General features: G+C 43.4%; 1 protein-coding gene and 1 pseudogene across 3 annotated transcripts; one reads left to right on the forward strand and one right to left on the reverse strand.

The window, feature by feature from the left end:
- Window positions 1–6,850: 6,850 nt before the first annotated feature.
- On the reverse strand, window positions 6,851–83,881 carry EDARADD (EDAR associated via death domain). 3 transcript variants are annotated; one of them, XM_004473132.4, is made up of 6 exons: window positions 83,709–83,881; window positions 67,103–67,161; window positions 62,370–62,409; window positions 51,811–51,869; window positions 23,924–23,969; window positions 6,851–12,764 (listed from the first exon to the last, which is right to left on the reverse strand). In XM_004473132.4, the coding sequence occupies exons 1-6, from the start codon at window positions 83,770–83,772 to the stop codon at window positions 12,382–12,384; spliced, it is 651 nt and encodes a 216-aa protein (XP_004473189.1). In that variant the 5' UTR covers window positions 83,773–83,881; the 3' UTR covers window positions 6,851–12,381. The 3 variants fall into 3 exon arrangements, with proteins under 3 accessions (XP_004473189.1, XP_058165482.1, XP_071063464.1); XM_058309499.1 differs by lacking the exon at window positions 83,709–83,881 and adding an exon at window positions 82,407–82,863; XM_071207363.1 differs by lacking the exons at window positions 23,924–23,969; window positions 51,811–51,869; window positions 62,370–62,409; window positions 67,103–67,161; window positions 83,709–83,881 and adding an exon at window positions 12,930–13,222.
- Window positions 83,882–91,396: 7,515 nt separating this feature from the next.
- LOC131273141 (multimerin-1 pseudogene) lies at window positions 91,397–94,483 on the forward strand (annotated as a pseudogene).
- The last annotated feature ends 49,696 nt before the right edge of the window (window positions 94,484–144,179 follow it).

The following is a 144,179-nucleotide window of genomic DNA, read 5'->3' on the forward strand; positions in this document are numbered from 1 at the left end:
CGGTTCAAGCAAGTACCAGGAAATGGGTTGGGTTAAACAATGGGAATTTATTCCTTCCTGGTTTGAGGCTGGGGAAGATCCGAACCAAGGCGCCCTCACGGCGCTGCTTTCTCTCTGGAGCGTGGGGCTTCGGGGCAGGCTGCTGGCAAGCCTTGGTCCGCAGCTTCCCACAGGGCGACGCCCCGACAGTGCCTCCAGGTCTCTCCCCTCTCTTCCGGGTTCCGCTGATGTGCAACTTCTTGCTTCCTGAGGCTTTTTCTCTCTGTCTGAACGTCCTTCTAGGGGACTCCTGTAGTAGGAGTAAGACCCACCCTGATTTGGATGGAACACAGTTTAACTAAAGGGGCCTCAGCAAAGGGTGCTACTTACAACGGCGTCACACCCCCAGGGGTGGATTAGATTTAAGAGCACGTTTTTCTGGGGTGCATTCAGCTTCAAACCTCACCGGTGTGAGGCCAGCTATAGCCATGGAAACTGGTTTCCCAAGTAAAGGACATCTTGCACTTTTAAATGTACTTGGCATTTGATTTCTTGATATTCTCAGTACGTATTTCTTCATCCCTATGTCAAATTTTTCTATATTGTGATATTAGAATGAAAAAATACTTCACTTGAGTGAGTCTCAGAATTAGTTAATCATTTAATTAACAATTTCATCCGTAATGACCTCTCAAAAGCATTATTCACACATAACTATTAAAGCTACCATTCAGATTTCTAGACTTCGGGAGAGCTAGAAATAGTATTATTCCTTCTTCATTCAACCTTGTAAAGTCTTTTTCCTACTTAAAGTAAAGTATCTTTGTTGTAGAAATATGGAGGTACAGCTTTGAGGATTCCCTGGGTAATTCTCTAGCTTAAGGCCTCAATAATCTTTCTTTCTTCCTTTCTTTTTTTTTTTTTTTTTTAGGCACAGGAGCTGGGGATTGAACCTGGGGCCTTGTAGGCAGGAAGCCGGCGCTCAACCACTCAGTCACATCGGCTCCCCCGAGTTGGTTTTCTCATTTGTTTGCTTATTGTTTGTTTTTTTGTCTTTAGGAGGCACCAGGAACTGAGCCCAGGACCTCCTGTGTGGGAGGCAGGCACTCAACCACTGGAGCCATGTCTGCCCCCCTCAATAATCATTTTAATGGTATCCTAAGGTGATGTTTCCTAACAGTATTCTGAGTTCAGCAAAACACGTTGACATGCATTTCAGCAATTGCCCCTTTGTTAGCTGTGATGGAGGAAACCTGGCCAGGCAGGTCAGAAACTGCTTGATCCATCACTTAGGGAGGAGAGACAGCCTGAGTCTGGCGAGGGCAGGCTCGATGGGGGCCAGGCTGCTCCTCCCCGTGGGACAGGCCCACAGCTGCTCCCCGGGGCCTGGTGCAGTGCTTGCACTCTAGTGTTATCTGCTGAATGAGAGAAGCTTTTGGAAACTTCCCCGTGGGACGTCCCCCTCCCCCTCGAACACTTTCTAATTAAATATTAAAGTGTTAACTTGGAGCAAAACATCATTTCCATGGTTAATCTGCTTGTTAAAAGCTCAGTTGTCTTTGCCAAGAATGGGTAAAATAATATCCATTATGTATTTTTCTGTTGAAAGGACTTTTTGTTTTCATGGAGGGAAGTAAAAATGGATTCATCGAAGAACTGAGCAGAACATCGCGTCTAGCCACAGGGGAGCAGTGTGTTTGACTTGGACTAGGTTTTTAAATTGTAATTAGGCTACAGTGACAACGAGGCTTCATCACCATATCTTGAGCGAAGTCATGCTATTTGATTTCAGGACGAACATATATCATGTTCCTGGAAGGAGTCAAAAAAGTCTTTTTCACTTTGGGAGATGGCTGCGGGGTAGGGAGGTGGGGCATACCGAGGAGGCAAATCAAGGACTTTAAGCCAGCTAGCAACTTGATGTGATTGTGATTTCGGATCGCTCTCGCAGATATGTGAAAGATGACCTGGGACGGTGGGGTGGGGTATAACGGGAAACTGGGGGTGGGAGACGAGTTAAGATTAAGGCAAGAGTCTAGGCAAGAGAAGAAGAGGCCCTGAACTGGGCAGGGTGGTGGGGATTGAGGAGGGGTCAGCAGGGTTGATGGTTAATGGGGTATGGTCATGGAGAATGGCACAGTCAAGTTTGAATTCCCAGTTTCTTACTGGAGTAAATGGGTATTCTTCCCTGAAAAGAGTAATTTAAGGGGGAAAGCAGACATCGGGGAGGAAATGACATCTGCCATTATAGAGCACCTGTGGGACATTTCAGTGGAAAGTTTCCATATCCAGCCCTTTCCGTGTTCAGTGGAAAGTTGGATATATGCACATGAAGCATACGAGGCAGACGGGGCTAAGAAACAAAATCATGGCTTACCCATATGTTGGTGGCAATGCAAACTGGAGGGATTGAGTATAGCATGAGGAGAGCAGGGAAGGAAAAATGCAACCCTGAGGTTCACCAGGACAGGCAAGGAAGAGGAGCCAACAAAGGAAATGAGAAGGAAAATTCAGAGAAGTAACAAAGAACCAGGAGAGAATGGGGTCTTGAGCCAAGGGAGGAATGCATTTTGATGTTAAGCGTGGCAGAAAGAAAATTTTCCCTGGTTCCTCACATCCCCCTGCAGTCATGGGCCCTGGCACCCTCGGAGTTCCCGGGGAAGTCCTTGAGGTGGTCGCCCTTGTGTTTTTCTCCTGTGGGATTCTCTGGCTTCCTGGGTAAGGCAGAGCTCTCCTGAGTATGGTGGGCCTTGCTCCATCCACAAGGCTACAGCTCCTCCCTGCTGGGCCGGTCAGTCATTCTCTGTTGGCGGAAGCCCTCAGCAGTGATTTGCGACCCAGGGAAGGAGCATGGGTCCCTCCCCTTTGAGCTGCAGTTTGTTAGAGGAGTGTTATTCGCTGGAGTGCTCTCAAAGTTTGGGGGAAGATTCAAGAAACATCCACTGTGACATATTTAAAGTGTCTACTTCCCTCCTGTGATGGATTGAATGAGGGTTCCCAGAAAGACCTGTTCAAGCCCTTACTCCAGGTCTCATGGCTGGGAGCCCACAGGATCTTTGAAGATATTATTAGTTAAGGTGAGGCCAAACGGAATCAGGATGGGCCTTAGTCCAATATGACTAGAGGAAATTTGGCCACCGTAAGAAGGAAGAGACAGAGGAGATAGACGTGAATGCGTTGGGGCAGTGATTGAGTTCCGGATGGCCTCCAGAATGCTACAGACTTCAGAGAAAGCGCCATCCTACTATCACCTTGATTTTGAACTTCAGAGCCTCCAAAACCATGATTTCACAAATACCTGTTTACGCCCACAAGTCTGTTGTACTTTGTTAATCGGCCCAGGCAAACTAAGACACCTGCAATGGGTACAGCTCATTTTCTTGGCATTTGTTAGACCTGGTCCCTTTGCTCAGGATGTGCTCTCTCCCGGAAGGCCCCTGCAAATGGGATTCCTGTGGAAAGACCCCTCCCATTCCACGGTTGCCCAGAGGTACACAGGAGGAGCGGTGACTTGAGTTCCACCTCAGAAGCTCCTCAGACCCGAGCAACAGCCTTTCTGTCAGGTCTGTCGTTTTCCAAAACTCTTTGGAACCTCACCAGTGGACACTAGAGGCCATGTGTGGAGCAAGCTGGGCTCCTGCTACATAAGGTTGTGGGTGTGTGGGGATGGGGAATGGTCATGGGTCACCTCTGCCGGACACGACCATTGGCATCAGGCTGTGTGAGTCCCTGAATCAAATGGGAAGTTAACAGACACGACGAGAGCAGGCAACCCTTTCAAAAGGCTTGGCTGGAAGGCAAAGAGAAAGAGAAGATGGCAGGTAGTGATCGACAACCATAAAAATGAGGAGTTTTTTGGCCTTTATTTTTAAGATGGGAGAAATGTGAATGGAAGGCAAATATTGTCCAAATTTAATTTTTTCTTCAGTGTACATTCCCGTCTGTTTTTGTGGTCTAGTTGGTCCTCTTACGTTATTATTGTATTGAGTCCATGAAAAACATGTGATTATCTGTCATGTGCACAAATCCAACAGCTACACTGCAGACCCCTTCCTCTTGGCAACGTTCTGTCCTCGACTAGGAGAGGGAAGGGCCGTGAGGCCAGCAGGGCACAGGAGGCCGGAGGGAGAGTGGTCTGTGGAGCAGGGGCCCTAGCTCCAGAGACCTCCGTGAGGAACGGGCGATACAGCCCTAAGTCAAGCCAAGGAGAAGAGAGCGTGGAGGGAGGAGTTCCGAGCGTTTTTCATCCTTTTAGCCGTCACCAAGGAAACGGAGCGCTGCCTTGATAGGCTCACGAGACAACGCCCTCACTGGCTGCCCAAGATCAGCTTCTTCCTTTCCTCTTCTCCCTTTTTCCTCTCCCTGCAAACTTCAGTCCCTCGCCTTTAACCTTGGCACTGCTCAGTGTGCCTCACTTTTTTTCCCTGTGGAGACAGCTTCGATCTTTTTTTTTTAAGCCTTTTTAAAAATTGGGATAAAATTCACATAACATAAAACTACCCATTTTAAAGTGTTCAAGTCAGTGTTTTCAGGATACTCATAATGTTATGCAACCGTTTACCACTATCCAATTCCAGGACATTTTCACGTTGATCTTTTAAGCTCAGAAGGTGATCAGAAGGGGATGGACTTCATCATAATAAACAACAGTTCCCAGTATACACTAGAAGAATTTGCAGTTTGGGAAGCAATTTCCTTCCTTTTGCATTTTATGTTTTTTAACATTTTTCTTCCTCAAGGACCAAACAATTGTGAAGGGAGGTTTTTCTGGATTTAGAGTGTGTTGTTGTGGGAAACTGGCTTACCTGTTCCTTATTGTAGATGTTACACCTGTTCTTTGTAGATGTTGCAACTGCTGTTGCTGTTGTTCCAATTATTATAGATGATGTCGTGGTTCTAATAGCAAACAGCTGCTTAGTAGTTTCCAGTAAATATGAGGTGGAAACTAGGGTCGAGTCTCTCAGTTCCAGAAGCTGTGAGTCCCCTGGCTCCATCCTTGGTTCCTCCCTCGTGTTTCTCTTTATCCTTTATTTCTGTAAGTTCTGCGTTGCCTTCCCTTCGAGCAAACCTATTGCTAAGCTGATTGCTGCAGTGTGTTTCATTTATTTATTCATTTACTCCATTTCATTTATTCAGCACATTTAGTGTCCCTTCCAGGCCAGGAACCCTGTTAGTGTTGATAATACAGAGGCGAATAAGCCAGCCAGGCCCCAGCTCTCTGGGGTGTGCAGTCTAACTGGAAGGTAACTAGTGATCAGATAATTACTCTAGGAGTCAATAAGAGAAAGACGTCGCGTCTGGGAGGTCAAGGGACACTGCTCTGAGGAAGGGGTGTCAAAGACAAGAGCGGGGGGCTGAGTAGCACTAGCTGGGAAAGAGTGTGCATGTATGTGTGAGCACAGCTGGGGGAGGGGACGGGTCTGCGTGTGGACGCAGCAGAGGGCCCGCAGGTGCTGGAGCATCCAGTCAGGAAGGAGAATGAGGCCCTGGGGGCCCCATGAGAAGTCCAGTGTGGCCTCCAGAGCTGGGGGAGGGTGGAGCAGCTGAAACTCGGGGTGGGGGCAGGAAGCGAGTCAGGAGGGCCTTATAGGTCACGTCACCAATTTGGGGCTTTATCCTCAAAGTGGGTGTAGCAGTTTGATATGGTTAGGAATTCCAAAAATAGATATTGGATTATGCTTGTAATTGCATCTGTAACCTGGGCATGACTGAGTTATGATTAGGGCTTTGATTGGGCCACGTCATTAGGGCGTTGAGTCCCCACCCCTTGGTGGACGGGGACTCCCAGATAAAAGGCATGGCCAAGGACAGGTTGAGGGTTCTTCTTGTTGGAGCTTTGATGCTGGAGTTTGATGCTGAAGCCTTGAGCTGGAGCCCCAGGAAGTAAGCTCACAGAGGAAAGAGAAGCAGCCCCAGGAAGAGAGGAACCCTGAGCCCAGGAAAAAGAAGACCCTGGAAGAGAGGAACCCAAGGAAGCCTGAACCCTGGCAGACATCAGCAGCCATCTTGCTCCAACATGTGGCAATAGACTTTGGTGAGGGAAGTAACTTACGCTTATGGTCTGGTATCTGTAAGCTCCTACCCCAAATAAATACCCTTTATAAAAGCCAACCGATTTCTGGTATTTTGCATCAGCACCCCTTTGGCTGACTAGTACAGTGGGAATCCGAGGAAGGGGCTAAGGCTGGGACTAGCAGGGTCCATGAGCTGTGTGGAGAAAGGCATGGAAGGAGGAAGGAGCTGAAGCACGGAGATCAGCTGGGGGCCCTTGCCGGGTGAGAAAGCACAGCCGCTTGGCTTAGAATGGTACGAGGAGGATGGAGAGGAGTGGAAACAGTGAGGAGATATCTGGGAGGTGGAACAGGCAGAGAAGGAGAGGGAGAGCCTAAGGACGGCATAAGCAAGTAGGTGGTTGATAAGCCTGGAAGCCAGGCTGGAAGGAAAGCTCACGGCATCGGTTCAGGACAGGCTGAGTTGAAGGTGCCTGTGAAGTATGTGTGGGGACGTGTCACGTGGATGGACGTGGGTGTCTGGCGTTTCTGAGGACAAGCCTGGGCCAGAGATGTAAGGCCAAGAAAGGTGGAAGGTAGCCGTGAAATGGCCCTTCACATGCAGGTATTACAGCATCTGAAATACTTAATTTCCTCAAGTTTTTCTGTCCATTCCTGGGTTGTAAGTGTAGCTTTCTCAGCTGTAGTGTCTCTCATTGAGCAGTGATTTCCCCGAGTCCACAGGCTTCTTGAGGGTAAGAACTTTGTTTATCTTTGCATCCCTGGTGTCCATTACACATTTTGGGAACCACTAGGACTCAACAAATGATTCACAGTTGACCAAACAGCACACACACGAGTCAATGAAAGCACCCATTAGAGAGAGTGGTTGGTATCAATCTTTAATTTTAGAGCACCCATTACTATAGGTAAAAATAATTTTTATGGATGAGAAAAATAAAAAAATCATTAGGTGATCCAAGCTAAGACAGTGCCAAAAGATTAGCACGAAGACACCTAAAAGTAGAATGCCGCCAAGATCCAGTAGTTCCAAAGCATCAGCTGAAGAAATATGCTCCATGAAGCTTCTGAGGGCATGTCTCAAAAGAAAATGGTCATCAGGTTGTTGCATAAAACAAGAGTCTGGCCCAACGCCGGGAGTAGTGAGGAACTAACCTCTCACATTTCCAGAAGAGTCGACAAGCTCATTCATTTCAAGCTGCACGGTCAAGTCGGCTTCAATCTTTTCAGGGCAAAGATGGAGGTGACTTCAGGAGGTGTCCCCAGCTAAACCTGATCACCAGACCGACGCGCAGCCGCAGGAAGGAGCAGCACGGGTTCCCCTCCGCCTTCACCCCTCCACTCTAGCTGGGGGAGCAGTGCCCTGTCCACACGGCCCAGAAGCCCCAGGGAGGACCAGCCTGGCATCACGGCCACAATCCTCCTTAAACACAGGGGAAGCGAGACTGGCCCTCATTCATTTTATAACCAAGTGCACAGGGTCAGAAGGTGGATGTTGGCACAGAATTCCTGAGTAGAAAACCATGGTACACAGAGGGCAAAGGTTTCTCCGTCACTTCTTTGGGCACGTGCAGGGATACGTGTTTCAGTTACAAGGGTAGTAAAGAGTTTTAATGTTATCAGGCCCGAAGTGCCATTAAAAATGAAAAATAATCCAACAAATTGCTTCTGCACATGTAATGGAAAAAGGCACACAGACGTTAGCCAGTGGCAGTGAGGGAGAAGGCCGTGCACGTGTAAAGGAAATGGGATTCACAAGACGAGTGGGCAGCTCCAGACAAGCCAGACGAAGGGCAAAAGCAGCCAACCAAAGGAGAGGAAAACGCTGGAATAGGGAGGACAGCGTGCTCTAAACGAAATCAAACATTTATTCATCTCAAATGAAAAGGGAGAACTGAGCTATGAATACTGTACTTAAAACAATTGAGTTATACGTGGTCCTGGACCGCTGTCCCTCAGGGCGGTGGACCTGCCTGTTTCTACGACAGTGACTGTTCAGCAGGCTCATTTTCTCGATGTCAGACTGAAAGGAAGAGGACCAAATACTCACGAGGCTAACCCTAAATCTACGTGGAGGTAAAGTCCTGCCGATTGTTTAAAAAGAGTCCCCAGAGAGTGGAACTGTTGTTGGTGTTGACTGGCCCCATCCTGCATCTGCATCTGCAGCCTCGGTCCACTGACGTTTGCCAGCGTGTAAGTAACGTAATCAGCCGCACTCTTCCTGTCTTTTAGCCGGGCTACTTGTAGGGATTTATGAGATAACCAACAATCAACAGAAAAGTGGTCATCAGATGGCAACCAGGCCAGGTAGGCCATGTGTGTGGATTCTGTGCTCCACCAGAGGGCAGCAGCGCGCAAAAATTACTATTGAGGGACCCAGGGAGAAGCAGACTTTTGTCTATCAGGAATTTTCTGTTATTGAATAATTATTATTTAGTGCCACAAAAATGGGCAACCTGTTCATACAGGTTTATGTTTTGAATACCGGTGGGCGATCCTGGCACAAATTTTAAGCCCCACCAATTTCAAATCTTATAATCTTAAATAATCCCTCCTGCGTTTGTGAGTCTTCCTGTGTGTGTGTGTGTGTCCTGGGTGCGGTCTCTAAGGTGGCTTTTCTTTCCCTTCCTTTGGATAGTAATTTGTTAGTGCAACCAAATACAATCCATATCACATATTACATAGAGCCTCATCATGTATCAATAGAGGTGGAAATTTTGTTGGAGCGCATGTCTTGGAATTTACATAAGGAAGTTTCCTTCTTCCAATAGCAGCTTAGTTGATAAGGTGCTGAATTTAATGGGGAGCCCCTCAGGACAGCATTATGAGCAAAGCTTTTATTAAATAGTAATGATATTAGCCTAAATTGTAAGTATTATTTGATTAATTAACTATAAAACTATTTCCTTCCTTTCCACCCTTGCCTCTGTAAAACATCGTCCAATTTATGCTATTACAATATTTATTTGCTATAAATTAAAGAAAATTGTTTTGGGGGATTACAACAACTAACTTACTTGTATTTCAGTTGACAATTACTCTTTGGTATTTCTGTACGTAACAGATGAACGTCATCCAACATTTAGGCAAGTCTAAATGAAATTTAAAAATTTTTGGTTCAATTTCTGTTCATAGTTTGCTCCTAATAATTGAAACTCTTCATAAGGTAAATGTCAACAGCGACAGATGTCAGCATAGCGAAATAATGGTCAAGTCAAATCAAAACTGTAAATTTGTATTAACTCCCCTATGTTAAAAAACCCTTTCCACCCTGCCACTTCCCCTTGCTATTATAATAGGGATTTTAAAAAAGGAAATATAAATAAAGGTAAAACATACGTAGTCGACCTGGCAGTGAGGTGGTGCTAAATCCAGCGGTGGAAATTATTAGCAATCAGAACTTTGGAAATAATGAAGCAAAATGGAGAGATGAGTGGGTTGGGCACCGCATCACACTCAACTCTTGCCTGTATCTGGTTTGCCCGAAGGCTGCGTCTTAAAAACTTTTTTTTTTGGATCCACCTCCAGAAAGTTAAGTTCAGGTGACCTGATCAATAGTATATGCTCAAGTCTTTAAGTTCTGAAATTTTGAGCTGTGAATTTTGGAAACATGGCCCATAGAAGCAGCGCTAACTGGGCCACCTTTCTCAGGCCAGCCTGAGAAAAGCTTTTAATTCAGGATTCTGGCAAGACTGGGACTGACCGAATCCCCACGTGTAACAGTGCTTCCAAGGGGTCATTTTTCATCATGTTTTCCAGATTAAAACCGACCTGGGTGGAGAAGGAGGACCTAGGGGAAGCCGGCAGGGAGGCTGGGGGGCCTCTTCCCGTGGGGTGGGTGCTCCCTGGGCCCGCTCCTCGCTCCGGTCGCCCCCTCCCCTGCTGCTCCTCTGCCCTCGGTCAGTCCGAGGGTGGAGGCAGCCTTCCCACACTCTCTCCGTGGCTCCCTGGGCTGGGCGGGGGCTGCAGAGGGGCGGTGGGCATGGGGAGCCCCTGCTCCTGCGCTTCCTGCTTCTCCCTGTTTGAGGGCCGGGGAGGAGGGGGGGATCCCCACCGCCTGGGAAGCAGGGGCTCGGGGCTGCAGCCTGGCTGAGGCTGCCTTCAGGGGGTGCCCCAGCACGAAACGAGATGTCTGTCAAGAATGCCAAGGCCGCGCGTCTGTCCCCACAGTAAATTCATGCCACGCGTAGCTTAATGAGAACCTGGTATGTAAACCAGACTCCTTCCAGGCTGCACCCCCTAGCGGTTCTGTATGGTGCCTCCACCATGCCCGTCAAGACGGATTAAATATCTTTAAATTTAATTTATTTAATCACCTCGTAGAACAACAGTTTGCAACTGAATCTACTTTTTAAAAATCTCTGCATTTTATCACTGGCTGCCATTTTAACTACTTCTTGCCATAAATCTGATAAGGGAAGATGAGCTGGCTGTGATTAATGCCAAGTTAGAGGCGATGAGTAAATCTCTATAGCAGTTTTCGCTAGTTTAAATCTAACATTTGATGATGAAGCTGATTTTATGTATTAGCAATTGTGCTGGTTAGGCTATTGTGTCAACTCGGCCAGGTAACTGTGCCCAGTTGTTTGGTCAAGCAAGCACTGGGCTGTGATAAAAGGGCATTTATGGACTTTAGTCACCATTGACTTTACTGCAGTGGTAAATCATAGGTAGCTGGTTATAATGACATCAGTCAGGGAGATTGCAATCAGCAGTGAGTGACGCTTAACCCAATCAGTTGAATGCCTTAAAAGGGGAAGTGATTCCAGCATTGAGAGAGGATTTCCCAGCTTGTCTTTGGACAGCCAGTGTCTCCCAGAACTCGTCAAGAACCTTCACTGGACTTTCATCAGAGCCCCTGGTTGCAGCCTGCCTGCGGAACCTGGACTTGTGCATCCCCACGGCTGCGTGAGAGACTCTGATAAATCTCTTACTATCGACAGATATCCCTTGTTGATTGTTTCCCTAGAGAACCCTGACTAATATAGCAACCTGTTGCTTGAATCACTGTTTGTGGGAAAAAAAAGGTTGGTGGCTTAGAAAAGAACTTTCTTTTGAGTTAACCCTAGTCTTTCCAACTAGTGTTATTAATCATTTTTTGTATATTTTAATCAGGGACTTATACAGAATCCCCCCTGACAGAATTAAATACTTGAATTTTCTAAACCTATAGGCAAAAGCAAATAGCTTCTTCAGTGGAGTTGTGAAGCAAGCCAGAGCTTTGCTTTCTTCTCTCCCTCCCATCAAAAGAAGTAGAGAAGCTGATTTCTCCAATAACATGTCCTCCTAAACTACAATCCACTTCCCCAGCCATCAGATAGCAGCATTAGATTTTTTTCAGTTTAAAATTCTTTAAAAATTGGGATTTTAATGCAACCTTCCCTGCCAGCCATTTAAGATTCCCCCTTCTTGGCTAACCTGCTGTGTAGTGTTACTGGGTCCCCTTATAAGTCAGAACAGCAGGTGCTAAGTGGCTGTATTTTACCAATGAGCCAGCTGACTCTTATTTATTTTTAGGAGGTCGAACCCAGGACCTCATACATGGGAAGCAGGCGCTCAACTGCTTGAGCTATATCCGCTCCCCTGATTTTTATTTATTTTTTAACTGTGCTTCCTCTGGGGGGGAGGGGTACCCAGCCTATACAAAAGATGTAGAAGTAAATAGTAAATGAATTCTTTAGGAAGTCATGAGCAACGGAGGGGCACCGCCTTCCCCTGGCCCTCATTATCCCCAAATTTCCTGACTCTGACTTCCCAATAACCATTGCTTTTTTGCATCTTAAAGATATTTGAGCAAATGACATTTTTGATAGCGCAAAGATTATACAAGTATGTGCATAAAGAAGCTGGCACGTGTTCTGAAGAGAATGGTAACATAAACCCAATATCCTGTTAATTCACATAAGTACTATATATATATTTAAAAAGTAAGAGGTTAAACAGGGCAGTTTCTCAGTGTTGCTTTCTTCTAAGCCGTGGGAGGGCCGTGGATCAGGAAGGTCCGCTCGTCGGGGGCATCAGCATTGGAGGCCCTACGGCGTTAACATCTCCGGGAGTACTGAAGGGAGAGGACGGTTTTATTTTCACCGCGACAGGAATCCCTTCTGATCATTTAAGCTTCGCCCTCCATCTGAGTCTACAAAATATTTTTCCCAATTCCAGATTCACATATTAAATTAATGTGCAAAAATAAACACAAGGAAAATCCACCACCGAAACAAAACCTACCCCTCCACAAAACCACCTGCTTTGGGGAAAAACCAGTGTCCTCTGGGGCGGGTCCTTACCCTAACCTCTTAAAAAAAAAAAAAAAAAAAGGACAGGTTCACATTCCCCATGAACCTGTGGTCGTTTCCGTGTCCGAAGAGGCCCGCGGAGGGGGAGAGAAGCTCTAGAAGGGCCGGGCGGGCTCCCCGCGGCCCCTCTTGGGCCACTCCTCCTCCACCCACCTCCGCAGGACCTTCTCCACGTCGGCGCGGTGGTAGAGGCTGCACAGCTCGATCAGCTGCTCCACAGTCCTCTGGCTGTTCCGCAGCAGGAACTCCAAGGTGGGGCTCTGCGGCCGCTGCTCCAGGAAGCACAGTTCGTCGTAGGGCATGCCCCACTTGCTCGCAAAATTCCTCCAGTTTTTGACGGTGGGGTGGCAGGGATCCAGCTTTATCCTGATCACATCCAGTAAGTCCTGGTCGTTGAGCAAGTCACTTATGGTGGGCGCCCGGAGCGAGCACGAGGGACAGGTACAGTTTTCCCGACAGGATCTGTCCTTGCTGAGATCTGCAGGGAGAAACAACAGCTGTCAGCAGGAGGCCTGCAGCAGTGTGCAATTCTCACGCCCTCGATTTTCCGCTGGGGTTCCCAAGGGCACCAGCGTGAAGCTAACAGAGTGTATCATACAGGGGAATGTTTCCGAGTGCTCATTTCTGTATAATACAGACTCACCCCAAACGGGTGTGTTGCTGGAAACGGCAGTCTGTTTTTGCAAAGCCAGTCTCCCTTCCTTTCTGATATGCTCTCCGTCTTCCGGTGTGCATCCACCAGACTGCTGGCCAGACAAGAGGGCGCCAGGGAGCAGGGGTCTCTCTGTGCAGGTAACCAGCCCAGGTGGACTGGGCTCCCCCCCACCTGCAGCCCACTGTGCCCTCATCAGTAACGAGCTCATACTTGCGTGCACCGCAAGCGTCACCTGCTTCCAAGTTTCAAGTCAAGCCTGACGGCTTTTTAACACCAAACACAGCATGCTAGGGTACAAAGGATTGCACAATTCTTTAAGAGGTCCTTAAAAAAGAGAGAAAGAAACTGGAATATCCACTCCATATGCATATTTGAATATGCGTGGTAATTGATAATGCCAGAAAAGTTATTTAAAATTTATGGCCACCTGATCGTGCCTTTGCCTTTCTCTGTGTTTTCTTCTCCCACGGGGCCCCCTTTGAAGCGGGGCCAAGGCCCTGCGGTGTGTGCAGTTGGAGGCAAACCCGGCTGGACGAGCAGGAAGCGCTGGAGCTGAGCTCCCGCCGAGGGGGCGCTTCCATCCCAGGGGAGGGGCAGCAGGCTCCCGTTCAGCCACCGCAGCCTCATCTGATCAGCAGGGGGCACGTTGGGAGGGGAAGCTGTCCATGAGGGGTCTTGGTAAGTCATTTATAATGAGTTGTTCAGCCCAGTCTGCCAAGCATGGCATCCTAGGCGACTTAAATTCTGCAACAACTCCAAGCCTTGTGACCCCCTGGATTCGGATGTTAACAGCCAACGGCCCTTCAGAGGTCACTGGCCTGGCAGATTCTAGGGACTGTTCTGATGACCTTTACTGTGCATGCCACGAAAGCGAGTCCTAGCAAGAGCGAGTCACGATGGTAATCAAAAGGTTGCGAACCAGCAACTTGGAGGGGAAAATAAATGAAAAGAAAACAAAGCAAGAGCTGTGAAAATTATGCTTATATCCTTTGACCTCCTAACATGCCTTTTAGGGCCTAGTCTCTGGAGAGTATCCAAAATACGTTGCTATACGAAAGAGTTTATAACAGTGTCATTTATATTGGCAAATGTTTAAACAACTTCCATGTCTAAAGCTAGGGGAATAGTGAAGGAAATCATTGCATTACTTGATGGCATACTATTTACATAATCATGAAGACGGTAGCTACTTAGGAAATGCTTGCACTGTAATAGTAAGTGAAAAACGTAGGATACAAAGAATCTATGTACTTGGTGATGAGAACTATGTGGAAACTGTACGTTAATAGTACTATGAAGGGAAATGTACCAAAATAATAGTTGTTATTGTGTTAACATGGTAGGATTATTTTTCTATTTTCCAAGCTTTTTTCTAGTGGTGGTAACTAACACAATGTGGTAACTAACACAATGTACTGCATTCACAAACATCTTGCTTAGCTTAGCATAGAGATTTATCAATGGAGCAGTTCTCTTCTTTATCCAGCCTCCTTTTTACCTCGGAGGCCCCACCTCAAATTTGTTTCATTTCCTTTCTTTCCCCTCATCTTTGGCATCCATGTCAACTGATTCTCTCTCTTATCTACAAGTATGTATAGGGTTCCTCTATCCTAAAAACAAAAAGCCTCGAGCTCCCCTTGCTGAAGCGCCTTTTTCTCTCTCTTATTCACTGTTAAACTTCTAGAGGGAGAATTCAAAGCTGCTGCCTTTGGTGGGTCACCATGTTCTCAGCATCACCCTCTTTGGCTTCCAGCAGCAATCGGCCCAGCCGGCTTCCTGCCAAGCTCCCTGTGGAGACTGGACCCAGCTCCCGGTGCCCCGCTGCCGGCCGGGTCCAGTCCGAATGGGCAGAAATTCCAAGAGGCAAGCAGAGCCCCACCTGATCGGAGGGTCACTGCCTGGACCCACTGCTTGCCCAGGCCCCATCCCGGCCGCTCCCCCTGGGATGTGGCTGCCTCCCCGTTGGGAGCCCAAGACCCCTTTGCCGCCGTGGACACGCATATTGCACGGAGGCTTCCTTCTTACAACCGAGACGGGGATCTCCAGGAACGGCCTTGCCAGGTCCTGGCCAGACCTCTTTCCCCAAATGTCAGAGATCTGGACCCCAGCCTGTCCCCTAGGTGGGTCCTTGAGAATGACAGGGAGACACCCTCCCTCCGCCTGAGCCCTAAGCTTTCCTCGTGCAGCGTCTTCTCTCCCCGGTGGTCTTCCCCACTGCCTCGGCTTTACCAGGCTCTCCCGTCAGCTCTCTGGCCGCAGCGCAGCCCCTGGCAGCGCAGCCCCTGGCAGATGGCAAGTGCCCACCCCGTACTTGCGGTGACTGTGTGACTGCACGAGTGAGGGAAGGAATGAACGATCAGCCCTGCCTGCCTTCCCGGGCTCCAGGACTCCTTGGAAACCTCTTCTTGATGCCCGGGTGACAGCTCTGACTCAAAGGACCTAAAACAGGACTTACAAAACTCCCCCATGCACCTAAAGGACTCCAGCTCCCCAGTTCACACTTCCGGTCCCCGAATTCCGTGCCGACTTTTCCACTGTACCCAGCCTCGCTTCTCCTTGAACTCAGCCTGTGCTCCAGCCAACCTAGATTACTCATTCCCCTGAACAGATATAACCTGGCCTTTCCTTTTTAAAAAAAGTTTAATTAAATTAAAAGCAAAGGTTATAAGCTCAGTATATAAAATTTACAAATCATACACAGTGATGGAATTTTGAATAAACTATTGGCCATTTAGGTTTCCCCAGATTTTCACAACTGTGAATAACAAAGGCAATGCAGACCCCTGCCTGGAAATTTTGGACCACATCTTTATTCATCTCATCAGTAACGGGATTATTAGGTCAAAAGTCAAGACTATTGTTGCTTTCTAGAAATAAAGGCTATACACATTTATACTTCTACCAGAGTATAAAGATGGTGCTTATCTCACGTCTTTGTTAGTAGAATTTTAGTCTTAAACGGGGAGCAGATGTAGTCAAGCAGTTGAGCACCTGCTTCCCATGTACAAGGTCCCACGTTCAATCCCCAGTACCTCCTAAAAAACAACTCTGTCCGTTTCCTAGGTTAAAAAAACTATACCTTAAGGTTTTCTACTTCCATGCCTTCTCTTGTGCTTTCCTACGATCAGAACGTCTTCCTTCTCTCCTTCTCACAAACTTTTTTGAACTTCCCTTCCTCCCCCGAACTTTATCCATCTTATAAAACCACCGCAGATTCACTTCCTTCCATGAAACCTTCCCAGCTCCTACCCAAAATGCCCTGTGAAACTCTCCCTCCTTCTGTGTGCATCTCCTTGCCTTTGCCTTGCAGTGAGAGAGCTGGATGGTTTTCGTGGGCCTCATCACACCTTAAATTCCCTGAGAACAGATTCACACCCCTCTGCAGGGTGGTCTACAGTCTTAGAGTGGTAGAAAATGTTGAATTAAATTTCTATGAAATACAGGTTATTTTTCCAGCTACATTAACAATGGTGTATAAAGAAATAAGACTTTAGCTGCATGGTGGGGCTTAAGTCTAGTTATGAAAAAGGAACTTTTAAATGATGAGGGTTTTTCTCGCTAAACAAGAGATATTAAGGGGAATCTGGAATTTCCTTTGCCCTTGTTTAAAGGGATGGTCAAATTAACGATAACACGTCAAGTAGAAAAGAAAGCAGGTTACCAAAGAGTATGTATAATTCCGTTTTTGTAACAACAGATGATACAGACATTTAATTCCCTGGAAGTCATATATTATACGTACACATGCACACACATGGAGAAATGTCTGGAAGAGTAGAAAACAAAGATGTGTTAACAAGGGCTGATTTTGGGCGGAGAGAGCTCAGGTGACCTTAATTTTCTTTTTGATTATGAATATGAACTATAGTTACCATTTGGCTACCTTAAATGTATATATTTAAATGCTTTAGGAAAATAAAGTAGTATTTACACCTCTAAGGTCAAAATTATATCTGTAATGGTGTCTGAAGGTCCCTCTCTAGTCTCACCTTTGTAAGATTGTGCTGGTAATGTTTTCTCATTTAGTGGCAAGAAGATGACTGAAAACAGTAAGATTTCTGTGAAACACCTTTAAACCTTCTAGTGGATGAGGAGCTTTTACATTACATTGACCATATATCAGTTTATTTTAAAATAAAAAATGATGTGCCAAAAGATCTACTGATTTTTTGTATTTCCAACAACACAAATGACAAAGCCATTCGCTGAAATAGAATCTACATGGACTGCCAACACTAGCGAATTTAAAGCCGCCTGTTAGAATCACAAACTCATTAGGTCTCTAGGGGACTTGAGTGGAGGAAACAGGTTTTTTTCCCTATCGAGTTCATTTTGCCCTGCTTGTTTTAAAAGCCTGTCATGTAATATTGTGCATGGAAGGGTAGACAGGGTGATGCCCTGCAGAAGAAACACTTGCGGAGGCAAATTCTTGGGACCAAAGAAGTTTTCATGAGAAATGGGGAAAAATGGATTATTAATTGATGCTTCTCAAGTGACAAGCACAGGACTGCTGTACAGGAGAGATAACAAAAGTCTCTTGCTAAATGAACAAATGAATGAGAACTGAGCTTGCTTGTCAAGAGTCATGATACATTTATTATTTTTTGATGGAATTTTAGAGACTGAATAGAGAACTTAGAGTAAAGGAAAGAAAATGTGGCTGGTGTCTGCTGATAGTAAACACATAATGGTAAAAAAAAATAGTACAGAATTGGTCTTAAAACTTTTTAAAAAAGATGAATCAATTTTAGATTTGGGGAGTAAAGAAGAGGGCTGTAGAAAGAAGTTAATTATGCATAAAAGTCATTTAAATTCTTTAATAATTAGGGTCCTCACTTGCCATGTTTTGACACACGTGTATTTTCCACCACTGCAAAGCAAGAATGGACCATGCCATTACTTTATGTTCACTAACTGTAGAGGCCAAAACCCTGGGAAGATTTGCTTTTTGTAAGTCTGGTTTGAGTGTTGGCTCAGACAAAGGAAGAAATTGTCAGAGTAGCAAAAACCAGGTTTCTCAGTGCTTTTTCATCATTACAGTGTCTGTCATTTATTGGCTGATATGTACCCAGCATTGAGTCTTTTACATACATACAGAATCCCAAATTATCACAACCATTTCAGATCTGTGTTAGCTGGAGCTCTTCAAATCCCAGTACTACACCTTCCTAGAGGCTTGACTTTTCAAGGCACTTAATTTTCTTCCTCAGGGCCTTTGTACCAGCTAGCTTCTCTCCCGGGAGTCCTGCTCGCTCAGATCTGCACATAACCAGCTCCTTGCCATCACTCAGGTCTCGGTGCACCTACTTAGCTAAAGTAAAACTCTTCCCCTGACCGTCCTTATCCCATTACCCTGGTTTATTTTCTCAAGGCCCCAGCCACCCTATGAAATGACTGACTTATTTGTTTTGTTTATCGTTGGTCTCTCCCAACTAGATATGAGCTCCAACAGGAAAGGGACTCTGATGTCTTATGTCACCTGCTGTATACCAGGCACATAGTAGGTGCTCAATATATCTTTGTGTGAACTCCAGAGATAGTTAAATTAGAAGCGTCTGGGCAGCCTATGAAAAGATGTCTAGAAATTTTCAAATCAACTGAAACGTTTTTTAGTGCTGAGCACAGGCAAAGCAGAAAGATCACTGGTCACTGTGGAGGAGTACACTGTGTACTGTGGAGGGCAAAGACCAGCGACCATGTGCAGATTTCCGAGTCTGCAAAGCCCATTCCCTTATTCTCTGGAAGGGGATAAGGACACCCATCTCACAAGGGTGTCTGAGGAAGAAAGGAGATTAACCCATCAGAGCCGGGTCCTCTAGCACATGGTTACACACACAGGAAAGAACAGCTATTGGGGCAAGAGGTAACAAACACCAGCCGTTAACGCCTTCAGTTTTCAGCCTTGGAGGCAAGTTGGAACCACCTGGGGAAATGCACAAAATACTGACATGTGGTCCCCGCCACAGAGATTCTGTTTTAATTGGTCTGGGGTGCCAGCGGGTCATGGGAAAACTTCAGAGTCAATGAGCAGCCCACGCTGGGAACTGCTTGCCTGAAGACTTCTGCGGAGCACTCTGTCAGAAGGGGCTGCCAACGTGGGGCACAGCGACTTGGCATTCCACTTAAAAGGGAGAATGGGGAATAACAGCTGCTCCTCTTTGAGAGAGACCATGTTTGTTTGATGATGAAAAGAGCCTGGGGATCGTTTCCCCACACTGAAGTGGATTTTCCCACAGGGCATTTTTCTCTTGCACCCAGCCACCCTTCCCCACCCTTCACGGAGGGGAGAAAGACTTACACTCTAAAGAAGTTTTCGGGAACCAAGTATGTTTGTGGACAAGGTATGTCTAGGTCACTTAACAAAATTTAAGAGTTAATGTCTAATGGCGCCATGTCTAACTCTTCAGTTTGGGGTGGGCAGGATATAAAATACCTGTCAATTAACAGTTAATTGTGAATTTGGAACAAGATTCACAATTCACAAAGGTCCTTATTAGCTGGGCCTAGAAAACCACTCCAGTCGGGTTGTTGGCAGTGGATCACAGATTGCCTTCACGCGCCTTCCTGCAGGGAAGGTGCTGTTTTAGCTTGCACGCTGCTTCTCCAGAGCTCTGGCCATGCGGGTATTTCCCTCCCGTGCTCGAGCACGGTGGTTAGCCTTCAGTTAGTTCACAACGAGGCCGCCCAGGATAAGAGGTATTGAGTTAGCGCGAAACAATTAAACAGCAAACACTTCCTATTGGCAACTTGGGAGACGGCAAAGTATTAAGGCAATGAAATAAAATAGCTCTGTCCCAGGTGTCTGTAAATGATGAGATCTGGAGCCTGCAGAACGCCAGGTGTCAACATCAAGTCAACTACGACCCCGGTTATTTGTATTAAGGGTGTAAATTCACGCTTACTTCTGAGTGGTTTCCAATGTGGTTGGGAAGAGACATATTTAAAATGCCAGTTTATGACTTTGATAAATGATTAGGGTACACACATACCACATTATTCATCAGATGTGGTTATATGCTGTGAGCTGGAAAGTGATGAAAATTATTTTTATCTACTAAGAAACAGACCCAAGGGCTTTTGGTGGGTGCTCAGCGATTGCTTAACCCAAGGGAAGTAACGTGACTTCATTTTTTTCTCTCTAAAACATTCTTTTAAGAAGACATCAAGTTGGAGGCGGCACTGTGGAGGCTGACAAATTGGGTGGATTTAGACAAGTAAATCATTTTAGGCCTCAATTTTGGCATCAAACAAAAGCGGTGCTTTCTGTTCTCTGAGGATGCGTGAAAAAAACCAAACTCTAATGTAAGAAAGAATCCAGCATGGCAGAATTTTATGTGAATTTGAACCATGGAGTTCCGAAATAATGTGACTCAAAAATATAAACAAAGTCTCACTTTATGTGCCAAGTTTGAAAAAAAAAAAAGACAATCCTGTTTTACCTTCATTTCAATAAGGAAGTTAGTTCTAGATGACACAAGGTTTGGATTCTGCATGGGCTTCAGTCATTCCCTTAAAATTTTTCCCATGGGGACGTGAGGACAGTGTCGTACGCCAGGACATCTCTGCCGCCCTTACATGGTGTACAAGGAGCAGGGTTCTTCCTTAAATTATTTGAGTTTCTACACGTAAGAGCAAAGCTTCAATTTACTAGTCACGTTGGGGAAAGGTGAATTCATTTCATGAATTTTTTGATACGTGAGCCTTATTCCTTAGTGCCCACGTGTTTTCATTTGGAAATTTTGTATAAAACATTGTAAAACTTGAACGCTTCCTTCAGCACGGTGAACCGGACACAGATTAGATTGGCTGCTGTTGATTTTAACCCAGGCGTTCCCGTGCGCTGCCCCCGGAGATGGAGTTTCACTATCGCCGGCGTAAGCCAAGGGGGCTTTGCTTTCCTAGTGGCAGCTAATTCTGGATTGGGTCCTTTTTCTTTCCTGGATTCCAAACTGGAAGCTGCCATTGCTCCCGCCTTTGTTTTGCCTTCTTAGTAATGCCCTCCTCCTTCCCATACTGCTTTTTTTAAAGGAGGTACCAGGGATTGGACCCAGGCCCTTGTACGTGGGAACGAGGTGCTCAACCACTGAGCTGCATCTGCCTGCCCCCATACTGCTTGTTTTAACCAGCTGTAGATTATACAACAGACAATAAAGGTTTTCAAATCACCAGAATTAAATGAAGGCCAGACTCTGGCATGGCCTCATCTGTGCACAAGGTGGAAGCTTTTGGGAAAAGTGTTTTAGCTGCTCAGAGAATGGCTTTCTGGGGACCTGGGGGCTGGGTAGGATTGGGTTTTGGCTTTGTTCCAGTGTAAACTGAGTATCTGAACTTGAGTGTGGCCGTTTGAGATTATTTATGAATCCCCAAAAGAAAAAGATAATGTTTATAAGCTAATCTATTCTCGGTGTGATACCCTTTTATTATACTGGATTCAGTTGAGGGCCCTTGATTAAATTCCCTGTGAAGATGAGGGCTTTGATTCCATCATGTCAGTAGGGCGTGACTTGGTGAGTCCCCACCCTTATAAATGGACACTCAGTTAAGAAGACACAAGAGAAGAGACAGCTCTGTCCTGTTTGATCCTGGGGCCCTGGGAAGGGATGAGTCGCTCTCCTGATAGTTGGCAGTGGAAGTGAACAGAGCAGCTGAGGAGGCCCGGGAAGAAACGAGCCCTATGCCAGAGACTGGCACAGGAAGCCCTGCGAGGCCAGGCAGCGGTCAGCGCCCACCTGCCTCCCCACGTGGCGGCTGCCTTGGGTGGGAAAGCAGCCTTGAGTGGATTCTTTAGGGCCTTGTAACTGTAAGCTTCTACCCCAAATAAAGACCCTTTGTAAAAGGCAGCAGATTTCTGGTACTTTGCATCAGCGCCCTTTTGGCTGACCGATACAGGGGTATCACCACATCATGTGCACTAGAGGCCCAGCCACAGGAGCAATGAAGGAAATAGCAGGACCTTCGCTCTGTTGTCGTGAGGATGGTGGGAGCTACCTTTGCAGAGGGCTTACGAGAGCGCCTGGTGCACAGCAAGCGCTAAGCGAATATTTGCAAAATAAAAAATATCTGAACTTGCTACCCTCATTCAAAGACAAGAAAAAATCTGCTTCGTCAAAACATTTGAACAAAGCCATTAATTCAATGTCTCTCATTTGTGTGTTTATAAGAAAAAAAAAACCCACAAGAAACTTACTACTCCCTGTGTGGCAGGCACCAGGCATGCGGGTAAAGTATTAGCCGAAAGAGCACAAGTTCTGCTCTAGAGAACAGCTCAGGAGCAGATCCACAAATATACCATACTACTATCCACTGTCTCCCGACATTCCTTCATTCATTTTTATTGTAGCTAACATTAGCTGGGCTAAAAAGTTGAAATACAGTTTTTTAAATACTGTTATGACAAAAGAAATATGTGCTGGTCACAGAAAATCTGAAAATTAGATGAGCACATAACAAGAACAAATCATGCTCTCATCATCCAGGTTAATCACAGCTAAAATTCTGGCGATTTCCCTGGTAATTTTATTACATATTTGTGCTTATTTTGTCTATATCTGATCATTTGTTACATACAAATTTGTATATACTGCTTAAATTTTTTTTTCCAGATTTTTCTGATACCTGTTCATGGTAGAAATTTTAGAAATATAGAACGGTGGGAAAAAAAACAAAAATTGCCTCTGCTTTCCCCATCCCTTCGCTGCCCAGTTAGGTGCTTCTAATTTGAGCCTCTGTCAGCTGCAGCATTTGCAGATGAGGAATTCCACATTAGCCGGTGGCTCAGGCCTCCTGGGGGTAGGGGGGGGTGAGATACAAGGAAGGCGGGTGCTCCAAAGGGGGTGCTGTACAGACTCTGCCTCACGAGATGTGGGTGGGAGGTGCTGCCTAAGAGCCTCTGGCCCGATTTCTCCCTTCTGTGTGTCTCATCACTTAGGTGGAGGCTAAACTGGAAGCAGAACCTTCTCTTCTGTCCCCCAGAGCTGTACTTTTGCCTCTTTAGAGATCCCCAGTGCACAACGGGTCTTTAATAAATAAAAACCTGTTGATTGAGAAATAAAATCACCTAGAGTCTCACCACCTTGAGAAAATGGCTGCTAACATATTTGGATATTTGGCATCTTACCATCATGTTTCTAAGAGGAAAAAAATTGGAACATACCCGGCGTGTTCTGATTTTAAGCATGCTGACCTGGCCAGCCCGGGATGGATGACAGGTTATCGCTGGTCCCGAGGGTTTTGTTGATCGACTCCCTCCCCCTCTCCAAAGAAACAAAACCCCGATGACTCAGATCATTCATATGTGTTTTAAAAGGTACAGACCATGCTGGTGAGTTGTTTTTTTTTTTTTAATTATTATTTTGGTTGTGTAGCTTGTATTAATCCTAACTCCATGTGTTCCCTATGATTAGATCAACAGGAAATCTAACACAGACTTGGTCTTTTGGAGAAAAATGCCACAAAAAGCCCTCTAAGTCCAAATACAACTGGTTATTTCATTGCCAACATTTCCGTATTACGGTAAAAAATGAGGGTAGAGAGCAAGTGTCCACGTTTCTTGGTTAAAAACACTGAAAGCAGGAAAAGGTGTGGGGTCATTAGCATGCCTAACATCAGGAGGCGCTCCTCTAGCTACGACTGCGCCCAGAGGCACAGAGCTGGCCCTTCCCAAGCACGTTTGGTTTGTATCAGCGGCTCTCGCCCACCCTCCACCTTTCTCTGCCAGTGCTGTGGCTCTCAGACTCGGAGGGGGGTCTGCTCTGTTCTGACCTGCTGGGCCCCTCACAAGCAAAGAGAGGTTAGCTCAGAGAAAATACTCTCGGAAGGCGTTTGCGCAGTCTCATCAGATACAGATTTCCTTGCATTTCACCATGGCATACGGTCGGAAATTGCTTTGCAATATAGATTTTTAAAGCTAATGATATGATGATAAACATGGTCTCAAATTATCTTTCTCAGTGAAGCCCAGATATCATTAGCCAGTCATTTACCTGAAAGTGTTTCTTCAGTACTGTCTGGAAAGCCATTTTCTTCTCCCTAAAAACCAAAAAGCAACCTTTATTAAAACCATACCTACATCGAAATAGATATTACCAATTTAAATTTCCACCAAAACCTAAGGGAGAAGTGGATCCTAAGGATGACATTTTAATGGGTAGTGAACTGGGTCTCCTTCTAGAATATACACTCCAGGAGGGTGGGGCTTCTGTCTATTTGCTCACAGTGCTGTGACCCAGTGCTAAGAATAGTGCCTGGTAAACAGTAGGTGCTCAATAAATACCTGTTAAATGAATTAGTGCCCCTATTTTAAAACATGGATCAATGCACAAAACAACATGCTATTGTTTTATTTTACAGTATAGATTATTTTCCTGATTTTATTTCCTATCTATTTTTTACTGTGCTGTCATCTGTTAATCTAGGTTATAATTCTTTCTTTTATCTATTATATTTATATACTTAAGAATATATTACAAAGCAGCACCCAAATCTCGAGAGGCAATTGTGTTTCTGCCCCAAGAACTTCAGAGAAGCAGCCCATTTCACAACCTAGGTCACGAGATGGTATACAGGACATAGAGGGATTTATTCTGATCTTCTTGAGAAGGTGTACATGTGAGTTTTAATAGTAATTTATTGAGATAGAGTCGTGTAACCATACAATCCACCCAAAGTGTACATTCAATGGGTTTTGGTATAATCACAGAGTTGTGCATTCATCACCACAATCAATATTAGAGCATTTTCATTACTCCAAAAAGAAACGCCCCTCACCCCTCAGCAGTTACCTTTCAATCCCTCTATCTCTCCCCTGCCATATACCCACTAATCTAATTCCATGTCTATAAACTTGCTTATATTTACATGTTATATACAGGGAGTTGTGTGTTTTAAAGTGTTTTCAGTTACGTCAGCAGAGGAGACCAGTCCCAATATACGTTTATGTTAACTCCATCTTTATACAGCTAAAACCTCTTTCAGCACCTAGCATCACCCGTTCCATCCGTGGGCTTGCAGAAGTCTGTTTCTAAGGGGAAAACAGCCTCGGGTTTGAGTCCTGGCTCCACTAGAACCCTTCGGCCAGTCACTTAGCAGCACCGGCTCTGAGTCCTCCCTTGCACATTGAGGCGGCAGTTGGAGAAACTCCTCTCTAAGGTTCTTTTACATTCTCAGGTCTCTGAGTTTCACCCTGAAAAACGCGCTAACTCCTGGTTTCAGTGTGTTTTAAACATTTTAAACAGTGTTTCCCCCATACTCTTCTAAGAAGACCTTTCTCGTCTCATCAGCTCGTATGTTCCCACATCTCAGTGCTGTCGACACATCTGCCTAATCACAAACCTAATTTTTTTCACACAAGGAGCATTCTTAACAGCCAGATCCCCCACCCCCAACGAATCTAAGTCTTCTTTGGCTTGCCTCCCTTCCCTTGCCACAGTCCTTACTGGAAGAAAAAACAACCTGCTCACCAAAATTCCTACAGATTCATTTCATTTACTTGAAGTTGTACTTCTCTCTCAGTTGCCTCAGTTAGGTGTGTGTGTGAGTGAGAGAGAAAGACACAGATTATAAGAGATACAGGAAATCTCTGAAAGAAGAAAACTCTACTCTCTATGCCAGGTTTTACTTTTACAAGGCGAAACCCAGAAGCTCCAGGATGCCAGGAGCGCCCCGCTCAGCCGGTCCTGTAGAGACCTGCCCTTTCACATCTGCACAGCTCCAGCAAGGCCAGGCAGGCGAGCTTTTATCACCAGTCCCGGTTCTGCGCGGTGAACTGGAAATGAGTGCTGAGCAAACAGAAACAGGAACTTCAGGGAGTGTGAAGAGACACAAGTGTTAGAACTTGATGGACTTGGGGGAAAGAACGAGGCCCCAGCCAAAACGTGAACCCACCTATTACATTATCACATTAAGTGGCACATCTGATTTGATTCTCATAATCTGGAGAAAATTTCACCAAAGTCGATGTCTGGCCAGAATCATCCCCATGATACAGACAGGGAGCATGACTCAGAACTACTTATGACGGTTGATGAAAGAAGAGTTTAGAGTCACAACCACAATCTTTATCCTTGGCTCTATGACTACTCTTTTTATGTTACTTTTTAGGTTTTGTTTTCCAAGAACACAATCTGAAAAGACTAATTCTTGGGGTCTTTATGGTCTTACTTAAACCACATTCCCGCGTTTATTCAGCAATTTAAATTGAGCCGCTATGATCTAACCCTACGTCCCTACCTTGGAGTCTCCATAGGAAGATAAAAAGACCTCAGCTATGCTGAGGAAATAGAGATGTACAGAAGTAACTAAAACACAAGGCAGAAAATGGTGAGCTCCAGCAAGGAGATACAAATAAAGTCAGAGGGGAGAGGTTTCTTCTGATGAAAAACAGCCTAGAAGGTTCCTTCAAGAAACGTTTGAGAGGGGCTTTGCTGATGATGACAGGGAGGACTTGGGGAGAAGACATATTTAGACAGAGGTCCACGTGAGCAGGCAGGGGGTGGAAAAGCATGAGGACCCTGTGGTAAGATGCAGAGGCAACGAGATAGATGGTGAGACAACTGGAGATATGGATGGAGACCAGGTGAAGGCTGGAAAGCCCACTGAAGGGTCTGGACTTTATCTGGGGGACAATGTGGAGTCACTGAGGGGTGCTCGTCCAAAGCAGGGCACAATCAGAGCTGTCTGTGAGCAGAGCAGGGAACGGTCACCTGGCTGTAGTGTGTAGGACAGACTGGGTGCTGGAGGAGAGCCCCAAGGCACGGTGACCAGGTGGGAAACCATACTGACTCATAGGCCAGGGTGAAGGGGAACCCAAACCACTTACCTAGGCAAGGAAAGTTAATGCAAGCGCTACTGCAGAGACAGGCTTATCAGGGGACAAGTGAAAGAGTTCAAGTAGACAGCAAATTTTAAAGAGATGATGGGTAGACAATGAGGTTGCCCCCATACATCATGACTTTGAGATACTCGTGGACTCTGGTGGTGGTGTCCAGGGGTAGTTGACAATATGGTGCCAGTGCTTGGGAGAGGCCAGGGCAGGGCATGTAAACATGGATGTTGAAGTGACCATGAAAGAAGAGATGGACCATGGAGAGCAAGCTGTGAGGACTATAACCTTGAGGAAATACCCAAACATCGACTTCACAGGGGAAGAAATGAAAAAGGAAAGCAGAGAAGGGGTGATCAGGGAAGAGGGAAGAAGAGCAGGTGGCCACAGCATCAAAAGTTGCACAAAGGTCATGGAATCTGAGGGCCAAGGAAAGGCTAGAGGTAATGAGGAATGAGTAGTGATTTTGGAAAGTAGAGTGGTTAAAACAAAAGCTAGAGTATGCCAGGTTGGTAGTGAAGAAATGGAGGAGGTGGGTGAAGCCTTTTTCTTTCTTTTCTCTTGTGAGAACAAACATGTGGTCATGTCCGCCTGGATGCTCCATCCCCATTCCTTTTATCTGCTTGACTTCCTTTTACCTTCGAGATGTCAGCTGAGCAATCACTTCCTCTAGGATGCCATCTCCAAACCCCCATTCTGGGCGATGTGCCTGTGGGTGTCCCATGGCACCTTGTGTATGCCACCCCATAGGGTGCTGGTGACCCTGGGTGTAGAGTGTTGGAGTCTCTCTCCTCTGTGCTAGATTATGGACCCAGAGGTCAAGGACCTTGGCTGTGCTGTACCACAGTGAGGAGGGCATGCCCGAAACACAGTTGACAGCAGATAGCTGTGGATGGCAGGGAGGAAAGAAAGAAGACAAATATCGAAGGGGTCTATGCTTTCTCCAAGCCAAGGGATAGATCGCATTCTTTTTGAGGCTCCCCTTTCTCACTGGCCCTGCCTGGTCACCAGTTCTGTGGCCTCTATCCCCTCAAGCCCTTCTGGTTTCACCTGTATGCCTGTCCACCTAGTCATTGTCAAGCATCTTCATAATCTTAAGAACACCCTAGATTTGTCTTTCAGCTGTGGATTTTTGTCAGTCCTTACATCTGCACAAAATTTTGCTTGAAACATTGAGTAGTGCTAGGGGAAAGAAGCTGCAAACAGCAAACATTGTGCTATCTGGCCCCAGCTGGATCTCAGCTGCTCTTTGGTGGTTCTTGGATTCCCCTCTGTCATCCTGAGGTCCTACAGGTCTTATTCCAAACTTTTTCCACTCTGCTGATGGCCCCGTACCCATCCCTGCTTCCTCATACCTTGAGATGTAGGCAAAGGGAGTTGTCGTCTCTGGTTTGCCCCCATTATTCTGTTTCTTCACTCCTATCTCTGTAGACACAGTGTCTTCTCATCTTCAAGGTCCATCCATCCCTTGCCTCCTCCAAGCCCTTGCTTCTTCAGTTATGGTCCTATGCAGATCTCTTTCATGGCCCTGTGAAAAGCAGGGCTACTGCCGTATTCTGGCACTGAGCGCAGATGCTGTGTTCAAGACATGTTGGTTCAATGAACTGATACCAGAGTTACTGCAAGGTGGTGTCCTAACACTGGGCACCTGGAGCTTGGCCTGAGATCTGCCCCCAGGACCCGATCAGTTCTGAGGAGTGGCCTGAGATGGGCTTGGAGGCGAGGTCCAGCTCAAGGACAAGGTGTAGGAGGCAAAGGATGCGGCAAGTTCCAAGGTGGTTTTAGCAGAACTTGGTGCAGAGATTTCTGGGAGGCTGTGAGTTCCACTTGGACATTCAGAGGAGTGGACCAGACTACTAGGGCATGTGGGCAGGTGACACGTGGCATCTGGCAGAATGTCACCCAGGGTCTGTGGCAGTCCTCAGGAGGGAGGCCAGTGGTGGGAGCCTCATGTAAGCCCAGTTCTAAGAACTGGAGCAGGGGAGGCTGGGGTTGAGACTTGGGCATGGAGGCACAGCCTGTGGCATCACTGGGCCCCTGGAACCAGGCCGAGACAATGAATGGGGTTCAGCTTCACAAGATGAGGTGCTCTCTCTTTTTTTAAAAAATTTAGTAAATGGCTTTGAAAATATGATTTTAAACACTTGAATGTATCATGGTAACAGGGCTTATACAGTCTGTGTTTAGACAGCTCAGAACTTTCTTATTTCATACTGTCAGTGAAACTCAAGCAGCTTTTGGTAGTATGAATTCCCAAGACAGTCCTATAATTCCTCTGAATATATTTAATGACTACTTCCTTCTAAACATTAGTACTAGACTGTGAATCTCCTCTGGGTTTTTCTTAAAAGCCAATTGACACACAGCTCTTTTTCTGCAAATTAATTAATTACTATTAATGTAATAGCTATTGGCACTTATCCATTTATTTATTCAATTTATTTATTTATTGGAGGTACCAGGGATTGAACCCAGGACCTTGTACATGGGAAGCAGGCACTCAACCACTCCCTATCCATTTATTTTAACTTATATTTACTCTTTTTCTTTCTTCCCTGCCCCCACCCCCACCTGCCCTGCTCTTTTTGCTGTCTGTGTCCATTCGCTGTGTGATCTTCTGGATCTATTTCTCTTTTTGACTTCTCATCTTTCATCTCTAGGATTTACTGGGATTTGATCCTGGGGACCTCAGATGTGGAGAGAGGCTCCCTGCCAACTGTGCCACCTCAGTTCCTGGCCTCTGCTGCACTTCACCTTGATTCTCCCCTTCATCTCTCTTTTGTCGGGTCATCATCTTGCTGCATGACTCATTTGTGCGGGCGCTCAGCTTGCCACGTGGGCACTCACACGGGCACTCGGCTCACCACACAGGCACTTGACTCGCCACACAGGCATGCTTTCTCTTTTTTCTCCAGGAGGCCATAGGGATTGAACCTGGGTCCTCCCATATGGTAGGTGGAGGCCCTAGCACTTGAACCACATCTGCTTCCCTATATTTACTCTTTGCTGAAGTATAATATATAGAGACAATGGGACATATCCATTCATTTACGTTCCAGAAACTGGCTTATAAAACATATTTAATTTAGGATGCACTTACTGTGCACCTTTAAGTGTAAGAGATCCCACTAGGCCCTGCTGCCTCCAGATTTTAACCCAGTAATGGGATGAAGACAAGGACAGAAATATTGATACCACAAGGAATGATGTGTTCAAAAGGGACACGCAGAATGCCAAGGGAGCAGAGATGGGTGAGCATTCAAGGGAGGCTTCAGGAAACAGGGAGCTCTTTGTCAAGGAGGAATTAACTAAAAAAGGAAGAAACGAATGATCCTGCATTTTGCGATGGTTAGAACAAACCTGTGGGTTTGTGTACACAGAAGTCTTTCTTCTCTTCAGTGAGTTTTCTATCCAATTACAAGGGAGGTTTGCTACTTCTGGGGTTGAAATGGGGGTCAAAATCTAAGGTAGCTGTTTCTGTGACTTTGAGGCGGGCATGCTCAAGTGTAATTTCATACCTTTGCAATGGTTTCAAAGATGAAAGACGGAGGGGTTTTCCCTTTGTGTATGAAGTATGGTTGAGTATTGTTAAGAAACATCACACAGTACTTTACAGAAGATTATGGTCTGTACGTGCAAATACAAGTAGACCGTGAGGATATGGATATTACAGAGGGGCAAGGCATTTTTTGCTTATATTTATTCCATTTACAGATCCTGGGCCACATGATACAAATGATGCTACAGCACAGACTAATCCAAAGTCCTGTGATGGGGAAGTTTACTAGTAAATTCCTCAAATCTCCTGTGATGCACACTTATGTGTTAGCTGAAGAAAGACCGCTTGATTTCAAGTGTCAATATATGAAAAGTTTAACGAGCCTAGGTCCCAGTCAAAATTTTTGGATGACTTCTTTCATAACTTTTTTCCACTTGAAAAAATGCTGAAAAGTCACAAAAAAGTAGACATTACTCAAAATGATACTATTTAAAAAGAAAAGTGAAAATCCTTCACTTTAATCCCATCAAACTCCTTAGAGGTAACTATTGGTTACAGTCTGGGCACATTCTTAGTTACAGCCATTCTCATAACATATATATGTTTTAGCTGAAATGCAACATATTGGCCTACAACTTGCTGTATTTGTTTAACAATATATCATGGATATCTTTTAAGGTCACCTATCTTTTTTATTTCTTTAAATAACATTGTCATATTACATAGTGTTGCTATACCATAATTTATTCAACCAATTACCACTAGTAGGCATGTAAATTATCTGCAGCTCTTCTCTATTTCAAACACCACAATAAATATCTTATACTCTTCTATTACTTCTACAGGGTTGAGTCCTTAAAGTGGGATTTCTGGATCAGGGAGTAATAGTAGCTGTTAATTTTCCAAAAAGTTGTATCAATTCACACTCTCAACTGTGTGTGAGTGGTTGTTCTCTGACACCTATACCAGTCTAAAATTTAAGTGAAATTCTAGCTGGCTTGGGAAAAAGACATTACAGTAACAGGAACACAGAATAATGATGAGAAGCCATTAAATTTAAAAAAAAAATTAGAGGTCATAAAATAAACATCTGTCCAATTTAATAATCAACAAACTTCTCTTAAACTGTTCTTAGGGAAATAACTACTGACTGCTTGCTAGAAAGCAGGCATTTCTGCCGTTTGGTGTATTTTACTGCAAATATTTCATTCGAAATTGGTTCAAAAGAAGAATAAGTGCTGGCCCATGTGGACAGCTGAAGCAGCAAGATGATGCAACAAAAAGAGACAGAGAGAGACCATAAGAGACGCAGCACACAAGGGAGCTAACGTGGTGCAAGAGATTGAGCACCTCTCTCCCATTCCGGAAGGTCCCAGGATCGGTTCCCAGTGCCACCTAAAGAGAAGACAAGCAGACACAGAAGAACACATAGTGAACGGACACAGAGAGCAGACAATGGAGGGAGGGGAGAGAAATAAATAAATCTAAAAAAAAAAAGGAATAAGGCAAAGTCATATACATCAATTTGGAGTATTATGATTTTTCTTTTAAAACTTCATTTCTGTAAAACTTCCTTATTAAAAAAAAAGGTGGGGAGTGGGTGTAGCTCAGTGGTTTGAGCACCGACTTCCCATGTACAAGGTCCCGGGTTTAATCCCTGGTAGCTCCTAAAAATAAAAAAATTTTAAAAATATAAATAAGAAGAAGGTATATTCAAGGCCTGGAAATAATGCCTGAGGTGGGGTGCCATGAATCTGTAGTGGAAACACTTGTTTACATTTCATTATTTTTCCTGGTTTACCCAAGCCGAGGGTTTGGCAAGGCAGGTTCCACAAAAAATAAGCAGGAACCTCACTGGAATAGCTGACCAGGGCGTGGGGCCAGAGGAGATCCCCGGCTGGGGCTCAAGGGCAGGAGCGACTGCGCTGGGCCTGGGAAGGGAGCCTGCAGGGATGAGCACGTCCTGATGAAAAGACGAGTGGAGACTGGCGAGAGGGAGACCTTGCCGAGGGCAGGAAGAAAGAAAAAGAGAGAAAAGAAAGGGACTGTGGTTGGCGAGGGGATCTTCAGAGCCCGGGACCTGGAGCGGGGAGGGGTTTGTCCCAAGCGGCGACACGTCACGCCTGTGGGTGGGCAAGCTTAGTGGGAAGGGTGGTCACTGGAAGAGCAGATTACCAAGTTCACCTAAAAGCAGGTGGATGCAACTTGGGGAAGTTAAGTACCCATGGGAGACAGGAGCAGGTCAGTATCTGGGGGAAACTGTGGAGGGTATCCAAAACCAAGCATTGATGACTTTCAAAGGCCCTGACAAAGTTCACCTGGTATCAGGCATGCGGGTTTCACTTTCCAGTGGTTCTTGCAGCGCCTTGATCACCTTTCTAGAGGTATGATGGTCAGCTCTGGAGACTGATGAGAAAGTGGACAAAGGAAGCAAGAGCCCAGACAAAGCTGGGCAGTGAGGAGCAAGGCCAAGAAAGGACAGCACAGCTGGTTTCCATGCCAGTGAACCCAGACCTCTGAAATGCCGTGCCCCCTCCCCGAATGACCAGATGGGTCTGTATCGAAGACCCTCTGCGGGCCTGTTTCCAGAAAGAACAGCCCGTGTGGACAGATAGAATGTGGCCGGGAGGCGGAAGTGAGTGCCCTCATCAGAACTAAAACTATCAAGTACACGATTGAGGGAGAGGCCTGTTCGTCTGGTTTTACCCCGTAGCTCTGGTTCCTCATTCTCTAGACCTCATGCCAAGGGTAACGTTGGACACCACTAAGTATTTATTTTTCAAAGCCAGAACTATCTGGCTTTCCCTGAGAGGAAAAAAACTAGAAACACTCACCAATCTATTACACGGATCTTGTTGGCACCTGAAAGGATCGTTGTGCATCAAGAAGAGCAGGCAGGGGCCTGTGGGATTGACTCACATAAGATATGACCTCCGCAAGGGGTGGTCGGGTCCATTCCCTGTTAGGAGAATGCACGTCATTACCTGGGCTTTGCAGAAAGTGTGGGGGGCCCGATCCTCTGCTGAGCCAAGACACTGTTGGGTGGGACTTGGCCAACCACCTCTCAGTGTGATTTAAAGAGGAGCAATCCCTCCAGGTGCCGGTTTTGTGCCAGTAGCTTCTGCCCACGCTGTGCTGCCAGAACGGTGGAAAAGCCTAGATTCTCCCTAGGTTTAGGCAAGGCAAGAGGTCCAGCAGGAAGGGGAACCCCTTCTTGCCACCCACTCAGAAATGCCACGCATCTCTGGGGACCGGGAGGCACTGGATGAAGCAGCCAGTCATCAACCATCTGGCTTGAAGCAGATTCACCTGCCGGGCCACAGGTTCCCAACTCCGTAAAGCAAAGAACTGAACAAGCTTCCACGGGCCCCACTCAGATCGAAAGATGACAAGCTGCAACCTGGATGCCTGGCCCGCCCGCTTCCTAAATTGCCGGGATGAGCAGTGCCAAGCCTCTCCTCCGAAAAGCACTGGCCACCCCAGCTCAGGAGAGAGGGCCCAGCTGACAGGGGCGGGTCCCTGCCTGAGGGGCAGCGTGGGCAGGGATGCCAAGGGGGAGGGGGGGCCCAGGAATCGGGAAGAGAGAGGGTGCGTGAGAGGGCAGAGCCACAGGTGAGAGTCACACCTGTGTACAAACACGCGTCCTTCGAAAGGGAAGACTTGTGTTGCTTTGGAGAATAAACAAGACGCAAAATTAGTCATAATTTCTTAAACTGCTACTTTAATATCAGTCATTAACTATGAGAGTTTTCTGGCTTACAGCAGACTAGAAACTTTAATCTCAGCCACCATACTGTACTTCTATAATACTCTCAAACTTCCAGCAAGCTTGGGGTTCCACGGCTTCAGAGCTGTGTGTGTGCATGCGTGTGTACCCCCTGCCCCCTCTCCCGTTCACTCTGGATAACATAAGGAGGCACTTTGTTTTTAAAAGATTTAAGTTCAGAGAAATCAATTAGTTGTTGCTAGGCTTTTAACAGCTAAAAGAGCATCTTTGGTGTGTGTTTGTTTTTAATTTGTGAAATTCATCTCTAAGAATGTCCCCTGCACTCTTACAGCTTGCTTAGCGGAAGAGCAAACTAGCACTCTGACTTATTAGGTCTGGTCTCTAAATACAGGCTAAAGAAATATATAGCAAAGCAGCGGGAGGGCAGGGAGGAAGAGACGGACCCTTGGATGCTCACCACAGCAGTATTCAGACAGCAAAATATTTGATAGTCTCAAAATCCAATAATGGGACACCATTAAGTAACTGTGGCTTCGACTGTAACAGGTGCGAGAGGGCGCTCTTCCCAGGGTCGTGAGTGTCTTGACTGAGACGGAGGCTGAGGCCCATGGTGTATATACATTTTACAGAGAGGGAGCCTGGCGAAAGCCCCAGGACCAGCCAAGGGGCCCACAAGGGGTGGCATGGCCCTGGCCCCCCATCCTCAGCTTATACAGGAGAGGCTTCTGTGAAGGAGTCGGTAGAAACGAGAACTGGTGCTGTCTCCCTTCTCCCCGTGAGGTGGAAAGGGGCTCTCTCTGGCCAAGTGTGGGGGCTGCAAGTTCACCACTTGTGGGGGGGCAGCTACCTGCACAGGGAGACCAGCTGTCGATAGCCACAGGCCCAGCCCTCTGCCTCTGGGAGACCCTCACCTGTGTGGGTGAGGTGGGTGCTGCTTGGCGCTGCCCTTGAGGATGGAACAAGGACACGTGTTTTTCATGGGTCATGTTGTCTAGAGCCATCTTGAAAGGAGCCTGCCCAAGACGTCTACCTGCGCAGGTAAGAGGTGCGTGATGAACCACTGGGCGAGGAGGAGCTGGCGTTGGCAGTCGGGGCAGATGTGAAAATTTGGCTGGGGCCTGCATTGTCTACATCAGGTAACTGTGCAGTGCTGGATTCTCATTTGTAGGGGCTGAGGGGCTGGACCTGAGAAACCTCCGTCGGACAACCTCCCAGTGTCCAAGAAAGTGCTCTGGGGTTTTGAACTCTGTCCCACAGAAGGCAGGGCTGATCAGGCAACACCAGCACCGAGTCAGGACTTCAGCTTCCACTCCAGGCACCCCTTCCCTACCCCAATCCCAAGCCTATAGAGCAGTAAGGTGAGCTGGGGGCTGGTGTGTGGAGAGGGTCAGAACCAGGGCTATGTGCCCATCTTCTGGGCCTCGAAATTCCAGATTGCACCTGAGAAGGAGGTGAGGAGAGAAGCTTTGAACTGGATGTAAGATTTAAGTCCTGTACGGTGCCCATTGTTTTTACATATAATAATAACCCAATATTTATGGAGTGCTAGGAGACTGGTATTAGTACTCCCATTTTACAGAGGAGGAAACTGACTGAGAGAGGTGAGGTGAACTGCTAAGCGACACACAAAGCTGGACCTGGGGCCGTGGCGAGGCTGCAGAGAATCGACAAGCACGGGTTCTGGAGTCAGACTTCCTGATGGTTCCAAAGATGGCTTCGACTCAGTAGCTGTATGACCTTGAACAAACCATTTAACCTCCCAGTGCCATGATTTCTGCATCTATAAAACGGGCATAATAATAGTATGTCCCACAGAGGGTTGTTTTGAACATTACATTTAAAAAGTGCTTGAAACAGCACTTGGCTTTAAAAATGTTAACTATCATTATTATTGTTTTGATTAGCTCAGGTTAACTCCTTAATACAAAATGCTTATGATATCATATGAAGGGAAGAAAGGAAGACATTAAGTTTTATCCACAGTGTGATGACAATACAAGAAGTTGTTACTCCTGTGCAAAGGAATAAAAGAGGAAATAATACTTGCCTAATATTTTTCATTAAGCACATTACATTTATTACGAAAAAGTAATCACTCACTAGAAGGATGTTTGTATTCCTAGCTTTCAGGCACATTTAACATTCTCCAACACACCCTGGCCACGGGTGAGGCTCTGTGACTTGGCCAAGGATGAGTGAACACACGTACCCACATCCCAGGTGGGACGCAGAACCAAAAAGCCTGCAGAGGAAGACATCTAAGCATGAACGAGACAGCAAGTTTATTCAGAAGAGTTGACGTAGGGGGAAAACTTCCGGTATTCTCAGAGGAGAACGGAAACAATCGGGGGTATCTTTTCTGACACAGACTAAACTGCACACCCCAGCTTGGGTACTATGATTTATGTATGCACACATCCATTCCACTACAAAACGCCTACTGAGCACCAGATACCAAGATAACGCGGCACAGTAAGGAGGCCCAAGATAATGCATGTGATAAGTCAATTGCTTCTGAAAAGAAAAAAAATAAAAGTTTTCATATCTGCAAAAAGAGAAAGGTGGACCAAATGATACATCACCTCCCACCTCTAATGCCTGTAGGTCTTCTAAATATCAGTATCAGAAACATACTCAGTTAGAGGAAGAACACATTCAAAATAGCCCAAACTCTTATTTAGGAAAGATGTTCCATTGGCATTCCCAAATATGTGTTCCTTGGATTACTAGACCCAAGAGAAAGGAAAAAGGGGGTTCTGTGGTCAAACACAATGTCAAAGAATATTTTCTCACCTCCCCACCAACAACTGGGCTTGTCCTCTGGGCCAGCTCTGCCTGTGACAGTGGGGGGCTGACTTCAAGAGCAGACCCACCCGGCTGCCCTAATTCTTCAAGAGCCTGACTAATCAGGCTCCACCTGGCAGCACGTGGGAGCCGCTGCATGGGCCCATGAACTTCATTCCATGCTGTGAGCAGGTCTGGGTTCACTACCCTATGCAGACATGGTCTAACCCAGCATTCCTCGCTCTGGCTGCACAGTAAAAGCTCTGGGGCATTTACAGATACATCAGTGCTTGGCGCTTACCCCAGATCACTTAAACCAGAATATCCGGGGATGAGGCCCAGGCATCAGTATTTTCCGAAAGTTCTCTGGGTGATTTTTAATGGCCGGGAGGGTCAGGAACCACTGGTCTAAGCAGATCGCAGGTGGGCATTAAGAACTTCTAGTAAGAACATTTAAATCCGCTTTCTCTGGACCACTAATAGGAGCTTTCCAGGCTTTCTTCTACTATGTCCTTGGGGACTGTCACCAGTGCCTGCTGTGCCAGATCACACGGCGGGCACGTGGAATGCCGGCTCCCTGCGCCGCACCAGTTCCAATGTCTGAAGAACCTTCTACCTGTGAAGGGACGTGCTAGGCTCATGGCTTATCGGAAAGTCACAGAGAAGGGAGGGGTGGGCAAAGGATTTTGGCAACTGAAGGGTGAAAGGCACGTTTGTGACTGATCTCACTAGGAATTTATGGGACAATTTATGGGAATGTGAACTAAAGTTATTCATACATCAACCTGACCGGGGAAAAGGAGAATTTAGCACACGGCCCGTGCTTTGTCCCTCCTGCATGACGATTATATTTTGGAGGTTGGAGTGGGGTGCCTCAGAGCCACCTGTGAGGCTTTAAAAACCACCCTCTCCCTGCAGCAGGACAGTTGACGGAGCAGGGAAGATGCTGGGATGTCCTGCGCTCGCTGCCCCGGTAGCTCAGGGCTCCTGAGGTCTGGCTGGACTGCCGTGCCCAGATCTCGCCTGCCTTCTGTTCTCAGAGACAGCCCAGCAGCCTGGGCTAGCCGATGCCTCTTCCTCTCCCGGAGTAAGCGGACCAAGCCGGTGCACGAAGGGCTCCCAGGAAACCAGTCCACTGCTCATGTGCCTGCTAGCCTTGACTGCTTCCCGTGGGTGTGTCTTGCCTGCTCAGCGCAGCTGTGGGTTTCCGGAGGGAGGAAGCTGGCCTCGTCATCCTCTGGAAACCACTCTGCAGGCAGCACTGCTGGTACAATGGAATAGGCAAGGCTGCTGGTACTTGAGGGATCACAAGCCTCCTAATTTCTCGACCCCCGCATCTACGGCTTTTGCTGATTTCTTTCATATTTGAACACTTTCTAAAAAATACAGCACTTGCTCTGGCACCTTGCACACTGCAGTTTGTTTCCCGATTCCCTATTAAAAACTGCAACTCTCACCCAGTCTTGGCACTTCCTATTCTCTCCCCCAGCTTTATTTTTCTCTGCAGCACTTATCATTAGAAACATTCTCTATTGCAAAAGTTTTTCATGGTTAGTCTTGTTTATTCATTACACACTCAGAAGGCACTTACGTGCTTCATGATATTTTAAGAGCTAAAAAAGTATTAGCTCATGATACAGTGACATCACCAAGATGGCAGAGCAATGCTCTGTTTAAAAAATAAGCAAAAACGGGCAGAACCATTTTTCTCAGAGTTCTGGAAAACAGTTAAAGGGTCACAGTAACAGGATGAGTGCAGAATCAAGGAAAAGGCAACTTAAAAATGGTAGAAAGGAAGTGGATGTGGCTCAACCAATTGGGCGCCCACCTACCACACGGGAGGTCCCAGGTTCAGGTTCCAGTGCCTCCTAAAGAAGATGAGCAGACAATGCACCCATTGCACCTGCTGCAATGAACTAGACACTACACCTGCCACAACAAGCAGATGCCTAAACGAGCAGATGCCACAAGCCAGCAGATGTTGCAGCCTACGGGGAGCAGATGTGGCCACTGGGCACTTGTCTCCCATGTGGAAGGTCCTGGGTTCAGTTCCCAGTGCCTCCGAGGGAAGGCAAGCAATGAGCAGACAGATGAGAGAACCATTGAGGGGAGGGTGGGGTAAATGTTTAAAAATAAATAAGTAAATAATAAAGCAAATAAATAAATCTTTTTAAAAAATGATAGGAAAACCTTGTGGCACTTTGCTAGCCCTATCCCATCCCCTCCCAGACTCAGTGCAGGTCTCTGGTTCCAGTTCCGGAGGGAGTAGGTTAACCCCAAGGCACACACAAGGATGCAGGTAGTCTGTACCCATCTGCCCTGGTAGCAGCATGAAGGACTGAACCGGACACTCATCACAGGCTTGCTCAGAACTTGCTCAGCATGTAAAGAGGTTCACAGGCAGTTGAAATTACAGGCAGTTGTAAGAAAGTAATCAAATCATAGCTGCTGGGAAGTGGACTTGGCCCAGTGGTTAGGGCACCCGTCTACCACATGGGAGGTCTGAGGTTCAAACCCCAGACCTCCTTGACCCGTGTGGAGCTGGCCCACGTGCAGTGCTGATGCGCACAAGGAGTGCTGTGTCACAGGGGTGTCCCCCACGTAGGGAGCCCCACGCACAAGGAGTGTGCCCCGTAAGGAGAGCCGCCCAGTGCGAAAAAACGTGCAGCCTGTCCAGGAATGGTGCCGCCCACACAGAGAGCCGACACAACAAGATGGCGTGACAAAAAGATACACAGATTCCCATGCTGCTGACAACAACAGAAGCGGACAAAGAAACAAGACGCAGCAAATAGACACAGAGTACAGACAACGGGGGGAGGGGGGGGAAGAGAAATAAATAAATAAATCTTAAAAAAAAAATCATAGCTGCCTAGGGAAAGGATTACTAGCTTAAGACATACATTATAACACCCTGGACTTGGAAGAAAGACTATTACCTAGGGGAAAAGAGGACACTGCATCCACGTACACAGGGGAATTCCTATGCCAGGCACATGTACCCAGGTCAAGACACATGCTCCAGGGAAGACCCAGAGGGCCTCATGTGTTCACTTCAGCCTGTTCAACAAGACCCATCACTAGGACAGCTAAGCTTTGAGAGCACTCACACAGGCTAACCTGAAAAAACTGGGAAAGGTGTCTCCCCCACCTCCATTTTGTTAGCTCCTGGCATTCAAGGAAATCTCTATTATCCAACACTAGTTGGATACAAGCTTAAGGAACAGACACCTCAGTAACTAAATGCCAGAAATAGCACATTAAAGTACTAAAACTTTACAAGGCATGCAAACAGGAAATGTTGATTCATGCAAAGGAGTAAAAAGAGCATTAGAAAGGGAAGTGGCTTAAGTGATTGGGTCCCCACCTACTATACAGGAGGCCCAGGTTCAATTTCCAGGGCCTCCTGGTGAAGGCAAGCTAGCCCGCACCACTGAGAGCTGACAGCCTATGCTACAGAGAGCTGAAGGCCTGGGCCATGGGAGAGATGAGCTGGTGCAGCAAGATGATGCAACAAAGGGAGATGCAGAAGAGAGACAGTGAGAGATGCAGCAGACCAGGGAGCTGAGGTGACTTAAGTAAGTGTCTTCCTCCAACATTGGAGGACCCAGGATCAGTTCCTAGTGCCTCCTAAAGGAGAAGACGAGAAGGGAAGACAAGCAGACACAGAAGAACATGCAGCGAATGGACACAGAGAACATATAGTGAGTGCAGGTGGCAAAGGGGGAGGGGAAATTTTAAAAAATCTTAAAAAAAAAAAAGCATCAACAAGGAATACTGGACTTTGGACATACCAAAGACTTCTAAAATATTGTCATAAATATGCTCAAAGAGATCAAGGAAAATCCAGACAAAGAACTAGAGGAAATCAGGAAAATGATAGATGAACAAAAAGAGAATGTTAATAAAGAGAAACCATAAAAAGGAGCTAAAAAGAAATACTGAAGTTGAAGACCACAGTAACTGAAATAAAAAATTCCCTAGAGTGGTTCATTATATGATTGGAGCTGACAGAAGAATCAACGAACTTGGAGATAAGGCAACTGAAATTATACCATCAAGAACTGAAAGAAATAAGAATGAAGAAAAGTGAACAGAGTCTAAGAAACCTGTGGGGCACTATCAGTGTACCAAAATACACACATGGGAGTTCTGGAAGCAGAAAAAAGAGAGGGGCAGAAAGAATACTCAAAGAAATAATGGCTGAAAACAGCCCAAATTTAATGAAAGATATAAATATATGCATCTAGGAAGCTCAACAAACCCCAAAAAGGATAAACTCAGAGACCCACACAGAGTCACATTATAACCAAAATGCCAAATGCCAAATGCCAAAGATAAAGAGAGAATCTTGAAAACTCCAAGAGAGAAGCAATGCATCATGTACAAGGGAACCCCCATAAGATTAAGTCCCAATTTCTCATTAAAAACCATGGATGCAAGAAGGCAGTGGGATGACATATTTAAAGTGCTAAAAGGAAAATATGCCAGTCAAAAACTCTACATTTGGAAAAGCTCTTTTAAAAACTAGGGAGTATTTAAGACATTGCCAGATAAAGAAAAGCAAGGGAGTAGGTCAAATTACCTCTAGACTAGCACTACAAGAAATACTAAAGGGAATTCTAAAGTAGAAAGGGAGGAAATAAATATCTCTGTTAAAGGTAACAATAGGGGGAATGCAGCACTGTTGTATTTTGGTTTACAACTCCACTTTCTATTTCTTATAAAATCTAAAGTGGAAATGCATAAAGAATGTGTTTTTGACACACAGTGTATAAAGATGCAATTTGTGACAAGCACAAAATAGAGGTAGGGGGACAAAGAAGTATTGGAATATCTGCTATTGAAGTTAAGTTGTTATCAAGTCAGATAAGATTGTTATAGATTTAGGATGTTAAATTTAAGCCCCAGGAAACCACAAAGAAACTATGTGGAAAAATATACATAGGAGGTAATGAGAAGGGGTTACAAAGGGTTCATTCCAAAAAGATCAACTAAGTACAAAAGAAGCCAGGAATGGAAGAATTGAGGGATTAAAAAAGCATCAGACGTAGACAAAACCAAACAATAAAATTTCTGAAGTCCTGCAATACTCATTTAGTTACTTTAAATGTACATGGATTAAACTCTCCAGTCAAAAGGCAGAGACTGGATGGAAAAAAAAAAAGCATGGCCCAACTATATGCTGTTTACAAGAGATTCACCTTAAATTCAAAGACACAATTAAGTTGGAAGGAAAGGACGGAAAAAAAATGCCATGCAAACAGTAACCAAAAGTAGAGGGTGGCTATGCTAATGTCATACAAAATAGACTTGAAGTAAAAAACTGTAAAAGAGAGAAAATGATATCATAATTGATAAAAATGATCAATTCATCAAGAAATGACTATAAAGATAAGCACTTAACAAGAGAGCTCTAAAATATATGAAGCAAACATTGATGGATTTGAAGGGAGAAATAGATGGCTCTACATTAATAGTAGGAGATTTCAATATACTATTTTCAATAATGAATGAAGGGAAGCAGACTTGGCCCAATGAATAGAGTGTCCACCTACCACATGGGAGGTCCACAGTTCAAACCCCAGGCCTCCTTGACCCATGTGGAGCTGGCCCATGCACAGTGCTGATGCGTGCAAGGAGTGTTGTGCCACATGGGGGTGTCCCCCACGTAGGGGAGCCCCACGCGCAAGATGTGCCCCGTAAGGAGAGCAGCCCAGTGTGAAAGAAAATGCAGCCTGCCCAAGAATGGTGCTACACACACACAGAGCTGACACAACAAGATGATGCAACAAAAAGAAACACTAATTCCTGGTGCCGCTGATAAACAGGATAGAAGTGGTCACAGAAGAACACACAGCGAATGGACATGGAGAACAGACAACTGGGGGTGGGGAAGGGGAGAGAAATAAATAAAAAATAAATCTTTAAAAAAAATGGATGGAAAGTATAGACAGAAGATCAGTAAGGATATAGAGGTCTTGAACAAACAGAACACCTCATATAATAGCAGCAAAGTACGCATTCTGCTCAAATGCATGTGCTCATTCTCTAGGATAGACCATATATTATTAAGAGTTCATGAAACAAGACTCAATACATTTAAAAAGACTGAATCATACAAAGTTTCTTCTCCAACCACAGTGGAACTGAGCTAGAAATAAAAAAGAGAGGGAGAACTGGAAAATTCACAAATATGTGAAATTAAACAATACTCTTAACCAATCCATCAAAGACAAAAACACAGGGGAAATTAGGAAATACATTGTGACAAATGAAAACGAAAACACAAAATACCAAAAACTTGTGGGACGTAGCCAAAGCAGTGCTCTGAGGAAAAGGTATAGCTGTAAAAGCTTACCTTAAAAAAGAGGAAAGATCTTAAATTAGAAATCTAATCTCATACCTAAAGGAAGTACAAAAAGAAGAGCAAAGTAAATCCAAAGTGAACAGAAGGAAGGAAATCATAAAGATTAGAGCAAAGAGAAATGAAATAGAGAATAGAAAACAATATAGAGTGTCAATGAAACTGAATGTTGGTTCTTTGAAAAGATCAATAAAATCATCAAATTTTTAGCTATACTGACAAAAAAAGAGAGGGCACAAATAGAAAATCAGAAATGAAAGAGGAGACATTACTACCAACCTTAGAGAAATAAAAAAGATACTATAAACAATTGTACACAAATAAATGTTACCTAGATGAAATGGAAAACTCTCAAGAAACATACAAATTACCTAAACTGAAGAAGAAATGGACTATTTAAACAGACCAATAAAGAGTAAAAACAACAACAACAAAGACTTCTGAACAAAGAAAAGTCCTGGACCAGATGGCTTCATGAGTGAATTTTACCAAACATTCAAAGGAAAGTGAATGCCAAATCTTCTCAAACTTTTCCAAAAGATTTATGAGGAGGGAATATTTCCTAACTCATTCTATGAAGCCAGCATCACCTGAACAGGAAAGACAGATAAAGATATAAAAAGAAAAGAAAATTACAAACCAAAATACCTTATGAATATAAATGGTAAAACCCTGAACAAAATACTAATAAATTGAAACCAGCAGCACATTAAAAGGATTATACACCATGCCCAAGTAGGATTTATCACAAGAATGCAAGGGTGGTTCAACATGTGAGAATCAATCAATGAAATACACACACTAATGGAATGAAGGAGGAAAAAAACATATACGATCTTCTCAATTTACACAGAAAAGGCATTTGGCAAAATCCAGTGATATAAATACTCAGAAAACTAAGAATAGATGGGAACTTTCTCAATATGATAAAGGACACATTAAAAAACAATCCACAAACTAACACCATACTCAATGGTGAAAGACTGAAAGCTTTCCCCCTAAGACCAGGAATAAGACAGTGATACCTACTTTCACCACTGCTATTCAACACAGTACTGGAAAATCTAGCCAGAGCAATTAGGCAAGAAAAAGATGGGTAGTTAAGCTGAAAAGAAAGATGCAAAATTATTTCTATTCTCAGATGATATACTTTTATATATAGAAAATCCTGAAGAATCTACAAGAAAGCTATTAGAGCTAATAATTGAATTTAGCAAAGTGGCAGGGTAAAAGATCAAAACACAAAAATCTGTAGTATTTCTATATATCAACAATGGCCAATCAGAAAAGGAAATCAAGAAAACAATTCCATTTACAATAGGAACTAAAATAATAACACATTTAGAATAAATATTACCAAGCCTATAAGGACTTGAACATGGTAAACTATAAATATTGCTGAAAGAAATGAAAGGAGATCTAAATATTAATAAATGGGAACATGTACCACACTCATGGATTAGATGACCTAATACCATTGATATCAATACTACACCAAGTGATTTACAGATTCAATGCAGAATCAATCAAAATTCCAATGGCCACCTTTGAAAAAAACACACAAACACAAAAACAACTAATCCTCAAATTCATATGGAAGAGCAAGGGTCCCTGAATAGCCAAAACTGTTTTAAAAAAGGAAAAACTAGTTGGAGGACACACGCTTCCTGATTTTAAAACTCATTACAAAGCTACAGTACTCCAAACAGTGTGGTACTGGCAGAAGAACAGGTACATGGACCAAAGGAATAGAACTGAAAGTTCAGAAATTAGCTCACACATCAATGACCAACTGATTTTTTTTTTTTTTAGGAAGTACCAGGGATTGAGCCCAAGGCTTTGTACATGGAAAGCAGGTGCTCAACCACTTGAGCTACATGTACTCCTCAACTGATTTTTGACAAGGATGTCAAGACCAATCAAGAATAATCTCTTTGACAAATGGTGCTGGGAAAACTGGATACCCAGACACAAAAGAATGAATGTGGGCTCCTACTTCACACCATATGCAAAAATTAACTCAAAATGGATCAACAACGTAAATTTAAGAGTTAAAACTATAAATCCCTTAGGAGAAACAGAGAGGTAAATATTCATGAGAATGGATTCTTAGACTTTGCACCAAAGTACAAGCAACAAAATAAAAAAATAAATTAGATTTCACCAAAATTTAAAACTTCCATCAAAGGATAGTATCAAGAAAGTGCAAAGAGAACCTACAGATTGGGAGAAGATATTTGGAAACCATACATCTGATAAAGGTTTAATATCCAGACTATATAAAGAAATCTTACAACTCAACAAAAAGAATAACCCAATTTAAAAATAGGCCAAGGACTTGAACAGACATTTATCCAAAGAAAATATACAAATGGTCAATAAGCATATGAAAAATTGTTCAACATCACTAGCCATTAGGACAATGCATATTAAAACCACAATGAGGTACCATTTCATACTCACTAAATGGCTATTACTAAAAATAAAAAATAATAAGTGCTGGTGAGGATGTAGAGAAAGAGTAAACCCTTCCTTGTACATTGTTGGTAAGGATGTAAAATGGTGCAACCACTGTAGAAAATAGTGTGGCAGTTTCTTAAAAATTTAAATATAGCATTACCATATGACCCACAATCCCACTTCTAGATATATACCCAAAGAATAGAAAGCAGGGATTTGGCGAGGTAATTGTACACCAATGTTCATAAGTAGCATTATACAGAATAGCCAAAAAGACGTAAGCAATCCCAGTGTTGATCAGCAGATGAAGGGATAAGCAAAATGTGGTACATACAGTGGAATATTACTCAGCCATAAAAAGGAATGAAGTCCAGATACCTGCAACAATATGGACGAATCTTGAAGACATCATGTTGAGTGAAATAAGCCAGACACAAGAGGACAGACAAGAAATAACTAGAATATGCAAATTCATAGAGACAGAAAGTTGAGGTTACCAGTGGTTGGGCAAGAGGTATAGGGAGTTGATGCATGGTGGGGTTGGGGTCCCTGTCTGGGGAGATGGAAAAGTTGGTATTGGATCATGGCGATGGTGTACGACATAGTGAGTCTGAGCAGTGCCACTGAATTGTATGCTTACGTGTGGCTGAGATGGGAAAGTTTATGTTGCGTTTAAGTTACCACGACGAGTGAAAAGGAGAGACTAAAGAGATAATGACAATTAAATGCAATATATAATCCTGGACTGGATCTAATAATGGAAGAGAAAGTACCCAAAAGGATATTACTGGGGCAAGTGAAAAAATGTATGTTTATATCAATGTCAAACTTTTTGAACTTGATAATTATACTTAATGTGTTTACATAGTGAATATCCTTCTAGCTGAAGAGGAAATGGAATATTAACTGGTAAAGAAGGATTAAGAGGTAAAAAAATGTATGGAACCTACTCTCAAGTGTTTAGAAATGCAAGACTCTGGGGGCACCAAGAGGACCAGGACACGCTCTCCGCCTCTGAAGAGCTCAGTCTAATTTAAGGGTTCTCAAACATTTTCTTTTTCTTTTTTATTTGCTGCGTCTTCTTCTTTCGTGCTGGGCGGCTCTCCTTACGGGGCGCACTCCTTGCACGTGGGGCTCCCCTACGCGGCAGACACCCCTGAGTGGGGCACTCCTTGCACATATCAGCACTGCGCGTGGGCCAGCTCCACACGGGTCAAGGAGGCCCGGGGTTTGAACCATGGACCTCCCATGTGGTAGACGGACGCCCTAACCACTGGGCCAAATCAGCTTCCCTCAAATTTTTCTTACCACACCCTACAGAAAGGAAAACATGTACCGTTACACTACATAAGTGTATGTGTTTAAAAATGTGCAATTGAAACAAAAGCTCTCCCCAAACACTCCCATTTCATGAACAGCACTTTGACTCGTGTTTTCATTTTGTTGTATCCTACCCATTTTATTACAAAGAAAAAAAAAAAAGCCGATGGAGACGAAGTAAATGCCCGTGACTCTCAAGCCTGGGTCACAGGGCCCAAGGCAGCTGGGTCTCTGTGTGGCTGCTGGGAGCAGTGAGAGGGCGCGTTGCTCACTAGCATGAAAGGAAGCTTGATTCTCATATTAAGAATTCCCTTCAAAATGCGTCACATCCTGCAAACATCAACAAGGAGTCCGGTCTTTTCTCCCTCCGGCAGCTGACGCAGACACTTAGCATCGCCAACCCTGCAGGCACGCCGTGGGTACTGGTTGAGTGGACACAAACGCTCAAGGATCTCTCTTTGAGGGGGGAATCTGCCGAGAAGAGTGAAAGGCACAGAGGTAGCGAGAGCTGGAGCCTGGAGCCAGTGGAGCTGGATCCCTGGCTTGACTCTTCAGGGGCACATGCAGATCCTTAACTTTTCTCCATCTCTTTGAACTGGAGGTGGTAAGGCTGTACAAATTGTTTTGTTTTGTTTTTTTAAAATTTCTCTCCCCTTCCCCTCCCAGTTGTCTGTTCTCTGTGTCCACTTGCTGCGTGTTCTTCTTTGTCCACTTCTGTTGTTGTCAATGGCACGGGAATCTGTGTTTCTTTTTGTTGTGTCATCTTGCTGTGTCAGCTCTCCGTGTGTGCGGCGCCATTCCTGGGCAGGCTGCACTTTCTTTTGCACTGGGTGGCTCTCCTTACAGGGCGCACTCCTTGCGCATGGGGTTCCCCTACGCGGGGGACACCCCTGCGTGGCAGGGCACTCCTTGCACGCATCAGCACTGCTCATGGGCCAGCTCCACACGGGTCAAGGAGGCCCGGGGTTTGAACCGCGGACCTCCCATGTGGTAGGCGGACGCCCTAACCACTGGGCCAAGTCTGCTTCCCAGGCTGTACACATTTATCAAGATCAGACGAATATGAGTCATAAAAATATTTTAAAAACTCACTAATCATCAGTTTAACTTTCTTCCTCCTCCACTCCTCCCCCTGACCTTTTACCACTGACAAAGGTCACTACTTATTTCTCTTTCCTCCTTGTTGCCAAGCTTACACTCAGATGTAGGTGGTAGCCCACACATATACAAAATGGTTATGTCATATTTTGAGGGCAGTGGAAAAACGATGGTATTAGATAATCCACCAACCAGGAGTCTCCAATTTCTGTTCATCTCAGACTGAGTCTGCTTTTTCCATTGCCCGGATAAACCAGCTAAGCCATTTCCCTGCTTTTGCCAGCAGTCCCACCACGTGTCTGGTCACCAGGTGGGATTCTTTGAAGCAAGTCTTCTACCCTTCCCTCCTCTTCTGTCACATGTCCTGCCAGTGACCAAACACTTCGATAGTGCTTTTGAAATGTGGTGATGGTATTGTCTCCTGTTGCATTTTGTTTTCAAATGCTTTTGCATCGCATCTTCCCTGCTCAGTCTCCCTGTGGCAGCCCGAATTCAGGCCATTGGATTCCATTCCTGGATTATTGCAATAGCTTCCTCGCTTCCTTCCTGGCCATCCCCTGGATGAGCCTCTGGAGGATAACCTTTCCTTTTTTTTTTCTTCTGTATTTTCTTTTAAATGTTACATTCAAAAAATATGAGGTTCCCGTATACCCCCCACCCCACCCATGCCACCCCTCCCACATCAGCAACCTCTTCCATCATTGTGGCACATCCACTGCACCCGGCAAATACATTCTGGAGCACCGCTGCCCCACATGGACAGTGGTCCACATTGTAGCCCACACTCCCCCAGTCCACCCAGTGGGCCACGACAGGACACACAACGTCCAGCATCCATCCCTGCATCACCACCCAGGACAACTCCAAATCCTGAAAATGCCCCCACATCCTCTCTCTTCTTCCCTTTCCCGACCATCAGCAGCCACCGTGGCCACCCTCTCCACATCACTACTACAATTTCTTCCCTTACTAATCCAATAGTTCCCCAGCAGAACACCAGTAAGTCTACTCTAATCTGTACTCTTTTCCTCCATCCTGTGGACCCTGGGATAGTTATGTCCAGTCCCCTCTACATCAAGAGGGGGCTTAGATTCCACATGGTTGATGGATGCAATTCACCTGCTTGCAGCTGTAGGCACTCTTGGCTCCCTGGTGTGGCGGTTGACCCTCTTCACCTCCCTGTCAGCTGGCCAGGGTAAGTCCAAGAAACCAGAGGGTAGGAGCTGCAAGACTGCTGAGGCCCAGGGCCTGGCTATCACATGGACAGTTGAGAGATTCAGGTCTCCTGAGTATACACCAACCCAAACGCCAACCACAGGTCCAGTAAAAGTGACAGAAGAGGCATGTGTAGAAAGGTTATATCTGAGTCCAACTCCATCACACTCAGGAACACAAACTCCAAAGTAGGACCAACTGACATGGCCCTGAACCTTTTGATAACTGTTTTTATCCATTATTCCCCAGTCTGAGTCTTGTGGGAACTCGCCGGGGCTTGGGAAATCAAGCCCATACTTCCCTCCTGGACCTCAAGGCTTCTGTCAGAGCAGCATTTGTAGCAAAGTAGCGTGTAGAGGAGATGTTGGATAGAGAGGGCTTTTGAAGGTACGGCCAGGCGTGGGAGAAACGAGTCTTTCTCCATTCAAAGGGCTTTGTTTACCTGTTGAATAGACTCAGACATCTGTTCTCTTTTTTTCTCTTTCTGCACATGTACTGAGATTCTCTGAGAGGGGGATTTTCTTAGCTTACACGTCTATGGAGCCTGTACTCTTGCAGCATATATAAACATTCCTACTCACTTTTCTGCCCGGAGGTTTTAAACCCTCAAGTTGACTATAAGCTCGGTTCATTCACCACTGTAGTCCCAGGATCTAAGAGAGTGCTGCTATAGTCCAGGTAACCAAATAAATACTTGATAAAAGAATGGATGAATATCCCTAACAGGTGGAGCGTTGACTTTTAAATGAATAAAAGTAAAGGGTTCTTCATGAAATTTTTGTCTGAGATGTTAGAGTTTAATTTTTGACACAAGGACACCAGCAATGTTTTTCTTTTGCATCATTCAAACAGAGGCATCTACAATTAAGGTCTGGTAGAAGTAGACTTTGTTTTTAAATTCTAAGGCTCACTAAAAAGGTAGATATTAAGTATTTTAAAGAACATATTTCAAGCATGCTTTTAATGTCTGAACTATAAAAATACAGTGTGGGTTGTTGGGTTTTTTTTAAACATTTTTCTCCAGCGAGTTTTCTTTGTTCTAACTGCCAAGATGGTTTCAAAGATTCTTTTTAGCAGTTAAAACAAATCCTATAGATTATACAAAAGAACAACCAACTGAAGTAGCCAGCTTTAGTCCAACTTTTTAATAGGAGAATAAGACTTTCTGTTTTTAAAACAGAACTTAAAAAACAACAACCCCAAGATGATTTTTCCTTTTATTTTTAGTTGATAAACATATTTTCATCTTTTAGTCTTTATTTGTTAAAGTCAAAACTATAACCCTCAAATGGGAAAAAATGCTGAACAGTGTCCTAACATTTTTGTTCAGAATCTTAAGTGATTTTGGAAAATCTCTAAAAGCAAACTAAACAATGTAGTATTCTTTAACTTCAAGGGAATTTATATCATGCCACAAAAAATGTGAGGAGCAAAACTTGGTTAAACAAGTTAGGGAAAGTGGGAAAGGAAAAATTTTTATGTTAGGTTTACTAAAATTGTTTAAATTGTTTCAGTGCAGAATTCAATCATTAGATTGTCATTCCAAGGAAAATATGGAGTATCAGAACTAAAAATTAAGAATGTGATATTCACAGCCAATGATCAAAGATCCTTTTATGGATTAAATAAACATTGCTAATAATTTCCAAGAGAACTGTGCTCTATAATTAAAATTTTACATTTTATCAACTAATGCATAACTTCTGCTTTATTACAATGGTGTTTTGATTACCCAACAACAAAGCTTTATTACAGACTGATGTTTTTAAGGCTAAACAAAACTTTGAATCTGACCTGTTAAAAATTAACTTGCTGTTACAGAAAGAGCAGGACCAAACCAGCATATCTTGGGGCAAGACATGCTTTTTGAGACATTTAATGTTCTAAATAGAGTTTAGCAGATGTGAGATATTATACAGTTTTGCTAATGAGCTTTGAGTGAGTGAAAAGACGTGAACTGGACAGTGCCACAAGTAGCTAAAGCACACCGCAACTTGAGGGAACCTCTGGAAGGAAGAACAGCAAAAGGCAGAGTGGAAGGACAGGCAATTTTCAATGTTTTCTTTGTACTTTTCTGTGCTATATGAATTCTAAAATAATAAACATTCTTTTATAAGCAGAACACAATAAACATATTTGATCTTCAGAAACAGACATAAAAATAATTATATTAAAGCTTGCCTTCTGATATCTGGAAAAAGTAAAAGTTCTAGAAAAAATGTTATTAAACTCTCCAGGTTTGATGTGGCATAAAAATTTTTTCTCATCCATAGCCTACCAATAACATATGAAAGAAAGTAACTGCTTTTAACTCCCTAGCATTGATTGTTCTTGGCATGTAGATAAATATTTATTTCAAAGAATGGACTAAAGTTATCGCAGTTATTCAAAGTAACAGAAGTTGTATAGATATGCTCTACTACTGGGATGCATAAAGCTCAATCCCAAATTTCTTTTATTATTCAGAAACCTTGCTCTTCATTCTTTATTTCTAAAGTTCTATAAGGTAATTCCTAAAATATTCTAGTTAGATTAGCATGTACCTAGGGATAAATATATAGTTGAAATTATCCTTCTTACCTGATGTTGCACATCAAAATGTGATGGGCAGCTCAGACTTACTGTATCACACTCCTTAGCTAGAGGAAAAAAAAAAAGAACAAAACTTAATAAAGAAACACACACTCTGGTATAAGACTTAAAATTTAAGACTCATAATTGGGTGGTATATGGGAACTCTCTATTTTACACGTGATTTTTCTGTTAATCTATAACTTCTCTAATTAAAATAAAATAAAATAATAAAATACAGTGACTCCATACTATGTGCTTCCTTGACATCTGGTAAAACCAGGAAGGCATGAATGGCCCGACTTCCAGTTCCCCTCCCCGTTCTCTGCTCCTGCAGGTAAGGTTCTCCAGCTAAACAAAGCTCCTTATCAGGAGACCAGGCACCGTCCTTGTAGCAGTTTTAGTTTCCTGCCAGCCCATGGAATTATTCCAATAAAGCCAATCACATTTTCCCACAGGAACCAGGGGTCACTGCATGCTCTTGTTACTACAAAGCCTGCCTCACACCACCCCTGCTGGTTCACTCCACTCCCAAGGCCAATCCCCACACAGCATATGTGGCTGATAAACTGCTGTCAATCTCTTCTGCCCAGTGTCGGGTGTCATGTTCAGTCGTCCCCATAACCCCAGAGTGGGGCTCCTTCCCTCACCAGCGAGGCGAATAGGAAGTGAGCAAAACACGTTTCTGTGATGAAATCAACTTCCACTGTGTGCATTCATGTGTCTGACACTTTACTAAGCCTTTCAGACAGCAGGGTGAGAGTACTCTTGCCCTAATAGCTCCCCCTCCTCATCAACCCAAACCGCTTCAGTACAGTATACAGTATTGAAATGCAAATAGCCAGTGAAAGTCAAAGGAAAATGAGGTGTGCGGGAAATGTTTAATGCCTTTCGAAATGAACTTTTTTAGGAAGGAACGTCCCTTCTTAGGCTCTCTTACACATGTGTTCATTTCACAGCTTCCCCACTTGTACAAAGTATTAAAAATGAGTTTTGTTCCATCAGGTTGGTTTTTTGTTTTCTGGTTTTTCTGATTTTACATTAGCAAAGTTGTAGTTTTACAGAAAATACAGCGATTTCATATACCCCTCCTGTTATTAACACTTTGCATTAGTGTGGTACCTTTGTTACATACAAGTGATGAAAGACTATTGTTAAAGTTGTACTATTAACCATAGTCCGTTCACTGCCTGTGTTGTACAGTCCTATGGTATTTTTTTAAAAATTTTATTCTAGTAACATATATACAACCTAAAATTTCCCCTTTTAACCACATTCAAATATGTAATTCACTGGTATTAATTACATTCACAATGTTGTGCTACTTTACCACCATCTGTTACCAAATTCTTCTATCACCCCCACCCAGAAATTCTGCACCAGTTAAGCATTAACTCCCCAAACTCCCCATTCCCTAACACTACTTTCAGCCCTTGTTAAGCTGTATTCTAGTTTCTGGTTCTATGAATTTATATTGGATCATACAATATCCTTTTGTGTCTGGCTTATTTCACTCAACATAATGTCATAGGTTCATCCATGTTTTTGCAAGTATCCGAACTTCATTCCTGTGGCTGAATGATGTTCAGTTGTATTTATAAACCACATTTTGTTTATCCATTCATAAGTTGATGGGCACTTGGGTTGCTTCCATCTTTTAGCTATTGTGAATAATGCTGCTAGGAACACTGATATACAAATACCTTCTCAGGTGCCCTCTTTCAATTCTTTGGGGCATATAACCAGAAGTAGGACTGCCAGGTCATGTGGTAATTCTATGCTTACAAGAACTGTTTTCTACGGTGGCTATGCCATTTTACATTTCTATCAACAGTGAATGAGTTTCCTATTTCTCTATTTTCTCCCTAATGCTTATTATTATTTTAAATAATAGCCACTTTAACAGGTATGAAATGGTATCTCACTGTAGTTTTTATTTGCATTTCCCTAATAGCCAATGATGTTGAGTCTTTTCCTGAGCTTTTTGGCCATTTGTATATCTTCTTTGCAGAAATGTTTATTCAATAAAATCTTTTGCCCATGTTTTAATTAGGTCATATGTCTTTTTGTTGCTGAGTTGTAGGATTTCTTATATATTTTTTCCCATTCTGTTGGTTGGACTTATACTTTCATGATGATGGGCCTTAATGCACAAAAGTTTTTTATTTTAATGAGGTCCCATTTACTATTTTTTCTCTTGTTGCTCAGGCTTTTGGTGTACACTCTAAGAAACCATTGCCTATCACATGAATTTGAAGATGCTTCCCTATGTCTTCTTCTGGGAGAGTTTTATAGTTTTGGTTCTTATATATAGGTCTCTGATCCATTTTGAGTTACTCTTTTATTATAAAGTGTAAGGTAGAGCCCCACCTACATTCTTTTACATATAGATATCCAGTTATCCTAGCATCATCTGGTGAAGACACTATTCTAGAGGTTGTGGGAATTTTGTTTGAGATTGTGTTGAATGCCTAAATCTACCCAACACAATCCCAAACAAAATTTGCTTCATCTATTAGGTTGGTGCAAAAGTAATTACAGTTTTGCATTGTTGAAATTTCCTATCTGATATTGGAATACATTTTTACATAAATATGGTTATGGTATACATCATTAAAATGTACATTTCTCGCTTTTTGTTTTTTCCTAATGACTTATTACTTGTTATTTATTTTATATTTATTTTAGACTATGGAAATGATGTTAGACAAAAAGCAAATTCGAGTGATTTTCTTATTTGAGTTCAAAATGGGTTGTAAAATAGCAGCGACTACTTGCAACATCAACAACGCATTCGGCCCAGGAACTGCTAATGAACGTGCAGTGTAGTGGTGGTTCAAGAAGTTTTTCAAAAGAGACGAGAGCCTTGGAGATGAGGAGCACAGTGGCCAGCCAGCAGAAGTTGACAACGACCAGTTGAGGGCAATCATCGAAGCTGATCCTCTTATAACTACATGAGAAGTTGCTGAAGAACTCAACGTTGACAATTCTATGGTCATTTGGCATTTGAAGCAAATTGGAAAGGTGAAAAGTGGGTGCCTCATGAGCTGATCAAAAATTTTAAAAATTGACATTTTGATGTGTCTTCTCTTATTCTATGCAACAATAACGAACCATTTCTCAATCAGACTGTGAAGTGTGACGAAGAGTGGATTTTATAAGACAACCAGTGACTACCAGCTCAGTAGTTGGGCTGAGAAGCTCTTCCCAAAGCCAAACTTGCACCAAAAAAAGGTCCTGGTTGCTGTATGGTGGTCTGCTGCCGATCTGATCCATGACAGCTTTCTGAATCCCGGCGAAGCCATTACATCTGAGAAGTATGCTCAGCAACTGATGAGATGCACTGAAAACTGCAATGCCTGTAGCTGGTACTGGTCAACAGAGAGGGCCCAATTTTTCTCCAAGACAATGCCCAACCGCATGTCGCACAACCAGTGCTTCAAAAGTTGAACGAATTGGGCTATGAAGTTTCGCCTCATCCGTCATATTCACCTGACCTCTCCCCAATTGACTACCACTTCTTCAAACATGTCAACAACTTTTTGCAGGGGATATGCTTCCACAACCAGCAGGATGCAGAAAATGCTCTCCAAGAGTTTGAATCCAGAAGCATGGACTTTTATGCTACAGGAATAAACAGACATTTCTCACTGGCAAAAATGTGTGGATTGTAATGGTGCCTATTTTGATTAATAAAGATGTATTTGAGCCTAGTTATAATGATTTTAAATTCACAGTCCAAAACTGCAATTCCTTTTCCACCAACCTAATATTTGGGGACCCTGGCCTTTAGGTGCATATATAATACTTTGTCTTCTTGTTGAATTGACCCCTTTATCAGTGTACAGTGTCCTTCACTGCCTCTTCTAAGAGTTTTTTACTTACTATTTATTTTATCTGATATTAGTAGAGCTACCCCAGGTCTTTTTTTTGGTTAGTAATTGTAAGGTATAATTTTCTAGTTTTTCATTTTCTACCACATTGTGTCTTTGAATTTAAGGTGAGTCTCTTGTAGTAGCATGTATTTGTGTCATGTTTTTATCCATTTTGCCAATTTTGGCTGGAGGGTTTAATCCACTGTATTTAAAGTATCTACTGATAATGTAGGACTTTCTTCTGCTATTTTGCTATTTAGGCTTTATAGTCTTATACCTTTTTTTTTTTTTTTTCTTTTCTCTTGCAACTATCAGAACTCTGTGTCCTTGGCTTGCAACAGTCTGACTACTATGTGTCTGGGTGTGGTTCTCCTCAAGTTTATCCTGTTTCAGGTTCATTGGGATTCTTGAATGTGGCTTTCATTAAATTTGGGAAGTTTTCTGCCATTATTTCTTTGAATATTCCTTCTGTTCCTTTCTCTCTTTCTCCTTCTGGGACCCCCATAATGCATATATTGATATGTGTGATGGTATCCCATGTCTCAGGCTCTGTTTATTTTTTAAAATTCTTTTTTCTTTCTGTTCCCAGCCTGAATTATTTCAATTGTCTTGTCTTTGAGTTCAATGATTCTTTCTTCTGCCAGCTCCAAACTGCTGTTGCAGCTTTCTAGGGAATTTTTCACTTCAGTTATTGTGGTCTTCAACATCAGTTTTTCTATTTTTATTCTTTTTTAAAATTTCTGTCTCTTTATTAAGATTCTCATATTGTTCATTCACTGTTTTCTGATATCCTTTAGTTCTTTCTATGCATTTTTCTTTATCTCCTTAAGCATATTGAGGATCATTTTTTTAAAAAAATGTTTATCCTGTATATCCAAGTCCGATTTTCTTCATTGATGGATTTTTATTTTGTTTCTTTATATGGTCCATCATTTCTTTTTCTTTGTTTGTCTTGTAATGTATAGTGTTACACGTTATACATTTTTATATTTTAAAATGTTAATTCTTGGATTTAGTCCTTGAGCACTTTGTTCCTTAAGATTTTATCTAGCTAGTGATATGTCAGAGATTTCAAATAAACAAGCCAATGTAAAAAACACCCTTCACAGTCTTTGCAAATTGGCTCTGCATTTGCTGTTGCTCAACTTCAGAGTTTAGCCCTCCCATCAAGAAGACTGGCCTGAGGCAAAAATGAAGCACAGGGTACTCCCTGTCTTTTCATAGCCTGCCTCTTGTCTTAGGCTTGGGTTGCTCATGGCCTTAGGAATTCTCCCACTTACAGGAATAAGAATGCCCTTTCTATACTCTATGAAATAGACCTTCTCCCCCTCCTGGGTGCTCTATTTTAAGTCTTAAAGCAGGTACTCCCTTCCCTTGGCCATTTTGATTAACCGTTTCTTACACTGCTTTAACTGTCTACGTGCTGCTTCTGCCCCGAGGGCAAGGTTTTAGAGGATGAGCCAGAGACCTGTTTCCTGGTTCAGTCTTTCAGGCTGCCACCCAACAGATTGGCACTGACATACAGATGCTCCAATATGCATAGAGGGGTTACTCAGCTCCCTCCAGCCAGGGCCAGAGACCCACAATGGCCATGCAGGCTGGCACAATACCAGACAGGGGAGGGGCCAGAGGAGGCACTTGCAAGCATGCCACAAGCTACTCCTACCATGCAAAAAGTTGAGTTTTCTTGATTCAACCCTCACCCAGTTGCTGTAACACTTTAGCTGGTTTTCAAAGTTTTGAGGAAGACAATATTGCCTGATTTTGCTAGCTATTCAAAGGTTCTGGGGGTGGGGGGTGGGCGTGGCACCCTGGAGCTTGTCATCATTCCTCCTTGGGCTCTCACTAAAATACCTAGTGGCGTTCTCTTTCTTCTAGGTTGACGAAGGTGACAGGATGCAAGCCTAAAGCTTACATTTTGCCTCTGTGACAAATATATCTGGCTCCTTTCACTCTTTTTTCTGTTTCATCAGATTTTAATCTTTAACACTGAATTCAATATCGCAGCCTAATCTTGAAAGTTGACAGACTTGTGGTATGTTATAAAAGAAATTTTTATCATCACGTAAACTTTTAGTATTATAAACTCTTAGAGGATCATTTCTCTCAAGATTCAAAAGTCAGGACTGAGAGAGTGATTGAATCATCCATTTGTTTTTACATTCATCACCTTTCATTCACCTATTATGTGTTGTGTTGCTAGATTTATTCAAATAAGGGGCTATCCTCATTGCCTCCGACACAATTCTGTCTGAAGTAAAGGGCATTTTTTCCCCTTACCTGAGAAATTTAAGGTAAAAGTAAGGTCTTTTGCTAAGGATTGAATGTGATATCTTTTTAAGGCTAGAGCAGTAGAGACCTTGCCTAGCTTGTGTTGCTTATAATTTGGTCCCTAACTCTTCTGCCTCTGAATCATTGGGCAGCTTGTTAACAATGCAGATTTCTGGACTCTACTCCAGATCTCCTTAATTGGAATCTCAGGGGGTCCAGAAATCTGCGTTGCTAAAACACTTCACATAATTCTGAGGCACACTAGAATTTGATTCTTCACAGCAAAAAGTAATAGATATGAGATTTCAGTCATACTCAGTCTCATAACGGACGATTTCATAATTGCTAATATAGCATCTTCTTAGAAGTTTTTTTAAAAATTTAAATAGCAATTTTTCTTATGTGATACCACAAACATTCATGTGTTCATATTCTGTTCCCTCCCTTATACTCTCCTGTATACATAGGAAAAATAATTTTTTGAAGGATTGTCTCCTTTGGATTCTTGTCATTAATTGGGGGGGGGGGGGGTTATGATTTTTTGTCTTTTATCTCAGAGATTCCCAAGAAAGTCCTATTCAGTTTTGGAGGAAAGGGAGTGTATTTATGAAATGAGAAGGAGGAAGACATATAAGAAAGAATGCAGGTAGAAGGGATATGTAGTTTCCTGTTAGGATAGGGATGCCTATTTAAAAATCATAGGAGGTGGGAAATCACATAAAATACAACATATTGACTTGCTAGTTTCAGGGCTGCAAGTTTTTACTTTTGAATTATTTTAGCAATTTCCTAAGTACCTATTTCTTTTCTCCTAAACTTTTCTAAACTGAACTACTACTTCTCCATTTCAGTAAACAAATTATTCCAAAAGCCCTCCACAAATAGAATCTATGCTTAAGTTCAAATTCCTCTAAATGGTTAGCAATAGAATCAGTTTGCTTTACTTCTCTTTAACGTAACTCTAAATTCACTATAAAATTTTTTGAACAATATGAAAGAAAAGAGCAGGTATACCAGAGAAAATGGAGATAAAATCTTGACTGCCTTATGACGTGAATAGTTATCTATTTGTAATTTCCCCCTACTGTATGGGCTCAAAATTTCAAGTTCTTTTTCCAGATACATTTCTCTCAAAATATAAAGAGTCACATGCCCTTCAAAACACTCAAGTCAGCAGTTTCTATAAGATATTAGGGATTATGTGACATAAAATAAACCCACACTTAGGCTAGTCTTGATTTAGTACATGTAGAGAATCACAGAACACCTGTCAGAAAAGAGCTGTGACAGAATGTATCCCCTGAAATCTCTAAAACCGAGGTTGGCTGACTGAAGCAGAAGCTATCTATTTGCTCACTGGCTTTTCTCCAATGAGAAAACAAGTATAATAACAAGTTTTACCTCAAAAATAGAGGCTAATCACTGAAATTACACCTTATTTCCCTAGTTGACTTACTGTAAAACCACATTATTCAGAACCACTCTACTTTGAGAAGGATTAAAGAATAGCTCTATAGTGTCCAGGAATAAAGCAGAAAAACCCTGATAGTATAATAAAGACTTGGGGAAATATGCTTAATCTGCTTAAGAAAAATAAATTTTGAGAACTTTATTATTTTAACTATATGACAATTGTTAAAGCTAATTTCAAATAACTCTTCTACTAAATAAAGTAGCTGCCTTCCCCAAATTCACTTAAATGTTGGAGTCTTAGTTTGTGCTTAATTATAATTAGACTGCATGTACTTTTAAGTCTATAACTAGTCTTTCCACTAACCTATATGGGTTATCTTTGCCGAAGAACAATTTTAATGAGAAAATTACCATAAATACTTAATGATGATATTAGGCCCCATTAGTTATGTTAAAAAGAAATACTAGCAGACATTAAATTGTTCGATTATTAAGTGCAAATGTTGGAGTAAGTTTTTAAACTGAATCACGTCTCATTCACACACAAAATGTGTCTTTATCTGGAGACGAGTCATATTTCCTGAAATTCATAAAAATTTTACTTCAGGTTTTGTAAAACTGAAATTCTAGGCGACACCTGACTGTACAGTTACTATAGTATCGGGTTGCTAAGCAACAATCTTTTTCTTTCTTTCAAAACAGGAAATCAAATGCAGGGTTGATAAAAAAAGATCTTTAGACAGATCGCACCATGACACTGCACTGTGCCATCCACAGTCGCTTCCAGCCCAGTCTTCTGCTTTTTCCCAAACCGTTTCACTTTTGCCTCCTTGTTATGAAAGCTTCTGGCAGTCTCTGGCTCTGATTTTTCACAAATCTTTTGTCCGATTTCCCTCCACCCATGCATAGCACTCCTGGGTGCCATGCACTGTTCAGGCTTGTTTCATTTAATTCGCAGGACCCCGGGAGGTGAATGCTAACATGATCCTCCCCTCTCCACAGATAAAGGAACTGGGGCACCGCGAGGTGAAGTCACTTGCTGAGGCCCCTCAGAACCGGGCAGGTTGGTTATCTATTCTGTATTCCTCACGAATCCACGGAGATTCTTATGCAGGCTCTTGAGGTGCGGTCCGCATCCCATCACCCAGGTACGTGTTAAAATGCATATTCCTCGGCCTGACCCAGAACTACCAAATCATGATTTCTGGGCAGCGGGGCCCAAAATCTGCTTTGTTTTAAGGAGGTCCCAGGGATAGAACCCAGGACCTCCTACATGGGAAGCAGGCGCTCGCCCACTTGCGCTACGGCCGCTCCCTCAGAACCTGCATTTTAAACAAGGTCTCCCAAAAGTTTCTTCGCTGCACACTTGAAGTCTAGCACCCAGTGCCCATGGCTGCCTCTTGACTGTTCCTTATTACCTGACTTTTCACTTCTAGTTTCTTGCTGACACAAGGAATGACAGATTTGGGGATCTGGGAAAGTTAGAGGTCGTTCGTAGAGAGGACGAAGGGTGCAGTGATGGGAAACTGAGGTCCGGGGAGGCTGGAGCTTACCAGAAGCCTCCGCTGTGGAGCCAGGCTTGGGCTCCAACCCGACCAGCTCTTTTTCCCTGTTTCAGGGATGTGCACAGGAGACAAACGGAAGGCAGCTCTGGCGGTGTAATTTTAGGGAGCGGGGAGGAGACTCTGGAGGAAGAGAGCCACAGCTGGACCCCAGGCATAGCCACAAGGCTGGTCCTGGCGTGGAGCCCCCTCCCAGCCCGCCCGTTACCAGGAGAATGTCCAGCAAAGCCCAGTTGAGACTGTGTGGGGAAGCCTCGCTGCCCGGGCGACGAGGAAGCCCGCTGGGTGCTTTGTGGGGGCGCCGCCCACGTGAAGTTGTCCCTTCTGATCGCTGCCCCCCGCTCCCGCCCTTCGTCTCAGGTGGTCAGCCTGGCTTCCCTGAGGGAGCAGAGCCGAGCCGACAGCCCGCGAGGGAACCGGGAGGGCTGGGCCTGGCCCTCCTCAGTGTCCGTATCATGGCCAGCACGGGGTTAGAAAGGGTCCCTTTTTCTTTCTTCCCCTTGTGATCTGACAAGCATCTCTCGGCCCTCTGTCCAGCAACAGACCCCTCTTTGCTGTGGTCTGGGCGGAAGTGGCCCCGTGGCCGGGACACTGGCTCAGTCCAGGCCAAAGTCCTCCCTCTCCCCATGACAAGACTGGGCTCGTGGTCGCTGGGGGTGGGTCCCGCGTCCTCAGACTTTTTTTTTTTATAAACACAGTTTCAGTGAAACTTTGTTTCTCAGTCACCTCGAGCAGCACCTCTTAAAGCCGGTGGGTGGGTGGGTGCTGGTATCTGTCCTTCCCCGTGTGGAGAAAGCCTGCCCCAGAGCGGAGTCGCTGCGGAGCCAGAGCCCTGGCGGGGTAGGCCTGACAGCACAGCGCCTTTGTTTTTCCTACCTGGTGGTGGCAGCGTCTTTTGGGTGCGACGCTTTGCCAGGCGGGGGCCTGCGCCTCACAGTACAGGTCTGGGATGCCTTTTTTCTTTTTTTACCAGGAGGTCCCGGGAATCGAACCTGGGTCCTCCATATGGTAAATGGGAGCTCAATTGCTTGAGCCACAGCCGCTTCCCATGATAGCGTCATTTAAATGCTTGCATCAAGTAGCACCTAAGATGCCTAAGCCAGCAAAACCACTCTCCCTCTGCCTCCCTGCCTTTAAACTAATTTCTGTTCAGTTTCTGTTACTTACAACCCAGAGTCCTGGCTCTCTTCGTTTCATGCATGTGTTTGTATGCGTGCTAGAAACCCCACAGGAGTTTTAATTTATAACTTGTTACAAAATAATTTATAGATTTTTAACATGAAAGTTTATTTCTGAGATAATCATCTAGCAAGTCATGAGCTAAATTATAGGTATGTTTCTGTTTTGCAATTTTAAAAAAAGAAAAAATTACTTTGACTAATGCACTGCACATGATAACTCATTAAACTAATCGTGAAGTTCAAGTAGTTATATTAACCGTACATACCTTTAGGGAGTCCGGTATCTTGAATGGGATATTTGTCTGACTGTAGAAACCAACAAAAGAGGAGAGTTATTTTAAAATGGCCATCGGTAATGACAAGATTAAAGTGAAAGGAATGCTTTGCCTTGGGAAAGTCATAATTTCCATTTTAAACCCTGGAAGTGTTTATTTAGCCTTGGCCTTATCCATAGGTGTGATCTGTCAATTGTTTTTATTCCATAATTCATAGAAATGAAACCAAGTTTAACAAGAAGGTCAATGTGTAAATGTGAAACAGAATAAGCCTTCTTAGTTTCCTCAGCTCTGACCACTAAACCACACTTCCTCTCTTCTCTGCAGTGCTATTCTCCCTATCTATTTCCTGTAGTTTAAAATTTGAGGAGTGTTTGTTCACATGAATCATGGGGATAGACCCATTTCTTCTCCCCATTTCTGTGAGAGTCGTCCAGGTCCCTAAGCACATGCTCTGGGTAGTACCCACCATGGCAGAGCACTGGATTTTGGGTTGAATAGGATGGATTTCAGAAGATGACTATCCTATTGGTTATTAGGGACAAAAATCAGCCCCTAATAAACAGCACTAATTAAGGGTAGTACTGTTATAGGGAATTCAAAATTGCAAATGCTCTTATAATCACATAGATTTTCACTTGATTGCACCTGTATGGAGTTGTCTACTCTTCTGGAAACTTTAACTTCAGGTTAAACAATGCAACCGTTCTCTTAGGCTTACATGAGAGGAGTGAGAACGGGCTCGGTTTCCCTCTGTCGCCCTCTCACCCCTGCTCTGTTCCCTACTCTCCACGCCATCTTGGCCTGTGGGCCTTTGGTGCTTCACCGTGAACCCAGGTGCACTTTCAAACTTCCCGGGATTCTCACCCATATCTTCCTTTGACAGAAGAAGAAAGAAACAAATGTGGGATCAAGGACTGCAGTACAGTTCCAGAACCTCTAAAAAGTCTCCAGTCCTTTCCCACAAAAAAGCAACCAATCAATCAGAGGGAACTTAGAAGTCAATTAGAATTTTTCACCTGACCGAGCTACTCCATCTCCTCTCTCTAATCCCAGAACAGGGCACACACACCGCACTATAACGCTCATCAGTTCATTTCGAAAGTAACTGTTTGTCTCCTTCCTCAAACAGACAGAGATGGGACTACGATACCTGCACCCCCAGATTCTGACACAGCGTGAATGAAACACCTATGGAAAGGCTGCATGAATCAACAAACAGGCTAGAGCCAGTGCAGGCTTCCTGCAGAAACTGCCAGTCGAGCTTGGCATCGAAGGACTTCCAGGAGTTGGACATAGCACAAACAAAGGCCAGGTGGCTGGAAGAATGGCGTGGAGAGAGGACCCACCAGTCCAAATCAGGTATGTGTACTGGAGATGGACAGAGGAAGACAGGCCTGGAGCTGGAGCAGTAGAGCCAGTTTACACAGAGGACTTTGACAGTTATGCTAAGGAATTTAGGTGAGGTGCCATTCTAGGCGCTCGAGAGGCTCGGCTCAGCCAGCATCTGTTGTTTCCTGCCTTGTGCTCAGGAAATGGGAAGAGGCAAGTCAGACAAGCAAACAAGTATATGGCCATCTGATAAAAAGCAGGGGATGGGCTAGGAGGAAGGGAGCTTGAGGTCCCAGGGCACGGCAAGGAGGGCTTTGCAGGCCATTGAATGCTTGAACTGAGATGGGAGGATGCAGAAGAGCTCCTTAGATGAAGTGGCAGGGAGCTTGTCCTGCTTGTCCTGGCAGGGAGCATGTGTCCTGCCACATGGCAGGGAGCTTAGATGAAGAGGCAAGAGCATTACGGGTATCTTGGGAATGTGAGGGCGGAGGTATTGGAGGAGCAGCAAACAGCTACATGTTACTGGCTGGTAGGTGAACAGGGGCGAGCTGGGAGCTAATAAGACGAGGTCACGGAAGACCTCACCTGCCATGTCAAAGAGTGCTTATGTAGTCCTGTAAGCAGAGGGAAGCTTTGGAAAGATCACAGTCCCCAGCATGGAGGAGCTAATGAGAGGAAGCCACAACCCAAGGTGAACAGTAAGGAGAACAGCTCCGAGGGAGGGGGACCCTGGAATCAGGGAGAGCGAGTAGGACAGAGCCGCCATCCCAGGTGGCGGCAGTGGGAGCAGAAGGAGAGGTGCCCTTGGGTAACACCTGGAAACCCAAGGCTTTTGTCACACATTACACTTGAAGGGACAATAAAAATGATCAACAGGGTCGTTCTGCCTTCTATTTTCCTGAACGTTCTCATATTGAGTTCCACTGTGTGGCCAAGCTCGATTCCCCACGCTGATCGTGCTTCCCAAACTGTGCAGTGACAACTAAAGTAGGGACACAAACCCCTCACATCTCCAAGATCCAGTAGAGGAGTCTCGTGAGTCTCCAAAGGTTACATTTAATTTAGTTCTATTGTTTAGGATATTTTATATCCTTCTCACTAAATGAGAAACCCATGGTTACCAAATCTTAGTTAATCAGAATTTTTCATGACTCAATGCTCCTATCCTTCAAAATATTTTCAAGGAGAGGAATGTGCCTTTTACAACATGCATAGTAAAAAATGTATTGTTGTCCAAGGCAGCTATCTGATCATAAGCAGGAGGCAGTACATCACAGCAGAGCAGAGTCTGGGTCATTTTATGCAAATGAGTTAACTTCCATTTCCTCATCTGTAAAATGGGCATAAAAATATCAGACTCCAAACCTACCAGGATAGCTATAAAAAACAGAACAAAACAGAACAGAAAATAACCATTGTTGATGAATGTAGCAGTTTGATATGGTTATGAATTCCAAAAATAGATATTGGATTATGTTTGTAATCTGGTCTGCACCTGGGCCTGACTGAGTTATGATTAGGGCTTTGATTGGGCCATGTCATTAGGGCATTGAGTCCCTACCCCTTGGGTAGGGACTCACAGATAAAAGGCACGGCAAAGGACAGAGTTGAGGGTTTTCTGATGTTGAAATTTTGATATTGGAGTTTGATGCTGAAGTCTGAAGCTGGAGCCCCAGGAAGCAAGCTCACAGAGGAGAGAGAAGCCAGCCTGCCTCATGCAGAGGACCTGAGCCAGGAGAAGAACACAGAGGAGTAGAGACGGCTCCTTAGACATGGCAGAAACCCCAGGGAGAGAGACAGAGCTGTTCACCAGATAGTCTACAGATGACCCTGTGGAGAGAGGCTAAGTCTAGAGAGCCTCATAGCATACAGCTGACCTTGTGGAGAATAGAGAGGAGCTGAGCCCAGAGGAACCCAGGAAGCCTGAACCCTCGCAGACGTCGGCAGCCATCTTGCTCCAACATGTGAAAATAGTCTTTGGTGAGGGAAGTAACTTAGGCTTTATGGCCTGGTATCTGTAAGCTCCTGCCCCAAATAAATACTCTTTATAAAAACCAACCCATTTCTGGTGTTTTGCATCAGCACCTGTTTGGCTAATACAATGAGCATGTGGAGTTATTAGAACCCTCACACATTGCTGATGGGAATGCAAAATGCTGCAGCTGTTGTGGAAAACAATTTTGCCGTTCTTCAAAAAGTTAAACATAGAATGACCATATGACTTGGAAACCCCAGTCCTAGGCGTATACCTCAAAAAATTTAAAACAGGGACTCAAACAGAGACTTGTATGCCAATGTTCAAAGCAGCATTATTCACAGAACAGCCAAAAGCTGGAAACAATCCAAGTTGTGGTTGTCCATCGACAGACAAACGAATAAACAAAATAAGCAAAGGCATTTACATGCTGTGGAATACTATTCAGCCATAAAAAGGAACAAAGGTTGGAAACATGCTGTAGCACGGATGAATCCTGAAAATACTGTACTAAATGAAATAAGTCAGACACAAAAGGACATAGGAAATACCTTCAGCAGGTGAATTCAGAGACAGAAAGTAGATTAGTGGTTCCCAGGCACCGAGGGGAAGGAGGACTGAGGGATTACCGCCTGATGCGTACAGTTTCTGTTTGGGGCAATGAAAAATTTTGGAAATAGACAGTAGTGATGGGAGCACACAATTAATGCCATTTAAAAATGGTTAAAACTGCAAATTATATTTTATACAATTACAAAAAAGGGAAAAATACCTCATCCATCTCACAGGATGAGGGGGGAGATGGAAAAAAAGTACGTGAGTGCGTTGATAAACCTAACAGTAGGAGACAAGTCACAGATTGTTGAGGGAGGGAGGGTAGGCTTGGCAACCAGCTGCCAGGTTCAAATCCAGCTGTTTTCAGGCTGGGCAACTTACCTGTGCTGCAGTCCTTCATCTGTAAAATGGATTATTGCGAAGATTAAACAAGGTAACAGAGGCAAAGCAAACAGTGTGCTCAGATGGTACACGGCCAGTGCTCAGTAATTGTAAGGTAGTTCTATTTTTTTCTTTACTCTCACACTAAATACTTTGATTTTCGAAGAAGGGGTCATGAAACATAGACAAATAGTATCAGAAGTTGACAATGACCTCGCATGATCTAGAAAGATCACTTCTGGTATATGCAAAACAAGTACAGAATCTACCTCTATGTTTAGCCTGGGGAAATGCAAAGCTTTTGTTACAAAGAATATTATGATACGGAAGTTTATCTTTGGAAAATTTTATTTTGGGTTTTGGAGTTCACATAAATACTGCATAAATAATGAAGCAAAAGGGAGAAAAAAAAAATACAGCAAAGACATAAATTAAAAAGAAGAGCCAAGTTGTCACCATGCAGGTAACAGCTGTAACCTACCATGTCATAGGATAAAGTGCTGGGGTCTGTATCCTCCACTGGCTCCTTTGCCATATGATCTGCAAAAAAAGAAAGAAAGAAATAGCATTTCCTTTAATATAAAAACACAAATGTGTCCTGCAAATGTCTTCTTATAAATGCAAACTACTTTAAGTGGCTTGGAGAAAAACTTACTTTCAACTACTGGTAAAGTCAAAATAAGGAGGAACAGTTTCAGAGTGCATTAAGAAAATGAAACGTAAAAACAAACATTTGGAACAGATAACTTAAGTATCTACTCAGGGAGTTACAAGTAACCCCTAAATTAAGCAGATATACTGGATTCGGACACATTGAACATAACTCTGGGCAGGCATAATTTAACTCTGATTTCTGCTTCTTTCCTTCTTTCCTACTCTTTAGCAACTTCTTGTGTTTTTTTTAAAAGATTTATTTTTTATTTATTTCTCTCCCTTTCCCACCCCATTGTCTATTCTCTGTGTCCATTCGCTGTGTGTTGTGACTGCTTCTATCCTTATCAGCGGCACTGGGAGTCTGTGCTTCTTTTTGTTGCGTCATCTTGTTGTGTCAGCTCTCTGTGTGGGCGGCACCATTCCTGGGCAGGCTGCACTTTCTTTGGCGCTGGGCAGCTCTCCTTACGGGGCGCACTCCTTGCACGTGGGGCTCCCCTACGGGGGGGACACCCCTGCGTGGCAGGGCACTTCTTGCGCACATCAGCACTGCACGTGGGCCGGCTCCACTTCCCAGCAACTTGTTTTTATCATACTAAAATATTAACTTCAGCATGTGGTTTTCATGGAAATTAATAAAATAAAAGTACTGAAAGGTATTTTTCAGTATTTTTATTTTTAAAAAAGCAGTTTGCTTTCTCACTATTTTGTCTCTCAGGCTTTACTATTTGTTGCACTTAAGACATCAGGTCACCACTAGACCACACAAAAACTTGGTATAAATTAGGAAAAAGCTCCTCTTCTCTGCCACCTGCCAGAAAACGGTTTTAATAAATAACCTAATAGAAGGTGGCGGACTTGGCCCAGCGGTTAGGGCGTCCGTCTACCACATGGGAGGTCCGCGGTTCAAACTCTGGGCCTCCTTGACCTGTGTGGAGCTGGCCCATGTGCAGTGCTGATGTGTGCAAGGAGTGCAGTGCCACGCAGGGGTGCCCCCGCGTAGGGGAGCCCCACGTACAAGGAGTGCACCCCGTAAGGAGAGCCGCCCAGCATAAAAAAGAAAGTGCAGCCTGCCCAGGAATGGCACCACACACACAGAGAACTGACACAAGATGACGCAACAAAAAGAAACACAGATTCCCGTGCTGCTGACAACAACAGAAGCAGACAAAGAAGACGCAGCAAATAGACACAGAGAACAGACAACTGGGGTGTGTGTGTGTGGGGGAGAATAAATAAATAAATCTTAAATAAAATAAATAACCTAATATATAATGACTACTACTTAAGTGGGATTCTCAGGAGTTGTGCAGTGCACAACCTGCACACCTGGCCTTGGGCCAGGCTAGATTCAATGTTCTTTTCTCCCCCCACAAGTCCTCATTAAGTTCACACTATGGATCAGGTACCAGGGTCCGGCAATGCCGTTGGGGAGCCAGACAAGCCTAGCAGGACAATTTACTGAGATAATAATTTGTGTTTATCACCATCTAGGTTTCCCTCCTGAAAACGTATCTGGGCTTTCCATATTTCTTTGTCCATCGGGTGTTGATGATGCCTTAAGCAGAAGCTGCGTGAAGTCCACATCCCTTTCTGGGTTGGTTCTATGACAGCCCACAGTCACTGAAGACATGCTACTAGGCGCCCCAGAGGGTGGCGGCAAGTGGCGCGGAGGATGGACGCCTGCTGCTGTCGCGGGTGGGACATGGCCCTTGTCCTAGGCACAGCACAGAGGTGACAAGATGGCCTCGGGGGATGCCGGGGCTAACCCCTGGGTCCTAGGGTTCCCAGCCCCAGCAGAGACACGGGTGCCTTGTGTCTGGCAGGAAACAGGCCCTCGGGACCGCGCGTGCTTGGCCACCAGGCACAGCAGTGCCGACCCTGATGGACTAACAGTGTGAGGCCCCCCAGGTTTCCAAGTACTACATTCGCCTCGGGTTCTTGTGCGAGGGTGCCAGGGCTCCAGCTCTGGGTGAAATGTCATTTCCTCACAGCTCAGCAGAATACAGACTCAGAATTGGATTTAAATTGATGCAAAAAAATAAAACACACCGGGAGGCGCGCTCCACCTTGAGTCTGCGGAAGGGGTCCCCTCTCCGCTGCGGGCGGCACTGGCAACTCTAAGGCAGGGTGTTTGGTGGTAAGACCGTGGAGGCGCGGGGTGGCCTGGGGCAGGTGGAGCACATACCCGGGCTGGGGGCAGGGGGCTTTGAGAAGAGCCTGCAGAGAAACCGATATAAGGATCCTTAGCCAGGCGAGGGCAGGGATGGGGAGAGCTTCCCAGGCAGAGGCCTGGGAATGAGGGAGAACCTGACCCAGGGTAATTTGAACATATCCTTATGGCCAGAACTCGCCTGCATTCCATTTTCTAGTTTTCCCTTCCCACCTTTCTTGCATGCTGGTTCTGGGCTGGGGAGGGCATAATAGAAGCCACCACGAAGTAGTCCCGATTTCCTTCTTCTTCCCAAAGCTTACTGATCGCCACTCTTTCGTTTATACTAGGGTGTAGCTGGATGACAATACAGCACTGTTTTTGTCACCAGGCCTGTGGTATTTAACAGGTACCAAACAATGGAATTCAAGGGAAATGGGCTGTGGAGGATTTAGAGTTGGGGGGCGGGAGCAGTTTCTAAAGGATCCTGAAGGGTCCTGTGCGCTCCATCACCCACTGACAAGCTAGCTTGTTTCCTACAGAAAAAGGAGCCATGGGAGGAAGGCAAAACAAAAAGATGTGAGAGGAGGAAAACGGAAGAGCTGGCTGAGGAAGGTGCAATTACAGCAAAGGCTGCAGTGAGGGACAGTGACATGGAAGGGACCTGGGCTGGGAGGGGGTCCTCGCTGAGAGCTGGCTCCCCTTGTAACACGAGGGGTGGGCCTGGGCTCTGGTGCCCACACTCAGCTGGTCACAGTAATTCCAGTGCAGGTCGGGTTCTCTGGTCCCCCTGAGAAGCTGACAGCGCCCCGTAACGTAACTGGGCATGGCTGAGTGGGAGGAGGCCAGCAAGAAGATACAGACCGAAGGCCAGGGTTCGGAGGCACAACAGTCCCACATTTCTGGGTTCCAAAGAAGTGATTTGGTTGAGATGGGTCCAGCCCAGGGGCTCTTAACAAGGGGTCCATGAGCTGGAATTGAAATTCAAAAAAACATCCTTCTTATGGGGGCGTGTTGGTGCAGGTGTGACGTGTTTATTAACGAACACGCAGTACAGTGTGGGCTTAGTCAGGGGTCTGTGGTTTTCACCTGCCTGGCAAAGGGGTTCGTGGAACAAGAAAGCTTAAGAGCCCCCGGTCTAGAAGCAGGAGCTGTCCTGAAGCATTGCTCGGAGGTGCACGTCCACAACACGATGAGTGTAAAGTCAAATATAGTCGTTTACTCGGAAGCGTTAAGATGTGTATTTTTCCAGGCCCCAGGTAACAGCAGGCTCTGACTCCAGATGGGACGTGGGGCACGGAGCTTGTAGAAGCTGTGCCCACTTAGGGCAGGGCCAGAAACAAAAGGGCAGCCACGCGAGCACCGAGGTGGCAGGCCCAATAGTTCCTGCCAACGGTGTCAGCTCTGCGGGGGTCGCTCGAGCTGGGCACTGTCTTGGGCAGTGCTTTCCTCCCACAGCTGCCTCGACATTCCTGGCTCAGTGACTTTAAACAAGGGATTGATCACCCGAAACTGGCTGGCCACTGACCCACAGGGATCTTTTCTACAGCAGGAGGAATGGTGTTTAATTCATATTAGCATCTTCTGGAGAATTCCCCAAAAGGTACAGGAGCCCAGAAACAGGGGGGTTATGCTTGGTGGGTACAGAGTGTGTGTTATTTTTTGTTTGGTGGGTACAGAGTGTGTGTTACTAGAAGGAAAGCTCGAGGATAAAGCAAGGGACTGGCTAACACAGTGAGCCCTGCTGTGGACGATGACGGGGCTTAACAGTACAAATGGAAGAAAGTTCTTTCAGAAAAAAATATATGTAAGATTACAGAAGACATTAATCTGTGCACATCACTAGTCACCTATATAGTTTGGCAGAGCAAGACACCAACAACAAGCATGGGCCTTGGGAGCTGCAGCTGTATGCTCCCCCATCGGGGTGGAGAACAATTTCTATGGCATTCATTCACCTGCGAGTGCCCCCCCATGTATGATAAAATTCCAATTAATCAAACATCAACTAGCAAGAACTTAGTTCTTCATTTTGCTTCTTTGAAAGAAAGGGGAAGAGTGGGGTGACGGGGTGAGACAGACAGACAAGAAAAAAACATGGATTTTTCCCTCCAAAATCCAACTTTCAGGTGATGGTCTTAGTAATATTTAGCACAATCAGTGACCCTTTCTACATCTTCAACCAAAATGGATGTTACTTTACCCCAAGATAGTGTAAGATCCTAAATAAGCAAACATTAAATCATGGCCAGCAAAATTCATTAAGAAAGAAAATGGGGAAGTGGATTTGGCTCAATTGATAGAGCATCTGCCTAACATATGGGAGGTCCAGGGTTTAAACCCAGGGCCTCCCGACCCGTGTGATGAGCTGGCCCATGTGCGGTGCCGATGCATGCAAGGAGTGCTGTGCCACACAGGGGTGTCCTCCACGTAGGGGAGCCCCACGCGCAAGGAGCATGCCCGTAAGGAGAACCGCCCAGCACGAAAAAAGCGCAGCCTGCCCAGGGTGGTGCCGCACACACGGAGAACTGACACAGCAAGATGACGCAACAAAAAGAGACACAGATTCCTGGTACCGCTGACAAGAATATGCAGACAGAGAAGAACACAAAGTCAAATGGACACAGAGAGCGGACAACTGGGGGGGGGGGGTATGGGGAGAGAAAAAAAAAAAAAGAACTGCTTAAAAAAAAAAAAAAGAAACTGAACTAAAACTCTTAAGTTCTACCTAAACTTCCTGATCTCTGGACATGACAGTTAACTGAAGTTCAGCTGGCAGAGTGAGGCACAGCAGATATCCAACAAGGAAAGAACTGGCTGGAAAACCTCATTCCTTCAGAATCTCATGTATATCTGAATGTGATTAAAAGGGGAAATGTTGGATTGCATATATGGTAACAATAAATTTTTTTAAATCCATGAAACTACACTACACAATGAACCCTAAGTTAAAATATGGACTTTATTTTAAAGTATGATTATAAAAATGTGCTATCATCAATTTTAACATATTTTTCACACCAGAGCAAGGTGTTGGTGGTGGGGTGGAATATGGGAATCCTGTATTTTATGCATGATTGGTCTATAAACCCACAATTTCACTAATAAAGTAAAAATATATACATTTATTTATACACATACCTCCAAGAAAATCTCATCACATTGTGACTACTAGTCACTTATTTTTCTGCATATTCTAATAAAGCAGAAAGTGCATATGAAAAATAAATATTGTTTTACCCTGTCTCTAATTGTTTCTAAGCCCTTTTTCTACTTTGATATACACATATATATTTTTTGTTTGTTTGTTTGTTTTTAGGAGGTACTGGAGATTGAACCCAGGACCTTGTACTGGGGAAGCAGGCACTCAATCATTTGAGCTACATCTGCTCCCCTACTTTGAGATAAATTTTTAACTAACATTATGAATAAAGGCAAGAAGTCTAGCCTAATAAGTAAAAAAATTAATTCTAAAATGTAAATATTTTTTAAAACTACCAAAAAATCACGTACAGTAGAAACTGGAAGTGATCTGATGCAGCAGGGTAGCATGGAGAGGGCACCAGGTCTGGTGCTCAGCAACCTTGGGTGAGAGCAAGCTGGGTCAGCTGCACACATCATTTTAGGTCTCAAGCTCTAATCTGTAATATTAGGAGGTTGAAGAGAGCACCTCTATGCCTCCTTCCAGCTTTAAAATCCATGAGCTAAATCCATTCGATAAAACAAAATTTATTGAATAAAATAAATAAATGACTCTCTAGATTCATGGATTAGTAGAACATCTGCACATATTTATCAATATGTTTCTTTATAAGTAGTTAATGTACCATATGGACATTTTCAGATTAAGCCCTTTTGCTCACTAGATGGTCACAGTTAAGTAAATAACATAATCAAAGAAATTTATTTCTTCAATGCTAATAATGTCCTATTATTGAGTTCAAAAGTTATTATTTAATCTTCTCACTCTCAACCCATAAGTTTTATTTTATCTTATTTTATTTTTTTAAAGATTTATTTTATATTTATTTCACCCCCTCCCCCCCACCCAGTTGTCTGGTCTCTGTGTCCATTTGCTGTGTGTTCTCCTGTGTCCGCTTCTATTCTTGTCAGCTGCACCGAGAAACTGTCTCTTTTGTTGCATTATCTTGCTGGGTCAGCTCTCCGTGTGTGCGGCCCCACTCCTGGGCAGGCTGCACTTTTTTCGTGTGGGCTGGCTCTCCTTGCGGGGCGCACTCCTTGAGCATGGGGCTCCCCTACACGGGGGGCACCCCTGCATGGCACGGCACTCCTTGCATGCGGCAGTGCTGTGCATGGGCCAGCTCACCACATGGGTCAGGAGGCCCGAGGTTTGAACCTTGGACCTCCCATGTGGTAGGCAGACACTCTATCAGTTGAACCAAATCCACTTCCCACAACCCGTAAGTTTTAGAAAGATATAATGGTTATATCCTAAAAAGAGTGGCAAAAATCAACCTTATAGTCTTTACAAAACTCTAAGAGCCTGTTTTTAAATTTCAGGCAATATCTTGGAAAATTATGTATATTTATCTCTATTTCTCTCTAGCTTTAGATAGGTAAGTTTTGATTTTTTCTTTTTTTTATAAAGAAAAGTTAGATTGCTGCTGCTAGTGCTGCAGGTAAAACGGGGACCTATGAAACCCTGAAAGGAAGCAATGGAAAGGGGACTTTTCTGAGGCCTTCCTTGACGGGTGTCAGGGCAATTTTCCATAGGGGGATAAAAGTGTCACCTTTGTCATCCTAAGTGAAAGGCTGAGTAAATCCTCTTGGGCTATGTGACTTGATAAAGTAGGTGCCTCTGAGGATCAGAACACTTTTAAAGTTGATAATACATATTTGAGCCACACAAGAACAACCAAGCTCCCCTGAGTTTCAGAAATGGTTTTTCTCTTATAATAATATAAAGCTGGGCAGTGTATCTAGCAAGATTCATTTCTAAAGGAATTGCTGTCACCGAGAGCTGAAATGTGTCATTCCATTGTATGGGTTGGGTGCTGATGACTCTCAGCATAGCTGAGGTGTATTTTATCTGAGTCACTTCTGTGCAGGGTTTCTCCTTTTTTCTTGGCCATACTCATCAAATGCCTCTTTCAGGTGGGGGGTATAAATCGAGTCTGTCATCCCTTGCCTCTCTTTTCTCTTAATCTCGTCCTGTACTGGTCCTTCCCTTCCGCCTTAAGCTCACCTTCCCAAGAAGAGGGAAGGAAAACATGTTTCTCATATAGCCCATGGCTAGCCTGTGATTCCCTGCCGCCTCCTAAGACCAATACCCAGAACTGGGCCAATGAGTTCAATAAAGAGCCTGCAAAAGTTGGAAGGGTGAAATCACAGGATAAGGAAAAGATCTTTAAACTATATGAATTTAGCCTTATTTCACTCCATTGTTTAATTTTTCCCTTGGTTGAGAACCAGTGAAAATCATACAAGCTCATCATCTATCCACAAACCCATGTTTGCAGATTGCTGAGTTACATTATGTAACCTCGAGGATTTCTATGGGTCACCATATTTTAATTGGGGTGCCCATGAACCTTTACACTTCTTTGTAAAACTTTCTGTATATACTCATTTCTATGAAAAGGGGAATCCTAGTTTTTAATCAAAGGGATCTGTGTCCCCCAAATGTTGAGTGCCTGCCACAGACAAAATCTTGACAAAACTCTGCCACTGACATCCACTATCTACATGCTTGTTTCACCTGATCCTTGTGAGGTATGGTTCACCTAACGACTCCGTTTGTATCCTAGATCCCATGAGATTACAACCTCATTGCTGATCATTTCTCTTAGAGACTTCTTTCTTAAGAACTGGTGTTCCCTACTATTGGTTCTCTGCTTTGTTTATAAATACTGATTTCTTTTTATTCATACCCTCAGCAGAAACCAGAATTACTGACTTCCAGCTCTGTGCATCTAGACTTGCACTTTCAACTGTCCATTTCTCCTTGTCTGTCCATGGGCACCCCAAGCTGAAACACTGCAAGCCATAAAAACATAAACAGAATAAATTCAGGGAGGGATAAGACTATCTGAGGTGAGAGGACGGTGATGACGGTAAGGGAAATTTTCTGAACAAAGCTGATCAGTGATGTAAAAGGCAAGCTTCACAAAGATATGGAGAAAGAGCTTTCCAGACTAAGGAAACAGGAAGTAAAATGAGCCTAGCCATTTTGAAGACTTACACAAAGTGTCACTATTGCTACAGCACTGAGCAAGTGTGAGATTAGGAGATGGTGGTGTGAGCAAGGCTAGATCACTTAGGGCCTACAGGCCACAGAGAAGTGTGATAAAGAAAAAGTCATAGGAGAGCTTGACCTTGGCTTGACAAGTTTAACATGTCTAAAAGTTCTCTGGCTATTGTGTAGACAACAAGAGAAGCTAGGAGATGGTTAAGAAACTACTGTAAAGGAATAAATGTAAAAATAGATAAACTGGGCTTCATGGAAATCTTGTACATTAAAGACTATCAAGAAAGTGAAAAGACAACCAACAATGGAAGAAAATATTTTGAAACCATATAACTGATAAGGGCTTAATATTCAGAATCTACAAAAACTTCTACAACTCGGCAACAAAAAGACAAACAACCTAGCTAAAGAATGGGCAAAGGACTTGAACAGACTTTTCTCCAAACATACAAACAGCCAACAAGCATGAAAAGATGCTCAACAATATTAGCTGTTAGGGAGATATAAATCAAAACCACAATGAGATACCATCTCACACACTAGAATGGCTACTTTAAAAAACAGACAACAAATGCTGGCAAGGATGTGGAGAAAGAGAAACCCTAATGCAGTGCTGGTGGGAATGTAAAATGGTGCAGCAGATCCTCAAAGAGAAACAAATGCTATATGACCCCATAACTTCACTTCTAGGTATATATCTAAAAGAACTGAAAGCAGGGACTTTAACAGATACCCAATCTTCATAATGGTATTATGCACAATACCCAAAAGGTGGAAGACCCAAATGTTCAACAACAGATGAAACGATACACAAAATGGAATATTATTCAGCCTTAAAAAGAATGCAATTCTGATACATGGGTGAACCTTGAAGACACCACGTTGAGTGAAATAAGTCAAAAGGATAGATAATGAATGATTCCACTTATATGAAATAAGTAGCACATGCAAATTCACAGAGGCAGAAAGTCGAGTCCAGGCTACCAGCAGGGCGGAGTAGGGAGTGGGGAGTGAGGCGGGGATGGGAAGTTCATGCATAATGGCTGCACGGTTTCTGTTTGGGGTGAAGGAAAATTTTTGCGCTGGATGGTAATGGGGGTAGCACAGTGTGAAAGTGATTAATCCCACTGAACAGTATGTTTGAGAGTGGTTGAGATGGGAAATTTCATGTTGTATATATGCTTCCACAATTAAAAAAGAGAGAAACTGAAGAGAAAATGACAATTAATGCAGTACATGAGTCTGGACTGGATCTAATAATGAAGGAGAAAATGACCCAAAAGACATTATTCTCTTTTATTCAATTCTCCCAATATCTTTGCTTTGTATCACTGTCAAATTTCTTAAACTTATTAATTGTACATAAGGTTACCTAAGCCAATATCCTTGCTCTCAGGAAATATACAAGAAAGTATTAATTGTTCGTGGAGCATGATGTATGCAACCTACCCTTGAATGTCTAGAAAATGGATACAACAAATGGGGCAAAATTTTACAAGTTGGTAAATCTTTTATCCCTCTGAGGATCTGCGTAGGGTGCATGTTGAAGTTCTTAGAATGGGTTTTGTATTATTTTAACTGCCCTATAAGTTTGAAATTTTAAAATAAAAAGTTAAAAAAACAAAAATGAATACTCTAGCCCTAAATATTAGAAAAATGTCCATGAGAGGTGAGTACTGTTAGCCACATAGGTAGAAGGGCATCTTCAGGTTGAAAGTTGCTATGCTCTGGAAATTCTCAGTTCCAGCACTTTAATTTTAAATAACTAGAGCCCCTACTTAGTGCCTACTCAGTGCAACCAAGTTTACACATGGTCCCAGTTCATCCTTACAATAATCCCGAGAATGCATCTGAGTGCCCAAGGTCACTGGGTACATGGAGGAGGCCAAACTGGGATCTGGGTCTTTCTGACTTCAAAGCCTGGGTGCTTTCCACTGCCAAGATTCTAGAAGTGTGCTCCATGCACATCCAGATGGACTGTGCGGGGGAAACTTGCCCTTCCCGAATCAGATTCTCACTGAATCAGAACCTGTGCAGGAGGGGCTGGCAACCATGCACAGATTCCGGCAGCCCCTCCAAAAGGAATAATTGGTGCATTGTCCGACACAGACACTGACGAATTCTAAGGGCTTCACTGTCACATTCTGACATCTCCCCTTCACAGTCACAAAAGATAAGGGGCAACAGTTCCTAGAGACAGTTTCTCGAAGGAAGTTCAGACATCTCCTCTATAGAAGTCCTTTCGGAGATCAGAGAAAACAAAGAGAGAAGTGAGTCGGCTTCTCAGCTTTCCCAAGCATCATGAGCCAAATGAGTGACAGCCTTTGTGCTTTCTAGTGAAGAATTCAAGGCAATTCTTTGAACTTGTGATTTCAGAATTCTTTTTTTTTTTTTTTTTTTTTTTTGTTCCATAGCTTTTCTTTTGATCCATAACTGTTTCCTTTACTGGTTATAAAGAAGCCCAAAGTGCTGAACCATATTCGGGATTACAGAAAAGCTCTGGGAGCGGCAGAACTGTTGCACGGCTGTGCTGACACTGCTTCATTTCTCTTCTTTGAGCAGGCTGCATGCTGTCTTTTGCAGCAGCCCCTCTCTGTGATCCTCAGACCTGGGGTGCAGGGGCTCAGGAAAGGAACAGAGAGCAAGGGCGCAGGCTTAGGGTGATTACTTGGGAAGTTGGCCACCGGCGTTTCCCAGAATTAAGTGTATCCGTCAGGGGTGCCCACCTACCAAAGGGGACCAAACTGAAGAGGGGGGAGATGAAACAAAAGGACCAAGAGGAAATTGAGGCAAGGGGGCAATGCTCGGGTAGAGAGAAGAAACCACAGAATGCACAGGCATTATAAGAAAGGAAAAGAAAGGAAGAGAGCACTGGAAAACCCTATAGGGAGGGCAAGAGAGAGGGAAGAGGGATGGGAGCAAGGAAGCCCACAGTGGCCCACCCATCTTTTGGTGGGTTTGGAAAGAGACCCCGGCTGGTATAGCCTGTAAAACAAGGGTGCTCCTGAAAGTGGTTCCCTCTTCAGTCCACGTTCCCACCCCAGCACTACTGGCGTTGGCGAAGAGGGCAGGTTGGTGGACTCATCTAAGCACAAAGGGTTTTGGTGGTCCAGGAGGGCTTGGAGCGATGGCTGGGCGCTGACGCACCACCCAGGGGACGGTCCTGAGCTGGTCTCCATGGCCAGGGCTCCAGGGAGCAGCAGGGCTGTGCAGCGCCAAGGGATGCCCAGAACAAAGGGCGAATGTGCACCCTAGTACTCTGCGGCCACGGGCAGCTGCGCCCACAGCAGCGAAGCAACTGACTTCAAAGCCTCTTTGTTACCGTCTTCAGTATTTATACGAACATAATCCGGATTTTATTCACACTTGACAGACCATTCTGGCTCACTGAGTAACATAGTAACCAGCATGGCTTTTTTTCTCTGACTTCAACTGTATTGTGAATTTCCTTAGTGCAGAAGAGTTGTGTGTGTGTTTTTTAAACTGAACTCATAGCATAAGGGTCTCTATACCTTTGTTGTTGTATGTAGATACAAATACCTCTTTTTTTCTGACTTTACAAGGCAAACTCAGTCAACATATCTAACTTGATGAATACGGTTCTAAGAAACCACTTTGGGAAGAGTTTTGGTCCCCACCCACACACTGTAGAAGGACATGTGGTTACACTTTATACCTTTCATTCACTGATTGTTGTAAGATTTATGTATCCAGGGCATATTATGTGCCCTGTCCTGTGCTTGGTATTAGAGATGAGCTACTGAGCAAAACAGACACGGACTCTGTCAAGGAGCCTACGGTCGAAGAGGGAGAGAGATGGTGATCAAATGAGCATAGCTGGAAGCTGTGATGAGTGCTACAGAGGAGAGGTGCAGGGTGCACTAAGAGTATAGCAGGGGGGTCGATCTAGCTCACTTCTGAGCTGGAACCTGGAGGATAAGTAGGAGTTAAATGCCTGTTGGAGGAAGGAGAAGGAGTCTTCCAGGACGTAGGTGCAAACTGTGCAAAGGCCCAGAGGTGGGAAGTGGACTTGGCCCAGTGGATAGGGTGTCCGTCTACCACATGGGAGGTCCAAGGTTCAAACCCCGGGCCTCCTTGACCCATGTGGAGCAGGCCCATGCACAGCACTGATGCGTGCAAGGAGTGCCCTGTCACGCAGGGGTGTCCCCCGCGTAGGGGAGCCCCACGCACAAGGAGTGCGCCCCATAAGGAGAGCCGCCCAGCGCGAAAGAAAGTGCAGCCTGCCCAGGAATGGTGCCGCACACATGGAGAGCTGACACAGCAAGATGACGCAACAAAGAGAGACACAGATTCCCGTGCCGCTGACAACGACAGAAGCAGACAAAAAAGACGACGAAGCAAATAGACACAGAGAACAGACAACCGGGGCAGGGGGGTGGGGGGAGAAGAGTAGAGAAATAAATAAATTTAAAAAATAAATCTAAAAAAAAAAAAGGCCCAGAGGCAGGAGGGCAGGAGGGCACAGGGGCTTTCAAGAAAACAAAAGGAGGGGATGTGGCTGCAGGGCAGAGAGCAGAAGGCAAAACAGGACAGCAGCCAGTTGCTGTGATGGCAGGGATCAATGCTACGGAGTACGGAAATCATCAAGGGGTTGAAGATTTGTTGGAAAGCATTGGAAAGGCAGTGCAGGACTTTAAGCAGAGGGATGAGAGTCTGATTTGATTTTAAAAGGATACTCTGGCCACTTTTTGGAGGATAGATTGAAAGAAGGCAAGAGTGGGTGTGAAGATACCATTTGGGAGGCGAGTGTGAAAAATCAGATAAGGGAGTAGGGTAAAATTGGTCTCGAGTGGGAAAGTAAAAATTCCATTTAACAACTTTCATATATTGTCACCACTGCGGTTCCAAGACAGAAACGGAAGAGGTAGGTCTGTGAGTCTGGTGGGTTGCAGAAACAAAATGAATGGTTAGAAAAGGGGGGATAGGTTTTGGCTTTTTTTTTAAATGGAGGAACCCTCATTTTATTGGTAACATATTGGAGTGGGAATAGACCTTAGGATCATCTTTCAGAAGCCAGGACTTGTTCCTCAACATCTCTACCAAATGACAGGCACATGGCAGCCTAGGAGGCCTCTCTTTTCTTTGCAGGAGTTCCAAATCCCTCTCTCTCTAAAGATTTCACCTCCTGATTTGGGTTCTACTTCTTAAAGTCAAGAAGACAAATTCCGTGCAGGCGACACCTGCTTGTTATCATATCCACTGTTTTCTCAGTTATGTGCTGGGATTTGTAAACCCCTTCTTTCTAGGTTGTCCATTTGTTCCAGGTTGTGCACTTCCATTTTGACCAAGCTGAGTAGACTAAGAGCTCCATCACCAGAATTCTAGATCCCGTATTTCTGTTATTGACATTTAGAACCATATTATCCTATTATTTGACTCACTGAGGCTTTTTACACTGCTTATTATTGTACTGTTGCTCAGCTGTGTCTCCCAGGCCCCACCTTCTTTGGTACCTGCCGATTGGGGTGGAGGTGGGGGACACATGGGATTTTATTTTTATCTTCATTCAGTGCATCCTGTAGCCCAAGCCTACTGAGACCTGTTTTGAATCCCCACCGTGCCATCGTTTAATGAAATCTGAGACCACAGTTAGTGAAACCTAGCCTAATACCTCTTGGCACCTTGTCAATTAGGTGCTCAGAAGAGACAGATAGGGGGATGGGAGGAGGGATGCGAATGTGGGGAGAATCTCTCCTTTTATTTCCCCTTCTATTTTTCCAAACAATAGATTGGAGGGAGGGAAAGGCTATCCAGGTAATTTATTTTCCATCTCCAACTTGAAGAAGAATTTAGGCTTTTCTTTGAAGTCTCCAGGAAGCCCCCCCAAACCCAGCAGGTCAGGATACCAGCCGAGCAGACAAGTCTTCTCGCCCCCCTCCAGCCACTTTCCATCGCCTTTTCCTAGCTGCTCAAGTCACACACCAACTGTGGAACATTCAAGCTCTGTCCCTGCCCAAGCCCGAGAAATAACATAGGAAAACAGACTAGTTACATCGGGTTCTGTACCCAAGGGGGAAAAAAAAACCCAAATCGTTGTACTCTGGACGCTTCATCATTCATTCATTTATGTGTCCAGCAAACACTGATGGCCTGTCATATCTAGGTTATGGGGGAGCAAGGATTTAGAATTCCTGAAGCCTGAAGTAGGAAAAGAATTTAATTTCAGATTCCAGCGGCAGGTACAATGAGGCGGTGTTTAAAACCACCGAGAGGAACCAGAGGCCGTTTTAGCCCAGGGCGGCCACAGGTTTGACCGGGAGGTGGGAACCAGCCCCTCGGACGGCGGCCACTAGCTTTTGAATAGCGGAGGGTCACCCCTCAAAACAACAAAGCCCCAAAGTAAAAGCGGAGTGAGGAGAAAGGTAGGAGAAACGAGGAGGCACGCGAGTGCGGAGAAAGAGGCAAAAATGAAATCCACCCCTTGCCTTCTTTCCTGCCAGAGAGAGAGGTCTGCGGGACGCGTTTCAACCTGGCGCCCCGCGCGCGGAACAAAAGCGGCCGGGGCCGCGGGGTGGGCGAGGGACGGGGCGGCTCGGCACGCGAGGGGCGCAGGGGGCACCCGGGCCGGGGAGGGCGCGGCCGGGGCAGGATTCGCCCCACGGGTCCGGGGAGGTCGCGGGGAGGTGGGGGGGGAGCTGTCGGGGGTCGCCCGTGGGCTCGGCCCTGACAGCCTGCGGCCGCCGCGGGGCGCCGAGCCCGGCTCCGGGCCCGCGTCTCCGCTCCCGGCGAGCGCGCGGCGCGGCGTCACTGTACCTGCGCGCACGGGGTCGTCCGCAGAAGCCATGGGCGCGGGCGAGCGCCGCGGCGGGCCCGGGCGGCCTCCGGGCCGGGGAGGCGGGCGGGCGGGCGGGTGCGGGAGCGCTGCTCTGCCGCCGCACCTGGGCCAGCCCCGCGGCCCGCGCCCCTCCTCCGCGCCCTCCTCCTGCTCCTCCTCCTCCTCCGCGCGCCCGGCGGGCTTCTTCCAGGGCTCACTTCCTGCGGTGCAGCCCGCAGAGCTCCTGCTCCGCGTCCCGCCCTCCTTCTCAGGGGCGCGCACCCCCCCGGGGCAGGCCGCGCGGGCCGCCGCCCCCGACGGCCGCGAGGCAGGGCCAGGCCTCCCAGGGCGCTGCAGGGGGGGCGGAGAAGCAGCGCCGGGCGGGGAAAACCAGCCGGGGTCTGGTGGCCGGAGGGCTGGGCGCCCACGCTGGGGGGTGGACGCGGGTTGCCCGCGCCGGGGCACCCGGGAGGAGTGGCGGCGTGCTGCGCCCGGGAGCCGGCCTTCGCCGCCTGCGCCCTCGCCCCTTCCCCCCGTCCACGGCCCCCCGGGGCGCCCCTCGCTGCTGTCTGAGGGGGTAGGGCCCTCTTCAGGCACCGCTCAGGGAATCGGGGAGACCCAGAGAACAAACAAAAGGCAACGCCAGCCGCCCGCGTGCTCGGCCGCCCCCCCGCCCCTCCGCGGCGGGAGCCGGGCACCCTCCGCGCGCAGCCCCGGCCCCCACGCCCGCCGGCGCTCTGCTGGTGAAACGGTTTCCTGGTGGCGAGGCAGGCTGTGCCGCTCGCTGCATGATGGCACACGCTAATCATTTCTATTTTGATTTTTCTTTGGCATTCGCTGCTACATGACCTCCGGGGTGAGTACACGGAGGGAGTGGAGGAAAGATGCCCGGTACACACGCTCCCCCAGCCTCTCTAGAGAAACAGCTTTGGGTTCTCTCAGAAATACCCGGGTGCTCCTTAAAAAAGGGTAGGGTTTAGTTGAAACGTGGTTTTAGCCCAACGAAGGAAGAGAACCCAGAGGGGAATCATATATTTATATATTAAAATAGTCTTAATGTCGATCAGAAACCTATTCTTCAAAGGCTACAGGCACTTTAAATTTAACAGAAAACTGAGAAGGGTTTTAATGAATCAATGTCTGCCTTCACGCAAGCACGGAAAGATGAAAATGGATTCGAAAGCGACAACTTCCTATCCCTTGGTGTACAACACCCGCAATGTGTCATGAAACAGGAGCAGCTCTGGCTAAGAACTTTAGTCTGAAAAATGTATGAACACACTTAGCAAGTGACTACATACCCTCTTGGTGGCCAGGGGCTAGCTTTGTCCGTCTGCCCGTCTGTTTAGTAGTCATGAGGCCCATGGCGCTGGAAATGGGAGTCTTATTCTCTGAAACAGCCCATGGAAGGGGTTCAGAGAAGAGGATGCCTGCCGAGGGTGTAAAGAGGTCCAACCTTCTAGATGAAAGCTCTCTGGAAATTAGCAGGTGGGAGGGGGCACTTCCGCTTGGTCTGCCTTCAGATAGGAAGGGAAATTCTTTTTTAGGGTATTTTCTCCTAGAATCCATTTTGAGGTTTGCCTTGTGGTTCTTTCTGTATTTCTCATGATGGTGGAGTCATTTTTGAGGTTGATTGTCAGATACCACGTATCAGGTTGGACTATCTTGGTTAGCAACATACCTGAAGCTGGTTCGCCCTTCAAATCCCCAAACTATAAAACTATTCATCTTTTTATTACTGCCATTTTTAAATTACATCAAATAGAAGATGGGTGGTAGAAATGCATTTTAAGGTTAAATTTTTTAAAAAAGAAGATCAACGATGTAGGAAAGCTGTTATTCCTTTACATTCCATTTCCGGATACCTCCTTCCCTATGGATGGCAACCATCTTATCGTCGTTACCTTTATTTTTCCCACGTACTTTGTGAACATGACTTGTGTGATGAAAATGAGTTGTTATTTTCTCCAGTTGTTAAAAAAAAGTATTTTAAAAATTATTTTCATCCATTGGAGCTCCTCAAGGGTTCTTATACATTTAATTTGCTATCACATTATGTACTTCTGTTTTTGCTTCTTTGCTGCCCAAAGACCATTTTAAAATATTCTTTAAAATTGGCATTTTTAACATTTCTTACTATTACCCAAACACTCATGAATTTCACAGTCAGGTCTTACATTTCATACTTCTTTTGCTGCACTGATTTCTATATGACTGCCAGTTTTCTTTTTAGAAAAACGGGGATAGTGGGGCTTATTCATAGAGTCATAAATGTTGGATTTGACTCTGGGTCTGGGTCTATCACCACTAGGTTGTGTCACATTGAGCAAGTCATCAGATATCTCTGTATCTGCAAGAATGTGCAGGATTGTGAGAAGTCTATGACGTAATGATACATAGAAATACCTAATCCTGTGGCTGTGAACATAGTAAGCACAAAGAAACTGGCTACCTCCCCTTGTTCTTTCCCTGGAATTTCGTCTACTTAGAGAAGCCCCTGATGGCCTCTGTTACAAGAAATGAATCAGCGTTTACTGTAGCATTTGTGCATAGCTCGGATCAGTGGATTTATTGGTTGCAGTCATTAATGCAGTTCTTTTAGATTTCTCTCCCCCATGTGCCAAACAAAATGCCAAGCCCTGGAGAAACCAAAGAGGGGCATCCCCGACTCTTCAAGTGAATTGAAAATACTGTTGCAGCGTAGAACTGGGGTAATGAAATTTTAAAGCAGGAGGGGGTTATGTGTGGACGAAAGGCCCTGAATCTGTTGGAAGCACAGTGGCTCCGGGGCGATGACCCTTAGACTTGTAGTTTGCTATGGCAGCTTTCAGGCCTTAATTCACAGCTTCAAGGCTACAGCCTTAAATGGGGAACCACTGGTCTCATGTCTTTCACAGACAGATGATGACAGTTACCAGAAATGTTATCTTCAAATGGGGAAAACAGCAATTTAAAATCTATTTTTATTGTTTGGTCATGGGATATGTTGTTTTTGTTCATTTTACGCCATTTCGGGTAAGTGTTACAGTTAAATTTCTGCAATCTATCAAAAGTTATGTTATTGAACCACCTACTTCCTTATCTCAAAGGATAAGTGCACTGGATACAGATAAACCCAGCAAATCGGGTTCCTGGACAGGGTCCAACCTATTTAAAAGCGACTGGAACTTCAACAGTAATGTATGGATTTAGAAATACAGGAGAATCCCTATGTCCCAGAATGGGATGGTAGCTAGAGTTGAATTTGTTTGATATATCCTTGTGGTGTATATGGTGGAAGAGGCCCAAACAAGAATTAATGATAAATGAGTATGTTTCTCCTCATTTTTGAGGTGGACATGTGTTAAATGGTGTTCAGGGTGCACTAAGTGTCAGACAATTGTAGTGGTATCTGTTGTTTTGCCTTCTAACTTCTCAGGATCGTACCCCAGCTTTCTTCTGGAGGACCACCATTCTCCAGCTCAGTTCATGCGATTAGCTGGTGGTGACTCCACAGTTTGGCATGTGACTTTATGGCCTTTCAGAGTATTGCTCTAGTGAGCCATGAGCCGATGAACCCATGGGATTTCTGCTGGGACAGCTGGGAGATGGGTCTTTAAATAATGAGCCCAAGATCACGCACCTGGTAAGTAGTAGAAGAAATGAGGAGGAATGAAGAATTTTGGAGGGTCCATATTATGGAAAGGCTTGAAGTTCAAATAAAAGCATTTGAAACTTTTTTTTAAGGCAGCAGGAAGCAAGTTTTCAAAAAGTGGTATAAGAAAATTGGTATTTTTTTAAATTTTTATTTATTTCTCTCCCCCCTCCCAGTTGTCTGCTCTCTGTGTCCATTCACTGTGTGCTCTTCTGTGACCGCTTCTATCCTTATTAGCAGCACCAAGAATCTGTGTTTCTTTTGTTGCATCATCTTGTTGTGTCAGCTCTCCGTGTGTGTGGCAGAAAATTGGTATTTCTTGAGGATTAGCCTGGCAGCTGTGTCTGGATAGAACAGAGCAAGGAAAGAATGCAGGCTCAGAGACCATTTAATGTTTAAATACACTGTAATTTATTGCAGAGTCGAATTTATGTCCTCATCTAAATGTGGGAAATATCATATATGAACATTTAAAATATTTCTGTATTGTCTTTGTAAGCATTCACTGTTATACACAAATTGATTGCCTGGTAGATTTGCATATATGTACAATAATCATCTGGAAGCATACTCCAAAATGTTAACGCAGGGACTAAAAAAATAACTAAGTACAATAACTAAGTATTACCTTTCCTGCTGATTTGATTCCTGTTTGCCAGGGGCACAACATTCTGGTGCATACATTTAAGTATGATTATTTCTTAAATGTTCCTCTATTTCTTGCTTACACAGTGGCCTTCTGTGTACAGGAGATTAAATCTCTCTTGCCTGCACAGAGCACTTTTCTTGAATTATTCACCCATTAAAAAAGTATGGGCTAGAAAAACCACAGTTTTGTATTGTTTGCTTTTCCAAAAAGACAGTGGCAAAGTGTGGGCGATTCTTGGTATGGCGTATTACTGAAAACACTTAAGAGTGCCATGCATGGGGAGTGGGAGATGGGGAGAGGAAGGGAGAGAAGGGGAGAAAAGGTGCAACTGGGTAGCCAGTCCTCTTCTTCTAGAAATGCTTCTCTACCCTCAGGATAGTCACTCAATGCCCAAGAGGTGCTTCCTGGTGCCTTGATCTTAGATTTTCTCATACTTTGCATCCTATGGAGCTTCCTTACTCAATATCTATATTTCTTGCTCCAGATTTGAGAGACAGTCTGTTCAGAGATGAAGCTTATATAGTAAAACGTAAATCTAAGTAATGAAAGTGAGCTGGAGGAGTTTTTGTTTGCACTGTTAGGAGTAAAGGACAAATTAGGAGGAAACCCAGTGTTACCAGTGCTCAATTCAACATTTTACAGACAGCACACAATGACACAGGTCCCTGTGCTGCGTGTCCCCAGGACGGGGGACACAGGCTGAGGTTGGTGATGCAGGAATTGAGGAAATCATCCATTATTTTAAAAATTCACTTAAGAAATAGTTGTTTGGAACTTATGTTGAGCTAAGATAGGAATGTGGACTTAGAGCCAAGTGAGTTAACTGAGATATTATTAGAACTAATCAGTGAATTTAACTGGGTGGAGAGAAAAAGCTCAACATACCAAAACCCAAAAGCTTTCTTATATAACAACAATAACCAGTTGGGAAAAAAGATCCCATTTACAGAAGCAAATGAGGCTATAAAGTACCTAGGAATAAATTCAATAAAACTGCAATAGCATTATTGCAAAAACTATCAAGCTTTTATGAAAAACTGAAAAAGAAAACCTGATCAAATAGGGTGCCATACCTGCTTAGTGGATAGAAGGCTCAGTATTGCAAAGACAATCACGATTCCCTGATTAATCTATAGATTCAAAGCAAACTTAGTCATTAACAAGATGTTCTTTGAACATGAAAGTGATTGCAGAATTCATATGGAAGGGTAAATTCAAAATAAATTTGAAAAAGAATAACACAGAGGAGGGATTTGCTCTACAAGAAAGCAATATATTATGGAGCAACAGTAATTGAAATAATGAATGTTGGTACAAGAAAAGTAAAGGAGATTAATGGAACAGAACAAAAACTAATGACACAGACCTCTGTATCTTTTTTGGAATTTGATATATGATAGAGACATTTAAATGGTGAAAAGATGGACCGTGCAAAAAATGGTATTGAGATGTTTTGTTACTTATATGAACAATGTAATTTAAATCTCTGTTTCATCCTATACATAAAAATAAGTTTCGGATCGATTAAAGATCTAGATACAAAACATACAACTTTAAAATTATTAGGAGAGTATATAAAAAGACTATCTTAACTTTGGTAACAGGAAAAGCTTTATTAAGGCAAAAAATCAAAAGACACAAGAGAAAAATCTGATAAACCTAATCAGATAAAAATTAAAACCTTTTGCCACAAGACAACAGCATGATATGAAATAGGGAATAAACTTAGAGAAATTAATTTGAAAATATATAAAACATAGGGTTAGTATCCAAAACTTTAAACATTTCTTCAAATAAATTAAAATATGATAAAAAGAAATAATTCAACATGGAAGTAGGCAAAGACTAAATAGAAAATTTCTAGAAGAAAGAAAAATGCTCAGTAACCTCATTAAAACTCAGAGAAATGGAAATTACAACAATGAAATAGCAGATTGGAAAGAGTTTTTAAATTTATTTATATCAAACTTTGGCAAGAGTGTAGGACTGTACACTGATATTGTCACATTGGAACACAGTTTGACCTGTGTATCTTCCCTAATGAAACTCTTATACGTGAGTACAAGAAGACATACATAAGAATGTTGGTTGCAGCATTGTTTGTACAGCAAACAGCAGAAACAACCTAAATATCCATCAGTAGAGGAATGATAAATATGATAAAATATATTTATGCAATGGAATATTTTACAGCAATTGAAAGACACTGGACATCAGGCAAAGAACCATAGTGATCCCTGTGAGATAGGAAACAAACAAGGTGATTCCTACAACTGTTTTAGCTTATGGCCATGAGAGAATTTCTAGATTGCTGTGGAGGGAGGGGGAACCCAGGCAGAGCCCCGTGGACTCCAGGACTTGAGAAGAAGGAGCCGAGAGTCAGAGGAGACATGGCAGCTAGAGGTCTCAGAGCACAGTACTATAGAGACGTCGCAGAAAGATTCCCAGAGAGCCATGGAAAATCCCATAGAGTGTTCAGTAGAACACTTACTGTTCGCTGCGTGCATGTTAGGAAATTTTGCAAGGCTGGGGAATGAGCCATCTGAGAGGATCAGAGGCAACAGTGCCTAGCACTCACTCAGACCAGTAATAGGGCCTTTTCCTACCAGCCAGACTGCAGGGGGAACACCTTGTAATTCGGGGCATTTGGTAGAGTACACCAAAGGGGCTTGCCTCAGTAGTAGGGGATGATTAGCCCGAGACTGAGCAAGCACTGCCCCAGGGCCACCAAACAAATCTTGAAAGTAAGACCCAAAAAGATCAAACTGTTTCCAAGTCACTTAATTGCATTCCAGAACAAAGCTCAAGAAGATTTATAGGAATACAAAAATATCCAGCTCCCAACAAAGTAAATTTAAATGGCTGAGATACAAAGATTACCATGCATGCCAGAAGCAAGAAAATAAAACTCATAGTAAGAAGAGTCCATTGAAACTCAACCAGGAGTGACATGGATATTAGAATTAGCAGAGAAGGACATTAAAAGTTTATTATGGAGGCAGATTTGACCCAATGGTTAGGGCGTCCGCCTACCACATGGGAGGTGCAAGGTTCAAACCCAGGGCCTCATGACCTGTGTGATGAGCTGGCCCGTGAGCAGTGCTGATGGGCACAAGGAGTACCATGCCATGCAGGGGTGTCCCCTGCGTAGGGGAGCCCCACACGCAAGGAGTGTGCCCCATAAGGAGAGCCACCCAGTGTGAAAAAAGTGCAGCCTGCCCAGGAACGGCACCTGGGCAGACACGGAGAGCTGATAGCAAAAAGATGACACAACAAAAAGAGACACATTCCAGATGCCGCTGAAAAGAATACAAGCAGTCACATAAGAACACACAGCAAATGGACACAGCAAGCAGACAACTTGGGGGGGGGGGTGGAGAAGGGGAGAGAAATAAATAATCTTTTGAAAAAAAGTTTATTATAATTGTATTTCATATATTTACCAAGCTAAACAGAGACATGGAAGAAAATATAACATCTAGAGATTAAAACCATAATACCAAAGATTTTAAAAATACACTGAATGGGATTCATGGCAGCTAAGACATTGGAGAAGAAAGGTTAGTGGCAAAGATATTAAAGCAATATCTAAATGAAACACAGAGAGGAGAAAAGTATTTTAAAAAATGAAAACAGCTGTGGGACAATTTCAAGTGGTGTAATATACATGTAATTGGAATTTCTGAAATAAGGAGAGGGAAGGGTACAAAAAATATTTGAAAAAATAATGGTCAAAAGTTTTTCAAATTTTATGAAAACCCACAACCCACAGACCAAAAAGCTCAATGAGCCCCAAGCATAAGAAACATGAAAAAACCTCAAGGGTCAGCATACACAAATTAACCAGGGATAAAGAGAAAATCTTAAAGCAGCCAGAGAAAAAAGTCACCTTATAGACAGTGGGACAAAAATAAGGAAGGCGGCAGATTTCTCACCAGAAACAATGCAAGCCAGAAAACAGTACAGCAGTATCTTTAAAGAACTGAAGAAAGACCTGACAACCCAGAACTATATATCCCATGGAAATACCTTTCAAAAATGAAGAGAGACACAGAGAAAAGGAACCACCATTTTTTAAAAAGATGTATTTATTTATTTCTCTCCCCTCCTCTCCCCGCCGCCAGTTGTCTGCTCTCTGTGTCCATTTGCTGCATGTTCTTCTTTGTCCACTTCTGTTGTTGTCAGCGGCACAGGAATCTGTGTTTCTTTTTGTTGCGTCATCTTGCTGTGTCAGCTCTTCGTGTGGGTGGCACCATTCCTGGGCAGGCTGCACTTTCTTTTGCGCTGGGCGGCTCTCCTTACGGGGTGCACTCCTTGTGTGTGGGGCTCCCCTGCGCGGGGACACGCCTGTGTGGCACGGCACTCCTTGCGCGCATCAGCACTGCACATGGGCCAGCTCCACACGGGTCAAGGAGGCCCGGGGTTTGAACTGCGGACCTCCCATGTGGTAGGCGAATGCCCTAACCACTGGGCCAAGTCTGCTTCCCGGAAGCCACCATTTTGATCCTGCCATGTGAAAGGAAGGAGAGGGGACAGGGGACAGGGAAGAGGGGAGATGGGAGAGAGCTCCAGGTTTGCCTATAGCTGCGGAATGATCACCTGCAGCTGAGCTCAAGGAGAAAGTAGGCGATAGACGGGCAGAGCCACCATCTTGCCTCGCCATGTGGCCGGATGCCGGGATCATCAGCAGCTGACTTTAGAACTGGTGTGCTTAGGTAAATACCAGGTTATCTCCCGCAGTGATCCTGAACAACCATGTCACTTAGGTTCCATGTGGGCCAGGGCCCTGTGGCTGGTCCAGTGGATCCTGTCCTCAGATATAAGAAGATGTCAAATCCTGTCTACCGGATGCAACATAAATTTGTTTCTTCACTGGAGTGGAAGTGCTGTCCTAGATTTAGTGGAGCAAAACGTCAGCTAAAAGCCCAGGAACAGCAGCAACTGATACTCAGCAGCCAGGCTGAGAGTTACACAGCTGTTGGCAAGGGGACCACTAAGCAGCGGCAGTAGCCACAGCATCAAGACTGTGAAGGCCCAGCAGTGATGCAAAAAATGACTGACCAGAGGAACCACCAGGCAATGAGACTAACTCTTACAGAAGAAGAGTGGCAATATTTCTTTGGCTGTGAATGATGTAAGGAACAGCTACTCCTCTTTGGAAGGGAAAATCGATGAAGATAAAGGTAGGAAATTTCAAGCTTTTCTAAAGGCCTGAAATCTAAAAGCATTAACAACCTGATAAAGGACCTTGTAAGAGAACAATTTAAAATTTTTGAAAATGACATGCAAGACATGGGAGCCTAGCTGTTCAGGACTTTATCAAGTCCATCAGAGGACCTTGAAAACACTGTACCAATAATTCAACAAGTTAATGAATCTGTGATTTTAATAGCAGCTCAGCAAAATTCTGCTTTAATGTAAGAAAATGGACCCATTTTGACTGATACCTTACATCTAAAGAATCACATTATGAATATAAGGCAAGAAATGAGTTTAATGTGACAAGGCCATTAAAGAACTAGAAGCAAAGCAGACTCATTCAGAAAGTGCCCTAAAACAAGAACACTCAAGGAGCATTCTGTATTATGAATCACTCAACCAACTCTTTTGAAAATGAAGGAAATACTTGAGTGTCTTTTATCAGCTGAACAAGTATCAGATGAGAAGACTGTTCCAGCTTCTAAATCAGTTAGTTGTAATGTTACTGAGTGCATGTCTACTCTACACGAAAATCTAAAGAAGCATGGTTTGACGCAACTGCAAATGTTTGACGATTTGTGCATCCAAGACAGCAGGATTAACCATCTCACCATAACTTTGGAGACGGAGAAAGCATCTGTTAGGCGGGAATGTGATGATATGTTTTCCAAGTGCAGAAATGATTTTAAATTTCAAATTAAGGACACAGGAGAGAATTTGCAGGTTTTAAACCAAATATTGGCTGAGTCTCTCTTTCAGGGGACAATAAGATGGATTAAAAAGAGTAAGCAACTTAACAATTTGACCTATGATATGGAGACACTTCAACCCTTACTTGAGCAGGGAGCACTGTTGAGACAGACAATGGCATATGAACAACCAAAGAAAATCCTAACTACAAGGAAAAAGTTGAAAAACTGACTAGTGCTGTCAACAGTCTAAATTTTCTTATCAAAGAACTTACAAAAAGACATAACTCACCTGGGAAGAATGCACAAAGTCGTGGTGATGCCTTAGAAAGATGAATTAATGAATATGCTTTAGAAATGGAAGATGGCCTAAATAAGACAATGAACATTATAAATAATGCCTTTGATTTTATTCAAGATGATTGTGTGCTAAAAGAGACTTTCAGCAGTATGAAGCAAAATCTCGAGGTCATCATGAATGCCCAAAAGATGGAAGCCACACTGATCTTTATTTCTCAGTTCCAGTATTTGATTCTATTCAGTCTATGGTCAATGATAATCAGAGATATAACTGCTTTTCAAGTATAGCCAAGGCCCTTGCAGATATTCCTAAAGATGAGAAACTAAGTCCCACTTTCAAAAGATTGATCGAATGTTAAATGAGACCACTTCCCAAGTGATAAAATACCAGCAAAATATACATTATTTGGAGAAAAAAATACTCTCAGCCATAAAGATTTCCAAAAGTTGTGAAACTCAGTTGTAAGGCATTGAGTCTAAAGGAACCTGGACCCTCATTCCTAATTATATATCATTTAAGAGGGGAGGTGTGGCTACAAATGAGAAAGATCATGCTCTTCAACTGCAGGTATTAAATTCCAGATTAAAGGCACTGGAAGCAAAATCCATCCATATTTCAATTAATTTCTCTTTGCTTAACAAAACTTTCTATGAAGATTTAACTATGTGTCATGATACTTCTACAAGTGTATCAGGACTGAATGCTGCATACCTCAGTGGATAAAGGTCCCCTGCCAGATATCCAGCTTCTTTAGAAAGGTTTGACAGAATTTGTGGAATCAATAATTGAAATAAAAACTCAAGCTGCTCTATTTAATTTAACTTAGTATATAGAATAATCATTGCCTGACAATCATACTCATATTGCCTGCTGAGTCTCAGAAGCAAGTAAAATCATTGCTGAAAGAAGCCTAATCCCCTTAAGAAACCAGCAGTGACTCTATCCACTGTCCTGATAGGCCACACTAAAAAACAATGACAATGTTATATTTCCTGCAGTGGAGGAGTATTCGGGCTGCAGTAAGTCCCCATGCCAGAGCCAGGGCACATGTATAAATGGAAGAACTAGCTTTACCTATGCTCACTGACATCCTTTTGCTAGTGATGACTGTGCTATAAAGCTGGTGGAAGAAAATGTTTTAGCTCCAGATTTTTCCAAAGGATCAGATATACACTGATGGTAGCATTTTTTGTATCTCACACATATGAAATGACTATACCTGGTCCCATCGTATTTAATAATTTGGATATCAGTTATGGAGCTTCATATACTCCAAGAGCAGGAAAATTCAGAATTCCATTCACAAGTCCATGAGCACTAAATGACTCAATGGTGTACTTGAAATTATACATTTAGTGCTCATATCCCTGGATTTTTAGTGGTTGACAGAATAGACAAACTTGCATTTGAATCTGAAAATATTAACAGTAAAATACACTGTGACAGGGTTTTGACAGGGGATGCCTTATTAGAGTTAAATTATGGGCAGGAAGTGTGGTTGCAACTTGTAAAAGGAAAAATTCCAGTCAAATTTCCCCATTACTACTTTTAGCAGTCACTTGTTCTATTGTACAGAAGCTAGTACAAAAGAGACTACCACCTAAACAGTGTTTTTATTTATCTTTGTGTGTACATCTGTTCTGTTTTTTGGTTTTTCTACATGAAGTGAAAGTCAACTTAAAAATCTGATTAAAACTGTAAATTTGTGTATTTCATGAAATTATTTGAATATCTTTTGGATAGCCCATATTGATGTGGGCTATGGGTGGCAGGCTCTTTGTCTCTTCAGAGATAATCTAAACTATCTGTGACTTGTGGGTGTGGGATGATGAAAGGTTGCAGTCCTGCCCTTGGTGAGCAGGAAACAGTTTAACAATGCAAAGTCTATAAACTTTAAGTATTCAGGGGAAATGCAAAGCAAATATGCTAAAAGCTTATCGAATGCCTGAGGTCCATGCTAAAAGCTTACTAAGATGTAGAAATATATGCTAATTCAAGCCTACTGAAAACTGAAACAAAAGAACCATTTGGCCTGTCCTCTCTGTATAAAAGGGACTAAAAAATCTTGTTCGAGGCTTGGGATTCAAACAGAAAGTTCCCAAGTCCAGCCGGCCATCAATAAACCATTTTTCCTTCTCAAAATCATTCCTGAGTCCTGGCCTCTCTATACTCAAGTAATTGAACTTCTCTCAAATTCTACAACATTTTTGGCGATCACAAAGGGACAACAAATGAAGGCCAGAGACGGTAGCATTTTGCTGCCCCTTCCAAATCCCCGAAGAATCCGGGAGGACTCGGGTGAACCCCAAATCTGGGCACCCCTGGATTAAATTTAATCCAGAAAAGATGTGGGCTCCACCAGAATCTTCCCGACAAAAATCGAGGGCAATGGAAGTTCTGAAGAAAAAGATTCTGGAAACGAAAAAGAACTCCAAACATGGAAGAAGGTAAGACTCCCCGGGTGAGCTCAGTCTGGAAGGCCCTAGCTTTAATTGCTAGGAAGGGGAGGCTGATCACCTCCCAAGAGAACCCTAGTAGCCCCATAAAATTGGGGGAAAGCCGTTCTCTCTAGGCTTGGGAAAAGGAGAAAAACTGGGAAAAAGCCCTGGTGTTTTGGGTTTGTCTAACTGCATGTTAGAATCTGGTACTAGTCTTATATCCACTAAAGGAGTGGAGTCTTGATTTTAATAGGAAGGGTAGTTTATAGGTTCGAGTCCTAATGTCCTGGAAAAAAACCGGGAAAAAGTCCTGGTGTTTTGGGTTTGTCTAACTGCATGTTAAAATCTAGTACTAGTCTTATATCCACTAAAGGTGTGGAGTCTTGATTTTAGTAAAAAGGGTTGTTTATAGGTTCAAGTCCTAATGTCCTGGAAATTAGTCTAGATTAAAAAAAAAAAAAAACTTGGTTACAGGAAAATGGATTGGCTTTTCTGGTGGAGCTTGGTCTGGGTGTAAAGTTAAACAGTGGAAAAAGTCTACTGAAATCTTTTGTTATGGTGCTAAATTGTGAATGAATTCGCTTTATACCAAATGTTAAGTGTTCTGAGGTTTGTGATGGCTGTGGGGGCAGCCATAGTGAAAATATATATAAACTTGTGGGTCAGATTAGTGACCTTTGTGCTTCTGTCTGTGTCAGCTCAATGCTAGTGTTGGAGTTGTGTCCTTATGTAAAGTAGAATTACAGCTGAGCTGGAGCCCTCCCTTGCCATTGGCAAGGGAGTGAAATGATTATGGGGCAAAACTGAGGAGTCTGGATGTTTGTGGAGTCTAGATGTTTGTGCATGCTCTGCTGTCTGTCTCTGGTCTGGCCCTTTGCCGGGGCTTGGAGGCCATCTGTGTCCACGCCATGCATCCAGGTTTGTTGGGGCTGCCCCAGTCAGGGTGGCTGGTTCCCCTGGAGACTTGCTGAATTTGAGTAGGTTCTGTCTGCCCATTTTGGCCTGAAAGCTGGAAAGGGGGGAGCGGCTTGACCCTTTCCAGTGAGTCCACACCTTCTATTCATAAGCTGCATTCCTGTTGTCCGTGAAGGGGGTAAAAAGCAGAATCAGAATAAATGCAGTAAGGTTCCCTCCCTAGGGTGTCAAAGCCAAAATACCTTTGCATTCTGCCCAGGTTCTTAGAAGGTATTGTAGTAACTTTAAGTAAGAGAATGTGTTCTGTGAAGGTAAAATTTGTCTTAAGGGTATAAATAATTATAAAAGTTTTACAAAGCATTGTTTAAATTAAGGTATTTAAATGGCTAATTGCAGAAAGTCATTATTTAACAAAAACTGAATTAATAATAATAAAAGGCAATTTTATAACAAACTTATTCGGCAGCCAGTCTCCCCTGCCAACTTGCTTCCAAAAAAACTGTTTTTGGTATTTAAAGTGAAGAAAAGTTCATTATTTTAACAAGCTTGTTTAGTATTAATGGCAATTATATGTTGTAAGAAGTTTGCCTGGTAACTTAGTATGTGGGATATATGGAGTGTGTTTTTATTGTTAAGGAAACAAAAAATGATTTTATCCTAAGATAAAATAATTAATTATTAGAAAGAGTAGAGTGTGGAAAAAAACCTGAATGAATACTGAAAGTGTAGGTTTGTGGAAAGAAAATTTTTATGATTAAAATTGAGTAAGATCAATATACAAAGAAAATCTTTTATCAATAGCTTCTTGTGCTTTAACCTCATCATTTACTCTAGTGTTTGAAGAAGAGTCTTACCTCTTTTAAAAGAACATTTATGTTCTAGAAATCAAATCCTGAAAAGTAGCTTTTTATTTCAAACTAACTGCAAGAGATTTAATCTTTTACTTTAAAGGAAAAATTAAAGTAATGGTTAAGTTCATTTAATATGTTATAAGTCGAATGAAAGGTATTTAAAGGTGTTATAAAATTAATAGGTTTTTAAAAAACTAATAAAAACTATAACTAAGAGTTAAAATCATTTATAAATGCATTTATATTATAAAACAGTGGAAAGACAATAACTGAGATTATAGCTGTGTGAATTAAGCCTGAAACTATTATTTAAGTGTAAATTCTACACTAACCTTTCCTTTGTTTATGGTTACTTCAAGCCTAACCTCACCCTTTGCCTTTGCCTATGGTTATTTCATAATTGAGAAGAGCTGGGACATCACTGTCTCCTCTCCTGGTATTAGTAACCCTTTCTCTCATGAATTCAAGTGTAAACTAAATAAATTGCTGCCTGATGGAATAAGGTTAAATGGCCACTGGAGTTTTATTATCTCCAAATCAAAAAGGGGGGTGGAGGGGGAGAAGTCTCCTGCCTTGACAGTCAGTGTTCCTAAGAGTAGCAATTCATGAGAGAAAGCAGTCTGTCTCCCTGAGGCTTCAAATAGCCTCAGTAAATATATATGAAATTAATCTTGTTGCTTATCCAAAATTCTGCTAAATTCAAAGTAAAATATAAAGTTCTGAAACAAAAAAAGTAGTGCTAAAGCATTGAAAACATTTTGGTTACAATCCATTAAGAAAGAAAATTCGTGTAAAACTGCATAGTCATAGTATAAACTGCACAGTCATAGTGCAAATTAAGAAGAGTTTCAAGAGTCTTTGAAATATTTTGCAGTCACACTTGTTTTGTAAGAATTATTAGTTTAAAGTAACTAAAGTTATGTTGTTGTGTCAAACTATTCATGTCTGCCTATTTGCTCAAATTGTTGAGGTTAAATATGCAGTTATAAGTAATATATATTTCGGAACCCCAAATTAAGCTAAACAGTATATAAAATAATGCAAATTATAAATAATATCAATGAGTTTTGTTTCTGTGTCTAACTCTTTGTGTCTGCCCATTTGCTCAGTGTATGTCTTCATACATCAGGATAATAATATCAAATTAACAAATGAAAATTCTTAAAAAAGCTCTATTCAAATTGTTAATTAAATATGCAGTTATATATGTAAATAAATATTCTTAAAGCCCAAATTAAACTAAGCAGAATGAAAAAGTCATAGAAATCTGATTATAGAAACAATTGGGAAAAGGCCTCCTCTTTGCAAGAGCTTTAAAGGCAAGACTAGGTGTAGCAAATTAAACCTATCTACTAGGCTAGGGAATTAAGAATCAGTTTGCCTGGTAATTTCCCAGTTTAAACCTTTTGTCAGCCATAAAATGTAAAAAGACAAAGATTAGGTTAATTTTCACATAAGAAAAATGTTAATGGAACCTGGTGGCCTGCTGCCTCAGTCTCCCACTCCTGGGTTGAACAGCAGTGGAGGAAACCAGTTTAGGCCAGTCCTATGGGCAGTGAAAGGATGCCCAAGAAGGAACTAAGTCGGTGCCATTTCAGCACTAAATTCTATTCCTTATTTGACAAAGGGGAGCAGGTAAAAACTAAAATAGTTGAAATGTGATAGAGGAAGCAGTTAAATCACAAACTTTTATGTGGCAAAGTTAAATCTCAGATAAGATGTAACTTCTGAAGTATCCAATCTATGAAAAAAACAGAGGAAGAGCTTGCATGCTATGCTAGGCTTAGGGGTATATATTGTGTCATTTTTCTTTATTCGGGGCACCAGCCATATCTGGCTCTGCGCCCCTTCTTGCAAGATTGAGAATAAATTCTTTTCTTCTCCACAATCTGGTGAGCCTTATTTTCTTCCAGAAGATTTCTTTCCAACAAAATAAAAGTAATTAGTGGCTCTATTAACAAATCTCAGTAAGTAAAGGAAAGTCCATAAAAACTATGGAAAGATCTTTCCTAGGTTATGATTTTAAAAATTAAGTAATTGTGTAATGTGTTTTAAAACCTGGTAGTCAGTATGCATGTGTTTTAAAACCTGGTAGTCAGTATGCTTTTAAATTAATAATTTTCATAACTTAAAAAAAAAAAGTTTTTAGCTTCCTATAAGGGAAAAAGGGAACATTCCTTGCATAAACTATTATGGTTTCAATTTTATTTAACTTGAGTGTAATCTCCCATAGTTAATTTATTAACTAAATTAACATTATATATACAAAATCTTTAGAGTAATGAAAATTGTAAGTTCACATTGGTGAAATTAGGCTAAAGAAAAAAGATTGTAATATGCTTTCTTAAATAAATAGAGTAAATTTCTTTAGTAATTGTAATTTAATAAGTTTATTTAAACATAAGGTGTCTAGTCAATGTGGTTATAGTCAATTATAAGGCGGTTGTAAAACATCTGCCAAACTGAAAATGTTTAAATAATTCTAGTTCTAAAAGTCATTGTTAACTAAAACTTAGATTAGTATTGGTAGCAGAAATAACTTAATAATAATAAAACCTGTCTGAAGGCCACCGCAAAGTACATATTTAAGTAAATAGTAATAAAAAAGTTATCTTGATTCTATTGGAAATCTTCTGTTTTCATTTTAACAATGAAAAATAATATTTTTCTTCTATTACTAAAGTACCTACTGTTATCTTCATAGTAAAATTGTGTAAGTGAACAGTCATTTAATATATGTGTTGCATTAAGTTGTTTAAAATATATATAAAAACAAAGAATAAACTTTAACATTGTCAAACTCTTGTGCATTCAAACCAAGCCTTGAATACATTACAGGTGGCCTCTCCATGTAAGTTATTGGCTAGGCTAGTCACTAACCCCTCAATTAAAAATATTTGCTATATCAGCCTCTGGTTCTGCTCCTGAAGTCGATGGAAACTACGTTGCAGTTTCAAGCTCCTGCAGCAGCCAATAATGACTCGGTACAGCCAAGTGTACAATGGATATCGCCTCCAGACTGGCACTATTCCATAGTGCCAGAGAGCACTATGCACCAGGCTAGTAGAATACTGGAAAATCTCTCTAAGATCAAGGATGCTGCGACTTGCTCACTGCGTTAAAGAACATGCTAAGTAGAGCCATGATACCAGGATACTGTAAGTAAAACCTAAACACAATTGGCATTATGGCCTGCTCTCATGGAGAAATAACATGTAAAGTATTACAAACCTAAAACTCAAAACTAATAATTGCAACTCCGAATCCTTATGCATTAAGTAATACATTAGTTAATATTAAGTGCTGTACTTTTATCCTGTACTAAATATATGCCTAATAATTATAACGTTATCTTTTCTATTTTGGATCAAGTGCAGAAGTATATTAGACATGTTAAATTCCTGGTAAAATCATTTTCTAAACAGTTAATAAACATGTCTATAGAATAAGGTGGCAGTCTCAGCCAGTCTCAGTCAACTTCTATATTCTGCTGTACTCTGCTGTGTAGCAAAAGTGAGGCTTGCTTGCTGATAGTGAGTCACCTATTGAACAAGTCAAAATTGCTAGAAATTGTACAATGAAAACCAAGGTGTAAAAAAATCTTTATTCTGTAGTTCTGATCACTCCCACAAGTGAAAACTAAAAAAATTTCCAATTTAGTGTTCTAATCCTGAGTGAAGCCAGTTGCCCAAGGAGTGCCAGTTCACCAAGAGCATCTAACAGAGCAAATGAGTGCCAATCATTAAACAGCTTAGAATGTGTCTTCAGACAAAGCTAAGTGTCTGTTGCAATTTCTCTCTAAAGATGAATAACTTAGAAAAGAATATATATGCTGTTCCCACCAGCTTTTAAAGAGTGCCATCTTTATAGGCACCTAACCTTGTCTACCTCTGTAATCCAATGTGTCCTCTTTTAAAAACAGGTATTCCAAATTTTTAATTAAGTTTGTTTCTTTCAAAGTGAACATCTTATTAACCATATGAAAACTTCATCCAACTTCGTACAGAATGCCAGACCCATCTTCCTCCAGTTAAAATAAATTAAGAGTTTTACACCTTATTAGGCAATGACTACAGCCCATGGCCAGCAGAAAGCAGTTACAGAAAAGAAATCCATCTCCCTTCAGCACCCCTTTTAAATTAAAGGTGTAAACTCTTCAAGGGTAAAATAAAATTAATAGATGGATCTGAAACCTGACTGAAAATCCATGTAAGCACCGGTGGCCGCAGAATAACTGCAGGAGGGGAAACGGACTTTGGCCCAGTGGTTAGGGCGTCCGTCTACCATATGGGAGGTCTGCGGTTCAAACCCCGGGCCTCCTTGACCCGTGTGGAGCTGGCCATGCGCAGCGCTGATGCGCGCAAGGAGTGCTGTGCCACGCAAGGGTGTCCCCTGCGTGGAGGAGCCCCACGCGCAAGGAGTGTGCCTGTGAGGAGAGCCACCCAGCGTGAAAAGAAAGAGCAGCCTGCCCAGGAATGGCGCTGCCCACACTTCCCATGCCGCTGACGACAACAGAAGCGGACAAAGAAACAAGACGCAGCAAATAGACACCAAGAACAGACAACCAGGGGAGGGGGGGAAATTAAATAAATAAATAAATCTTTAAAAAAAAAAAAAAAAGAATAACTGCAGGAGGCTCCCACCCCAGGATTCTGCTGTCCAGAATAAAATCTTCTAAACTCTTAAAAACAGTCCTGGATGCTACACTAAAGATTGATAAATAATCAATCAAAACAACAAACAGCCATCCACCTCATAGCTCCAACAATAATTATGCCTAAGCTTAGCAAGTTAAACTTTGGCAAAGGGGGAAAATAATGTGGGCTATGGGTGGCAGGCTCTTTGTCTCTTCAGAGATAATCTAAACTATCTGTGACTTGTGGGTGTGGGATGATGAAAGGTTGCAGTCCTGCCCTTGGTGAGCAGGAAACAGTTTAACAATGCAAAGTCTATAAACTTTAAGTATTCAGGGGAAATGCAAAGCAAATATGCTAAAAGCTTATCGAATGCCTGAGGTCCATGCTAAAAGCTTACTAAGATGTAGAAATATATGCTAATTCAAGCCTACTGAAAACTGAAACAAAAGAACCATTTGGCCTGTCCTCTCTGTATAAAAGGGACTAAAAAATCTTGTTCGAGGCTTGGGATTCAAACAGAAAGTTCCCAAGTTCAGCCGGCCATCAATAAACCATTTTTCCTTCTCAAAATCATTCCTGAGTCCTGGCCTCTCTATACTCAAGTAATTGAACTTCTCTCAAATTCTACAACAATATATGAGGAAGTTCTTGCTCCTAAGGAGATTTAGTGGTACAGAAAACAAAGTGCATTTTTTAAGTATAACTATCCACTATTTGTTTTGTCACATTGTCATTTCAATATAAAGTAGTCTAATAAAATAGTAATTACCCAAAAAAAGTGAAGACAAAATAAAGACTTTTTCAGAGATACAAAAAGTGAAAGAATTCATTTCTAGCAGACCTGCGCTACAAGAAATGTAAAAGGAAATCCTTCACACAGCAGGAAAATGATCCAGGTGGAAATTTGGATCTGTACAAAGGATTGAAGAGCACCAGAAATGGAAAAAATGTAGGAATTTTTCTTATGATTTAAATATATTTAAAAGCAAATGGATTTTTAAAGCAAAAATAGTAACAACGTATATGGAATTTACACCACAGGTAGAGGTAAGTTTTATGACAACAATTGCTCTAAAGCCTGGAGGACCAAAATGGAAGTATGTTCTTTTAAGGCTCTTAAAGTGAATTATTCTAGTATCACTTAAAGATATACTGAGATGTTAAAGATGTATAAAATCAGCTCTAAAGCAAACACCAAAATAACACAGCCAACAGTGATAGCTGAAAATTCAACAAACAATATAAAATCATATAATTTATCTTGGCAGTTTCTTAAAAAATTAAATGTCCACCTACCACATGGCCATTCCACTCTTATTCACTGAAGAGAAATTAAAATATATGTCCATAAAGGGACTATAAAGCTATAAAACTTCTAGAAGAAAACATAAGAGAACATTTCTATGACTGTGGGTTAGGCAAAGATTTCTTAGCTACAACTCCAAAGATATACCTGAACGAGAAACAATGGAAAACTTGAACTTCATCAAATTTGAACTTTTGCTTTGTCTATAATATCCTAATTTTATAGATGGGTGATTTAGTTACATATATCTTATTTAATTTAAAATTTTTAAAGTAGTGAATATAGGAATGATTTTCACATAGGGGCTTGCTTAAGGAAATCTATCTTGATCTGCTCTCTTCCAGTATTTCATAGATTGAGCTGAGAAAGATTTAGTCGCTTAAAATTTTTTCCTTCATCTCATTTTCCAGACTTTGAAAAGTTCAAATAAATACGAAAGTAATGACTGGTTTTCTTCCACTTTTGCAAAATAAGTTGTGATTAGCATATATGAGTGATTTGAGACTATTAACATGCAAATAGTCTTGTTTTATCCAATCATTTTCTCTAGGGCGTGATGGAGGAAGGAGGTGATGTCAGAGAGTAAGGAGGTGGCAGTTCATGGACAATGTAGGTAGAGGGCACCAAAGCCAAACGATTGTGCAGGGGACCTACGCGCAAACAATCTCAGAACCCATGGAACACAGGGAAGGCAGTTTCAGTGGAGAAAACTCATCAGCAGGTTACGCTTGGCACCGTTAGCTAGAGATAGATTTAATTCCGTGGAAACAGAAGGGAAGGTTTAAGTTGCATCTTGTGGAAAATAATTTCTCCTAAGTTAACAGAAGTAATTAACTTTTCTCTTGTGAGCATTAAAAACAACATTTTCAAAATGCCTATCACTCAGTATTTCATTGAAAGCTCTCCCAATTTCAGGACTACTTATTTATTTATATATTTTTAGGGGTGGGGGTGGCTGATGACTTTACAGGCTACTTCCCTTGGTACTGAGTTTTTCTCAGAAATGTTCTATTTCAATTACTGCAAAGACTTGCCCTCTAATCCCCAGAAATCTAATAAATTAACAATGCTATGGTAGTTTTTTGATAGAGTTTGGGATTGAAAATTATGTATCTCAGTTTTGGATATAAGAAGATAATCCAAAAGAAATTCATTTTAAATGTGCAAAGATGATCATTTTACCTGAAGTATGAAAAGGAAATTTTTAAGTGAAATGTGGTGGTACTTGAATGTCCAGTGAGAGAAGAGCGGTTGAATTATGTTGTTAATGACAGTTGTAAAAGTATACCAATACAACAATAAAATAATTATTTTGCTCTCAAATACTTAACATTTCATAATGCAAGGCAGTATGAAACAAGAATGCAGATCAAGGGAAAATAATATTTTAAACAGGAACACAGAGCTTGGATAAGGTGTTCCTAGGGAATTTGCATTTACAATAGTACAAAATTCACACTGTTAATAAGGATTGCTTATTCTCTCTCCAAAGCAGATGAACAGATGAAGAAATAATAATGAAAATTTAAAAAGAAAACATCTGAAATGAAAATGCCTTATATAGGCTCTAAACGATGGAGCAATAAGTGTTTTTCATCCAATTCTTCTTGGCTTTAAAAAGGCTATGGGAAATGATTTAAATTCAGTTTTATGATTTTTAAAAGTTCCGATATTATGTCCTTTTACAAAGAAGGCCCCCCTGAATAATGGAGAAATGAATATGGGAGCAGAAGATGGAAAACACTACTTTCCCTTTCAACTCACACTCATTGAAGCACTATCTTGCACTTAGTAGAGACTCAATGACTATTTTATGGGGGTCAAATGGTACTCCCTTAGGTTGCTGAGATTTCCAGTAAGGAATCTTGATATTCCAATAATAAATGAAACTTGCAAAACAATTTCTTTTTATGTAAAAATATTTACACTGCAAATATTTGCAAATAACTGGTTGACACTTTTGGAGAGGAAATTTTTAATCAGCAAAGAGGGTCAAAAGGATAGTTTCAGTCAGGAAGCAAGATTTTTACCTAATGATTTAAATTTCTTTAAAAGATAATTGCTTACAAAAAAATTTATAACTCACTAAGAAAATCTCGTTATTTACTTAGGCATCGGGGCTCCGGAGGCCGTTTTGCGCGTGAGGAAATGGAGTCCCTAAAAGGTGTCCTAACTTGCTCTGCGAGTGGCTCCACGCAGGGCCTCTTGGCTTGGACTCCTCACAGGAGCCTCTGCTCTGGGATGCCTCTGGGAACAGAGAATCAGAAGCTTCTCTGTTTCCCGTGCACCAACAAGTGTTTGACCAGTGAAGAGTAAATGTACAAGTTGCGTAAATACTTGAAACTGGTAATGCGAGTCAGTGTCTGCAAACACCTTGTGAGCTTCCTGTTTGAACAACCCCTATCTTTTCAGTGGCATCACTTCTGAAATTTCTCATTGCTCTTCCAAATTTAGCAAAAAACAAGGCTCTCTATTAATAAAGTGTCCAGAAGGGGGTGCCACTGCCAACAGCTATGAGAGTTCTTGGAAATAACCTAATAGAAAAAGGGACAAATTTGTTGCAGAAACAGATGAAAGCAGTCAGGCAAAACAGAGCTAAAGGCTGGAGGGATTTTTGAAGTTAAACAATAACCAAGAATCTAAGTTTGCTATTAAAGGTATGACAGGGTTTTAAGAAGGGAGTGACATGATCAAAATTATATTTTAAGAAGATGGAGCTATGTGACATAGTAAATCCATGTAAATTTTACATTACTAGGCATAGAAAACAGAAGATGCACACTGGAAAACATTTTCACCATCTGATCAGAAAGCAGTTGAGTCCTGGATTAAGTAAAATAGGAGAAAAGATCTGGGAAATACATGAGAGTGGGGGTGAACCCTAGGATTTAACAATAACGATAGCAGTAATAATAATAATAATAGCAGCTACTATTTATGGATCAGAAGAAGAGCCCATTGGAACCAAGGAAAAAGCAGTATTTGTCCATTCAGGATTAGGTATTAAGTGTTCATACGGATCCAGTATGAAGCACAGGGCTTCAGCATTGGAGCTGAAATTGCTCCCTGCCCTTAAGTATGACACAGAACAGGGAAGGACTGACATGCCCACAAGGCAGTGCGGCAGGCTCTATAACTCTGGCAGCTCCAGGGGTCAGAGGTGGGAGGGGCCAACCAAGGCAGGAAAAGATTCTTGGGTGGATATGCTTTGATGCAACCTTGAAGAATGAATAGAAATTTGCCAGGTTTTCAAAGTGGCAGGAGGCCACTGGGAAAGCACAAAAAGTTTAGGGACGCCTGCAGATCTGGTGAGGGGGATGGATTGGAAGATGACACTGGAGATGGAAGCTGGGCCCAGAACAGGGAATGCAAAGATGTTTGTGTATCACACTAAAAAATTGGGGTACTGAACTGTAAGGCAGGTGGAGCCACCGGAGGATTAACAATTAGCAGAGTCATAATCGTAATACAGTATTTAATTGACTCCAAGATGCCTTTGATGGAAAGACATTATATTTTAGGTACCACTAAAAAGGAAATACACCATCAATTAGATTATGATGTCATCAATGGCAAGATGCATGCCCTTTTAAGTGATATTAAAATATGAAAAAAATCACCAAAAACCTGAATGAGACTCAATACATTATGGTGATGGAAAAATAAAGAGTGAATGCTTGAATCAATATGAAAGTGATCATAGGTTACTATGTGTCCCAAACTATGTTAGGTCTTCAAGAAGACAGAAGACATACCAGGCATCCTTCCCTTCCCAAAGCTCCACAGTAGTTAGACACAGGGTACAGAGAACAGCCAACTGGCATCAGGCACAGGGCGACGTGGTTCAGATGCTAAGAGCCATGGCTTTCCAGAGAGGAAAGGACTGAATGGGGAGAAGGTGGAGGTGGGGAGTTCTGAAGTTGAAACTTACCAACCCCGGGGATGGGGATAATTAACGAACACAGCACTGGGGTTGGCACTTAAGTATGAAAGGAGCTAGCAGGACACACCCCGTGAGAGCGTCTGCGGTGCCTCATTTAGAGATCTTAAGGCAATCTAAGAATTTTTCATTGATTTTCGACAGCACATTCCAAATCAGTAGGGTTCATCTGTGGTTTTGGGTTCACTCGTCAGAAATGTTTCTTAGGTTTCGTTTGCACTCGAAAAAGGTTTTGATGGTCTAAAAGGCTTATGCCTTAAACTGCTGGACAGAGAACAGATGAAAAGCCCGGCTTGCCAAGCCTGACCTGTAGGAGAGAGAAGGGTTGCCTGGCTGGGTTAGGGGGAGGCCCTGACAGAAAGGGCCACCCCTGCACGTTGCTGAACAAAATTCCTTCTCTCCTCAATATTTGACGTAGCCTCGGTTTTCCTGGTTAAACCTTTATATATTTGGTCATCAAACAATAATTTATACCCAAGTGTGGTAGACTGAGTCATGTCCCCCAACAGACAAGATCTTCAATGTCATCCCTATTCCTGTGGGTGTGAGGCCATCTGTCAATAGGACCTTTTGACGATGCTATGATTAGGTAAGGTGTGGCCAACTGAATCCTGTCATACTGGAGGCCTTATAAGGAGAAGAACCTGGAAGCCAGAAGTCAGAGGAGGCCAGAAGCAGCCAGTCAGGAGAAGCCAGAAGAGCAGACACAAGGAGACATGGCCATGTGACAGGAGGAAGAGGTGCAAGCCAAGGAACCCTGAGGACCGCGCCAAGCCAGCGCCACAGACGTGGCGGGGAAAGCATGGCCTTGCTGACACCTTGAGGTTGGACTTCTAGCCTTCCAAACAGTTAGCCAATAAATTCCTGTTGTTCAGCCACCCCTTTGTGTGATATCTGTCACAGCAGCCTGGCCAGCTGAAATACCAAGACAGTGAGTGGAGAGATCTGTGTGACCTTGGAAGAATGTCATAAGGCCACCTGTTCTCTATGACAGTCTTCTCGGTGCCTGAAGTTCTCACTCTTAATGTTGGCCGTCTAGAGAGATGTGCATTTATTTTTAGGAAGAAGTTTTAGTGGTTAAAAAGAGAAGTGAGCAGCCAGTAGGGAACTGAGTAGCTAGAAGTGTGGAGGTGAGATGACTTCAGGAAAAACATCCTAGTAGGATCAAAAGGTCCCAGAAAGAATGGTAGAAAATTAAAGATGAATTTTGCCTTCTTCACTGCTGGGCTCAGAGCCTGATATTTTGATAAAAAATATAAAAAGTAAATTCATTGCATGTTAACATAAATAATATTTTTAATGAAAAATAACCATATTCTCCAAAACAAAAAATTAGCAAGAAATGTATTATTGTTAGACACATTTGCAAATCTCTTTGTGCCAGGCTTCAGAGAAGATAGTTGGATTCTATATCTGCTTTTGTTTTTTGTTTTTTTTTTTAAGATTTATTTTATTTCTCTCCCCTTCCTCTCACCTCTGCCAGTTGTCTGCCCTCTGTGTCCATTCACTGTGTGTTCTTCTGTGTCCACTTGTATTCTTGTCAGCGGCACTGGGAAACTGCATCTCTTTTTTGTTGTGTCATCTTGCTGCATGTGCTCTCCATGTGCGTGGCGCCACTCCTGGGCAGGCTGCACTTTTTTTGTGTGGGGCGGCTCTTCTTACAGGGCACTCTCCTTGCATGTGGGGCTCGCCTACGCGGGGATACCCCTGCGTGGCAAGGCACTCCTTTCATGCATCAGCACTGGGCATGGGCCAGCTCCACATGGGTCAGGAAGCCCTGGGTTTGAGCCCTGGACCTCCCATGTGGTAGCCAGACACACTATCAGGTGAGACAAATCTGCTTCCCTATATCTGCTTTTGTATTCAATCTCTTGTGATGTTGTTTTGGTTGTTGAAACATTGGAAGAAATTCCAGCCTCAGGTAGATATGTGATTGGAAAAGGGAGGATTATTGTAATAGCCTTTTCAAGCAATTATGAAATTTCTATACCACGTCCAAACTTGAAAGTGGTATTTCTTATATGTTAATTGCAATATGAAATCTGAAACCAAATCAATGAACTTTTGTACTATGTTACATTAAAATCCATTAGTATCTCTTGCCCTTTGATGCATTTTTTACCCATGCATGATTTTATAACATCAAGCTATGGTCACTGAGAAAACTTTCTATTGGTTTTCCTGAGTTATGTAGATCTTCCAAATGTTGACATATGTCATTATACAATATCAAAAAATCATATTTGCAAATATCACCACCAATCTCATCAGAAAAGTCTTTTAAGTATTGGGAAACTGCCAAGCTCACAGTAGCAGATAAGAATTTTCCAAAATTCTCATTTTCATTTAGCACGGATTTTATGATTGGTAACAAATATTTTGGGTTGTTTTTCTTGAAACAGCTTTGTTTACTTTTTTCATTTTCAAGAAAATGCCTGCCAAATACCCAAATTTTAATAACCTTAGTTTGTCTCATTCTTTCTAGTAAAACGGTGTTCCATGAAATCAAGCTGCTGGTTCAGCTCACAACCAAATTGTACAAATGCTTTTCCTTGAGGCAACCATCACACTTGGACATTGCAACAGAAGTGCTTTCTGTGTGCTTCCCACATTGTTATGTAGAAGATTAAAAAGACATGTACTTAGGGATTAAGACTTAATAAAATTAATACTTGTTACTGCAACTTCAAGGACATTCTTTTTTTTTTTTTTTTTTGGATTCGAACAAATCAAGGACATTCTTAAGTAAAACTGGCTTTTTTTTTTTGACTGAGTACATGGACGTGACAAATACGACTGCTAGCCATTGTTTGAATCCTGCCATGGCCCCAAGCAGCTGTACTCACCACTGCTTTTGCACTGTGAGTGAAAATGTCAACACATTTCAAAAGGCAAATCATATCTTAGTATCACTGTAAAATTAGTTTTGACCTCATGGGCCCCTTGAAAGTCCACAAACCAAAGTCTAGGGGTCCACAAACCAAATTTCAAGAACCACGGTCACAAACCGTGCTCAGGCCAGGCCAGCACACCCAGTGAACATAACTGCTGTGCGCAATGGCAGAAATGGCTCTCTGGTTCTTATTGGTGTGTTTTCCCTAAGGAGGAGGCTGCTTTGATTGCTCATGGGGAACCTCTGCTGTTTCTGGAAACACCCATGCACTCCCTGCCCCCAAATCTTCATCCAGAATTCACACGTCAGGGCTCTGAGTTTAAAACAAATACACCCTGGGGAGAGGCTATTGCTGGCATCCTGGGGGAGGTAGCTAAGCCCTGTAAAGTCATAAAATGACTATCAAGTCCTTTTTCTCTCACGCCCCTCCTCTCATGGCTGACAGTTCAAGTGATCTTCAAAAGGCAGATCCTGGAGGACCTGAAAGCCCGGCTGAGTCTGAGCGGGTACAGCAGGCGCTGCCGAGCCGCTGACTTTTAGAAAAGCACAAAGCAGCCCCTATTATTTGTAAGAGTCCAGCATATCAAAAGTGCACGGACAGAAGAGCCTGAGGAAGGTCCACTGATTTGCTGGGAGGAAGGTAGGAGCAGGATTACATGAGGCAAGAAGAGAAGAAGGTATGAATAGGAAGTATAGAAAGTGTAGACCATGCCTTGGATTTATTTAGCCAAACATCTAAGAAGAGAGATTGGAGAGAGGTAATAGGGTCTAACACATGTATACATATTTTTTAAAGCTAGTGATGCTTCGAATATGTCTTAATCTAGAAGAGGGGTTCTTAACCTTTTTTGTTCCATGAACCCTTTTGCCAGTCAGGTGAAAACTACAGACCCTTTACTAAGTCCACACTTTACTGTGTATTATTTAATAAATATACCTGCACCATGTCCCCACAAAAATAATGTTTTTTCAAAAAAATTTCAATTCAAGCTCATGGGCCCCTGGCTAAGAACCCCTGATCTAGAATAAAAGAGTGGTAGAAAGGAAAAGAACTGGTAATAAGAGTGAAAGTGCTTTGAAAAATATAAAAGTTGATTTTAACATTGGTAAAAAAGTAATAATGATGATTAATCAAGCTATTTATCCAGTAGTCATTATGGGCCATCTACTTCACTACATGTAGATAACACTAAATGGGTATTGTATCGCATTGTTTCTCACTCATAACTTAAAGCAACTCTATGGGGTATTATCATTTTATGGATAGGAAAACAGGTTTAAAGTTGATTGATTTGCCAGTATATGGGGATATTGGGATTTGAGCCGAAGTGTTTCTGACCTCATAGATTCTATCTAGTCTTTTCCCGCATTCTGGTATTTTCTCCTAAAACACTGGGTTTATGCTGGCACTTTAATGTGTGTGAGCCATTTATGTACAATCCAGGATCTATTTCCTGGGTAGGTGCTACAAAATATAGGAATAAATTGTGGTGTGTCTAGGCATTCAAGGGCCTAAATGATTGAGAGTCTTCAAAAAGGAAAACTGCAGCTTTACTAGGCAGGATTACCAGCAAAAATGAGTGTCTTAGACTCTTTAGCCCTGCAACCAGAGAGCAGAGAGGAAAAAACTCCAACTGCACGAGAACGAGTAAGCTTCAAAGGAACAAGCCAGCCATTTAAAGCATCACCCAAAGCAGATTATCTAGTGCTTGCTCTTTGAGCAAAAGGCAAAAAAGCCAAGCAATGAAAAATTGCCACCCCATTTAATAAGCACTTAAAATCGTATTATACATTTAGGTAACATTACCAAAAATAGTCACCATTTAAAAAGCCAAACTTAACTCATCATCTCTTTGGGTCAAAAAATGTCTTAGGCACAGTGTGTGCTCACTCGTCCTATAGTCACAGAGCTAAAATGGTTTTTGGCACCACCTAGCGTATCTGTGCTCAGGTAAAGATGATTTAAGGGAGGCCAAAAGATGAACCGCTTGCCCAAGGTCTCACAACTCCACTTGGCAGAGCTGAAACAGAATCCAGGACCGTGTCGGTCGAGGTGACAACCATGGGCTCTGAAATTAGTCTGCCTAGGTTCAAGGCTTGACTCTGTTGGTAACCAAGTTCCAAGGGCCTGAGAAATTGATCGTGTCTACCTCTTAGAGTTGTTGTGAAGAGTCCTGTGATACCCCGATACAGACTTGTCACGTGCTCGCCATAAATTCACCACTCCGCCTATTTACGGACAACTCTGCGCACCACGGTGGCCGGTCACATCTTCTATTAAAGTCTGATTAAAATCATCGATTTTTAAGGGTGACACAAGAAAGTTCTGTACCCTTCTTTTTGTCATTTTTTCGGTATACCAGCCCAAATCAGTAGAAAGCTATAAGCAGCCATCACTGGGGATTGGAATATTTTACCACAGTGTAAGCTTGAAAGGGGTTTTCATTCGGGATTCTTCAGTTTTCCTAGGGCATTAATCAAGAAAAGCTCCTGTGAAGGGGGAGGGCGCTTCGATCCAGACTCAGGCGTTGCAGCGTCGTGCCAGGCAGCGTGTAGGTAGGTCGTGTTCTTTTGGGCTGGCACGCGTGGAAAATACAGCGTGCCAGATTACTGAAAGTCTCTATTTCTGCCAGAATCCTACTAGATTTCCCCTAAGCAGTTTACCCTTACTTACATTTGCTAGCGTTCCTTTTAAATGCCTTAAAAACATGATTGCTTATGCTTGGGTGTGCAAGGGGCGGTGGCAAAGCCATGAAAGGTTTTAGGGTAACCGAGAGGCGGTACCCAGAAGCCCCAGACGTGCTTTTCTAAGCTCTCATAGGTAGAAGGCTGCAGAAAGAAGAGGGCCGGCCGTTCTCCCAAGGGGCGTGCCGAACCCCGGGGCCTCGAGGCTGTGCAAAGGCAAGGCCCGAGGAGCCCTACAGGGCGCATCTGTAGCGAGGGATGCCGGGAAAGCCCCAAGGCGAGGCGCGGCGGCCCCGCCCCTCCGCGGAGAAGGCCGCTCGGCGTCGCAGCCCCCCTGTTGTTTTGGAGGCCCGCGTGGTCGCAGCTCACTGGCCGCCGTAGAGCCCGGGGCGGAGCGGCCTCGGTGGTTGCGGCTCGGGGGTTGGTCGGCCGCAGGCCCCGCCCTCCGGGCCGAAGCGCCCCCTGCAGGCGCCCGGAACCACAACTCCCACAAGGCCCCGCGCCCCCGAGGGGGCGTGGCCGGTGGGAAGGGGCGGAGCGGGCGGGGCCAAGAGACTTGGGACTCTGGCGCTTAGCAACTCCACGTGGGTTCCCGGGACCTCGGGAGAGGTTTTCCCGCCGCGGTTCGGGGTCGGGCCCGCGGGTCCCTGGAGTCTTTCGCCGTCCGGGAGCGTCGATCAAGTGGTGGCAGGGAAAGAAAACGACTGGGGGGCCGGGAGCTGGTTGCATTGAAGCCCTGGACTTCCTGGGGGGGCGTCCCTGGGGTCCAGGAACTTAGCGGTACCGATAGGGAAATCCCAGGGGGAGTCCGGGTCCCCAAACCAGAGCTGCCAAGCGGAAGCTGACAGTGACGATGGGAAAGAGCTCAATCGCTAAGGTGATTTTTTTGGCTAAGAAAATACGTGAGAAAGATGACAGCCAAGTCAGTGGAATGTCTGTGGGTCCATGCTGAAACGTGTAGTTCTGTCCTCCATTAGTCTTTACCTCTCTTGTATAGCTTTTATCTTTTTATCCCTTGGTTTGCCTTTTTTTTCTCTCTGCCATTTTTCATTTACAGTTTGTGTTCAATGCAAATCAATTCCATAACATGAGAAGTTACTATGAAGCATAGCATAAATACGCGAACACAACATGCAATTCAAAACAGATGGCTAGCGTTCAGATGTGAAGCAAAAGGGAGTGTTGTTCGCACACACAGTAGCTTGAGATCTGTTGGATCTGCTTGTTCCCATGCATGGATTGCCTTCTGGAAGAATTCCTTGGCGTGGTTATTCCCGGCTCTGGTTTTACAGCAGGGACCCTTCAGCTGTTCAGCCCTTCTCTTGAAGGTTTCTTTTCCTCTCAATGGCTGTTTTTTAAAAATCCTTTTCAGAACTGCCCGATCTCCTTTCAGGATGAGATATCCTCGCTTATCACCACGAGTATTTTATACAGATTTTAATATCCTTTAAAAAAACAACTTTCTCCTCAGAATTTCTTCAAATGCTCATGGTTGTTGGTTTTGTCCTACTCATTTTTGTACTGGAGATTCTATTGGTCATTTTTCTTATTCTCTTTACATAGATTTTGGGGAGGGAGGTGATGAAGAGAAAGGCATGCAGAGTCTGACTTTATTTTATTTATTTAAAATGAGAATTTAAATAAATATTATTTATCTATATATTTATTTTAAATGACAGTGGGAAGAAACCGATTTGTCGCCTCTGCTCCTTTCTTCCCTAGCCTGATGACCTTTGAGCATTTGCTTGTTTCCCTCCCCCGAGTTCTTAATCACAGCTCACAGCTGCCAGCAGAGACCCGGCTTTCTGCTACCTGAAAGGTGGTATTTTGGTAAAGCGTCCTGTTCTAGAATCTCAACCGGTTACTCTCAGTTTCCTGCGCCCATTACCTCCATGTATTCGACACTGGAGGGATGGAAGCCCAAGTGGGTTTCGCTCCTCATGCCTGACTGGGAAAACAGTGCCCCAGCAACCGAACCCCGCCCCCTCCAATTTTTTTAGTATCTTTTCTTCACTACTTACAAGGGAACCAAACAGCTTCACTGGGGCTCTCAAAGATGAATAAAAAACATTATAAGTAACAAATTTATTACAGAAGAGGTATAACAGATTCTTTGCATTGCAGCAATATAAATAAGAGTAAGATTGTTTTTTTTAAACAATATGTTAAGCATGAGAGTTTGATGGAGGCAGCAATTTGGAAATCAGTGTTCGTACACTTTTAAAATTCTTGATAGAGCCAGGCACTTTAGATTCATGCTGATTTTTAAAAAACAAATCAATTTTATTGATACATAATAATAGAGCTTACAATTTATCCAAAGTGTACAATCAATGGTATTTGGTATAATCACATAATTCTGCATTCATCACTTCAATCATTATTGGAGCACTTTCATTATTTCAATAATAATAAGAAACAGACAAACAAAATTCTTTACCTTTCAATCTCTATGCTTCTCCCACAGTACATAGCTGCTGTTTCTGGCTATTCCATCCAAAGTGCATAATCAATGACTTTTAGTATAATCACAATGCTGTACATTCATCATTTCAAAAATTCTAAAACAATTTCATTACTCCAAAAGGAAAGACTCCACACCCCTTAGCATTCCTTCCTCAGATCTACATAACCACTAATCTCATTTCATCTTTATAAATTGATTTATATTTACAGTTTACATAAATGGAATCATGCAATATGTAGTACTCTGTGTCTGGTCTCCTTCACTTAGTATAATTTTTTTTGTCTGATGTTAACATTTTGTAGTATTAACTTACATTTGTTCAGCTTCACAGAAAAACTCATATATGCATTTCTACCCATATTCATATTTCACATAATATATTGATATTTTATGCTGATTTTAAAACTAGCAAAACAAAAATCTATCCTCTTTCTTTCTTTCTCTCTCTCTCTCTTTCTCTCCCCTTCCCCCCCACCCCAGTTGTCTGTTCTCTGTGTCTATTTGCTGCGTCTTCTTTGTCTACTTCTGTTGTTGTCAGCGGCACGGGAATCTGTGTTTCTTTTTGTTGTGTCATCTTGTTGTGTCAGCTCTCCATGTGTGCGGCATCATTCCTGGGCAGGCTGCACTTTCTTTCGTGCTGGGTGGCTCTCCTTACGGGGTGCACTCCTTGCGCGTGGGGCACCCCTACACGGGGGATACCCTGCGTGGCAGGGCACTCCTTGTGTGTATCAGCACTGCGCATGGGCCAGCTCCACACGGGTCAAGGAGGCCCGGGGTTTGAACTGCGGACCTCCCATGTGGTAGACGGACACCCTAACCACTGAGCCAAGTCCACTTCCCTCATTTCATCTTTATAAATTGATTTATATTTACATTTTACATAAATGGAATCATGCAATATGTAGTACTCTGTGTCTGGTCTCCTTCTCTTAGTATAATTTTTTTGTCTGATATTAACATTTTGCAGTATTAACTTACATTTGTTCAGCTTCACAAAAAAACTGTCATATATGCATTTCTACCCATATTTCTATTTCACATAATATATTTGTATTTCATGCTGATTTTAAAACTAGCAAAACAAAAATCATCCATATTCTATATAAGACTTCTTTCGCAGTTTTGTTAAAGTAAACTGGAATACTTGTTAAGTTCAATTATTAGGTTAACTCCCTATCTGTGTCCTGAACCCTGTTATAATGAGTATAATTTAAAATTTGAATATTTGCTTTTATTATCAAGAAATTTGAGGCTCTTGTTGTCTTTAATACATGAGTACTTCATCCATAGAGTCATGTGTAATTTCCAGCATTCTTTGAGCAGGCAACAGAGGACACAAAATTCCAAGGATTATGATTGATTTTGGGTGAAAAAATAATCAAATTATAATGGCATATCAAGGCTTCAGAGTAAGTGCTGCACTCCCATTTTGAATTACTACCCATTCAGATGAATAAATGCTCTCATTTCCAGAACATATGCATTATCCACACTCGGGGCATCTGTCATTTACTCTCACGGCGGTGGGCAGGTACCACAGTTACTGCACTCTGCCAGATTCAGCTCAGGGCAGTGGTGGAATCAGACTTTACCTATTTCAAAATTTAATTCTTTCCTTTTGTGTTGTCCTTTTACTCCATTTTTCAACAGGTAAGAAAGCTCTGGCCGGCAACACTTGTATTTTGACTGGTTCATAAAAGATACAATTTAGCCTAGAAAGACATAATTTCAAACCTAGGTGGAGAGATTCATTTAGCTTGAACTTTACCTTGCAACTCTTTCTTTCGCAGCTTCGTAGTAGGGTAAAAGAGCACAGCCAGGGATGCTAGAACCCAGAGCTGTCTGCGTGGGAAACAGTGATGTTCCTAACCCAGAATACTGAATACCAATACCTTCAAAGGGCTGAGGAGCCAAAGTTCTCAATTCTGCATAATTTTGTTACGACTTTAATTCAGTCATGCACCCAACAAATGTTTGTTGAGGGCTTGCTAAGTGCCAGGAATTGGGTTAGTTGGTGAAGACAGTTGTGATCAAGACCAAACTAATCCCTCCTTTCATGGGAATTACAGGCTCATTTGGATGGTTTTCCCATGCTGTGTAGTCTCTGCTGTTCTTACATCTCTAACATGGTTTTATTTTCAACAAGTGCAATATGTTGCAAATGGTCACAGGAAAAACTTTTCTTTGAAGGAATAGTGAGCAAAAAAGCCAAAAGATCAGTTAACTACATCATCAAGAGCAGTGCTAATATTTTTTATGTGTGTTTGTTTTGTTTTGTTTTACCCTCGAGGCAGCCTTCTGTGGTTTGAGGAGAGCTAGTGTCATGACTTGCCTTTTATAAATGAGTCTATGAGGAGAAGATGGGTTACATGGCTGGTCTAATGTTGCCAGCAACCTGGCTGTTGTCAGTCAATCCCAGAACTCAGGATTTCCTAATCAGAATCTTCCAGCCAGCAATGATGGGATGGGAGACATCACTATTCATTGCCCTTGCTGATCTGCTGCCAGTCTTCCTTCTAGTCCTCGCCCAAGGGCCTGCCCTTGCAGGGTAGAAAAACTTCAGCAAGTCCTGTACAGATCAAGTCATCTGGAAACCTGTGTTCCTTACAGCCCCTCTGGAGACCTATGATGTAGTCTTTTGCAAAGACTAAGAAATTGATGAAAGTCAGGACTTCATCCTAGAAATTTGTTAACATACTTGCTAGAATGAAGAAAGAGCACAAATGTTTCCAAGATGCCTCATCCCCAAAAGGCTATCTTCTACTGCAGATGAGTTTGGAAATATAACCAACGGTACCACCCCAACAGCTACCACTTCGTAGCTCACACATAACGAGCAGGAACGCTGATGTTTATTACATTTTTATTTCACAGATAATTTATCCACATTAACAGAACTCTAAAGAAAATAAACTTCTCTTGACATTCTGCAAACAGACTCTTGTTTGAGGGAATTGCTGTTTTCTTTCTAGCCTCCATGTGTGTATGTATATATGATTTATGTAGTTTTAATTACGATTTACATTTGAAAGCTGTTCGCTAACCTCAGCTTTCTTCTTTTTATTCTTTAAAAGCTTTGTTGTTAATGTAAGAGCAGAAAGATCAAAGCATGTTGCTTTGCACGTGAATATTCTTGAAATTCTTTATACCATTTAAATGAATTATAAGGAGGTTATTCATTAATGGGAAATGGGGAGGGGAAGAGGAAAATGCTATAAAGTTTTCCATTCAGGCATGGAACTCCTTGTGAGGTTAGATTATTATCATGTGAAAGTGAGACATGAAAAAAATTCCCTGGGGAGAGAGGAAGGAATAAATGACCAATTTATAGCAAACTTGAACTAAAATTGGTAAATGGAGAGTGCTTTCTAAATGCCTCTTTGATATAGATAACCCTATTAAAATAGCAAGGCCAAAAGAGTACAAAATTGTTTGCTTCAAAATATAAACCCTTGCTTTTGTTATGTAGAAGATTACCCAGTAGCCCCTATACTGATAGTTAGAATTTTGAGAGGAGCTAGTGTATCGTACAGGAAGATTTCTACACTGAGTGAAAACAAGGACCAGGACCTTCATTCTGCCTGTTCAATCTAGTAGCAAATTTCTGAGGTGGCTCTCTGATTTTAGGTGTTCATCCTTTCCCTCAGGAAGAATGGACTCTTCAGAGTGAATGTGTGTATTTTAAAAAGAACAATTAAGGCCTCTGGCGGTGTGTGTGCCGGGTGGTCTACCAGGCTGACTCACACTGCACAGAAGACACTAAACCCACCTGCAGACAATTACAAAACTACTACAGGGGGTGGACCTTCAGAAACCCGCACAAGCACAAGCCCTGGTTGTTAAAAGTATAGAACAGCACAGGGCAGTATGTAATGGTGTGACAAACTGGCACCAATATTTCCTCAGAGGTTCGAGTAAGTTGTTATCCACTGGCTTGTAGAGCTGAGAAACATGGAGCCTCCCAGGAAGTGGGGGAAGGAAGATGAGGTTGGTGTGGCCGTTTGAAATTCTTTTATGTACCCTCGAAAGAGAAAGATTATGTTTATGAACTAATCTGTTCCTGTAGGTGTGATACCCTTTCAAACTAGACTGTGTCAGTGAGGCGTGACTCAGGTTGGGTCTCTGCCCTCTTGCTGGGTCTGATGTAAACAGAAACACACAGAAAAAGGGAGACTTGCCGTATGTGATGCGGCCCTGTGAGGGAAAGGACAAGTTTCACCCACAGCTGAGCTGCAAGGAGAGAAGCCCCCGAGAGGCTCAAAGAGCTGAGGTCCAGGAAGAAATGAGCCATATGCCTGAGAGCTTACAGCTGAACTCAGGAAGAAAGCGAAGCTGCCGAGACGGAGAGAGGAGGCCCCAAAAGAGACAAGGTCTATGCCAGGTTTGCCTATAGCTGCAGAAAGGCAGAGCCCTTGGCCAAGATCACCCGCCATCTTGCTTTACCACATGGCAGCTGACTTTGGTGCTTTGATTTGGACTTTCCTCTTATGGTACCTTGATTTGGACTTTCCATGGCCTTGGAATTGTAAGCTTTTGCCCCACATAAATCCGCTTTATAAAAGCCAACCCATTTCTGGTATTTTGCATCAGCACCCTTCTGGCAAACTAAGACAGTTGATCTTATCAGATTTGGGAGGTAATTTAAATAAAGCATGCTGACACAACAACAAGATGACGTAACAACAAAAAAAAGAAACACACATTCCTGGTGCTGCTGATAAGGTCACAGAAGAACACACAGGGAGTGGACACAGAGAGCAGACAACTGGAGGGAAGGGGAGAGAAATAAAAAAATAATAAATCTTTAAATAAATAAATAAAGCATGAGAGGTAGGAATGGAATCATGAGTTTTTGTTGACTTGAAAGGAACTTATTTATTTATTTAAAGTCTCTTGCTTGCTCTGCTGCTATCCTGATATGAGGCCTCAGGCAAGTCCTTAACAGTTTAAAATCTGTCACCATATGATGGTGTCACTGTCTCTGGCCTACAGTTAATTTGCTTTATCCATACCCAGAACCCTTGTCCTTTGGTTCCCAGCCAGTTAATTGGATTGACCATCACAATATGTAGCAGTATGGCAGTCAGTTTTTCTATTAAACCAGAGTTTGCTGGCCACTGAAGAGAAGTAGCTACTTTTCCTTTCTCCATTGCTGAGATCAGCTCAGTAATAGGTTGGCTCGAAGAGAAGGCAATGCAGAACTTTATGAAATACAAGGACAGAAAGAGAGACACAAGAGAGGAGATTAAGATGGGACTAGGGGACTCACAGCTTTTGGAACTGAGAGCCTCAACCCTAGTTTCCACCTCATATTTATTGGAAACTACTGAGCAACTGTTTGCTATCGGAACTGCAACATCATCTACAATAATAGGGAACAACTGCAACGTCTACAATAAGAAACAGGTCATACAAAGTTCAAATATAATCTATACTCTTTTTCACACATTCCTTGAGACCAGTAGAGGGTGGAAGGGCTCTAAAGAAGAATGGGGCCATAAAGGAAGTTTAGCAATCCCTTGGGGTGGATGCATGGGGAAGAGTATGCTGACAAATTTGCAAAGTGAAGCAGGGCAGAATGTTCCAGCACTGGTTCCAGTATAGTTTTGGCTGTGAGTCTTCATGAAACCAGAGAAGGTGGCTGGGGATGAGATAGGGGGCTGTGTGGTAACAGAACAGCAGTAGGCATAGAGGAGGACTTTGTAAAGCAAGTAAGATGGAAAATGTTTTGTTATTGTTTTTTATTTTATGTTTTTATGCATGAGAGAGAGAGCTAGAGAGAGTGAGTGGGAGAAGGCATTAAATTTCTAATCAAGGAAAATTAACTTTTGTTTTGGATGAGAATTTTTTTGTAATATTAACAAATTCAAAATGGTCATAAATGGAGTGCCTGTGCTAGACTGTAGACATAGGTTCAAAGAGTTGAAGAGGGTTGATAACCCTGGAGATTCAAAGATCAACCCTTTTAACAGAAGTGAGCACCTAGTCATTGGTTAGTCCACAAGCCCTAAAAGACAATATAGCTCATGTAATACCCGCTGTAGTTAAGTTGTCTCACTGTCCTTGGTTTAATAGAATGACACTTCATTGCATAAAACCCAATGGACCTTGCTGCAGCAGAGTGTGAAGAAATCTGGGCTAAGTGTGTCACTCATGGCCTTTGCAGAAGGTACTCTGTTGTCTTTTAACAATATTCAACATGTACCTATTATTTCCTATTGTAAGAAAAATAACAACAGCTATCACTTGTGGAGAGCTTGCTCTGTTCCAGGTAACCTGCTTTGACCTGGATTTATATGGTAAAATAAAAACAGTTAAAAATAGAAGTGGCCTCTGTTCCCATTAAGCTGAGAACCATCTTTTCTCCTTTACTGCCCACTCCCATCCTGTCTTCTCAAGACCTCGTGTAGCCGCACCAAGCACCTTCAGGGCTAAGACAGTCTGATCTGTAAAAGCACTGCAGTGTCCTCAGTGAGCACATAAGGCTGGCTCTGACTTGCACGGTGGAAGAAGAGGCAGGAGATTTCTATTCTTTTCCGTTGTCTGACTTTTCACAAGCCACTGGTGGGTATTGACAGCTGAAGGTTGGTGTGATGGTCTGGCATGGCCAAGTTGTTTTGCCTGGTGGAGGAGGCCAGCCTGAGACGGTGAGGTCATGGAAGAAGGGCAGGTTCTAGGTGGTCTGCTCACTCCTGGGGGACGAGCCAATTCTAAGAATGGGGTCAGTTACCAGAAGGATCCTGCACATGCAAAAGGCAACACTAACCTCGCAGTACTGTTAACTTATTATCCGACGCTCTGCAGTTCTTTGAAGTGCTGTGTGCTGAAGATGGTCTGTGGAACAAAGGAGCGGCATTATGGAACACCTTTTACCAGTTTTGAATTGATGAAGTTTTTCATCCTGAGCACAGCATTCATTAAACTCTAGCCTAGTCAATATGTTGATTATAAAATGAGCTTTTGGGAAGCAGATATGGCTCAACTGATTGGGCTTCCGTCTACCATATGGGAGGACCCCGGGCCTCCTGGTAAAGGCTTGCCTGCATGGCAAGCCAGGCCAACGTGGCGAGCAATGCAGCAAGATGATGCAACAAAAGAGAGATGCAGGAGAGAGTCAAGGCGAGATGCAGCAGAAACCAGGAACTGAGGTGGCGCAAGTGGCAGGGACCTACATCGGAGGTCCCCGGGACCTGGTGAAGACTAGAGGAGAAAATGAGAAGAGAAGGCAGAAGAACAGACACAGAAGATCACACAGTGAATGGACACAGACAGCAAAACAGCAGGGTGGGGGCAGGGAGGGAGAGAGGGAAAAAAAGTGCACAACCCAGTGGCTTAAAAAAATTTGTTAAAATAAAATGAACTTTCTTCAAACTGACATTCTAACTTTGTAGCTCCTTTAGAAATGCAAATAATTCTACCTTTATTTCAAATTTGTCTTATTCTGTACATTTACAGAATTATAGCCAGATTTTCTCTAGGTTCTTGGCTAAGTTACAAGAAATGAATTTCAAGAACAAGCTGGGTTAGTTAGGCCAGTAATTTATTAAGGAAGGGTGAGAAGTGAAATGGGAGAAAATAACAGATCATGGGTCCCAGGTAGAGAGGAAGGGGCTGAAGAGTGACAAAGAGGGCCGAATCGCAGACTACAAATTCCCCATTACAGTTTATAAACGCCAAGGTTTCACTTGCGTATTGTTCCAGCAGGGGCAAAGAAGCGAGAACAGGGGTCAAAAGGCAAGAGAGAGGGCCGGTTTGGCCTTTGCCCTTGCTTTTTGAACCATTAATTATTCTGCCCTTTTGCTAATAACAGGGGAGGAGTTTCAGCTGTTTGCTGTTTTGATTGGTTACCCCATCCATCAATCCCCGAGGAGGGCCCAATGATAAGACCCCTGGAGAGTATCCAGGGCTTCTCCTGGCTTCTGGAGAAAATGTCATTCTGAATGGGGGAATCTTGCAAGGGTCTTCCAGCAGCCCTCTTGGGGGTACTGAAGGACATGGTTTTCCTGTCAGTTTCCAGATCCATCTATTGATTCCCTAAGTAGCCTGTTTCAGAATTACTTGACAAAAAATGGAAAATAAAATGTCAGTAAAAACCAGAAATCTTATCACCTAGCAAAAATCACAACTTATGCCTAAATCAAGACATAAATAAATAAATCATCAACCTTCTCAGAAAGCTTTACCCACCTTGTAATACCACTAATGCATTCTATAAATAAAAGTTGTTACCAGTGCCTGGCTGGCTCATTAATCAGCTTACTCCCAGAAGTACAAATAAATTATTACATTTTTTTAATCCCATTACTTTGGTACTGATAGAGTTCATTAGCCAATTCCTAAATCAAGAACCCACAACATTTTTCATAGAGTAATATACCCTTGATTGTATCATGGAAATATAAGTGTCAGTGCAATTCATTAGTGCGCATGCACAGTTGCTTAACCGTTATAGTAAATGAATCAAGGCCATTTTCAAGTCTTTGTCAAGGAGTCATTAACTGGAGGATTCCACATTGCTCCTAGAGATGAAAGCTCAAGCTGGCAGGTTTCCGTTAGTTTGCCACAGTGTGCCTGACAGCCTGTTAGCCGTCCTGATGGCTGAAAAGCATACTTGTGTTCAAGGCATTGTAATGCTTTTTCTTAATAAAAAATCACCAGTTTTGCCACTTTCCATGTTGCTGCCCTCTTTAGGGCAAGTTCCTGCCTCAAAAAGGTGTGAACCAACCCTCCAGGGGAATTTTCCGGGGAATCCACCTCCAAGGTGGTCACCTGAGATATGTATATATATATGTATACACACTCCAAGACAAAACTGAAATTCTAGACAAAATCCATAATAAGCCTTTTAATATTTATAAGGAAGGGTTTCCCCCTGTAATTCCATAGTACTGTGTAAACATATATGAAAAGATAAACCAAAATACAGGGCAAAACAATAAACACCATATCTTTCAGCTAGTGAGACCACTAAAATATGGGCTCCATGAGGGCAAGATTTTTGCCTGTTTGTTCCTTACTGTTTCCCTGGCCCCTAGTGGCACACTCCAGGTTCTCCCAAATAAGTAGTTTTGTTTTCTTTAAATTTGATATCTTTTTTTTTTTAAAGATACATAGGTCACACAAAATGTAATGTTAAAAAATATAAGAGGTTCCCATATACCCTACTCCCCGCCCCCAATGCTCCCACATCAATAACGTCTTTCATCTGTGTGGCACATACATTGCATTTGATGAATACATTTTGGAACAGTGCTACACCACATGGACAATACACTGTAGTTTACACTCTGTCCCAGTCCATTCAGTGGGTTATGGCAGGATATATAATGTCCTGCATCTGTCCCTGCACTATCATTCAGGACACCTCCAAGTCCTGAAAATGGCCCCCTATCATACCTTTTCTTCCCTCGCCCTCCCCTCAGCAACTCCCGTGGCCACTGTCACCACATCGGTGATACAGTTTCTTCCTAGAGTCTCAATAGTTCTATAGTAGAATACCAGTAAGTCCACTCTAATCCATATTTTATTCCTCCATCCTGCAGACCCTGGCATGGCAAAGTCCACTCCACCTCTAAATCGAGAGGGGCCTAGATCCCACATGGCTGAGGGATGTGGTTCTCCTGCTTGCAGTTGTAGACTCTCTCGGTTCCCTGGCGTGGTGGTTGACCATCTTCACCTCCCTGTTAGCTGACCCAGGTAAGTCCAATGAACCGGAGAGTAGGTGTTGCAGCTCTGCTGAGGCTCAGAGCCCAGCTGGCACATGGACAGTCCAGAGATTCAAGTCTCCTGAACATACACCAACCCCAGCGCCATCCACAGATTCAGTAAAAGTGACAGAAGAGGCATCCAAATAAGTAGTTTTCAAATGCATCACCTTGACCTGCAAAAGCAAGGTGTTAAATCATGGCCCTCTGGGAAGGGAAGAGATTTGTGTTGGGATTTCAAGAATGAGAGGAACCAAACAGATGGGTTCATGGGATAAACTGTGAGGGGATAAGCTTTGCCGGACATGTTACATTCTAAACATAATTGATCGATGACTTTGGTCTGTACATATCTTGATAATCTGTCTTTGAAAATATGAGCTACATAGATGTCATCCTCAGTTAATTCTCCTTGGCTTTTCACAAAACAGAAAAAAATCTTTCTGACTGGCTTCAGTGCACTCACTCTAGGACTGTAAGTATTTATTCCCTGTATGAGTCAGGGCTCTCCAGAATAGTAGAACTAACAGGACAGCTAAGAGATTTAGTGTAGGGATTGGCTCACATGGCTGTGGGGGTTGGCAAATACAGATTCCCTTGGGGAGGCTGCAAGTTGGGAACTCGATAGTGATATTGAACTCCCCAGGAGAAGCTGGCTGGCTGAGGTAGAGCTAAAAATCCTTTCTGGGGAAGTGGATTTGGCTCAAAGGATAGAGCATCTGCCTACCACATGGGAGGACCGCGGTTCAAACCCAGGGCCTCCTGACCCGTGTGGAGCTGGCCCACGCACAGTGCTGATGCGCACAAGGAGTGCCATGCCACACGGGGATGTCCCCCATGTAGGGGAGCCCCATGTGCAAGGAGTGTGCCCCGTTAGGAGAGCCGCCCAGAGTGAAAAAAGTGCAGCCTGCCCAGGAGTGGCGCCGCACACACGGAGAGCTGACATGGCAAGATGACGCAACCAAAAGAGACACTGATTCCCGGTGCCTCTGACAAGAATATAAGCAGACACAGAAGAACACACAGCAAATGGACACAGAGAGCAGACAATTTGGGGGGAGGGGTGTGGCGAGGAAGGAGAGAGAAATAAATAATCTTTAAAAAAAAAATCCTTTCTGGCTGCTGAAATCTTCAGTTCTCCCTTTATTCTTTATTTATCCATGTCTCCAACTGATTGACCAGGAGCTTTCTCTCACTGCTGAAGACAGTCTCCTTTGTTGATGGTAGGTGTGATCAGCCAGAGATGCAATCAACAGACTAATGATTTAAATACATGAAATACCCTCACAGTAACAATTAAGCGGCGCCGCTTGACCAAACGACTGGATACCGTAATCCAGCCAAGCTGACACATGAACTTAACCACACAGCCCCACGGTCTTTCTGATGTCATGGGCGTGCAGAGCAACTCCTCCTCTTTTCGGTCCCGCTCTCATCAGTTGTATATTACTTGCAATGTTTGCAATATCAGAGTTGTAGTACTCTCTGACTTTTTGGCTGCTTCTTTATTTTCTGCCATCATGTGACCTAGAACAGCATTGTCCAATAGATATATAATGCAAGCCACATATGTCAAATTGAGTAGCCACACTAAAAAAGTAAAAAGAAGTGGGTGAAATTAATTTTTAATTGTAATAATATTTTTTATTTAGCCCAGTATATAAAAAATACAATCATTTCAATATAAAAAAGCATTAATAAGATATTTTACATTCTTACACTAAGTTTTTGAAAGCCACTGTGTATTTTACACTCATAGCACATCTTAGTTTGGACTAGCCTCATTTCAAGTGCTCAATAGTCACATGTGGCTACTGGCTACAGTACTGGACAGCAATTAGCCCAGGTCTAGTAATTCCACATATTATCCTATTCAAAAGATGTTAGTTATGCTACATTTAACTTTCAATTAATTAGGTCAAGTGGTGGTACTGATTCAACTGTGTAATCATGTACTCCAAGCCTAAAAAGGCAAGTTGTTGCATTATCCCATCTCTTCCAGAATGCTTAAATTTGTTATTGTTTCTCTAATGCTGCTCTCTACTCACTGCATGTTTAATGAAAGAATCTATGTGAAATGTGTGACTGTAAAAAACTGGGTGAATGAAGAGGGTGTTGCTGGAGATCCAGGACAAAAACGTGATGGGCATTTGTTGAGTTTGCCTGACTGACATCCCTTTTGTTCTGTGAGCTACTACTGCACCCCAATTCCAGGTGGCTTAGTGGAAATGGCCACTGAATTTTTCTGGCCCAAGTGTGCAAAAGTGAGGCAGACTAGGACAAAGTTAAAACTCTGTTGGGAAATTGAAACTTGAGGATTCAAAACAGAGGTTGAAAAAAGGATTGGTTCTCCCTGATCCTGAAGGTCCATTCATTCTTGCTTTCTTGGTCCCTGGCCCTATCATAGTTCCTGCCCTTCGATGGATAATGACCTAGTGACCAAGCACTGCCGCTTGCAGAGTCCCCTACAGTGGCCACATGGGGCATGGCAGGTCTCTCTAAGTTTTATAATGATGCCCTTGTCTCTAGCACATGCCCCTTCCAGACAAAAGGTCTGGGTGTGAGTAGGGGATGGCTGGAAAGAAGGTGATGTGATAGCTATGGGAATGAGACTCACTGATTTTGTGGTCATGGAGGAAGAGTAACACCCCATCAGCTTGGGAGGGGGGTCGCCTTAGACCCCAGGATGTATGGGAGAGGGAAGGACATCCATGATCTGTTGTTTTCAGAACTCCTCCTCTCGCAGGAGAACGCTCTGTGAGGCTCTCACGAACTGGTAAGCCCCTTTGATTTACCTGGCTGCTGGGTCTGCCACCCCCTGCCCGCTAGCCGACCAGGGTTGGAGCACCATTTCCCTCAATCTTACTGAGAAGGCCATTGGAAACAGCGGGCATGGTGTCAACTCCCTCACTCCCCCGCGGAACATCTCCCGACTCCAGTGGACGTCTTCCCACCTCTGTTCCTGTAGAAGTTACGCAGTCGTTCTGCCGTTGGTGGACAAACAGGAAAAGCTGGACAGACTGCCGTGGTCCTGGTAGAAACCAGGACTCGAGCCAACTGAACTGCCGACTCGAAGGCTTCCCATTCTCCTGGGAAGCCACAAGGGAGGGAGTGTCGTCCTGTCCCCTTCAACTGGTGTGGGTCCCACTTGGGGAACCCCAACAATTGTACACAATCCTTTTGTTCCTGGGGTACCCTGTGCACCCCTACCACTGCACTTGGATGGAAGCCAGGAATTAATTTATTCCTTCCCCAAACAGTGACTTTTACCTTGGGGTGGTACTAGGAGACCTTCTGTTGTTTAAGGAAACACCACCAGTTGATCACGTAGCTGTAAGGTGATTGCAGAAATAGCTCCAAAATGAGGCTCCTCCTGTTACTTGGGGGACTTTCCAGAGGGATAACTGACTCATTATTGATGCACAAGACGCAGGCAATTTTCCCTATAATGGGAGTCATCCATATATAGAAAAGGTGGCATACAATTTGTCCCTGATTCTAGCTGCAGTGGTCAGTAACCCCGCTGTGGCTGGGAAGGCAGCCAGGTCAGCCTGGATTCCCTTGCCAGTGTTGATATGGTCGACAGAGCTGCCGTAGACGTCCTCTTTGCAGGCCAAGGCCCAGGCAGCGCAATCACCAATACGTCCTGTTCCGTGGCTTACTGCCTCGGTCCATCCTGACGATTTCTGAGATTTGTTCACCTGGGGGCCAGGGGTGAGGTCCAGCCCACAGGTTGGCTTCAGCCTGCTGCTTGGAACCCTGCCGATAGTTGCCTTAAATGCTGCAAGAGACAGCACGAGTGGCTTGCGCCCTAGTTCTCAGAGCAATCAGATGAATTCACTAGAAGCCAAGACAGTGTGGAAGTGAGGAACGGATATTGTTGGGAGACAATTCTCCACAGGTCGCTCCATTTCTGCAGAGGAGGAGAACGGGAAGCCGTGGTTGCAAACTACCTTTTCAAGCGTGTTGGTATCGTGCACAGCCTTGAGTGCAGAGCTCATGGCTCCTTCCAGAGCAGAGGGGAAGTCTGTTGGCTGTCCAGTATACCAAAGGCTGTGTCTGCTCTGGGGACAGGGCGGGCAGGGTTACTGTCTGCTATAAACCATTTGAGTCCCCTATGCTCAGTGCTCCTTGGCTGTGAGGCAAAACTACTGCATGTGCAGCATCCACCTGGGCTGATCCACGTTACCCCCCTGGAAGTCAGGGAGTGGGCAGAAGAGACGTGACTATGAAGCTCATGCCACATGCTGTGCTATGAGTAATACAGTTCTTTGTGTCTTAACCTAGGTGTCCCTTGTCTTCTGTCAGTGTGCATGAAACTGCAGCAGCCTAACTTGTTAGCGTGCAAGTAGGGTAGAATCTCATCTCCTTTATAGTTTTGGACAAAAAGGCAACTAAGCAGTTGAGTACATAAGCCTGGAGTTCACAGGGGACACCTGGGACTTATGCGTCCCAGAATAGTCCCCATCTGCAGATAAAGCACCAGAACTTTAGAGGTTAACAGCTTACCCAGCTCATTTTGCAGCAAGTTAGTGGCAGAACTGAAACTAGAGCCAGGTCTATATTGCTCATTGGTTAGCCCTATAAATTGTGAGGTCGGACGGCCTGGGTTCAAATCTTGATCCTTCTCCTTTGCTACGTTGTGTCCTCTGGCCCTGTTTCATAATTTAGGAAATGGGGATAATAATAGTACCTGCCTCAAAGGGTTATTCCGAGTTTTAATTGTTATCAATCTTGTCCATGGTTTATCACAAAACTTGGAACACAGTAAGAACTCAAAAAATGTTCACTAATATCAAGATTACTTATCGGTGCACTTTGTACCCACTACCTGTTGGCTCCTTTGTCAAGAACTCATTAAGGCAGAGTTATCACGTGATGACAGTGAACACTGCGAGCCGCTGGCACAGGGGAGGATTTGTCTCAGTTGCGCATCCAAGATTAGAAGGTGGAAAAACCGGCTTCATTCCTTCATGAAACCGTCGATCAGTAGCTTTCTCAGAGGTGTTAAAGCATTATCTTCCAAAGACCACCAGGGACAAGGCTGTCCTCTGTTAAAACCAGATTTTATTATTCAGTGGATTAAGGAAAAATTCCCGCAGGAACCGTAGGGTGCTGCTTGACAAGCGGGAGGAGGAAAGTGCCTTTTGCCAGGTTTGGCCTCCCATGAAAGGATTCTGAAGAGGACCTCCGGGAAGCAGAGATCAGTTCTGAAGCGGTTGCTTTTCGGGGGAGGGATTAGCAGAAGCAGGAATTAGCCAGGATTTAGTGTGCTGTCCTGAGGAGAGGGCAGCTCAGCGACTGGCGTCGTTGGCAACAGATGGGACTAGCAAAGCAGACCTGGAGAGTGATTCACTCAAGGGGTTGCTAAGCCACTTGGTAGCAGCTGAGTGACCCTAGGGGAGCCCACGTTTCCTGCTCAAGCTGCAGCTCTTTCTCTCTCCGCTGGGCCTGTTAGCAGCAGGGCTGCTTTGTTGTTTTTTGGTCTGTGTTGGTTTTCACTCTTTCAGTCCTGGTAGATTTTTATTTTTTCAGAATTAGCACACTGTCGCTCAGAAGCTGGCATGTTTGTGTTCGAACATGTGGAAACTGCCAAAGGGTCAGGGTCCCACGTCCCAAATCCAGCCTCACTGATGTTTCCCAAGGTAGGGAACTTGAGTCTTTCTCAAAACCCGTGCTGCTGCCAAAGGGTCATGTGCGTTGGTCTTTTGTTTTTCTTAAATTCAATTACTGATATGTGTGTGTAGACAGTGGTACTAATGTGTCTTTATTTATCCTCTCTCCAGATGTTCTATCCAATGCTGAGAGTGGTGTAATGAAGTCTCCAACTATTATTGTAAAGTTATCTATGTCTCCCTTAGTTTTTGCCAGTGTGTGCCTCATGTATCCTGAGGCACTCAGGTTAGGTGCATAAATACTTAGTATAGTTATTTCTTCTGGTGAATTGCCCCTTTTATTAATCTATAATGACCTTCATAATCCCTTATAACAGTTTTGCATTTGAAATCTATTTTGTCTGATATTAGTATTGCTACTCCAGCTCTTTTTTGGTTACTATTTGTATGGAATATTTTTTTCAAACCTTTCATTTTCAACATGGTTTTGTCCTTACATCTGAGGTGAGTCTCTTATATTTTTTATTTATTTATTTATTTGTTTGTTTGTTTATTTCTATCCCCTTCCCCCCACTGCCCTGGTTGTCTTGTTTTCTGTGTCTATTTACTGCATCGTCTTCTTTTTCCACTTCTGTTTTCAGCAGCACGGGAATCTGTGTTTCTTTTTGTTGCGTCATCTTGCTGTGTCAGCTCTCCATGTGTGCGGCGCCATTCCTGGGCAGGCTGCACTTTCTTCCGCGCTGGGCGGCTCTCCTTACGGGACGTACTCCTTGTGCGTGGAGCTCCCATACGCGTGGGACACCCCTGTGTGGCAGGGCACTCCTTGCGCGCATTAGCACTGCGCGTGGGCCAGCTCCACACGGGTCAAGGAGGCCCAGGGTTTGAACCACGGACTTCCCATGTGGTAGGTGGACACCCTATCCACTGGGCCAAGTCCGCTTTCCTTGATTTTTGATTCATATTATTCTGAGTCTTTAAATTTTCCCAGCTTAAGTTATCAAAATCTGGCCCAGACCTCACTAATGGCACAGACTTTCTTCCTTAGGGCTTGAGTTAAGAGAGACCAAAAAAGTTTATTCTCCTTACAGTTATTGGCCAGCCAGTGGGTGGTGCTCCTGGGAACCTTTCCATAGAGGTATTTCTTTCAATCTCTGCTTGCCCATGTTTCTGGTTGGGGCTGAGACAAGATTCAAAGTGGTCTCCGCTGGCTGAATTCACTGAAGAGAAATCAATCTCTGCTCTCTGACGCTCGCACCCTCTTCCCGGGGAGGAAGATGTCTGTTTCCCTCTCAGTGGGCTGTAGTGAGCCAGGGTTTTATCCAGGCTTAATATCTTGAGGGTAGGGGACATTGCCCTTCCCGGCAGCTGGATGTTTAGTAGCTCACATTTGTTGTTTTGGGTTCTTCGTCTCTCCGTCCCTCACCCTCCTGGGGCTGCACAGCACTGTCTTGATCTGCTGACCTCCAAAGCGGGGTCTCTTGAACAGTTTTTGGCCCTTTCTCCACTGTTGAGGTGAGAGCTGAGCCCTGTCTGCCTATTCCAATGCCATCTTCCCAGAACTCCCCTCTACTTTTTTTAGGCTCTTCATTTATTGAGATTGTTGTCTCTCTTTTATGACATTGGTTTGCCTCAAATATTGGTGACTGCTGATTATTAACACATCTGAGCTTAAGAGTCCCTGATAACTGGTTGCCTTATGCTTCACACCTTTAGAAGGGGGTGGAAGGCACTGCCTCCTGGAAGCACATCCTCCCTGTGCCATGGACTTGCCCGAAGTACAGCATGAAGAGCTCCTGGTGCCTTTTCCTCACCTTTATATTGTGGTGATGTGTCAAAAACTGGATTTTTACTGTCTTTCCTTCATATCCAAGAAGTAAATAGGCACATGTTCTGGAATATCAAAGAATAACATGAAAAATATAAGCATTAATATTTTTACAAACACCACTATGCAGAAAAAGATTTTGTCATGTCAAATACATGAAGACTAATTTCTTTTAAGTCAATTAAATACTTTAAAATCCTATCAGTGCCCTTAATCCCTGGGGTGATACGGTCACATGCAAATTATATTTTCACATCTGAGATTGCTGAGGCCATGTTGGCTTCAGTCTATTCATACTTTTTTTAAAAAAAAATCAATTTTACTAAAATGTATTTCTAAACCATGCAATCCATCTAAAGTATACAATAAATGGCACTTGGTATAACTTTACCACTTCAATCAATAGTAGAGTAATTTCATTGCTCCAAAAAAAAAAAAAAAAAGAAGGGAAAAAAACAACAGACAAACGACAACAAACCCTACCCCTTAGTAATCACAACTCAATCTCTCTATCCTTCTCCTGCCATAGGTAACTGCTTATCTATTTCTACCTCTATAATTTATTTGTATTTACCTATCCATACTTCTTGAGTAGGACTTCTTGACATTCTTTGGGTAGATAGCTAAAGGCACATAGAGCTCTCTGCTCAGGTTTCGTCTTCTGGAAAAGTATTAGGTGATAAAGGTATATAAAGGCTTGAACTAACAGGGTTGGCATATTATATTCTATTTTATGTTACTGTGAATTTAGATGAATGAATATTTTCTTTTTTATACTATCCCAAGACTATAGTGGACTTATTTCAAGAACAGCCTATGATGGGATTATACCTCATCAAGATTTGAAAACATATTTTCCTTTTAGAAAAATTTCCATTTTCTTCTTCTCTTCCATATAGGAGAAATGCTTAGAAATTAAGCAAAATATATGAGGTCGTAGTTTCAAGGCACTAGACAAAAGCAACAGGGACTGCAACCTCTGATAAAAGGGAAACTGTGAGATGAGCCCTCCAATTGTCCCAATTTTGGGGCTACTAACGTAGTTGGATTCTGCATGGCAGGACACGTAGAACTGCACAGAGAGCAAAAGCAGAACTCTGTGTGGGGGTTTCCTGAAAATCATAGGCAGGGAGAAATCTGGGTGGGGGTTTCCTGCAAATCCTTGGCAGAGGGATGGGCTGTATTTGTCCAGGGAAAGACTAATCAAAGATGACTTACCAGAGAGCAGCTGCTGTGGGGTTGAGAATGACCCAGAGACACTCCAGGGCAAGCACTGCTGGGAGATGGAGTTAGGACTCATTAGATGGAGACCTTTCCATGTGTATTCTTATTTCCCCTTCATTTCACAGAAGAGGCAGTGTACTATAACAGACTATTGTAGACATTCTTTTTTCCACCCACCATATCCCTGAGGCCCCACTGTTTCTATATGCTCAGGATGACTTCCAGTTCCTGGTATGCAGAACTCGGGGTTGAGGACTTTTTCCAGACCCACGGAAGGCTGCTTGGCCTGCTCTGGAGGTCCAGAAGTGTCTGAGAATTAATACCCGCTGGGGGCAGGCTTCGCCCAATGACGGGTGGGAGTTGGTGGGTATATCCCCCTGCACCCGCGGTGCTCTAGTGAATAACCCTGAGGCACGTGCTTTGCACCGTTTCCCTGTGGCGTCAAGCTTGAGTCACCTTTTCCTCCCTGCCTTCTCTCCCTGTATCTCTTCTTTATTTCCCTGTTGGTGTTCCTAGCACCCAGCCAATAGCCTACTTGCTCTTGAATCCTTGTCTCAGGGTCTACTTAGGGAGGAAAACCAATAGGGCACTTGCGAGCCTTGGTTCTGGGAGGCAGAACTGCAGCATGGGATGCTGGGATTAGATAAAGAGCACAGCTGTGAGTGCCTCGGCATAGACGGCCTCCAAATGTCAGTGTCCTTCCTTCCAAGGACCATCACACCCAACCCTGCGTCTGTACGTTTATTAGTACAGCAAATATTTGTTGCTCTTTAGCTCTGTGCTAGATGCTGAGTTAGATACTGGGGATAATATCAAGACTCCTTTTCCCTGATGCTAACCAGGCCCACTAACAGTTGAGCAGTTTTCCCAGGAAGCCTGCTTCTGCAGTTCTCAGAACTCCAAATATGATTCTCTTTTCAGAGTGCTGTTCTGCATCGTGGGTGTAGCAGTTTGCTATGGTTATGAATTCCAAAATTAGATATTGGATTATGTCTGTGATCTGATCTGTAGCTGGGCATGATTGAGTTATGATTAGGGCTTTGATTAGGCCACAGCATTAGGGCATTGAGTCCCTGCCCCTTGGTGGGTGGGGATCACAGATAAAAGGCTTGGCTAAGGACAGAGTTGAGGATTTCTGATGTTGGAGTTTGATGCTGAAGCCTTAAGCTGGAGCCCCAGGAAGTAAGCTCACAGAGGAAAGAGAAGCCAGCCCTGGGAAGAAAGGAACCTTGAACCCAGAGGGAAGCAGAACCCTGGAAGGGAGGAACCCAGGAAGCTTGAACTGTTGCTGCCATTGGCAGCCATCTTGCCCCAACACGTGAATATCGACTTTGGTGAGGGAAGTAACTTATGCTTTATGGCCTGGTATCTGTAAGCTCCTACCCCAATAAGCACCCTTTATGAAAACCAACCCATTTCTGGTATTTTGCATCAGCACCCCTTTGGCTGGCTAATACAGTGGGAAAATGTGGAACCTGGACTACCACTGTCCTGAAAGGACTTGTGATAAGGTGCCGAGATGTCAGTACCAGTCATAGTCACGGAGCCAAGATTTTCTTTGTTTGTGACCTCTGGACCCCTGGACTCATTGTGTGCCTCGTTCTCCTGAGGTAGGAGGACAAGAATGAATTTCCCAATTTTTCAAATGAGGCTACTAAGCCAAGAGAGGGGAGACAGGTGTCAAAACCTGTCCTGCAGGCGGCGAGGAGGGAGGCAGGCTTTTCCTGCCTGCCAGGTCCCTGGCAAGCCGCATGGCTCTCCAGCACCCTTGTGGATTTGTGGCTGATCTCCCTCATGCTCCTGTCCAGAGAAGAGCCACACGAGTCAATGAACTTTAGGGTCTCCTGGTGAAATTCAAGCATTTTGAGACCAGTGTTCCTTAGGCCCCTGTTGTCACGTGACTTGTGAGGTCACTGCTCCAAGAACCTTTTCTATGTTTCATTTTCTTCATAACTCATGGACCTGTGGCATCAACGTAGCCTTCAAATTTTATACATTTTTATTACCTAGTTAGCAATATAGTTAAATAAACTGAACTCTAAACAAAATTTTAAAATTGGTGTGCATTCTTTCAAGTGAACCAGACTTTTTATTTCCTTGTGTTCCCTTCCTAGACCTTGTCCAGCACATACATAAACTTTGTGCTGTTTGAATCAGGGTTCAATTTTGAGTTAAGAAAATTTAAAGTACAGCAATTATATTACTGATCTACTTGTTGATGTAAACACGCCTCCTTTTATTCTTTCAAAGTATTTTCAATTTATCGGATAATGGAATAAATGCAGGGGATTGCCCTACACTTAATTCAATAACTGAATGAAAATGTCTTTGTCAGAAATTCTGATTTTGGAGGAGGTAAAGAGAGCTGTGGACACTTACCCATTCAGTCCTGGGATAGATTCTAAGGTGATATCTTGGGAAAGCAGGACAGGAAGAATTTCCCCTAGGGAAGGGACGCAGTGAGCCATTTAAACAAGCCCCAATTTAAATTGAGAACTGGGAAGTCTGATTTAAAAGTTCCCCCAAATAATAATAATCATAGTAATAAAATCTTGTCACAGTGGTAAAGTTAGTAGAGCACAAAGTTATTTGCCTCAAAATGTATGCTCTTGATTGCTCAAATGTGGCCACTCTCTAAGCCAAACTCAGTATGTAAATGCATTACCTTCTCCCCAACATGGGACATGACTCCAGGGGATGAGCCTCCCTGGTGCAAGGGATTATGACCAATCACTAACTGGAGAAGCAACTAGAAAGAGACCTTGAATAAAAGGGTCAACTCAGACCAGCAGAATATCTCAGCCTACATGTTGGATCAAGTGTTAAATACTGCTCTTTGACCTTGAATAAAAGGGGGAAATGGAAAAGACAAATGATTTTATATGGCTAAGAGTCTTCCAAAAAGAGTCAGGAGGTCATCAGAGGGGTCACACTTACACATACCTCAGCAGGACCTCAGAAAAAGCCAAAATAGATACAATGTAGGTACTGGTTCTCCTGTAGGCTATGGAGATCCACAGGGTATATAGTCATGGCAGATGGATTTGAAGCCCTGTGCCATGTCAGAGGGCCCCACTTTGGAATTTGTGCTCCTGAGTGTGACAGAGCTGGACTCAGATGTGACTTTTCTGTATGTCTCTTCTTTCACTTTTACTGAACCTGTGGTTGGCACTAGGGATGGTCCATAGGAGACTTGAATCTCTGGACTGCCCATGTGCCAGCTGGGCCCTGAGCCTCAGCAGAGTGGCGACTCCTACTCTCTGGTTTGATGGTGTTACCCAGGTCAGCTAACAGAGAGGTGAAGACGGTCAACCACCACACCAGGGAATCAAGAGTGCCAATAACTGTAAGCAGAGGAATTGCATCCATCATCCATGTGGAACCTAAGCCCCCTCTTGATATAGAGATGGAGAGGACATCACTATCCCAGGGTCAACAGAATGGAGGGATAAAATATGGACTAGAGTGAACTTACTGATTATTCTACTATAAAACTATTGTGACGAGTAATAGAAGAAATTTTAGCATTGAGGCGAAGAAAGTGGCCACAGTAGTTGCTGAGGGCAGTGAGAGGGTAGAAGAGATGTGATGTGGGGGCATTTTTGGGATTTTGAGTTGCCTTAATGATACTGCAGGGTCAGATGCTGGACTTTATATATCCTGCCATAACCCACTGAATGTACTGGGGGATACTGTGAACTACAGGGTAAACTATTACCTTGTAGTGCAGCACGTGCCCCAAAATGTGTTCACTGAGTGCAGTGAGGGTGCCGCAATGATGAGGGAGGTTGTTGGTGTGAGAGGAGTGGGGTGGGGGGTGGGGGGTATACAGGAACCTCTTATATTTTTTAGTGTAATATTTTTTGTGTGATGTATATGTCTTCAAAAAAATACAATTTACAAAAATGATGTGGTGGGGAGTGGGAAGTGGGAAAAAAAATGTATACTCTTGAATACTTATTTTTTATTAAGAATTGCCCACGAAGTTCTGTATTGGTTGATAGAAACTTTAGCAGGAAATTGTTATCTAGGATTGGAAGAATATCTTTAACACCAAGTGAGCATAGTGCCATGGCAACCGTAAAGCTGTCTACATTTTATAGTGTCATCTGGCTTAGGCTACGTTCCAGCTTAATAAACTTAACAGTTTCCTCAAGAAGCTGAGTCCTAGTCAGAGAAAATATGTTGTTTCTAGTTAGAGCTGTATTTCTCAGAAGAAATCCATCCTGAGCCTCCAAAAGTGAAAATACTTACCTTGCCCCGTAAACATGTCTGAAATGATAGAGAGACAGTGAAGCCTGCTTCAGATAAGTATGCTGGGCAGTGGGCTAGGATCACCTGCTAGAGGAGAGCAAGGACTTCAGATGATAATTATGTCATGTTATGAATTAATATAAGCTCCAGAGTTTCATGAATAATGAAGTGCATAGATGATAACAACCCGAATACCAAGGTTGAATAACATAATACATTTAAAAGAAATGTATAATCTAAGATAATTTGGCATTAGTATTCTACCAGATGCTCCAGTGGCTCTCCATGTTCTTCTTATGGGTGGAGGGACAGCTGTGGGATTACTCATGGAAGGATCTCTGGCTGAAGAGGATTTTCCTTGGAATTGATAAGCCACAGGAAGAAGTGAAAGGATGGAGGGGATTAGGTGCTCCAGATGTGAGGGGTGATTCGAGCAAAGCCTACGACGTGGGAAGGGATGTGTGGATAAAGGCTGACTTGGTAGGGGTGAGACGTTAAGGTTTCTCAAGAGTCTGTGGAAGAGGGAGGCCAGAGCAGGGTGATAGAGAGCTTCAGAAGGGAGTTGAGACTTGGGGTTTAAATCAGGAAACACCAAAAGTGACTTAGCTACGTTGGCACGCAGGCAAATTTTGGCTTTCCTGGTCTCTGTGTTTGTGTTTCTTCTGTTTCGCCTGCAGCCGCAGAACGGAATGATCACTTCCATCCTACAGCCATTTCACAATGGCAAGACTCTCTGGCTACAGCTTAAGAGGCAGCTTATAGAGGAGAAAGACCTGATAGAAGCCAATAAGACGCTGGTGCTGTTATGCCTAAAATGCAAAATCATTTGCTGTCTTTGTAAGCAGCTTGTTGAGCTATCAATGACATACATTAAACTGTATGCATTGGGAGTGTACAATTTGATAACGTTGGACTTTTGTATACTCTGCTGGAACCATCATCACAATTTAGAACAGGAACTCTCCCCAGCCCTGTGTGAATGCCAGGTACTGATCCTCTAACCCCTTCCGGTGGTTCTTTTCCTGGCCTTGGGTAGTTTCCTCAGACACCTGTGCTGAATATTTGAGAGGCATCCTGTGCAGATCTCCTGAGTTCTCTCTGTGTGGACACAGACTCTTCTCTCTGGTAGTCTGCCCTGCAAATCCTAGCTGACTTGGTCTCCTGCTCTCTAGGCTCCACCTCAACTCAGGAAGTCTTCTCTCTTCCTGGTCTCCCCATCCCTGCACCATGGGCTGGAAAAGTGAGCTTCTAAGTAGGCCTACTGTGGGTAGGCTAAAGGATGCCCCTCCCCCAAGATGGCCACGTTCTCATCTCTGCTGTCTTAAACATGCTACTGTGCATGGCAAAAGTAACTTTGCAGCTATGATTAGGATAAGGATCTTGGCATGGGTTATCTGGGTGGGTCCAGTGTAATCATTAGCATTCTTATAAGAGGAAGGCAGAAGGGTTACAGTCAGAGACGCTGCGTGACAACAGAAGCAGAAGGAGAGAAGGAGATAGGATGATAAAGACAGAGGTCAGAATGAGGGGGACTATGAGCCAGGGAATGTGGGCAGCCTGTAGAAGCTGGAAGAGGCAAGAAGAAGGATCCTCCCTGTAGAGCCCCCAGATCCATCACAGCCCTGCCCGACCCAATTTGGACTTCTGAGCTCCAGAACTATGAGATGGTAAATTTGTGTTGTGTTAAGCCACTGAGAGTGTGGTAATTTGTTACAGTAATAATAGGAAATGGATAACCTATTTTGCTACCATTTTGTTTTGAATTTTAAAAAATTTTAGCCAGGGGTAGAGAAGAAGGTTGGCAAGCCCTTGCTATGGGAAGCGGAAACCATTGTTGGCAGCCTGTGGTGATTCTTAAGTGAACAGTTGTTGGAATACCAGCTGTTTAGAAAGACATTACAGAATGTTGGGCTTAAAAGACCTTTTGGAGCCACCGCACCTTGAAAAGTTCTGTGCTGTGATATTAAAGTATGGTCTCCTCTAACTACTTAAGTGATCTTGGTCTGTCCATTATTCTTGAATTCAGTGACCGTATGACCTGAGGTGTTTCCCAGACTCCAGCCCAGTGTTAATTGATGTCAGCCATAGACAGGTCCCATGTCCCCTGGTTCCTTGTCTATTAGTTGATATGCCTTCACCAACTTCCTTCCTTTGGTTCCAGCAGAGTTCACTGATGAGGAAGAGCCTGTTGCTTTCTTTCACCTGGAGTAGAAGGTGGTGGAATGCCTGGTTCCAAGGATGATGAGAGCATTATCCCTGGGTGGCTTGGGGTGGAAGGTGCCACCACGAGTTACCCACCCCCTCTCTGATGAGAATCCATGCTTGCCACGGAGTGGAGATGGGTGCGGGCCAGAGTGTGACAGCAGAAGGCTCCAAGAACAAACTTCTGAGGAGGCCCTTGTTCTGCTTTCCATAATGGAATGTCATTGGGGAAATGTCTGTAATATGTTTGAGATAATGTGCAGAAAGGCACAAAATATTTTAAACTAGCATTTATTTTTAAATTTTAGATAGTAATTGTTTGTGACATTAACACATCAAGATCACAATATACAATGAGCATTTTCTGGAATTCATAAATACAGATTGCAAGATAGTAAAAAGATTGGCATGCTGGATATCAAAGGAAATGTCAGGTTATTGGAAACAAACACTATGAAGTTAAGGAAGCTTCTACAAGTTTTAATATTAATGTACAACACGGTTTATATAATCTTGGCCTTTAATTTTTTTCCTCCTCTTTGTTTTCCTTATCTTGCAAAAATGATCCTTGAAAAACCTGATTTTTTTTAAGAGTGAAAAGAAGATATTTAATCCATCTCATTTACTGAGTTTTGCCAGCTGCCAGCTCTGTAATATGCTTTGTTCTGGACAAGTGTTAAGATTGAGTCACAAGCACCATGAGACTGATATTTGGGTTGTGCTGCCTCTCACCTTGTGTCACTAACTTCCACTTCAGCAATATTTAATACTCTTCATTTTATACTTTCTACAAAAATTAAAATAATAGTTACTATTTACTGACTGCTTACGAGTGTCAGGCAAGGTTCTAGAAGCTGGGGTAATCTCAGCCGGCTAATCTCATTCTAGAAGGTGGGTAATGTCTCTGATTGTCCTTTCCTGCCTTTTTCGGTATTGTTTAATGCCATAGGGGGTGCCCAGGTTAAAAATGGCTGCCGACCCTGCTATCAAATAACTCTTACTTATTCCGTGAACTCATAAAACTAAGTCTAAGTTGATGGGTTCAGGAAGAAATGGGGGACCTAAAATTAACCCCAACTTTAAATTTCAGTGAATCTAAGTATGGTTGATACCTACTGGTGAATTGTCCATTCATCCTTCTCCACTGCCAGCCCCACCTTCAGAAAACACTCGAGAAGACCGCCCATTCGTAACAACTAGGGTTTGCAAAGGGGGCAGATACATTTGTACAAGATGGCCTTGTCCCAGCCCCAGATGCGGGTCCAAGAGCTAACACCTGACCCATGCTGAGCCAATCCAGGTCTCTGCTGAGAATTTGAATGATTACCAAGGTATTCCCCTCACAGACGAGGTGGTTTCTGGGAGGGATGTGGGAGACCGGGAGCTAGGAGTGTCCATGTCCTGCTGTGTAGACTGGGAGGAGAAAAGGCTGGTCTCCAATGAGGGTAAAATGGATGTTCAGAGAACAGCAGCAGCAGAGAGAGAGTGTGTGTGTCAGCAGGGTGGGATTGTTTCTGAGATTAGACATCCTCGTAGCCCCCATTTGCTTAAGCCAACTAAGGAATCAGAGCACTAAAAAATATAAGACAAGATATATGTATTTCAAAGGAAATGTTTTATTGTTTGCTATAAACTGAAGAGGAAAAAATATTAGAAGCATTTGTTTCTAAATCAATGCTAGTCTATTCACTAATTTTTTTGAATCAAGTGCCTTTTCCCCCTTAGTATAAAGACAATGACGACAATACATGGTATAAAGTATAATGACTAAGGTAGCATTGCATAAAGTAAAAGCACAGACTCTGGATCCCAGGTTGCATAACCCGTTATGTATGTGACCTTGGGCAAATTGCTTAACTTTTCCAAGGAATTGATAACTCACAGAGTTGCTAGGAGGATTAAAAAATATCAGTATATGTAACTGATTACGAACTGTGCTTAGCACGCAAAACATGCTGTCTAAATGATAGCTACCATCGACCAAGCGATCACCCCATTCTCACAATAAACGGTCTCCACACAAGAAACACTCAGTGACTGATCAGAACTCCAAGTGAGCTCCACTTGAATAAGAACCAGAATTGAGGGGACTCGCTTGACCGTGACTTCTCCTTGCTCATGCATCATCACTCACTTCCCGGGAGCCTATCTTTGCCACTGAGTTTTACAGACCATTCATATTTCGTACTTTGTTTTGTGCACTAATTTTACAAGTGGACTAAAACTTTGTTTTAAAATTCCGTGCTTTAACTATGTTAACAAAGCTAGGTATAATAAGAGTAGAAATTGTCCCTTGGTTATGCAGGACAGCAGATCTCTGGTGAGAGCCTAGAAGGAGAGGGGGCGGCATTGTTGGCTACTCTCACCCTGGGAGACTTGCCCATCCCAGGAATGTGGTTCACCCTGGAAGTCAATCGTATCAGTGATATCAAGGAATGAGGAATCCTAATAAGGAACTTATTAAATACCAAGTTAGAAGGACTCTTTTAAAGACTTGCAAAACATGTACTTGTCTTTCTTCCAGCAAGAGCACATGATTTATGTGTACTATTCTGAATACAAGCTGCCTGTCTTCTTGGCATATGGGGATCCCTTATATTTTTTACATAACATTTATGTAATCTAAAGCTTCTCTAAAAATAAAAAATAATAATTAAAAAAAAAAAGAAGGTAGAAGTGCCTGAAGGGAATCATAGAAAGTAGAAACCAGTCATAAAAGATTCTGCAAAAGGAGAAGAGGCTCTAAACCTGCAATAAGGTATGATGCAGAAATGGGCAGAGTCATAATTTGCTTAAGGCTGCCAATGCAGAAATGGGTTGGCTTTTATAATGGGAATTTATTACAGTAGATGCTTACTGTTCCAAGTCTGTGAATAAAACCAAATCAAGGCATCATCAGAGATGTTGCCTCACCAGGAGTTGGCTGCTGGCGACCCTGGACTCCTGCTATGTGGCAGGGCAAGATGGTGGCCGGTGTCTGCTTTCCCTCCAGGCTCGTTTTCTCCCCAACCTCAGCTATGGGGGATCAGAAACATGGCAGGGTTGTAATGGCTGCTCTGCCGGTCTTGGAGCTCAGCTATAGGCAATCAGCCATATGGCTCGTCTCTTTCAGGCTCTCAGGGCCCTCTTTCCGTGCCTCTGTGTTCCACTCATTCCAGCCTGTCAGGGTTTCTCTGTGTTCATTGCTTTCTCTGTGTTTCTGCGGCTACAGGCAGTCCTGGAGTCCTCTCTCTCACAAGGCAGGGTAAAATGGCAGCTCTTCCTCTCCCCTCTCCTCAGTTTATATAGGTCTCCAGGAAAGGATTAAGACCTGCAATCTTAGCAAAGGTCCTTAACAGAAGTGATCTAATCAAAAGTGATCTAATCAAAAGATCCCTTAACTAAATCTAATGGAAAGTCCCCATTGACAATGGGTTTACAGAGACAGGAGTGGGTTTGCTTTAAGAACAAAATTTTCTGGGGTCCACGAAAGACTCAAACCAGGACAGTCAGGAAGAGAAACTTACCCCACTGAGCACTGGGCTCTTCAGGGTGTTGATGGATCTCATCCCTTGAGAAAAAGCAACACAAAGTAAAAATGCAGCAAAACATGGAATCAACACATGTGTTTTTTAGTGAACCAAGGGAAAAGGCACTGAACTTGAAGAGTTCCAGGCTGGTGCAGAAATTTAATTTTATAGGGTTCCCATGACCTGGGATAAGGATTGACAGGAGTAAGAACTCTGTCAGTTTCCTCATAGGGCCACCTCTACCTGCTGCCTATGGCTACCGTGCAAGTTGGGACAGCTTTGTCTGCCGTTCCCTCTCTGCAGTCACTGTCTCTTATGACCTTGGCTCTTGCTACTGCCCTTGATGTTAAACATTAATGGTGGTGACGCTCACTATGATTTTCCTAGGATCATAGGTGGAGTGGACTATATTAGGAAAGTGGGTAGGAGTTAGGAAACTGGTCCTGATATTCTGATTCTGTTATATTACTCTGATCCTTTTTACTCTTTTTTTAAAAGATTTTATTTATTTATCCCCACCCACCCACCCCGGTTGTCTGTTCTCTGTGTGTATTTGTTGCGTCGTCTTTGTCTGCTTCTGTTGTTGTCAGCAGCACAGGAATCTGTGTTTCTTTTTGTTGCGTCATCTTGCTGCGTCAGCTCTCCGTATGTGTGGCACCATTCCTGGGCAGGCTGCACTTTCTTTCGTGTTGGGTGACTCTCCTTAAGGGCGCACTCCTTGCATGTGGGTTCCCCTATGCGGGGGACACCCCTGCGTGGCAGGGCACTCCTTGCGCACATCAGCACTGCACGTGGGCCAGCTCCACACGGGTCAAGGAGGCCCAGGGTTTGAACC

This window comes from Dasypus novemcinctus, chromosome 13 (assembly GCF_030445035.2).
Source record: "Dasypus novemcinctus isolate mDasNov1 chromosome 13, mDasNov1.1.hap2, whole genome shotgun sequence".
Classification (NCBI taxonomy): domain Eukaryota; kingdom Metazoa; phylum Chordata; class Mammalia; order Cingulata; family Dasypodidae; genus Dasypus; species Dasypus novemcinctus.

What these genes read in the sequence shown, in the direction of transcription:
- EDARADD (XM_004473132.4), bottom strand. Translation starts at nt 83,772, where the DNA reads ATGGGCCTCATGACTACTAAACAGACGGGCAGACGGACAAAGCTAGCC. An exon ending in AGATACCGGACTCCCTAAAG is followed by an intron (nt 51,870 to 62,369) that starts GTATGTACGGTT and finishes TTTTTCCTCTAG; the next exon opens with CTAAGGAGTGTGATACAGTA. An exon ending in ATTTTGATGTGCAACATCAG is followed by an intron (nt 23,970 to 51,810) that starts GTAAGAAGGATA and finishes TTTGGTTTTTAG; the next exon opens with GGAGAAGAAAATGGCTTTCC.